Below are 144,179 nucleotides of genomic sequence, written 5' to 3' on the forward strand. Positions count from 1 at the left end.
CCTTTCCGTGGAAACTCAGAACTCTCTGGAAGCACTTGAGACACGACTCGAGGAGCATGAAGGTCATTCTGACCCAACGTGAAGTATGGAAGGCTTCCAGCTGTGTTCACAAACTAACCAAGAGTTAATAGAAGTGCTGATGTGGTACACAATGTCGTAATGTGGCCGGTAGTCGTGATACTCGTTACTCATAAATCTCCATCTGAGACCTAAATGAAGGATTAGTCGACTTTCAGAGGAGCGAACATTAATCAAGTTTAAAGCTTTGTTTGTACTCGCGTAGTGAAGCCACATATTCTACCTTTTATTTCTATAGAATGCTTTTAATACTTTACTTTGTTAATTACAGGGTTTGTAAAAAGGTAATAAAGTAGTTAGGTTGGTTTATGTCTTTAAATCTTTGCATCTCATTTTGGTTGTTTGCCCCCTGGTGGTTCCGAGAATAACGCAGCGCATAAAATTCTTTAAGCACATATTGTTCACCTTTTCTGTCTTCTGCTCACTTTTTAGTTTACCTCCCCCCTCCAAAAAAAATAATTAGATAACATTCATTCAAGGAGTGCAGTTTGTGACAGTGTGGGCTCCAGCTCTGACAGAAGGGGCGGGGCTTAGCCAGGGGGTCAGTTGCATGCCTCCCTGTGAGCGACTGTGCAGGCAGAGGCTTGTTCACAGCTTCGGTTTCTCCTCGTCTGGTTTTCACTACGTCGCCGTTGGCCATGACATTCTGTAGTTTTAGTGCTCTGGGTTGAGGATGTTTCTTAACCTGCGTGACCACGCCCCTCAGCACCGATTAGCCCATAATCTATATAATGATGTGGTTTTTACATGTTGCCCTGACAAAAGATCTGACTGCGTCCAAAATGGAAAGTAATCTGTATTTCATGGCTTCATGGGTTTAATTTAAATCCTCGCTATCCCACAATCCATTGCATGCTGCTCAGCTGTTTTGCGACTTAACGAGGGAAGCACTCAAAGTCATAAATGCCGTGTCGTATTTGTGTGGATTTGCCTTCAGGTGGCTGTCAATCTCGTGGGAAATCGTCCCACGTGAACAACACAACGTGCTCTGCTGAGCAGTCCGGACACGTCGTTGACCACGAGCCAGGAGTTCGGTTCACTTCCATTCGTGGCTATCGAGTTCAACCCGAGCACTTAGCGGGGTGGTTTCTTTATGTGGGGGGGGGGGGGGGCATGTGAGGGTGACTTTAAAAGGGGTCGTGGAGAGCGAGACAGAATGCATCACTATAGAGTAAGAACATTAAAAAGTGTAATATTGTTTTGTTCCGTCACCGTGGCGACATATCCCTCCTCCCTTTCTGTTGGACTGTCCGTCGTGAGAATGCAGGATAATTAACGCTCATTCTGTGAGTGACGTTATTAATTAATTAATTGTCTGCAATAACTCAGCCAACTTATTGTCTACGAGAGAAAAGAAGCTCCGCCAGTAACGGGGTCTCCGGCCGATCGATTCAATTTCAGGAGTGAACTTTCCTTCACAGCAGATCAATAATTTAATCGACTTGGATCAGGGCCAAAAACAACCCGGTTTCGACTCCCCTACTCGGGGTCTTTCAATGAAGCTCTGCATCTCGTCGGTTTAGACGTCAAACCGCTTGTTTTGGTTCTTGGACGTCTGTCTTTCCTCCGTCATGTTGCTGTTATGAATATTGTGTCTTCGGGTCTAGTTGTGTTCTCAGTTTGTGCTCCGACAGCGGGCCTGCAGAGTCTGGCAGCAACCCCCCCCAAACCCTCAAACCCCCCAAACCCTCAAACCCCCCCAAATCCTCAAACCCTCAAACCCTCCAAACAAACCACCAAACCCTCCAAACCCTCAAACCCTCAAAACAAACCCTCAAACCCTCAAAACAAACCCTCAAACCCTCCAAACCATCAAACCCTCCACTCCCCCAAAACCCCCAAACCCTCCAAACAAACCCCCAAACCCTCCAAACCCTCAAACCCTCAAAACAAACCCTCAAAACCCTCAAACCCTCAAACTCTCCTATCCCCCAAAACCCCCAAACCCTCAAACCCTCAAAACAAACCCTCAAACCCTCAAAACAAACCCTCCAAACCCTCAAACCCTCAAACCCTCTAAATAAACCCCCAAACCCTCCAAACCCTCAAACCCTCTAAATAAACCCTCAAACCCTTAAACCCTCAAAACAAACCCTCCAAACCCTCAAACCCTCAAACCCTCAAACCCTCCAAACAACCCCCCCCCCCCCCCTCGCCTTGTTCCTACAAGTCTTCTTTGTTTATTTTTTGCTTTATCACAGTTTGTTTCACAAACATTGACGCCTGCGAGACGGGAAAAAAATACGGCCACGGTTGACTTGTCTCTGTCTCAGAATGTGTGTGTGTGTGTGTGTGTGTGTGCGTGCGTGTGTGTGTGTGTGTGTGTGTGTGTGTGTGTGTGCGTGCGTGTGTGAGTGTGTGAGTGCGTGCGTGTGTGTGTGTGTGTGTGTGTGTGTGTGTGTGTGTGTGTCAGAGAGAAAGAGAAGAGCTGCTGGCATGGCTTTTCTTAAGTTAGATTAAGAGGCGTTTCATTAAAGGACGTCCATGGCTGCTCTCGTGTTCTTTCCCCTTCTGGCTCTTTATTTGTTTATAAAGCCCCCCCCCCCCCCCCCCCCCCCCCCCCACCACACTCTGGTTTTATTGGGCCACTGTGGACGTCGTTATAAATCAATAAGCCGGGCTACTTTACGGTGATATTGGACTTGTTTTGAATTCATCATATCACAATATACAGCTTTTCAATACAAAATGATATAGTGACATTAACAACTGCAGATTACTGAAAAACAACTATGGTTTTTTATTGAAGACAAAATGTCAAATTATTAGACAAATATTCTAATAATGTCTAATAAAGTTTAGTTTTTTTATTTAAAAAAGAGACAGAAAGACCTAAAATTCCACTAAAACGAATAAAAACCTCAAGTTTTTGTGTGATTCACCAAACGTGACCAATTTCTGGATGATGTGACGATGGATAAATTAGAAGAGAAGAAGAAGGAGAAGAAGAAGGAGGAAAAGAAGAAGCAGCTGCAGCAGTTATTTCATTTTGTTTATTCAGACCGAATTGTTAAAAAAAAAAAAAAGCATTTGAGAAATAAACAATGTGGAACAAACAGTCATGGTTTCAATGGATTACAGCAGCAAAGGGGTTAAAGTGCACAAAAATAAAATTATATGAATAAGAAACAGTAAAAAAGTAGAAGAATCTCCAGTAACTGAATATAATATATACACAGGCAGAATAAATATAGCTATAAGCTGTAGAATAGTGATATTTCTTAGATTCCATTGTTATAGAATAATAAAATAAAGTAGCAGTGAGGTAACGGACATGAAGGTATCTCCTCCTGTAATATTAATCCCTCTGAGTGGGACACGACACTCTAGAAGGTGTTCTCACTCCAGAGTTTCAAGTCTTTGCGTGTTGATTCGGACAGAAAAGTGCTCTGAAAACCGCTCGGTATGCTTTGATGTCCTGAAGCTCCTCACGGTGGAGCTCCTCTTTGTTACGGTGAAGCTCCTCTTTGTTACGGTGAAGCTCCTCTTTGTTACGGTGAAGCTCCTCTTTGTTACGGTGGAGCTCCTCTTTGTTACGGTGAAGCTCCTCATCGTTACAGTGAAGCTCCTCTTTGTTACGGTGAAGCTCCTCTTTGTTACGGTGGAGCTCCTCTTCGTTATGGTGAAGCTCCTCATCGTTACAGTGAAGCTCCTCTGTGTTACGGTGGAGCTCCTCTTTGTTACGGTGAAGCTCCTCATCGTTACAGTGAAGCTCCTCTTTGTTACGGTGGAGCTCCTCTTTGTTACGGTGGAGCTCCTCTTCGTTACGGTGGAGCTCCTCTTCGTTACGGTGAAGCTCCTCTTCGTTACGGTGAAGCTCCTCTTTGTTACGGTGGAGCTCCTCTTCGTTACGGTGGAGCTCCTCTTTGTTACGGTGAAGCTCCTCTTTGTTACGGTGAAGCTCCTCATCGTTACGGTGGAGCTCCTCTTTGTTACGGTGAAGCTCCTCTTCGTTACGGTGAAGCTCCTCTTCGTTACGGTGGAGCTCCTCTTTGTTACGGTGAAGCTCCTCTTTGTTACGGTGGAGCTCCTCTTTGTTACGGTGGAGCTCCTCTTTGTTACGGTGAAGCTCCTCTTTGTTACGGTGGAGCTCCTCTTTGTTACGGTGAAGCTCCTCTTTGTTACGGTGGAGCTCCTCTTTGTTACGGTGAAGCTCCTCATCGTTACGGTGGAGCTCCTCTTTGTTACGGTGAAGCTCCTCTTTGTTACGGTGAAGCTCCTCTTTGTTACGGTGGAGCTCCTCTTTGTTACGGTGGAGCTCCTCTTTGTTACGGTGGAGCTCCTCTTTGTTACGGTGGAGCTCCTCATCGTTACGGTGGAGCTCCTCTTCGTTACGGTGGAGCTCCTCTTTGTTACGGTGAAGCTCCTCATCATTACAGTGGAGCTCCTCTTTGTTACGGTGGAGCTCCTCTTTGTTACGGTGGAGCTCCTCATCGTTACGGTGAAGCTCCTCTTTGTTACGGTGGAGCTCCTCATCGTTACGGTGAAGCTCCTCTTCGTTACGGTGGAGCTCCTCATCGTTACGGTGGAGCTCCTCATCGTTACGGTGGAGCTCCTCTTTGTTACGGTGGAGCTCCTCTTCGTTACGGTGGAGCTCCTCATCGTTACGGTGAAGCTCCTCTTCGTTACGGTGGAGCTCCTCTTCGTTACGGTGAAGCTCCTCTTCGTTACGGTGGAGCTCCTTTTTGTTACGGTGGAGCTCCTCATCGTTACGGTGGAGCTCCTCTTTGTTACGGTGGAGCTCCTCTTTGTTACGGTGGAGCTCCTCATCGTTACGGTGAAGCTCCTCTTTGTTACGGTGGAGCTCCTCATCGTTACGGTGAAGCTCCTCATCGTTACGGTGAAGCTCCTCTTTGTTACGGTGGAGCTCCTTATCGTTACGGTGAAGCTCCTCTTCGTTACGGTGGAGCTCCTCATCGTTACGGTGGAGCTCCTCATCGTTACGGTGAAGCTCCTCTTCGTTACGGTGGAGCTCCTCATCATTACAGTGGAGCTCCTCTTTGTTATGGTGAAGCTCCTCATCATTACAGTGGAGCTCCTCATCGTTACGGTGAAGCTCCTCTTCGTTACGGTGGAGCTCCTCATCATTACAGTGGAGCTCCTCTTTGTTATGGTGAAGCTCCTCATCATTACAGTGGAGCTCCTCTTTGTTACGGTGGAGCTCCTCTTCGTTACGGTGGAGCTCCTCTTTGTTACGGTGGAGCTCCTCATCGTTACGGTGGAGCTCCTCTTTGTTACGGTGGAGCTCCTCATCGTTACGGTGGAGCTCCTCATCGTTACGGTGGAGCTCCTCTTTGTTACGGTGGAGCTCCTCTTTGTTACGGTGGAGCTCCTCTTTGTTACGGTGGAGCTCCTCATCGTTACGGTGGAGCTCCTCTTTGTTACGGTGGAGCTCCTCTTTGTTACGGTGGAGCTCCTCTTCGTTACGGTGGAGCTCCTCATCGTTACGGTGAAGCTCCTCATCGTTACGGTGAAGCTCCTCTTTGTTACGGTGGAGCTCCTCTTTGTTACGGTGAAGCTCCTCATCGTTACGGTGGAGCTCCTCATCGTTACGGTGGAGCTCCTCATCGTTACGGTAAAGCTCCTCTTCGTTACGGTGGAGCTCCTCATCGTTACGGTGGAGCTCCTCATCGTTACGGTGGAGCTCCTCTTTGTTTGGGAGTCCAACCTCAATATTTAGACGGGCGCTGCAGTGAATACTAAATCTGATGCGTCCGTCTTTCCCTGAACTTAATTAAGATGTTTTTAAAGGTTTAATTTAACAAGTGAACGTTGAACGAGAAATGAGAAGTAACTTTTAATAAGATGAACACACAAAGCTCATTAGTTTGAGTTGGTGGAGACCAAACTGGAGCTTTAAGGAGAGTTGATATTGGACGTCCAGCATGTGAGTGTGTGTGTGTGTGTGTGTGTGTGTGTGTGTGTGTGTGTGTGTGTGAACTCTGACATGGAGTGACTCGGAGGAATTTATGACACTATAAACACAAACATTTTAACATGTAAATTATCTCGCTGGCCGTAAATCCTCCGATCTGCTCCTCCCCTCACAAACTAAGAGGAAAACACTCCTAATCACTCCTTTTCCTTAAGTCCTTGTTCTTCACCTCCTTTTCTTCTCCATCCATCCTTCTCCTTTTCCTTAAGTCCTTGTTCTTCACCTCCTTTTCTTCTCCATCCATCCTTCTCCTTTTCCTTAAGTCCTTGTTCTTCACCTCCTTTTCTTCTCCATCCATCCTTCTCCTTTTCCTTAAGTCCTTGTTCTTCACCTCCTTTTCTTCTCCATCCATCCTTCTCCTTTTCCTTAAGTCCTTGTTCTTCACCTCCTTTTCTTCTCCATCCATCCTTCTCCTTTTCCTTAAATCCTTGTTCTTCACCTCCTGTCATTTATCTCTAACCTTCTCTTTGACCTACTAATTTTCTCTCCTCCCGCAGTCCCCACGTTATCCTCTTCTCTCTCCTCTCATCCTTCCTTCCTTCCTTCCTTCCTTCCTTCCTTCCACGCGAGTCAAGCGTGCGGTTGACAGACCAATCACAGGCGTGAACCTGATCTCCCTCCTCCTTTCTTCTCCTTCTCCATCTCTCTTTATATTTTATGTTTCACACCAGATTTCCCATAATCTTCCCTTGGACATTCATCCCTTTGTTTCTAACCAGTTAGATTTGATTACTGGTTTCCTTAAATCTCCTTTAGAATCACAGTGTTCACAGACTGTTGACTCACTGGCTGACTGGTTCTCCTGCCTTTATAATAGTGAGGTACACCGCGGAGCAGCACGGTACTGTTCCCAGGTCAGCAGGTTGTGTGACTGAAGCTTTGGACTCACGCCAGCTCCATATTTAATTGCACTAAAATGCAACAGTTAGGCTAATATAATACACACATCAATCCACATTCCTAATTCATGCCTTGTTCTATATTAACCGCGTTCACAGATTTCAAGTGTTGGAAAATCATTTAATAATTAAAGATTCTTGCTCGTTTTCAAGGTGCAATTGTTGTCATTCTTACAACGGCAAGGTTGCGCAACAAATTGCAAGTCGTTGGGCGGCATGTTGTCACCACAAGTGAGTCAAACTTTCTTTTTTTTTAAAAGAACGTGGAAACTTTTCTTTTCTATAACCACTAAATTATAATTAAATTGGATCGAAACCATTCATTTCTGCTCTGGACGGCGTCATAATAATACAAAATAGAAAATAATAAGAACTAGACACATGTAAACTGGGCAAGTGGAACCATTTTAAATGCACGTTATTTAAAAAAAATATATGAATTCAGGTGATCTGAGCTGATAGGTGTAACTCTTTGAGCACCGGCATCGGATTTCACCTTATTGAAGACACAAAGGCTTTGAAGCAGGGGAAGTGAGGGGCGTGGCCCTAAATGATTGGGTGTGAAAGTAATCCTCCAACTACTAAGAGAGAGTGTGTGTGTGTGTGTGTGTGTGTGTGTGTGTGTGTGTGTGTGTGTGTGTGTGTGCGTCTTCAAAGTAGGGGAAAATGTGAGTTCATGCAAGTAGAGTAGACAATGAAGGAACCAGATGAAGTGGGTGAATGAGTTAAAGACTGTACAGACAACAATACAACAATACAGCGCACAATGCCACACAACAGGACCCACTCGGGTCCATTCAACAGGACCTTCTGTCTGGGTCGGCTGTGGCTGCAGGGATCAGGTGTTTACCCAAAGCCGGGGGGGGGGGGGGCATCATCGTCGTCCTTGGCTGAAAGTCTACGGTTGACCTCTTTTCGGATGTCCTTGGCGCGCTAGTGGAGATTAACCTCGAGTGTCACCACGAGGTTTATTTTGATAGTGACAGGATGTTGACACGAGGAAACGGACCGACTGTGATTTCCTTTGTTTCGCTGGCGTGGAGGTGAAGATGGAGATCAAGTGTGCGGCCATGTTGTGAGAGTCCGGAGAAGAGGGGTCTCGTCAACGAGGAGCGCGACGGACCGGTGCCGCCGCACGGGGGTGAAGTGTGTCCAGGAATGGGCTCAACTGGTGTCACTGGTGAGGGCCGGTGATGGTGGGGTTGGATGTCAGGATGTTGTGCATGAGATGGATCGGATGGGGAGGCGTCCGGATCGCCTGGATGCCGTCGGGGGGTGTTAAAGGCGGAGCTTATTAAGATATTGTGGCTGTGTGAGTTGTAGAAAGCTCCAGGTCTTCCGGGTGTCTTCCGGGTGCCTGTAGCTCGTCTTACAGCCGCCGAGCTGCCACCAAACCTGCTCCTCCGTGAAGGAAAAGTAATTAAAAAGGTTCATGCTTGTGTGTGTTCCTCAGGCCTGTAGAGTAAAATGACATTCATTTGGTAAAACAAGCTTTTGAGACTTCATAGTTCCATCTGTGAGGGAAAAAACATGAACATTTGCAGATGTTCTCCTCTTCCTCTTCTGTTTGAAGATATAAAAAAAACACAGCTGAGACTTCGAAAGCTCGAGTCTGAAAGGAAAAACTCAAAATGAAGAGGCTCGTTTTTTTTCCACGTGGTCTTTGAAAAAGCACAACATGACAAAAGAGAGACACTTCCACCAAATAGAATTGGTTTTCTTTGGAGACTTTTATTTCTCTTTGTCCCAGACAGAGTTGGCGTCACGTGTTGGGGGAACGCGTGACGAGTTGCGCAACACCGCTCAAAACACCTGCACGCTGCTTTTGTCTGTTCTGACGTGACGAGAGACCGAAGTGTGAAGAAGTAATTCACTTTTTTCAATCCTGCAGTCTTCAGACGGGATGCAGCCAACGTGGGACCCTCTGTCTCGGACAAAGAGAAACAAAAGTCATCATGCATCATTGTGTGGTCATTATGCATCATTGTGTTCATTTTGCATCATAATGTGTTCATTTTGCATCATTGTGTGTTCATTTTGCATCATTGTGTGTTCATTTTGCATCATTATGTGTTCATTTTGCATCATTGTGTGTTCATTTTGCATCATTGTGTTCATTTTGCATCATAATGTGTTCATTTTGCATCATTGTGTGTTCATTTTGCATCATTGTGTGTTCATTTTGCATCATTATGTTCATTTTGCATCATAATGTGTTCATTTTGCATCATTGTGTGTTCACTTTGCATCATAATGTGTTCATTTTGCATCATTATTCGGTTATTTTGCATCATTGTGGTCATTATGTGTTCATTTTGCATGATTGTGTGTTCATTTTGCATCATTATGTTGTCATTTTGCATCATAGTGTGTTCATTTTGCATCATTATGTGTTCATTTTGCATCATTGTGTGTTCATTTTGCATCATTGTGTGTTCATTTTGCATCATAATGTGTTCATTTTGCATCATTGTGTTCATTTTGCATCATTGTGTGTTCATTTTGCATCATTATGTGCTGATTTTGCATCATTATGTTGTCATTTTGCATCATTATGTGTTCATTTTGCATCATTGTGTGTTCATTTTGCATCATTATGTTGTCATTTTGCATCATAATGTGTTCATTTTGCATCATTGTGTGTTCATTTTGCATCATAATGTGTTCATTTTGCATCATTATTCGGTTATTTTGCATCATTGTGGTCATTATGTGTTCATTTTGCATGATTGTGTGTTCATTTTGCATCATTATGTTGTCATTTTGCATCATAGTGTGTTCATTTTGCATCATTGTGTGTTCATTTTGCATCATTGTGTGTTCATTTTGCATCATTGTGTTCATTTTGCATCATTATGTGCTAATTTTGCATCATTATGTTGTCATTTTGCATCATTATGTGTTCATTTTGCATCATAATGTGTTCATTTTGCATCATTGTGTTCATTTTGCATCATTGTGTGTTCATTTTGCATCATAATGTGTTCATTTTGCATCATTGTGTTCATTTTGCATCATTATGTGCTCATTTTGCATCATTATGTTGTCATTTTGCATCATTTTGCATCATAATGTGTTCATTTTGCATCATTGTGTTCATTTTGCATCATTGTGTGTTCATTTTGCATCATTATGTGCTCATTTTGCATCATTGTGTGTTCATTTTGCATCATTATGTGTTCATTTTGCATCATTATGTGCTCATTTTGCCTACATTTGTGTCTGTTTTGTGTCTACTTGTCATGTTTAGGGATACACCGATACCGATATCGGGCCAGTACTAACTCAAAAAGCTCGGTCAAATATAAGGAGCCAAGTTTATATACTATGCACATTATATATACTGGTATTTTAATTCTGACCTGCATTAAAAAGGTTCACGCCTGAAGATTTAATATTCTTTGCCAAGTTGCTGGTGAACTTCAATGAAGTTGCACAATTGGTTCCGATCTAACATATGGAGAACCGAATATCCATTGATCGTCACTATGAAATGTAAAATAAGGCGTTAAGTAGAATACAGTTCTTTTAAAAAAAGGGATTTTCCACATTTCTTGCGGGACCACATAGGTCCAATAAAACCCGTAAAAGGTAGCAGGGAAACTGATGACTCAAAACTTGAACTAATAAAGATTTAAAAACACATATGCATATATAAATGCTACTGTACAGGTAGGTAGAGTATATATTTTTAATTGTACTTGAAATGACCTTCTAACGTAGGTGTGATGGGGATATGGGAGCAAACTAAAGAACAGAGAGATTCTAAATGGGCCATGCAAAGAAAATAGAAAAAGGAGAGGTTTGTTTGCATGCAGACAGATAAAAACAGAAGTAAATAAACTGAGAGAAGATTATGGAGACATGCACTGAACTGTTTTCTTTTATCGTGTCTAACAGACAGCTCCCATGACTTTACAGGTTCGAACAAACCCGTCACGCCTGGAAAGAAGCCGGGTTGCCAAACTACTCGATATTGTCTCAGAGTTGTGGGGATCAGAGTCAACTTGTCAACATCTAAAGCTTTTTTTTTTCTTTTTCTTTTTTTCACCACAGCATCAACAAGGAACAATGAGACTCACTCACAAAAGATGATTGTTCATCTTTGGGAAAAGGCTGCGTTTAGGGATCGCCAGTTGCAATCGAAAACTACAGCTCTCTAATGGGAGATTCCACCCTAAATTTAAAAAAAAAAAGGCAAATCATTAGTGTCCAATCTGTACAATCAGAATCACTGTGTATATTATACGCAGCAAAATCCGGTAGTGTTACTCGGTGTTAATTTTTCCAGTGAAAGATATTTTTTTGAGTTGATCAGTGTTGTTTTGGGGTGTAACTTACGTTGAGAGGCGAGTTAACGCAATTGCACTCCTGACTTCCGGTTTTGTTTTTGTTTTTTTCCTTCATCTGACGGTGACGTCAGAAGAATATTCTTTAATTTTAGGAGGTAAGAGCGAAATATATATTCACTTAACGTTACGCAGGCTGTTTATGTTGATATAAAATGACGTGTTGACGTCATGGGGTTTATTCGTCATTGAGGCTGGTGGCTAATAGCTAGCTAGCTAGCTAACGCAAATTTAGGCTAACTGTGCAAGCAAGAAGTCACCGTTATTTAATTAAGGGGCTTTTTCTCCGGTAGAATATTAAATATATTGCCTCGCTAAGTGTGTTTCAATGTTATTTAGGTGCCCAAAGTTAAATATTGCCAATTAATACATAAAGTATGTAGCTAATACACTTCTAATGTTAAATGTTAGCTAACTTTATCTCACACTGAAAAGTTCTTAACCGGTATTTATAGACTCAGCGTAGTTTAATTTATAATATGAGACCATATACACCTATAGCCTGTAACTTTTGACCACTTGTTTCACTTAAAATATGTTTAATAACTCGATTGCTTTTCGAGAAAGTTGGAACAGCTATTTAAAAAAAAACTATTTCTACAAGATGTCGCCACACCTGTTCAAGAAGAAGTACTTCAGGTCACAGGAAGATTCACACACCTGGAATTCATCAGGTGAGTAACATCTTGTTTGAGTGGCAGTTCTTCTGTCTTCTCTTTTTAGCTAAATGTGTTTACAAGTAAAATAAAATAAACAAATGAGACCCATACGTTCCTTTTTGTTGTTGTCTTCTTACAGTTATGATCCGGAATAAATAATCCACCATGAGGAGACATGGCCAACATCTTCTATCCAGATATACAGGTCGTTTCATATCTCAATACAAATATCACGATATCAGGGATGTCCGTTTTGGTTTATTTTTGCTTTAAATAACCCGACGCCCGTATACACGGTTCATATTTAATAATAATAAAAAGTGGCATGAGAGGTGTTTTTATATCCGTTTTCTATTTTTCCGTTGGCTTTGCTGACGTTTATTGACGCCTTATAATCAGGTCACTGATGCTCCTCCATGATCATCAGCTGATATTCATCATAGCTTTTGGTGGCCTTCGACAATCAATTTGAATTCAAACAATTAGAATAATAATTTGTCCGCTTTCTAGTCCGCTCTTTATTTTTTTGTTTGTTTGTTTACCAGACTTTGTCTTGGAACAATGTGATTTAAAATTAATATCTGTATTATTCTGGAACTAATCCTTTTGGGACCTATTTTGGAAAGTCCTGTTGTTGTTTTTTGGGATGTTGCAGCTGGCTGAACGGTCTGGTGTTGGGACACTTTGTTTTCTTTGGGTGGATGAAGCCGTTAGGATTTTAGTTTCAGACGCTTTAAAGAGAGACAGACCGAAGCCAACAAACATGACGCCGACTCTTTCACAACAGACTTGTCGAGTACTTTTGCATTTCACATTCTGCTCATCATCGGCAGTGACTTGTTGGGAGTGTGTGTGTGTGTGTGTGGGTGTGTGTGGGTGTGTGTGTGTGTGCTTTGGCTGACTAATGTTTTTCTCAATGATCAGACTTCACAGCACAAATAATTACAAGAAATCCAACTTATTATTTCGTGACTCACTTGGTTATTCATAAGTGGCTGTTCAATGTGAAATATATTTCTTCCAAGAAATATGAGTTTTGCCCTCTAATATTGGATCGTAATGGAGCAAAAAATAATCAGATAATCTTATTATTACATCTGCATTTTTTTTCTAATAATTGTAATTATGTTTTTTTTAATGTTTTCCCATGTTTCAAACGGGACTTTGGGTCTAAATCGTCAACATGCACGGTGCCATTGACTCCTCTGCATCCATTGAAAGCGTTGTCCTTTTTCTTTTAATAAAAGGATCTTTTTAAATGACTGCATTCATGTAAATTAACGACATGGGGAAGTACAGTTTAGATATATTCAGCTGCCGCTCGATAAACGGACGCATATCCCAGATTGAGCTGCATTGAAAAGGGAGATATTAAATAACGGACACAGTAAAAGAATAAATACATTAAAAAAACATGCCGCGATAACTTGAGATCCAGAGAACATAACCTAAACTAAATCTTCCCCCTCTGTTTCCTCTTCTGTAGGTTTTGTTTTTCTCTGTTTGCGTGAAATAAAAAGAGTAATTTGATCCGCAGTGTGTAGAAGAGGAGAGTTTATGAAAGAAAAGGACTCATTTGCATGTCGGGGAACGGCTTTCTGAGCTCCGATCGACGTAACGGGGGAGTTCAAAAGATACGAAACCAATATCCTGACCGGAATGACAGAGCACCCAATAAAACTGTCACAAACTATGTGCGAGTGTCTGCAGTGCAAGTGTGTGTGTGTGTGTGTGTACGTGTGTGTGTGGCAGAAAGGAATGGCTGTAACGTGATATGATAATGGTGAAGAGATTACGCGGGGTAAGTGATTTCCCAGTCGACTGTAAAACAAATCCGAAGCGAACATTTGAAGTGTTAACAAAAAAACTTCTGGGTTGGCTTAAAAAAAATGAAAAAACGTTAAAAAAATAAGACGGCGCTAAATGAGCCGTAGGAACAACAACAACGACAACAACAACGACAACAACAACAACGACAACAACGACAACGACAACAACGTACGAGCCGCGTTTAAGATTAACGTGTACAGTGTCCTCTTTGAATGGGGGATTAACATTAAGAGAGAAAGAGCAGGCAGATGGTGCAGAAGCAGGAGGTCGAAGACCGCCCAGACCTCCTGTACGTATATGAGAGAGTGTGTGTGTGTGTGTGTGTGTGTGTGCGTGTGCGTGTGCATGTGTGTGTGATACCAGCAGGTTTCAGGAAGCCGGAGCAAATTCCAGGCAGATCTGCTGGTTCAGACACAGCTATGTTCCACCAACACACCGTCTTCTCTGTCCACTCGTCCATCTGTCTCTCTCTCCTGTCTGTCTGCCTGCCTGCCTGCCTGCCTGCCTGCCTGCCTGTCTGTCTGTCTGTCGCTCTCTCCTGTCTTTCTGTCTGTCTGTCTCTCGTCTGCCAGCCTGCCTCTCTGTCTGTCTGTTTGTCTGTCGCTCTCTCCTGTCTTTCTGTCTGCCTGCCTGCCTGTCTGTCTGCCTGTCTGTCTGTCTGTCTGTCTGTCGCTCTCTCCTGTCTGTCTGTCTGTCTCTGTCTGCCTGCCTGCCTGTCTGTCTGTCGCTCTCTCCTGTCTGTCTGTCTGTCTCTGTCGTCTGTCTGTCTCTGTCTGTCTGCCTGCCTGTATGTCTGTCTGTCTCTCTCTCCTGGCTGCCTGCCTGCCTGCCTGTCTGTCTGTCTGTCGCTCTCTCCTGTCTTTCTGTCTGTCTCTCTCGTCTACCTGCCTGCCTGCCTGTCTGTCTGTCTGTCGCTCTCTCCTGTCTTTCTGTCTGTCTCTCTCGTCTACCTGCCTGTCTGTCTCTCTGTCTGTCTGTCGCTCTCTCCTGTCTTTCTGTCTGCCTGCCTGCCTGTCTGTCTGTCTGTCTGTCTGTCTGTCGCTCTCTCCTGTCTGTCTGTCTGTCTCTGTCTGCCTGCCTGCCTGTCTGTCTGTCGCTCTCTCCTGTCTGTCTGTCTGTCTCTGTCGTCTGTCTGTCTCTGTCTGTCTGCCTGCCTGTATGTCTGTCTGTCTCTCTCTCCTGGCTGCCTGCCTGCCTGCCTGTCTGTCTGTCTGTCTGTCGCTCTCTCCTGTCTTTCTGTCTGTCTCTCTCGTCTACCTGCCTGCCTGCCTGTCTGTCTGTCTGTCGCTCTCTCCTGTCTTTCTGTCTGTCTCTCTCGTCTACCTGCCTGTCTGTCTCTCTGTCTGTCTGTCGCTCTCTCCTGTCTTTCTGTCTGCCTGCCTGCCTGTCTGTCTGTCTGTCTGTCTGTCTGTCTGTCTGTCTGTCTGTCTCTCTCTGTCTGTCTGTCTGTCTCTCCTGTCTGTCTGTCTCTGTCGTCTGTCTGCCTGCCTGTCTTTCTGTCTGTCTGTCTCTCTCTCCTGTCTGTCTCTCTGTCTGCCTGCCTGCCTGCCTGTCTCTCCGTCTGTCTGTCTCTCCTGTCTGTTTGTCTGTCTGTCTGTCTGTCTGCCCGTCTATCTTCCTAATACTATCTGTCTGTCTTCTGTTCCCCTCACTGTTCTACTGGTCCTGCTGGTATTATTATTAAGTTCCCATTCATTCACTGGGATGTGTGTGTGTGTGTGTGTGTGTGTGTGTGTGTGTGTGTGTGTGTGTGTGTGTGCACAATATTTATGGAATGGGTAATTGAAAAACTGAATCATAAAAATTACAATTGTGATAAAACACGGGAATATATTAATAAGTAAAAATGCATCTTCACGGACTTCAAATCTACGAATGTTAACAATCAATAAGAAAAACAACTAATTTTCAGGATTTTTGGAACAAATGAAAACAAAGACTACGGGCTGAAAGCCTCATTAATATTAATATTTATATTAATGCCAAAAGTTCACCAGCACGACATCCGCCTGGAAACTTTTTTTTTTTAGCTGTACGATAACTTTGTTATATTCTAGAGATATTATTGTGGCTCGTTTCCTTTTTCTTTTTTTTTGGAAAGTGTAGCTGCAAAATATATCTTCAAAAAGGATTTTTTTTTTTTTTTTTTTTTAAACGTCGACCATAAATATTTTCCCTCTGACGTTTCTGTCCTCGAGGAGTCGAGGTGTTTCCTCGAGGAGTCGAGGTGTTTCCTCGAGGTGTTTCCTCGACTCCTCGAGGACGCGGTCGTATCTGAAGCGAGCAGATCGCTCGCCGTCCGCCGCCCCGAAACGAAGGAGAAGAATGTCCGTCGCCTGTCGCGCTCCAACCATTCAAACCGTTTGCTTTATCAGCGCCGACAATGAAGCAAAACGCGGGAGAGGGAGGAGACGATGAAAAGAACAACAAAAAAACATGCACTTTGTTTTTATTTCTCTTATCGCCGGGGGAGACGTGGACAGTCGCCTGCCACACTGGATGTGTTCATATCTCACACTGTCAGAGTTTTGGTCTTTTTAAGGCAGATTAGCCGCTCGCTGTCGACGCGGGAAGCTCCCAATCAGACGTTAACCCTGCGGGGGGGGGGGGGGCTGGCGTTAAATAAGTTATGATTTTAAGCTTTCTCCATTAGCCGCAATCAAAATGTCATGCGTTTAGCCTTTAGACGACGGCTGCCGAGTCCCGTTTCACTCTTAGAGTCTGACGTGAACCAAGAGGGTGTCAAGTTATTTTAACTCCCAGAACAATATCAGCCGGCAGAATTTATAGACTTGGCATGCAGATCGTTATCGACTAAAGACTCCCTTTTTCCGACTGGAATGTGACACGTTTCAGGACGCTGAAATATGAGTCGGTGATAAGTAATTTCTTGTCTTTTGTGTCGGAGCGCGAGGCCGCGGCGAAGGACACACGATAACACCTGAAAGAGAGTCTTTGTTTTAGGGAGAACAGGCGGCGAGGAGGAAAGTGATGAGGCCTGCAGAGACGTTCACACACACACACACACACACACACACACACACACACACACCTCTGCCAAGAAGGGTATTGCATTGTTTTCTTTGTCTGGTTTGCAGAATTTTTCTCAAATTCTGTCGGGCTTCATTAAAATTGACAGTCAGGATATTGATTTATGGAAGAAGGCCACGCTCTACTCCCGGAAGCCTCCACACACATTTTCCATTAAGTTGGAGGTTTTAGTAGATGCTTTACTTTCCATTTACTTTCGAATATGTTGTTACTCGTTGACTTACGTCCCTGTAAAATTGAATATTTCTCGCGCTGCGTTTGACGAACGCACATTCGAGGACTGAAGCGGGATTGATTGCTCTTGTTGCCTGTTGGAAACAATCATGCGCTGCTCCCCCGTGCATGTGTTTGTGCACTCGAGACGACGACGAAGACGACGAAGACGACGTCTTGATGATTTCTGTATCTGGCCGATGCCGTCGTTTTGTCACGACGGCATCCGTTCAGTATGCAGATCAATAAAGCTGCATAACAACGATGAATACATGCTGTGGGGCGCAATACAAGACACACAGAAACACATATAGATGCAAATATAAGCCGTGAGAAAAATATGTTTGTCTTGAGGTGTGTGTGTGTGTGTGTGTGTGTGGGGGGGGGGGGGGGGGGGGGGGGGGGTGGGGGGGGGGGGGGGGGGGGGGGGGGGGGGGGTTATTAACACGTTCTTGTTGTTCCCGTGTTCTCTCGGTCGGTAACCTTTGCCTTACTGCTGCCAGACCAGTCCCAGCATGCCTCAGTTTGTCTGTCTGTCACTAAATTCAATTCCCCCCCCCCCCCCCCCCCCCCCCTTTCTATTTCATCCTGACTCATGCCCTCAGGTTTCTCAACACACCGTGCTTTTTAAGTTTGAGAATAGGTGAGGTCCCTTTTTATCTGGGAAACACCCGCGCATTATTATTAATAAGTAGGTTTCGGTTCCTGCAGGCCTTGAATAGAAAGAAGGTCCGCTGAAGGTCCCCCGGTTTCATTCTGGTTGAACCTGGGTGTTAATCACTCCTCTTCCTTCCTCTGGTTCCTCCGCTCATGGATCTACTTTCTGTTTGGTTGTGTCCACGCACCAAATACTTAGAAGCTCCTTTACACAACGTGTGAGACAAAGGCAAATGGATGCCTTCCAGAGAGAACTTCCTCTTCGTGTTGGGAACAAGAACATGAGCGATCCTTATCAGCCAGCCATGGCAGGCGTTAAGTGAGGTGGGGGCAAACACTGTAAATCAAACCTACCCCCAATGGGGGTGGTCCCAACCTTCAGGGATTAGAGTGTGTGTGGGAGGGGGGGGGGTTATTACAGGAGAAACTGAGACACGGAGAATGTATTCACTGCTTTAAACTGTCTTTTTTTTTTTTTAAAGCTAATTTGACGTGCTTTTTGATTTATGTACAGGGGTGTGTTTTTAGAGGGTGTAGAGCAGTCGGTTGCACAACCCGTTTAAAAAAATTAAAATAAAAAAATGTTATCGTGGCTTTTCATCTTAGTTTATTCGCACATCTAGAAGCGGAATTTTTAAACACACTTGAGCTTTTGTTCGGAGGAATCCGAGTGAACGTCGCTCCGATCTGTTATCGCTCTGCGTCGTATCGAAATCAATAACGCCGTGCGCACACACACACACGCACACACACACACACACACACACACACACACGCATGCCTCCGACGGACAAACTATGCGTGTAATTTGACGATATTTCACCAATGTCCCAGTTTGAAGAGCTAAAAAAAAAAAAAAAACGCTATACTTTTGATGTATGCGCTGACACGTCAGTCAAAAAAAGTTCACGCCGTCTATTTGTCTTCCTCCGTGTTCCCCTTGTCCTTTCCACGGCCCCCCCCCCCCCCCCCCCCCCACCCCTAAAAAATTCCTGGTCCCTTCTGAGTGGAAGAGATGGAAGAAGTGGCCTCGCTGACGGACGCGTTGACAGGTCAGCGGAGGACTATTGAAGGGCCCTGCAGCCTCGGTCCATTACTGCACCTGCAAACTGGTCGTGTCGACATGTGGCGACGGTGTTGCTTTCACTATCCTGTCGATCTGAGTGTGAAGAGGGGGGGAAGAGAGGGGGGGGGGGGGGTACACAAACAGGATCCATCTGAACCAATCGGAGCATTTGCGCTCAGAGCAGCTCCAGATGATGGGTCGCTTTTTTTTTTATCGCATTCTTTTAAACAATCTGTCATCGCAGGCGACCTCGAGTTGAGTGTTTTACTGCAATTTAACAAATTGTCTGGTTACGAAAGACCAAAAAAAATTCAATAAAGATGATCGCAACCCGATCGCGCACGCTGGGTCAATCGTTCAAGTTGTCTTGATAAATGTGCGTGAACTTCGTCCGGCGTTGGGTTTGCATTCCTGTTCGTCACGTTCTGTTTGGGGGGGGGGGGGGGTTCTTTCATCTCGCCCCTCTGTCACGCCGGCGTCATCGGGCGTCGGGGCGCAACGGGAACCTTTTGAGCAAATTGTAGATGTTGGCGGTGGTTCAGAAGTTTGTGAACAATGATATAATCCTGAAATTAGCACGCAAGCATGTATGTATATGTATGTGTGTGTGTGTATGTGTGTGTGTGTGTGTGTGTGTGTGTGTGTGAGAAATGAGTCTGTCTGCTCTTGTTCGATTCGCACACAAAGAGAAATTACTGTAATTTCTGCATTAAAAACCACAGCTCTCCTTCCCACGCTTTTTTAAATTGTGTAATTTTGCAAAATAACAAAATAATGAAAGACGTTACGCGGGACCGTCGAGGATATTTAAAAAAAAATATATAACTGTAGCAAGAGCAGAAGAGGGAATAAGTTTGTCTGAAAATGTTCAATTCCAAAGCGTTCTGGGTGTAAACTGAAAAGAAAACTTTTGTTTTGTTTATATCAATTACAATTATTGCGCAATCCTTGACTTCTTGACGGAAACCTAGTTTTTCTTGACCCGCCTCCCTCGATGAAAAGGAGAGTGAAAAAAGTCACGTTTGATTGAAGTAAAAATGTTTTTTTAAAACAACACTTACACTTTAAAACAACATTGTGTTTACAACCAGAGAATCTCTCCTTGATTGTAGAAACACACACAAAACGCTGCTAACCGATTTAATTAATTGTGTAATAAGCGCACCTCTTTCCCTCAAGCGTGACCTTTTGTTTACATCTGTGGTTTCCGTCACTCAACAAGATTTTGTTTTCTGTGAGAGAATTCAGAAATCTGTGGTTCTTGCTCTTAAAAAATAAATAAATAAATAAAACGATTGATGCGACGAAAGTGAAACAAATCACGGTTCAATCGGTTAGACAAAGTAGTGATGGATCGCTTCCTTCTAAATAATCAGATAGCCGGGACCAGAAATGTGAATTCCCGGTCATTGTCTAGTGTGGAGGCCTGCTCCAACAGTGTGTGTGTGTGTGTGTGTGTGTGTGTGTGTAGGTGTGTAGGTGTGCAATGCACCATCCTGCAGGCTGCAGTTCGTTGCTGGTTGTCATAAAGATACAACAACAACAACAACAACAAAAGCCTTTTTTGGGGGTCAAATTCTCATCTGAGAAAGTTTGTTGTCAACTAGGAAGATGATCGATGGTTAGCAGCAACGAGATCTGCCGGTCGGTTCACTCTTAACTTAATATTTAATACATGATTGTGTTCATAGGATAGGGCGTACGCAGCGTTTTATGAAGTATTTACTATCATATTCTTATAGTTCTTATACGTGCTAATAGGAGGGTCAAAGAATGACAGATGTGTTGGGTTGAACCGCTGATGACATGGAAAAGAGATGTGAACATGTGGATGTAAACGCTGCGATTCTTTCATCGCTGCTGTAAACTTCAGGCATTTAGACTTCTCCTGGAGCTTCTCCTGGAGCTTCTCCAAAAGCTTCTCCTGAAGCTTCTCCTGAAGCTTCTCCTGGAGCTTCTCCAAAAGCTTCTCCTGAAGCTTCTCCAAAAGCTTCTCCTGAAGCTTCTCCAAAAGCTTCTCCTGAAGCTTCTCCAAAAGCTTCTCCTGAAGCTTCTCCTGAATCTTCTCCTGGAGCTTCTCCTGAAGCTTCTCCTGAAGCTTCTCCAAAAGCTTCTCCTGAAGCTTCTCCTGAAGCTTCTCCTGGAGCTTCTCCAAAAGCTTCTCCTGAAGCTTCTCCTGACGCTTCTCCTGAAGCTTCTCCTGAAGCCTCTCCTGAAGCCTCTCCTGAAGCCTCTCCTGAAGCTTCTCCTGAAGCCTCTCCTGAAGCTTCTCCTGAAGCTTCTCCTGAAGCCTCTCCTGAAGCCTCTCCTGAAGCCTCTCCTGAAGCTTCTCCTGAAGCCTCTCCTGAAGCTTCTCCTGAAGCCTCTCCTGAAGCTTCTCCTGAAGCTTCTCCTGAAGCCTCTCCTGAAGCCTCTCCTGAAGCTTCTCCTGAAGCCTCTCCTGATGCTTCTCCTGAAGCCTCTCCTGAAGCCTCTCCTGATGCTTCTCCTGAAGCTTCTCCTGACGCTTCTCCTGAAGCCTCTCCTGAAGCTTCTCTTGACGCTTCTTCTGACGCTTCTCCTGAAGCCTCTCCTGAAGCTTCTCCTGACGCTTCTCCTGAAGCCTCTCCTGAAGCCTCTCCTGAAGCTTCTCCTGACGCTTCTCCTGAAGCTTCTCTTGACGCTTCTTCTGACGCTTCTCCTGAAGCCTCTCCTGAAGCTTCTCCTGGAGCTTCTCCTGAAGCTTCTCCTGACGCTTCTCCTGAAGCCTCTCCTGAAGCTTCTCCTGACGCTTCTCCTGAAGCTTCTCCTGAAGCCTCTCCTGAAGCTTCTCCTGACGCTTCTCCTGACGCTTCTCCTGAAGCCTCTCCTGAAGCCTCTCCTGAAGCTTCTCCTGACGCTTCTCCTGACGCTTCTCCTGAAGCCTCTCCTGAAGCTTCTCCTGACGCTTCTCCTGAAGCCTCTCCTGAAGCCTCTCCTGAAGCTTCTCCTGACGCTTCTCCTGACGCTTCTCCTGAAGCCTCTCCTGAAGCCTCTCCTGAAGCTTCTCCTGACGCTTCTCCTGAAGCTTCTCCTGAAGCCTCTCCTGAAGCTTCTCCTGGAGCTTCTCCTGACGCTTCTCCTGAAGCCTCTCCTGAAGCTTCTCCTGACGCTTCTCCTGAAGCTTCTCCTGAAGCTTCTCCTGAAGCCTCTCCTGAAGCTTCTCCTGACGCTTCTCCTGAAGCTTCTCCTGAAGCCTCTCCTGAAGCTTCTCCTGGAGCTTCTCCTGACGCTTCTCCTGACGCCTCTCCTGACGCCTCTCCTGACGCCTCTCCTGGAGCTTCTCCTGATGCTTCTCCAGAAGCCTCTCCTGAAGCCTCTCCTGAAGCTTCTCCTGAAGCTTCTCCTGACGCTTCTCCTGAAGCCTCTCCTGAAGCTTCTCCTGACGCTTCTCCTGACGCTTCTCCTGAAGCCTCTCCTGAAGCTTCTCCTGACGCTTCTCCTGAAGCTTCTCCTGAAGCCTCTCCTGAAGCTTCTCCTGAAGCTTCTCCTGACGCTTCTCCTGAAGCCTCTCCTGAAGCTTCTCCTGACGCCTCTCCAGAAGCCTCTCCTGACGCCTCTCCAGAAGCCTCTCCTGACGCTTCTCCTGAAGCCTCTCCTGAAGCCTCTCCTGACGCTTCTCCTGAAGCTTCTCCTGATTCTTCTCCAGAAGCCTCTCCTGAAGCCTCTCCTGAAGCTTCTCCTGGAGCTTCTCCTGACGCTTCTCCTGACGCCTCTCCTGGAGCTTCTCCTGATGCTTCTCCAGAAGCCTCTCCTGAAGCCTCTCCTGAAGCTTCTCCTGGAGCTTCTCCAGAAGCTTCTCCTGAAGCCTCTCCTGACGCCTCTCCTGGAGCTTCTCCTGATGCTTCTCCAGAAGCCTCTCCTGAAGCCTCTCCTGAAGCTTCTCCTGGAGCTTCTCCAGAAGCTTCTCCTGAAGCCTCTCCTGACGCCTCTCCTGGAGCTTCTCCTGATGCTTCTCCAGAAGCCTCTCCTGAAGCCTCTCCTGAAGCCTCTCCTGAAGCTTCTCCTGAAGCTTCTCCTGACGCTTCTCCTGACCACCAGGGGGCGACTCCTCTGGTTGTATAGAAGTCTATGCTTCATGTGTTAAAGCTGCATTCTCTCTACTGACCACCAGGGGGCGACTCCTCTGGTTGTATAGAAGTCCATGCTTGATGTGTTAAAGCTGCATTCTCTCTCCTGACCACCAGGGGCGACTCCTCTGGTTGTATAGAAGTCTATGCTTCATGTGTTAAAGCTTCATTCTCTCTCCTGACCACCAGGGGCGACTCCTCTGGTTGTATAGAAGTCTATGCTTCATGTGTTAAAGCTGCATTCTCTCTCCTGACCACCAGGGGCGACTCCTCTGGTTGTATAGAAGTCTGTGTTTCATGTGTTAAAGCTGCATTCTCTCTCCTGACCACCAGGGGCGACTCCTCTGGTTGTATAGAAGTCTATGCTTCATGTGTTAAAGCTGCATTCTCTCTCCTGACCACCAGGGGGCGACTCCTCTGGTTGTATAGAAGTCTATGCTTCATGTGTTAAAGCTGCATTCTCTCTCCTGACCACCAGGGGGCGACTCCTCTGGTTGTATAGAAGTCTATGCTTCATGTGTTAAAGCTGCATTCTCTCTCCTGACCACCAGGGGGCGACTCCTCTGGTTGTATAGAAGTCACCCACCACCACCAGTATAAGTGTAAACGATGACCAGTATGGATCGAACAGCACGGCAGCAGCGGGTTACTTTTTTATTTCCTCCGGGCTCTCGTGCTCGTTGCTCAGGTTCACCTGCTGCCCGTGGCGTCGTGCCCACCTTCTGTTGGTGGTTATTTCTAGACCATCCCTCCTTCCTCCTCCTCCTCTCTCTCTCTCTCTCTCTCTCTCTCTGATCATCTGTCTCTACCTCTCTCTCCCCTTTGTCACCCCCTCCACTTTTATCCATCTCTTTTGCTTCTTTCAAAGCCATTTTCTTTGATTAATTCCACTGCTTCATGTCCCTCTTCCTCCTCCCCCTCTTCTTATTGTTTCTCTTCACCTCATCCTTCTTCGTGTTGTTTTCTTTTTCCTTTCTCTTCTCCATCCACCTCCTAACATTCCTCACAGTCTTTCTTCATCAGCATCGTTTCACCTCTTTTCTCTCGTCGCCCTCCAACAGCGTATTTATTCTTCTCTTTGCCCTCCGTTGCTCTACAGCTCCTCAACTTTCTCCCTTTTACTTTCCATTGATCTCCACCTCTTTCTTTGCTTTTCTGTCCATTTACCTCATCACCTCTTTTCCTCCTCCTCCTCCTCCTCCTCCTCCCCCTCCTCCTCTCTCCTTCTCTCTCTCCACAGGTCCATGTGTTCTCCCCCTCTCTTCTGTATCATCATGTCTCTACGTTGGCCTGGACTTACTGGACGTGGAGCCTCGGGGAAGCTTCTGCTTCACCTTCTGTTGCAGCTTTAAAGGAGAATGCAACATTCAATAAGGGCAATATTTTAAAGGACATTTGTGTGGCAGTGTAAACATGTCGCGGAGGTAAATGTTAACGTTTCTAAGGTCAAAACCCGAAAGCTTTTAAATATAATATAAAGGTCTTTTTTTTTTTTTTTTTTCTGCAAAAAAGGAAATTCAAAAGCATCAAAAGAGAAAGGACATTTAATTAAAAACAGTCATGTAAGACTGAGGAAGAGAATAGAAGAATTAAAAGAAGCTACAATACAATAAGATCATATAAAATACAATGATAAAATATGTAATGGAAGGCAGCGTCTTGATTTTAAAAGAAGTGAAAGTTGCAGATGAACTGCAGCTTTCTGATAATATGGAGCATAAAAAATTTAATCTTTTTAAAACAAATATTAAGCCAGTATTCAACTGAATAAACTGTTGAAAGTTTTGACTAAATGACAAATACTTATTTATTCATATTAAGCCAGTAATCATCACAAGGATTCAAGGATAATTTCAGCTGTTGAGACACAAAAAAACCCCACAAAAAACGTAGAAACGTTCCCGTCGTGCATTTTATTTTATTTTTGCATCACAAGGAATGTAAAAGGGTTCCCTTCACGTAAATAATTCACAACGATGAATTACTGTTTATATATCTGGTGTTATCGGCTGACTCTCGCTGGTGTGTCGGTGTTTGTTTTAAAATATATATATATATATATATATATACAAAGTTGCTTATTAAATCTTGATAAGACGTAAATTACCTCTTAAATCAGCTGCGATCGCTCCAGAGATTAGACGCATTGTGCTCGCCCTCTTGTTCCTCACCACGGCCCCCGGGGGGGTTAGGCTGCTGTTTATTTGTGGCGTTTACACAACATCAGCTCTGAGAAAGCCAAAGCAGCTAATTACCCCCCCCCCCACACACACACACACACACACACACTGTTATTACCACGACAACGTGCAGTAATTCACTCATCAAAAAGCTCAAATCTCTACGTATTGTACATGATGCTGGTTGATAATCAACAATGTTCTGGTTCCAGCTTGCAGCGTGTGGGAAAGATGCTTTTCTCTTTCGTCCACCACAAAGTAAATAAGTGGGTTTCTTTCTGTGTCTGTATGTTGTTGCTGCGGTTCTGTTGGTTCTGTTGGTTCTGCTGGTTCTGCTGGTTGCCCTCAGAGCTCCATGCAGGTCACAGTTGGGCCCCCTTTTTAAGGTTCAGTTTGTCCACGTGTGTTTATTGTGTTTTTTGTTTTTTTTTAGCCAGTGAATATGAAACGTGTGTTTTTTTTAATGAGTTTTTCCCCCCATTCAGAGATAATTCACCAGGTAATTATTCGCGTGGACGTTAAGCTTTAAGATTTAAAAACTGCTCATTTGAGACCTTTCCCTCCCAATTAGGAGATTTCTCCAACGGATAATAAAAAACATTTAATTTAACTCGCTGCTTTTAGACAAAGCCGTCGACTTCACATGTGGCTAATCAGCTGTGTGTGTGTGTGTGTGTGTGTGTGTGTGTGTGTGTGTGGTACATGTGGTTTGCTTTGTTCTTATACCAATAACTGAAGTAATTTGTTCTTGCATCTAGTTGCTGCATTTATTATTATATTATTATTATTATTATTATATAACAAATTGTCAGCAAAGTATTCGCTTCAATGAAAAGGTTCTGAATTAAATCTAATAACATTTTACTAACATATTGCAGAGATATGTGCATTATCAACACACACACACACACACACACACACACAAAGATAAACACACCCTAGAAGCACAGTGCTGGCTAAGGCCCAAAGGCCTGAGCCCACAGGCAAGAGGGGAGGGGGGGGGGGGAGCACAGCCCACAATCTGGGCAAATGGAAGAAGTTGTGTGTGTGTGTGTGTGTCACAGAGAGGAGGGACAGTGTGAGAAGTGGGTGGAGATGGGACTCCTGAGGGAGTGTTGAGGTGCCTCAGCAGCACTTTGACGGCGCTGAAGTTGAAGTTAGCAGCAGTTGAAGCGCACACGCTGACATCTGTCTGTGTGTGTGTGTGTGCGCGTGTTCTCTCCTTTCCTTTCTGTTCATCCTCTTTTCCACCAAAAGCACCATGGGACTACAGCGGTCGTTGCCGTCCCGTCGAAGGACTTTTAAAGTTCCCCAAGTGTGAGCCGGGGGGAGCAAAGAGAGGGATATTCCCGGAGGAGTCGCCTACCTGGACCTCGAGGTGAGTCCCTCCCGCTGCCGTTTACTGTGGGCGCCACTATTTAGTATTAATCATCACCAAACACGGCCCCGGAGTGTGTGTGTGTGTGTGTGTGTGTGTGTGTGTGTGTGTGTGTGTGTATAAACAGTGGAAGTGCCAAACTTTTTTTCTCAGGACGCACAAATCAAGAGAGATAATGAAGTTGTTTTTCTTGTTGCACATTATGCTCCCAACACTGTGCACATGTGTGTGTTTCTACGTTGCCTTTTGAGAATCAGTGGAGCAAAAGTCAGTAAAGGGAAAAAGAAAATGTGTGTGTGAGAGTGAGTGAGAGAGAATGTGTGCGTTGTTCCATGGAGGTTTCTGACAGTGGAGGTTGGAGGCGCATGTCAACGCACGCAGCGGAGCTCTTTTTGGTGGAGGCGTCCCTCCCTTTCTCCTAACCTTCCTACCGCAGCTGCCTTGTGTGTGTGTGTGTGTGTGTGTGTGTGGTGAAATTGCTCAATCGTAATCTTTTCAAAGCGACGCATGTGCCCAAATGTATCTTTTAACTGACTGTCGACCCCCCCCTCAGTATGAAATGGAGATGATGGCGTTTGTGTGATTGATGGGCAACACGATGACCCTTAAAGGAACTGACCCCATTCATTACTCAATTTAAAGGGTGACTTTCTATCACAGAAAGCGACACGCAGGTGGTTGTTTTCGTAAACAAGGTGAAAAGGAAAACCACCGCTTTGACCTGAGAGTTTGCCTGAGGACATACTGGGAGGGGGGTGTGGGAGGGGGGGGGTATATATATATTTTTAGGGCATATAATTGTTTCTTTTAGCACCATGGAGGAATGCCTTATGTGTGATCAGACGGCGTAGGTTGTTGACGTAGGATTAAGTTTGAGTTTCCCCCCCCGACGTGTGAAGTGTTTGGAAGGTTTATGATGAAATATAAAGAATTTTTTATTAAAAAAAACAGATCTGATGGTAAATTTGGCAAAAGCCGAGCCTCGTTTACGACATCGCTGCTTCCACGTCTGTTTCTGGAGGAGTTGGAGATGGATGGAACTGCCCCTCATAAAGGATGGATGGATATTACCCCTCGAGCAATTAAAAGACTCACCGAGTGTTTAATTGCCTGCACTGTTCCCCCCCCCCCCCCCCCCTAAAGGTCTACCCACTTCATCAACCGCCCGTCATGCGGCCGGGTCCAAACCAACCCTTCTATTAGAGTAAATAATGGCATTTCTGACCCTCCCTGTAATTATGGTATTTGCTCTGAGGCCTGAGTGACCCTTTGTGTGTGTGTGTGTGTGTGGAGGGGCAGTTTAACTGCCACCACTGCCCCCCCCCCCCCCCCCCCCCCCCCCCCCCCCCACACCCCACACACCCAAATCCCCTTCCATGACCCGCTGCAAAGGCCAAGAAAAATACATGGAAAAAAACCCAGTCTGTCGTATTGTAAGAACACACGATATGAATCATTTGATAAGCGGGTACTTCGCCCTTCGCTAAGCCCCGCCTCCTCCGACGCAGTGCGATCTGCAGCTTCTATCTTCATCTTTTCAGCCTGTTTTCACTCCTGAATCCATTTGATTTACTGGATTTGAAATGTGTAGACGATTCAGTCTGTTTCTCTCTGGAAATTAGATGGCATTTCCTTCATGGAGGTGTAGTTAGTGACAGTGTGGGCTCCCTGGTAACGTAGCCCTGACAGCTGGAGGGCGGGGCTTCCCGAAAGGGCCAGTCCAATGGTTTCATACAAATGCAGTTGTTCTATTTTTATTAAACAATCTTTAAAGGGTTAAACAAGTAAAGTCCAAATGCAAAGTTAGTTTTTTCAAGTCTCATCAAAGATTTTTAGATTTATTGTCCACAAACTGGCACGTTAGTTTAATACAGTTTATCTACAACGTGCCACTGTTCCATTATATCTTTAGAGCACAGTATTGATTTACTATATTGTTTTTTTTGGTAGGTGATATTCGCATGTACATTTTTCTCCTCTTGTGATTCCCTTTTGCACCGAGGCATCCTTCTCTTTAATATCATCGGTCGAATTATGTCCGTGGGACCGTTGAATGGTGCTGCGTTACGGCCATATTGTATTTTTGTTTTTTATATGACTTTTATACGATATGATGCCGCCTCACTTTGAGTTATTCAACTGGCTGGTTCAGCTCTTTGTAGGCAGGAAGAGAAATATCAAAGCTTGATGTCGAACCCCCAAACATTAGCCCCCCCCCCCCCCCGTAGACCTGCAGAGGGCTAAGTAGATCCGGACCAGAGCAGCTGAAGGCCTCCAAGTCCCGGTCGTCACGCTGTGGGGGGGTCGAGAGAGGTCGGGTTAGAGGCCGCGCCCCTTCCCCTAACACCCCTGAACCTCTCCGAGCCAGGGGGTGGGGGGGGGTGTTAGCATCGTAACCCCGCTCTTACGTAACCCAGGAGGTCTGATCTGAAAGGCGTGGGACGGTTTCTGCAGATGGTATTTTTAAAAAGTCCTCGAGTCCGTTTAACGGTTCCTTTTTTTTCCTCTTTTTAAATGCAGAATGAAGAAATTGAGAGCTTCAATGCCCAGATTTAAAGTAACGTGGATAAAGTTCGTCAAAGTCCGATTCTGATTCAAATAATGTGCCTGGATAATGAGTTCAGGCCCCCCCCCCCCGATGCGTTAATTCGGAAGAATGGGTAGAACGGAGGTCAAGGGTCAGAGTCGTTAAGCACAGACAACAGTCACGCAGGGAAAAAGAAAAGTAATAAAGTGAGAGGCGAGCAGAGCGCTGGGAGGCAGTTTCCATAAATGAGAGTGAGTCCTATCAGGGAGAGGGGGATGAAGGAGAGGGGGATGAAGGAGAGGGGGAGGAAGGAGAGGGGGAGGATGATGGAGGCCTCGTCCCGTCCAACCTCTGACCTGATGTTTCATAATCATCCGTGCCGAACGCCTAGATTATTATTATTTTTTTCTTTCTTCTCTTTTTCTAATTTGAATGTCAACGCCATCGTTCAAAACGCCGGCCTGAGACTTTCTTTTCCCTCACGGTGGTCTGGCAGGACTCAGGAGGAGTCGGCTGATTGGAGCAGGCATGCGTTAAAGATGATCCGGGGGGGGGGGGGGTCCTGCAGCGTTTTACAGTGGAGGCGCCCCCCCACCTCGACCTGGTTTAATAATATCATATTATTAGTGTTTAGCTTCAGCTAAAAATGCACTCCGCACCCCCATCAACCCCCCGTCCACACACACGCACACACAAACACGCACACACACACACACACACACACACACACACACAAACACGCACACACACACATACACCACACACACATACACACACACACATACACACATACACGTACACACATACACCACACACCCCATCTGATGAACACATTAGCTGCCTTTTATCTTTGCTTCTAGTCTGAAAACGATACGTCTCACAGACACGTGCACGTCTCACATAGACACACAGAGACACGTGCACGTCTCACATAGACACACAGAGACACGTGCACATCTCACATAGACACACAGACACGTGCACGTCTCACATAGACACACAGAGACACGTGCACGTCTCACATAGACACACAGAGACACATGCACGTCTCACATATACACACACAGACACGTGCACGTCTCACATAGACACATGCACGTCTCACATAGATACACACAGAGACACGTGCACGTCTCACATAGACACACAGAGACACGTGCACGTCTCACATAGACACATGCACGTCTCACATAGACACGTGCACGTCTCACATAGACACGTGCACATCTCACATAGACACACAGAGACACATGCACGTCTCACATAGACACATGCACGTCTCACATAGACACGTGCACGTCTCACATAGACACGTGCACGTCTCACATAGACACACAGAGACACGTGCACGTCTCACATAGACACGTGCACGTCTCACATAGACACACAGAGACACGTGCACGTCTCACATAGACACATGCACGTCTCACATAGACACATGCACGTCTCACATAGACACACAGAGACACATGCACGTCTCACATAGACACGTGCACGTCTCACATAGACACACACAGAGACACGTGCACATCTCACATAGACATGCACGTCTCACATAGACACGTGCACGTCTCACATAGACACACACAGAGACACGTGCACATCTCACATAGACATGCACGTCTCACATAGACACGTGCACGTCTCACATAGACACGTGCACGTCTCACATAGACACACACAGAGATACGTGCACATCTCACATAGACACGTGCACGTCTCACATAGACACGTGCACGTCTCACATAGACACGTGCACGTGTTTATGTGACCCACACAAATAGGTGAATTCTCAGTGGATGTTTTTCCAAGTATTTTCAAATGGACAATATGAAAACGTGGCCCCTCCCCCACCCCCCGAAAAAGAAATAAACAACACAAAAGTCACATGTAATCAGTTGCCGTGTGTTGTCGGGCACCTCACGCTGTTAATTGGACTTTAATGTGTGAAGATGTTTCACAGACAACTACTTCATGTTTCCTCTTTTTCCTGAACTTTCAGAAAACTTGAGCCTCATTTATTTGCCACTTGACCAGTTTTTCTAAAACACGGCGCGGCGCTCTGATTGTTGTCGCTCATCACTTCTCCGGAGCCCCAGAGGACTTTTAATGCTACACACACACACACACACACACACACACACACACACCGGGAGTCTTTGGAAATCGACCTTTCATCTGAATGGGGCTGCCTGCATTCACACCGTCGCCGTGGCAAAATGTGTCAAATGTGACATTTCGTGAGTTATTTAAACATCATTTGTGCTTCGTAGTCAACAAATTAAGGGGGGGTGGGGGGGGTGTTATTCCCCCCAGGTAAAGAGTGAGCGCTTAATAGAGTGACATGGAGTGAAGCCTCTCCATCCATCACGGCTTAACACCGCAGCACAGACTCATTACCGTGTTAGATTGCATCAAGGCACCGACGGTGGATGTTAATGGAGTTTTTTTATTTATTTTTTTTATGAATGGGGGGAGGAAATCGAACTCACTTATGCAAATGAGAAGTAGCCTGAGAGTAAGTTCGGTTGCACGTGGAGGAAAACGTGTCGTCGCGACGCTCCATATTTATAATGAAGTTCAGCTATCGGGACGTTTTTGTATGCATTTTTATTTATTAAAAATAGTTGAATGAATGACTTGTTACAACGGACCCATGGTGAAATATCTTTTATAATAATTAATGTGACGTCGTAATACATTTGTTAGCCTGCATAAATCCTTTTATAAATGAGTTTAAAACAAACTCGTGAAGGTTTTTTTTTTTCTTGGAACGAAAGGCCCTACTTACTATATTTATTCCTGAGCTTTCAGTTCCATTCGTCATTAAATTCCTCATTAATACTCATAGCCACGCCAGCGTTAGAAATATACTTTATACATTGCACACCACAGGACCGCAGTCTGTGCCGATCGATGGCGTTCGGCGTCGGAATGAAGACGAGTTTCCCCTTTTCGACGTCGCTCCATCTGCTCCCTTTTGGAAAACGCCTCGGATATTACATTTCAACTGAATCCCGGCGTTCTTTTCTTCTGGAGATCGAGGGTGTGATCACCGCACAGAAAGGACAGGAAACAGGTCGCTGGGATGAATGAACAGGAGGGGATATATAATAGTGTATAGTTTTCAGTGGAGGAAAAAAAAAAACCTGAAATCCTTTAATTCCCTTGTATAAGACCACTTTCTTCTGGTGAGGAGCCTTTGTGCAAACATTTGGAGATAATAATTACCGGGCCTGCTGTGTGCTGTAGGCTCTGTCAGATCAAACCCACACTCTCCTGCCCGCCCCCCTAATAATATTAATAATAATACTGTTTTTTTTTTTTTTTTAAACGTCCCGGGGTTTACAAAAGCCAGATTGGCAGCTATACGGATCCGTGATTCAACATGTCCCGTCTTGCAACAGTCGACGCGCAGGAAGTGGGTGACTAGCTTCACGCTACGTGCAGTTGAACAAAAGAGAAAAGTAATTGACATGCAGGACGGATGAGTAAGTAGACGGCGCCATTTCCTTCTTGATTTTAAACTTTTTTAGCGTGGAAATGAAAGAAGAAGAAGAAGAAGAAGAAAAAACGCGAGGTATGAGGCAATCGACCTTTTTTCTACTAAGTCCCGCCCCCTTGGACTCGGCGTCCGACATCCATCCGTCAGCGGCTCCAGATGTTCTTTAACTTCAAGGTTTAACACTCGTCAGAAGGATGTTTATGCGTCTCTAAGACGTTACGTTGGAGTGTTTTTCTGTTTGTTGTCACACTGATTTTGTCATTTGAGACATTAATATGTAATATGTTACATTTCGGTTGTCGGAGATGGTATTTCTGTGGCAGGATATGCTTTTTTATGGGGTTTTTTGCCACATGTTTTTCTGATGCTGGTAGATGATGATGAAGATGAGTCTCAGTGGTTTTCTCCTTTCACTCCAAAACCTTCTTTAGTGGTGACGCCGGACACTGAGCTATAAATCCAAAGGTACGCGGTGCTCTGGGTACCTATGAGAGGAGGGGGGGGGGGGGGGGCTTTAACCTCTCGAGTCAAGTATAAACCCACATAACAGTAAATCATCATAAATAATAGCTGCAAATATAAATGAACATAATTTGAGGCGCGAATAGGGTAACACATATTTAACTGATAGATGTCGTCATGACAGGTTTTCATTACTCACTTTGAGAAAAATCTTCTTTTTTTTTGTATTTGCACACTTTCTGAAAAATGTGTGCAAATACAGAAAAAGATGTTAAAATATTAAAATATGTGCCAGTTTGCCAGAAAAAATGAAATTTTTTAAAAATGAAATATTTAGAGTCAAAAGTTTTTCCAGAGGGAATTTTTAACATCTCTTCGTATTGCTCCATGAATCCAGAAAATACTTTCTACAGACGTGAAAAAAAATAATAATATAATAAAACATTGTAATATGCCGTGAATGTCATGTGAACAAACCCCTCTGTAGAAACTTTCAGAATATATTTAAAGTTTGGAAGTGGAGATTTCTGTCTGAGGAAAAGAGCTTTTTGTTAAATTAACAGACATTTAAAAAAAACACTGCAGGGGAACAGGGCGAAGAAATACAACTTGATTACTTACACTATTTAGATTTATCCATAAATCTACAAACCAACAAAGTAGTAAAATAAATAACTAAATGTGTATTTTTCAATCCACTCGTCTGAAAGGAGACATGTTATGGAAGCAAAATAGACTAAAATCTTTAAAATCGACGAGTGCACGGTGCTTTTCACCTCAACAAGTAAGTTCAAAGACCTACATGTGCTGATACAATGGACCTGATCTATATCATCCTACTGACATGTCGCTCCGCTCTGCTGGAAACTCTCCATGAAGACGTGATTCTGTGGCCTCAGCCTGCAGCACAGAAACGGGGGGCGAGAAAACCCACAGCTCCCCTGACTTGTGATAAAAAACTGTGAGAGACAATAACGAGGTCAGTCGGCTTCACACCGTCTGTGGGGGGGAGCCATGGGGTGGGGGGGGGAGGGGGCTCGACGTGTGGCTGCAGGTTTGCTACCTGGAACACACACACACACACACTGGGAGAAAGGTGTGTGTGTGTGTGTGTGTGTGTAACCTGCATGTGCGACCTGACCTCGGCGGCAGCAGCAGTGGCCGCAGGTCTCCGCCCTGCAGTGTTGGATGTGTGGACGGAATAAATACTTGTCAGCAGGAGTCGTGTCTGTGGTAGAAAGTCACGTTTTTCATTCAAAAAAAATAATATATATATATATATATATATATATATATATATATATACAGAAAGTCCAGCATGCAATACAAAGGTGAACTTTTACATTACATTTAATTTAGCTGACGCTTTTATCCAAAGAGACTTACAATAAGTGCATTTAACCACGAGTACAAACCCGGAACAACAAGAATAAAGAAAGTAGCAATTTCTTCAAGAAAGCCCAAACTACAACAATAGTAATGCCATATATGCAAGAGCCATTCAAGAGCCATTTAAGAGCCATTCAAGAGCCATTTAAGAGCCATTCAAGAGCCATTCAAGAGCCATTTAAGAGCCATTCAAGAGCCATTCAAGAGCCATTCAAGAGCCATTCAAGAGCCATTCAAGAGCCAATTAAGAGCCATTCAAGAGCCATTCAAGAGCCAATTAAGAGCCAATTAAGAGCCATTCAAGAGCCAATTAAGAGCCATTCAAGAGCCATTTAAGAGCTATTCAAGAGCCATTCAAGAGCCATTTAAGAGCCAATTAAGAGCCATTCAAGAGCCATTCAAGAGCCAATTAAGAGCCATTCAAGAGCCATTCAAGAGCCATTCAAGAGCCATTTAAGAGCCATTTAAGAGACATCCAAGAGCCATTCAAGAGCCACCGAAGCGCAAATCTGTTTTCATCCAATTCATAGTCAGGAACAGACGTAGAGACTTTCACTTCCACTGTAGCTCCCTGTGCATGCAGGCAGACGGTGAGGCGAGTAATGCTGATTTGTGGGACTCGTTACACGTCCGACGGCGTTCACCGGATACAAATGGAAGGAATCACATTTCCGTGTTTTCGCGTAATCCGTCCTCATCTCCCGTTTCCATCGCAGCTCCTCTGGTTCGTCAGCTGCTGATTTTGTCTTCTTTTTTTTAAATTTCAGCCTCTGTTTCCTCCTTTTTTGAGTTACGACGATGCCAAATGGTGTTTCGGTGCTCTGCGTCCTCACCTTAAGAGAACCGGGTCATCTAATGTCTTCCAATAAGACGAATGTTCTTTCACTCTTTAGTTTTTTTGTTTTTAGTGCATACTGTAATACTTCTTAAAGCACAAAACTACTACTCGTGCTACTTTAAAGGCCTTAATCTGTTCCTTGAACTGATGAGTACATTGGACAGGTGACGTACGGTGTCAGGAAATATGTGTTTGACTGTGTGCATAAAGAAAAAACCCAAAGTAAAAAAGTTAACTGTGATTTTCTGGGTGCATTTCACTAAGAAAACGGATGTTACATGCACCGCTTCCGACAAGCGTTGCATGATAAAACATTCAGCAATTTAAACCGCATCCCTTTCACACTCTCCGGGGGGTCAGGTGTAAATAAATTGGGTGAGTCCTCGGAAACAAAAGGATCCGATGGCCTTGATACAGACTCTTGTGTTTCTAACACTTATTTAGAATGTCTTTTTAAAAGAAAACGTTAAAAAAAAAAACGACACATACAGATTCTCTGTGCAGATTATTCTGTTTTATTTTTTTAACTATTATGTGATGTTTATTTAAAAAAAATCTTTTCTCAATTTGGTGTGAACTGACCTCGTCCACAGGGATAAGAAAATCTGTCTCAAGACTTTGAATTATTACTTGCCTCAAATCACTTGCGAAACCCAAATAGTGACCACGGGACTGTCGTAATCTGATTACCTGTCACCAAGTGGCCCTAACTGGAGATAACCCCCCCCCCCCCCCCCCCCCTGCATACCTGTCACCCTCCACTGAAGCCCCCAGCGCCAGTCTACCTGGAGACCCGGAGCGCTCAGGGCGTCGTTATAAAACCCGCATCAAGCCTGAGATATGATGTACGACACCGGCAGCCACTGCTCCACAACACGGAGGCACCTTTCCCTCCTATTGTGTGGTTCATTAGGACTCCTAATGCCCTCCACCATGGGGGGAGGTTTAGATTCTCTTTCATGATACTATCTAAACAAGCTTGATTTATTGCGTTGGAGTGAGAAAAAAAAAAGAAGAAGACAAAAAGCCCAGATTGTTCCCGATTGCTCCTTCAGCTCCGGGCAGAGTGGCGGTGAAGGTTCTGGCCTCCGGTCCTCTCTGCTGTCGGTCTCGAGGCGTCGTCGTGAAACCTGACCCAGCTCGGTCTGGTCCCCCCCCCCCCAGTCCGACCCGGCTCACCTTAGTTCGTGTAGTTCGACGTTTTCATGGAATCCACATGCAGGGGGGGGAACATGCACCCTCCAGCATGTGTCGACACAAGTCGCACGAATACAATAACAAATAAGTTGGCATTTGTGCGCTTTTCTGCAAAAACACAGAATCTCAACGTTCCCGAAGCAAAGATAATACGTTTCATATCCACGTTTCCACGTAATCTCATATCAACGTGTATCATTTTGTGGCTCTTTTGCCATTTTAATAAACTGCATTCCTAATTACGTATACGTTTCGGGGGAAAAACACTACTGCGTGTTTGGGGCTGAATAAGTTTACGTTACGTTTGGTTTCACGTGGGACACGAACACCGCTCTCCTTGGCGAAAAGTCCCGTCCACCCCGATCTGCTGTTTGTGTTTGTGAGAAACTATTTGCTGCCCCCTAAGTCCAGTTTCTTTCCCAAAGTGTTTCTCATTTAATGAGGTTAAGTTTTAAGACGTGTCCCTTGAAAACATAAACGGACGTCTTTGCACGATGCTTTCAACTCAATTCCCACGTTACTCAAATATCTCTCCGCTTTGTTCTTTTTCCGCTATCAGTCTGAGGGGCGATCGCCGTACCTGCACACAGGTAAACAGAGAATGCTAAATCCTGATGGCATCGGTTATGCCACCGTAGCGCTGAAGTATGAATAACACTGATTAATACATAGATATGATCAAAGGGAATATATGATGAGACCATTTCCTCATTATTCAATCTGCTGTGAGACTAAACCTTTAAAAGGACACTTTGTAGGCGCTTTTAATGAAAAGAAATGCAGTAAAACTCTAAATAAACTTGAGCGTACCCCCCTTTCAGAACTTATTTTATGCACGTTTGGAAAAACCCTTTAAAGAACTGCCTGTCTAATTAAATGGAGCATTCAGTAAATGTTTTTACAAGCAATGTTAATGTCTGAAACGGTCACGGTTGTGTGTGTTTTTCTTTTTTTCATTTGAGGCGCTTCGACTTAATTGCGGCTCGTGATCTAAATTCATCCTCGGTGTTCTGGTCGAGTCTCCCTCGTAAACGCAGATATTGAAATTGGGATCTTGATCCTTTTGTTGATTATGAAAGCAGCAGTTTGGTGGCGGATGCCTTCAGGGACGTCTAGTGCACACACACACAAACACACACACACACACACGGCAGTGGGCGGCGGCTCAGACACACATCCAGCCGTTTACACTGTCATCCGCACAATATTGAGTCATCAAACTACAAATCCCTTCTCGTCGCTCCGTGATGACAAAGGCTTAGAAGTAGTAATTTCGATGAGTACTTTTAGCTAATATTTGGCCACCAGAGGAATAATTATGGGGAAGGCTTTTTGAGCCGCCGCCTGTCTGCAAGAGCTCGGAGGCAACGCTGTGCTGCTGAAACAATGTGCCTCGGTGAAGGCAAGTTGGGGCAGGAGTTGGATACCTTCGCCACAGGCCTCCCCTCTGCTGTTGTGTCAATGTGTCCATTTTGTATTATTTTTGCAGCTTACGGGCTAATGATTGGTTTCTATTTAGAAAATGTGTAGTTACGAGGATTAGTTGTGTATTACATTTTTCTGCGTTGACAAGATAAGTGTTTTGGTCTTTTCCTGGTTTACCGTATATTCATCAGGTATTGAATCGTCTCTTTCTTTCCTCTTCTACAGGTTTGAGGATCTTCATGGACGTGCCGAAGATGGCAGCTTTAGGATCAGCTCTCCTCACTTTGGCGTCGGTCCTCCTGCAGGTGGCGAGGTGTCAGGGGAGCGTGGCAAAAGGAAAAGACGGCTCGCCGCTGAGGTTCACGCATCATCTCTACAACGCCACTATCAACGAGAACTCCGCCCCGCGGACGTTCGTCGAGACGCCGGTGAAGATGGGCATCGAGGTGACCGACCCGTTCTGGCAAATCGAATACGACGTCGTCTCGGGCGACGACGACGGCCTTTTCCAAGCGGTGGCGGTTCAGGTCGGAGATTTCTGCTTCCTCCGGATCAAAACGCGCAGCAGTAACTCGGCACAGCTCAACCGGGAGGTCAGGGACGCTTACACTCTCACGGTGGCGGCGACAGAAAACACTTTTGACTTCCAGGCGAAGACGAAGGTGTCGGTCAAAGTGCTTGACACCAACGACCTCAAGCCTCTTTTCTACCCCGCCTCGTACAACGAGGCCATCAGGGAGGACACTCCAGTTAAGTCAAGTGTGGTGAGGGTCAGCGCTACAGACGCCGACATCGGGAGCAACGCTCAGTTTTACTACCTGTTCACCAGCAGAGCTCATCCTTTTGCCGTCGACCCTTTCACGGGCACGGTCAGCCTCGTCAAGAAGCTCAATCGCACCCGAACGACGAGGTACGATCTCACGGTTTTAGCCGAGGACCGGACAAAGAAGATATCCGGCGTTCAAAAATTCGGTAACGTCGCCAGGGTTACGATAAACGTCCAAAAGACGTCCGCGGGGTCTCCGGTTATCAAACCCGCCCTCAGACCCGTGGTATCCACAGATGGCAAAATAACTATCGATGTCCACGTGGAGGCAGGAGTTAAGCCTGTGGAATCCCTAAATATTGTTGGAGGGGATCCACACAAGTGTTTTGAGATAATCCCTTTAGGCGTGCAGGGTAGTGACTTCCAAGTGATCTCTACAAAGAGGATTATCTGGTCTCCTTTTGGGTTGAATCTGTCCCTTCAAGCTAAAGACAGGAGCTTCCCGAGTTTACTCTCTCCAATTACGCTAATCCACGTTCCGGCCTATCATCACAGCTCTTTGGCATTTTTGGAGGACACCTACATCGTCACCCTGAGTGAGTTCTCACCCCCTAAAACTCACGTGGTTAAGGTTTCGGTCACCGCGGTACCTTACAACGTTACCTTCGGTATTAAAAACAACCCGGACAGCACTAAATTCAAAATAAATCCCCAAACCGGAATTATCATAACGACGGAGAGATTTTACTACGAGAGAAAGGAGCGATACGAGTTTGACGTCGTGGCTAACCACGGCGACGCCGAGACCCATGTGGTGATCGAGATAACCGACGAAAACGACAACGGCCCTCAGTTCAGCCGCACCTCCTACCAGGCCGCCCTGGATGAAAACGCCCCTGTGGGCAGCAGTGTTTTGAAAGTCGCCGCCACAGACCGAGATAAAGGAAAAAACGGCTTTGTGACCTTTGCCATCGCGAACGCGGGGCCCTTACCTTTCGTAATAGACCCATTCACGGGTGTCATCTCTACCTCCGAACACCTGGACTACGAGCTGATGAAACGGCGGTACCACCTGAGAGTCTGGGCCTCGGACAGCGGCAGCCCTTTCAGTCAGGTCAGCGAATGCCCCGTGACGATAACCCTGAACAACGTCAACGATAACCTCCCTCTGTTTGAGAGGGTGGGCTGCAACGCCACCATACCTCAAGATTTTCCCGCGGGACGCACCATCGCCAATCTGTCGGCCATCGACGTGGATGAGCTGCAGCAGCTGAGGTACGTCATCGAGTCGGGAAACGAGCTCCAAGTGTTCGCTATCGACTCGGTGTCGGGAGCCGTCGCCCTGAAGCAGCCGATTCCCCTGCGGGAGGGTGCGTTCAATTTGAGGGTCGTGGCCACCGACGGCAAGCATTTCTCCGAGGCGTCGCTCGTCAGGGTGACTGTCACCAACCGGGGCGACGACGTGACGCTCCGCTGCCAGGAAACGGGCATCTTCCAACAGCTGACGGACAAGCTGATCGAGTCCATCAAACCCATTTTTACCAATCAAGAGGAAGACCAGTTCTCCGATGTTCACATCACCAACCGTCATTCTCCCAAGTTTGACTCGAGCCTCCCGGTTTCGATCGACCTGATGGAGGACCACCCGCAGAACTCCACCATAATTCAGTTCAAGGCAACGGACACGGACACCGGCTTTAATAGTAAGCTGGTGTATGCCATATCGAGCGGGAACGAGGACGGCTGTTTCTTCATCGACGTGTTCTCCGGCGACCTTCGGTTAGTTTGCCCGTTGGACCGAGAGAGCAAAGGGTTCTACATCTTGAACATCACCGTCTACGATCTGGGAACGCCACGGAGATCCGCGTGGAAGTTCGTCGCGGTGAACGTCGTGGACGTCAACGACAATCCTCCCGCGTTCGATCAGCCCAGGTATCTGGTACGGGTGCCGGAAAACACGGAGGTGGACTCCGTCATCTTCACGGCTCGCGCCATAGATCCCGATGTCGAGTCCAGCGGGAGCGTCCTGTACTCCCTGCTGACGTCCACCGACGCGTTCAGAATCGACGAGGTGTCCGGCGAGGTGGCCGTGACGAGCGGTTTGGATCGAGAGACCTCGCCCAGGCACGACCTCCGGATCGCGGCCACAGACCAAGCCCAACTCGGCCCCCAGTTGTTCTCCACGGTTGACCTTGTGGTGGTTTTGCAAGACGTGAACGACAACCCGCCCAAGTTTGTACCCAAAGTTTACAAAATTAAGGTTCCCGAGGACGTTCCCGTGGGTGCCCTCCTGGTGTGGGTCGAGAGCGTCGACTTGGATCTGGGCGGCGGAGGCCTCGTCACCTACAACCTCAAGAATACAGAAGGCGGGATCTTTCACCTGGACTCCTCCACAGGCGCCTTGATCCTCGAACGCGAGCTGGACTTTGAGAGGCGGCCGGTTTACAACCTCACGGTCCGGGCCGTCGATCACGGCCTCCCTCGCTCCCTCTCCTCCTCCTGCTTTGTGGAGATCCAGGTCCTGGATGTCAACGAGAACCTCCACAGGCCCGTGTTCTCGGAGTTTGTGTATGAATCCGGAGTGATGGAGGACGCAGCGGTGGGGACCTCCGTGGTCACACTGACGGCTTCAGACAAGGACCTGGGCAGAGATGGAGTTGTCCGGTACCACATCAAAGAAGGCTCCGGTCTTGGAGTGTTCACCATTGACGAGGAAACAGGTAAAAACACTGGTTTTGGGCCTTTTTGCATCCTGTACATCCCGCAGCCGATCCTTATCTCTCTGCTGGTGCCTTGTTTGTGGTGCACTTGTTTGCTTATGGAGCTCGTAAACCAGACACAGATTGGTTTTATTCCTGTGTGTTGTTTTAAAAGTCTGCAAACAGCCTGAAAGTCATTCATAATTATGAATGAATGACGTTACCGATCTCATCCAAGAAATAACGCTGTATTTATACAGCTCATCATTACAGATACTTTCTCTAAATATATGATTTTTTAAAATCACGGATCATTACTTAACCTAGGAAACAGTCCTTAAAGTCCTTAAAATCAAATAGTCAACGCAAACTCTACATTTCCATGACAACTTGGACAAAGCTATGATTGAAAACACATGAAACTGCGCTTATTAATGGACCTTGCGGTGAGATTGTTTAGACAACTGTTGTTTCCAAGGTCAAGAATGACCTTTTCCACCAGATCTGTGTATGTCAGTACTATTCTAAGTAGCACTAAGCAGGTCAAAGGTCAGATTCAGACGGAGTCTGCATGAATACCATGATTTTAAATGAAACAGCACAATGAGATACTCACACCATGTTCACGCATCAACACCTTTACAGCAATGTAAACGGTAATTTCCTCTGCAACGTTTAAAGGTGGTTTCTCAATTTCCGCCTCTCAATAACAAGCTTCCTCAGGGTATCCACATTTAAAACTGCTTCTGAACGAAACTGTGTGCACACAAGTGGACCCCCCCCCCCCACACACACACACACACACACACACACAGTATTTACACAGCACACCAAAACTTCCCCTGTGGCATTTGACTTCTTGTAAACTAGAGGTATTCTCCTTAAGTTTTGGCAACAAAAATGTGTCATGCTGCCGAGCCTTTGGGCACCATTCCAGACAAATAATGCAAACAGGAACCTTCAGCTTGTGATTGATATTCCCTCTGGGGTGGTTACAGTTATTAAATATAAAGAATTATAAATAAACGATAAGTGATTTCTCCCGGAGGCGCGGCAGCAGCAGCAGTTTGAAACAAGTGAACACTGGTGTGCTGTTCACACGTGGAGACTGTCGTATCCAAGCAGGTAATCCTCGTTCCCCGCCCTCTCAGGTGTGATTCGTACAACGGAGGCGTTGGACCGCGAGGCGAAGCATCACTACTGGCTCTCCGTGCACGTCACCGATCTGGGTGCCGAGCCGCTGACCTCCTGGACTCACGTCTTCCTGGAGGTCCTGGACGTCAACGACAACGCTCCGGAGCCCTCTCAGCCGGTGTATTTCGCGTCCGTCCTGGAGAACCTGGACAGGGTCGAGTCCGTCGTCCAGGTGACGGCGGCGGACGCGGACACGTCCTCCGAGGGGAAGCTGTCCTACCTGATACCTGAGTCTCATCGGACGTTGTTCGCCGTGGATCCCCAAACGGGTAATTGAAGCAGAAATGTTGTCCACTGAAAACACAATATGTCTCCATCGAACATGCAGAACAATCACCTGTGGTAATATTACTGGTTTCCACTTGTATTGCACTTCATATTTTATTTTTATTTACATTTTTTTTTAGTATTTTACTGAAAGACATTCTGCTCGGAGCGAGGATTTCATTGTTCAGGGACTAACACGTGATATCTGCCTGCTGCCCTTGAGCTGCGTGACAGATATTGCAGATATTTGATGATTCAGCACCCCCGAAAAAACACGGGATTGAGGCTTTTTTTTTTTTTTACGGCCGGGGGCGGATATATATTGTTAATCTGGGATGGGGGACGTAATTGGATAAGCCGGCAAAGTGTCGTCCTCCACTTTCACGAGCAATTTGGACAGAGTTATAAGCAACTCGCTCCGTTTTGATTGATTTACACTTTTATTCAAACTCCCCTCGTGCACATAAGACATCTGGAGGACCTGCACATGTCGCCATGTGCCCCAGTTGTAGATTTAGATTCTGATTCAAGGGGTATTCCTGTAGCTGTAAAAACCTAACAGAGCTATTTCCCACCAGGGGGGGGGGGGGGGGGGGGTGTCGGGGGGTTTTAAAAAAAATGGTTGATATGTCTTAATGTACTGTTGCAAGTCTGAGCAGAGCCATGCAGGTCCTGGGTTGTGTCACGAAGGGGACACGGCTGAAATTGAAACTTCATAATGAGAAAAAACCCTTAAGAAGTCACTCACAAACTCACTCATCTGTGGTCTAAAAGGATTTCTGGAGCAAAAACTGAAATATCAGAAAGAAAAAAAAAGGCCTGTAAACCCCCCCACTCCCCCCCTCAGGTATCTGCGTGCTCCTCTTTGACAGTTGCAACTGAGTCATCTGCTCTGGACTTTGATGTTCAGGCAAATCGGCGCGGCGTTAGCTCCCGACGCTACAAGCGGCTACAAGCCCGGGTCCTCTTTCTGTAATCTCCAGGCAGCGCTGGTGTTTGTCCACACCCCGAGGGCCAGCGTATCAAAGGATTACTGGCGGGAGGAGGACGAGTTCTGCTTCACGGAGAGACGTCACACAAAGGCAGGAGGGAGCACGGGAGGTGTTGAAAAACACCATTAAAACTGCTTATTTTTTCTTGTAAAGGCAGGTGTATTTGATATTCATGTGGTCGAGCTTTACAAGCTGGGCAGGATGAAAAATGTGTTTTGGTTGAAAAAGGAGTTGTTTTTGTGTGTGTGTGTGTGTGTGTGTGTGTGTGTGTGTGTGTGTGTGTGTGTGTGTATATGTGTGTATGTGCACACTTTTTGCCTCGGCTGTAGAAGGAGGTATTTCGGATGTATGTGACCCGAAAAGGGAAAGCCAGTGAACTGTGTTCTTTATTCTGATTCCTCAAAAGTTAGGAATGAATAATTAAATTTTTATTTTTTAAATGACACGAACCAAAGGAAAAACTTGTGAGAAGAAACTTTAAAAAAAAAAATGTGAGAAGAAACTTTAAAACCACATTTATTATTATTTTTTTTTATATTGGACGATTGAAACACTCAAATTACATGAACTCTTGCTGTTAACATCAAAAGAAACTTTGGTCTGTTTCCCCAAAGGGAAATCTTAATGTTTCAGCAAGTGTTGTTAATTTTTGTCGCAGCTCCGGACACGGCGGGCTGGCTAGTTAGCTCGTTAGCTAGTTAGCTAGTTAGCTCGCGGGGAATCGACTTGGAGGCACCGTTAGATCCGACCTGCTGCTTGGTTCATTTAGTCTAACCAGTGTAGCATTGAAGACTGGTGGGATAGGCATGCTAGCTAAGTAGCCAAATAGTTAGCTAGTTAGCTAGCTTATTGCACCATGTTTTAATGCTACACTGGTAGTAGAAAGGAAAGGAACTGTCATCGGTTAGAGACTGTCCTTTCTACTCCTACTCTATTTCTTTGGTTTCAACCTGACAGTTCCTGCTCCATGAAGACATTGTTTTCCCAGTTTGGTGTGGTAGAACTCGCCTGGCCTGCTTTACTGGCCCCGACTTCAAACCAATCCAACGCCTTTTGGGATTGAACTGGAAGAAGCCAGACGCCGTTAAACGCCAGTGTTGGACCTCAACGCCACATATTGGTATTACGTTAGGCGTCCACATACTTTTTTAGGCCGTGCAGTTTAAATCAAAAGACAAAAGGGTACAAAAAAACCCACCTAGAGGATACTGTGATATTCTCACAGGTGATCTAACCTTTAATCTTAAAGAAGTTTAACTGTCTTTGACAAGTGAAGTTGGATATCGGTGCTCGTGGAATGGCGTAAACGAGGGAGATTGCCGTGTAGAAACCTCCTCTCCATAAACATGACCCACCTTGTCTTCTTTTCACAAATGAACCCACTATTACTAATACGCAGGTGACTGGTATTGTTGAAACCTCTCGTGCCTCGACAGGACGAACATGACTCACGGCTGTATGCAGGTTTTTAAAAAATAAAATATTTACTGACGAAGCTTTTGCCGTCCTGCAGCGTGCCTTTACTTGATTACACTTTAAATAAGTAGTTGATTAATGTTCAGCGGCGTGGGATCGTGTCCGGTCCAATCGGTTAATAAATCCAGTCCGATCTTTTTTTTTAAGTTTTAAAGTTTTTTACAAGTTGTTCAATGGCTTCGACGACAGGTCGGTGCACGGAGCAAAGGGTGCGCCAAATTATCAGGAAGATGCCCGAGAATTCGGCTTCTCTGGTTATGTAAGGAGTGTGTGTGGGGGGGTGGGGTGGGCGGGGGGGGGGGGGCGCATTATGTGCTGTTAGCGAGGCCAGTGGAGGCAGGAATGGGCCCAAATCGTTATTAGCGTTTTGCTTCTGCAAATTCCTCAAATTATTGCGTTTTTTTATCCTTGAATTCCTGCACAGTGTTGCTTTCTGCAGGATTTCCAGAGCATCTCCAGCCTCTTCGCTTCACACTTATTTTTACCTTTTTGTTTGTTTGTTGTACCACAGAGAGCAAAATCTTTGTGCTCAACTCTGTTTGCGTCACGGCCGTTCAACTCTACGTTTTTAAGTGAGTGAGCTCCCCGAGAGGAAGTTGATCCACTCAGACGTGGCAGCGATCAGATAAATATAAGCTTTTTGTTGTAAGTCGGGCAGACGATCTCAGATCGGATCAGATAGCGATGGCGAGGGGCACCTCAAGTCCTACGGGGGGGGGCTTCATGCAATTAGGGGTGCATTAGGCGGGGGTTCAAATCCCCCATCTAAACCCCCCCCCCCCCCCCGGTGAATCTGGACCGCTTCCTCGCAGTCTTGTCGTGTTTGCGCTTCATTGAAAAGCCCCATCGGGTTTTTTAAGACGTCTCTGAAGGACGTTGGTTTGGACCGGCTTCACTGAGCTGTAAAAGAAATACAAAGACGTGAAGTAGCAGCTGTAGGAGAACCAAGTGAGTGCAAAGCGGCATCGAGGGAGAGACTCGGCTTCTCCGCTGATTCCCACGTCCGCTAATGACAAAAACACGCTTTCTAATGCACCCCCCCCCCCACACACACACACACACACACACACACACACACACACACACACCTGTCCCAGGGACGTCGTAAAACGGGCCCGGATGACCCTCAGCGGGGTCTTTCAGGCCCTTAAACGAGAAGCTCCCACACCTCCTCCTGCAGGCCTCCTTCACCTCCTCCTAACCAATACAAACAAACAACAAAACACTGATAGAAATAGGAGGGTGCACATAAATATTGCACAAATCTCTATTTTTCTATACAAATAATTAATGAATAAATTAAATTTTTTTAAAAAGGACATTTTAAAGGTGATGCCTTCTTTTTTTAATATATCTTTAACTTATTCATTCTTTTTATTAATCAATATCATTCACATTGATCAGCCAGGTAAAATTAACGTTTTCTTTTATCTTATTATAACGTCTATTTCTTTTCACATCTAACAAACCAGAGTTGGTGAAAGACTGGATGATTTTAAGTAGTTATTATTTTTAGTTTCTGTTGAGTTATAAACGAAGCGTCTTCCCACGATCAGCGGGCTAAACATCTCTGTTGTCTGACTGCCATCCGGTGGCTTTGAAGGCAGCATATTAATTATAATAATTGTCCAAATTCTAATTGTTACATAGCGTCGCGCCCGGAAAAAGTGGTGAAAATTATAGCCGCACGTGCAAAATGACAATCGGAAGGGCTGAAGCTACAGGTGTCGTCGTCGTTGGGGGACGTCGCCGTCGCCGTCTTTCACCACTCAGACGTGATCCGTGTAATTAATCAGAGGGAAGAATGTGCACACAGTAGTAGTTACACAGTAGTGTTGTTTCAACTGTCTTGAGGAACCCGTCGGGCCGCCAGCGTTCACGCCTCGATTCCACGCCGGTGAGCGGTTTGCCGGGACGTTCCGCTCACCCACCGTCACCGTCATCCTGCGATACTATCTTTTATTATTTACATTTTATTTTGTAAATTTTATTTTTATTACTGTCGAAATCATATCTCATTCATTTATTGTCATTATTAATATATATTTGTTTGTTCAGCTCTTTTGTTGATGATGACATCCACACACACGCACACACACACACACCTTTACCAACAACAACAACAACAGCAGCAGCAGAAACAACATCCATAAACCACCATGTGTTTTGCTCGGCTCTGTTCCAGTGAGACGCACCTACAACAACAGACACGCCGACACTCCTCACCTCCTGTTTGTTTGTTTGTTTAGGTGTAATTAGATCACTTCCCACCACTGAGCCTCTCACTAACAATATTGTTTTTTTTCTCTTCCCGTGTGTGTGTGTGTGTGTGTGTGTGTGTGTGTGTGTGTGTGTGTGCAGGTGTAATCAGCACCCTCTCGCCGTTGGACCGGGAGGTTAAACCCGAACACAGCGTCGAGGTGAGTCTCTCGTAAACGTCTTTCGTGGTCGATGCGGAGACGACAAAACAAATCCTGGAGTTCTGCATCCGATTTAAAAAAAAAACAAAAAAAACGATGCAAGAACGATAAGTTCTGAAGGCTGTTTTTTTTTTTGTTTTTTTTTTTGGGTGTTTGTTCTCGTGCTGAAAAAAACGCAAAAAGTCCAGTCTGGATATTTGAGTCGGTCTCGGCGGGTTTAACAGATGACTGAAGATGTAGCCCTTTGAGGAACGGTGGACCAGAATGCATTGCAGCTACGAGAGAAGTTGGGCTGCACCGTTGCCCTTTTTTTTTTTTTTTTTCTTTCTTCGAGACCATAAAATAATTCCACCCACGCCAGATACTATAAAAAAAAAGTAATTTTACAGAATATTACCAGCACACGAATGTCTCACACGCCGACTTTCATTCTTGACCTTGTAATCAGTGGTTTGACCCCTAAAATCCCAAATCCTCTGTCTGAAGAAACTACAAAAGGTATGTGAAGTTTTCCTCTGTGGATTAAGTTTTCACAGCAATCAACGGAGCGAGATGAGAGTTTTTGATTAAGGAAAGGAAGCTCTGACAGTATGTGAGAGCACGACAGAAAGAAAAGAATATAGAGCTGAGAGGAAAGAATACTTTCATTATCGTGTATAAATATTTGAGGAAAGAATACTTTCATTATTCTGTATAAATATTTGAGGAAAGAATACTTTCATTATTGTGTATAAATAAATATTTGAGGAAAGAATACTTTCATTATTCTGTATAAATATTTGAGGAAAGAATATTTTCATTATTGTGTATAAATAAATATTTGAGGAAAGAATACTTTCATTATTGTGTATAAATATTTGAGAAAAGAATACTTTCATTATTCTGTATAAATATTTGAGAAAAGAATACTTTCATTATTCTGTATAAATATTTGAGAAAAGAATACTTTCATTATTCTGTATAAATATTTGAGAAAAGAATATTTTCATTATTGTGTATAAACAAATATTTGAGGAAAGAATACTTTCATTATTGTGTATAAATATTTGAGAAAAGAATACTTTCATTATTCTGTATAAATATTTGAGGAAAGAATATTTTCATTATTGTGTATAAACAAATATTTGAGGAAAGAATACTTTCATTATTGTGTATAAATATTTGAGAAAAGAATACTTTCATTATTCTGTATAAATATTTGAGAAAAGAATACTTTCATTATTCTGTATAAATATTTGAGGAAAGAATATTTTCATTATTGTGTATAAATATTTGAGAAAAGAATACTTTCATTATTCTGTATAAATATTTGAGAAAAGAATATTTTCATTATTGTGTATAAACAAATATTTGAGGAAAGAATACTTTCATTATTGTGTTTAAATATTTGAGGAAAGAATACTTTCATTATTCTGTATAAATATTTGAGAAAAGAATACTTTCATTATTCTGTATAAATATTTGAGGAAAGAATATTTTCATTATTGTGTATAAACAAATATTTGAGGAAAGAATACTTTCATTATTGTGTATAAATATTTGAGGAAAGAATACTTTCATTATTGTGTATAAATATTTGAGAAAAGAATACTTTCATTATTGTGTATAAATATTTGAGAAAAGAATACTTTCATTATTCTGTATAAATATTTGAGGAAAGAATACTTTCATTATTGTGTATAAATATTTGAGAAAAGAATACTTTCATTATTCTGTATAAATATTTGAGGAAAGAATACTTTCATTATTGTGTATAAATATTTGAGAAAAGAATACTTTCATTATTCTGTATAAATATTTGAGGAAAGAATACTTTCATTATTGTGTATAAATATTTGAGAAAAGAATACTTTCATTATTCTGTATAAATATTTGAGAAAAGAATACTTTCATTATTCTGTATAAATATTTGAGAAAAGAATACTTTCATTATTCTGTATAAATATTTGAGGAAAGAATATTTTCATTGTGTATAAACAAATATTTGAGGAAAGAATACTTTCATTATTGTGTATAAATATTTGAGGAAAGAATACTTTCATTATCGTGTATAAATAAATATTTGAGGAAAGAATACTTTCATTATTGTGTATAAATATTTGAGGAAAGAATACTTTCATTATTCTGTATAAATATTTGAGGAAAGAATACTTTCATTATTGTGTATAAATAAATATTTGAGGAAAGAATACTTTCATTATTCTGTATAAATATTTGAGGAAAGAATATTTTCATTATTGTGTATAAATAAATATTTGAGGAAAGAATACTTTCATTATTCTGTATAAATATTTGAGAAAAGAATACTTTCATTATTCTGTATAAATATTTGAGGAAAGAATACTTTCATTATCGTGTATAAATAGTGATATTTATACACACTACTTTATGTAATTTATACACGCTGTATAAAGTGACGCCATCGTGACGCTCCCTCTTCTGAACTCGTCAGGTGATCGTCTCCGACAACGGATCCCCGCCTCTCCGCTCCACCGCCACCGTGGTGATCCGGGTCCTGGACGCCAACGACAACCAGCCGAAGTTCACCGACAAGCTCTTCCACGTCCGGCTGCCCGAGCGGCGGCGGCGGGCGGGCCGGCGGGAGGTGTGCAGGATGGTTGCCCGGGACGACGACGAGGGCTCCAACGCCGCGGTGACCTACGGGATCCTGGACGACGACGACGACGAGGGGGACGACGGGGGTTTCCAGATCGACGCCGTGACGGGCGCCGTGACGTCGCACGGCGACTTCTGGCCGGGGAACTACAGCATTCTCACGGTCGGTGTCCGGAACTCTGATTTCAAGTTACCTTTGTACCTCGCGAGGTACAAGTTACCTTTTGTATCTCGCGAGGTACAAGTTACCTTTTGTATCTCGCGAGGTACAAGTTACCTTTTGTATCTCGCGAGGTACAAGTTACCTTTTGTATCTCGCGAGGTACAAGTTACCTTTTGTATCTCGCGAGGTACAAGTTACCTTTTGTATCTCGCGAGGTACAAGTTACCTTTTGTATCTCGCGAGGTACAAGTTACCTTTTGTATCTCGCGAGGTACAAGTTACCTTTGTATCTCGCGAGGTACAAGTTACCTTTTGTATCTCGCGAGGTACAAGTTACCTTTTGTATCTCGCGAGGTACAAGTTACCTTTTGTATCTCGCGAGGTACAAGTTACCTTTTGTATCTCGCGAGGTACAAGTTACCTTTTGTATCTCGCGAGGTACAAGTTACCTTTTTTATCTCGCGAGGTACAAGTTACCTTTGTATCTCGCGAGGTACAAGTTACCTTTTGTATCTCGCGAGGTACAAGTTACCTTTTGTATCTCGCGAGGTACAAGTTACCTTTGTATCTCGCGAGGTACAAGTTACCTTTTGTATCTCGCGAGGTACAAGTTACCTTTTGTATCTCGCGAGGTACAAGTTACCTTTTGTATCTCGCGAGGTACAAGTTACCTTTTGTATCTCGCGAGGTACAAGTTACCTTTGTATCTCGCGAGGTACAAGTTACCTTTTGTATCTCGCGAGGTACAAGTTACCTTTTGTATCTCGCGAGGTACAAGTTACCTTTTGTATCTCGCGAGGTACAAGTTACCTTTTGTATCTCGCGAGGTACAAGTTACCTTTTGTATCTCGCGAGGTACAAGTTCCCTTTTGTATCTCGCGAGGTACAAGTTACCTTTGTATCTCGCGAGGTACAAGTTACCTTTTGTATCTCGCGAGGTACAAGTTACCTTTTGTATCTCGCGAGGTACAAGTTACCTTTTGTATCTCGCGAGGTACAAGTTACCTTTTGTATCTCGTGAGGTACAAGTTACCTTTTGTATCTCGCGAGGTACAAGTTACCTTTTGTATCTCGCGAGGTACAAGTTACCTTTGTACCCCGTGAGGTACCGATCCTCCACTCTTTACCCACAAATCAATGACCCTGATTGAGGAATGAGAACCACGAACCGGAGGAAAACTCTACATAAATTGGACAGTTTCTCTATTTTTAGTAAAAGAAACGCCCGTCATTTAAACGATCGTCTCTTTTCCAGATCGAAGCCACAGACCGGGGCATCCCGCCGCGCTCGTCCACGGCGAGGCTCGACATCGAGTGGATCGCCCGCCCGCCGCCCTCCGCCGAGCCAATCGCGTTCGACGAACCCCCTTTCGCCTTCGCCGTCATGGAAACGGAGCCCGTCACTCACATGGTGGGCATCATCGTGACGGAGACGCATCGGCAGAGGTGGTTCGATATCACAGGTGAGGGGGAAGTGAACACACGCACACACACACACACACTCACACACACACACACACTCACACACACGCGCACACACACACTCAGGCGCTGGTATTGATCGGAAGATGTTTCGCTTCCAACGAGCTTCAAGCGCTGATGAAAAACAAGCATCATCCAAATGAGTAACGATTTCTCAAAGAAGACAACGACTTTCATTTCAACGAGTTTCTTCCTCCGTTTTTGGAAAAGAAACAAAACAACATGTTTATTAATTACATCTGACGTTCAGCGTATTGGGTCTCACAGACACACGTTCTCAACCTCCAGGGCTTCAGTGCTCTCTCACCACATTTTGAGCCCTTCGCCTGAGGTAAATACCCACAATTCACAGCGTTGTGACGCTTAAACCACAGACTGTATATAGGAAGTTTATATATCGCTGATTGGTTTGTGTGACGGATGTTTTGAAGCCTCGAGTTTCGTCGATTCTTGCCGTCGCCATCTTGGCTTTTTTTTTTTGTTCAACCTATAAACGTAAATTACCATATTTCGACTATTTGGAGTGACGTAGAGACGCCGCACAATCACTTTCTTATAGACTTCCACGCAAACTTGACTTCTTAGTGCAACTGGAGAAGTCTCCCCCTGCTGGTCAGTGGAGAGAATGCATGTTTTACGACGTTAAGTTGCCGCCTGGTTTAAACACGTTGGTTACCGGGGGAACGGGTTAATTCTGGCTTCTTAGATTGACACAGAAACATTAAGGATTGAAGATGGAACATAAAAACATGACACACCTTGTTTATTCATCTTTCTTTTTTTCATTTCGCTTATTCGGTGCAGATTTTGGCATAATTCCCATATATATATTTACAGGTTATAAATATACATATATAAAATACATAATAACCAATAATTCCCATAGACTGTATATAAGAAGTGGACATAGTCATCGTGACGTTACCCATTGATTTGTGGACGTGTTTATGGTCTGTTTGACTCTAAAGGACCATAATTTACTAAATGAACATCACGCTGTATTGAAGAAGACTTGAAACTAGAGATTGAGACCAAAAACTAATGTTTACAATGTTTACTGAGGGAATAAATCAAGAGAAGTAGAGTCATTTATATAGACTTCTATACAACCAGAGGAGTCGCCCCCTGGTGGTCAGGAGAGAGAATCCAGCTTTAACACATGAAGCATAGACTTCTATACAACCAGAGGAGTCGCCCCCTGGTGGTCAGGAGAGAGAATGCAGCTTTAACACATGAAGCATAGACTTCTATACAACCAGAAGAGTCGCCCCCTGGTGGTCAGGAGAGAGAATGCAGCTTCAACACATGAAGCATAGACTTCTATACAACCAGAGGAGTCGCCCCCTGGTGGTCAGGAGAGATAATGCAGCTTTAACACATGAAGCATAGACTTCTATACAACCAGAGGAGTCGCCCCCTGGTGGTCAGGAGAGAGAATGCAGCTTTAACACATGAAGCATAGACTTCTATACAACCAGAGGAGTCGCCCCCTGGTGGTCAGGAGAGAGAATGCAGCTTTAACACATGAAGCATAGACTTCTATACAACCAGAGGAGTCGCCCCCTGGTGGTCAGGAGAGAGAATGCAGCTTTACCACATGAAGCATAGACTTCTATACAACCAGAGGAGTCGCCCCCTGGTGGTCAGGAGAGAGAATGCAGCTTTAACACATGAAGCATAGACTTCTATACAACCAGAGGAGTCGCCCCCTGGTGGTCAGGAGAGAGAATGCAGCTTTAACACATGAAGCATAGACTTCTATACAACCAGAGGAGTCGCCCCCTGGTGGTCAGGAGAGAGAATGCAGCTTTAACACATGAAGCATAGACTTCTATACAACCAGAGGAGTCGCCCCCTGGTGGTCAGCAAAGATGGATTCGATGGATATAAGATGATTAAATGCTAAATGAAATGTGGATAAAATAATACAACATTGCCACCACAGTGATTTCCTGGATTGACGGCTGAATAGAGAAAGAGGAAAAAAAGGCCTCGGTGTCAGCCGGACGCGTTCCTCCTCTCATCACCTGCCAGATCACCACAGGAAGGACGAACTGGTCATTCCTCCTCCTCCTCCTCCTCCTCTCTGGCTTCTCTCAGGCCCTGAACACTACGAGAACGACCGTCACCGAGGCCGTCGTGAACATTTGAAAGCCGTGACCATATTCTCATATTTGGAATGGAGCTCATCCCCCTCCCTGTGACTCCGGACGTGCCGGTGCCTCGTTCCCTTTGAGCCTCCCACCGGGGTCTGCCAGGCCGCTTCCTGCCAGGTGTGGCGGGCTTGACGGAGCTTCCTCCTGTTCGGTTCGCCGTGCCAGAACCCCCGAAGCCCGACAGACGCTTTCAGTTGTCTCATAGTTTCTGACATTCAAGTCCCCCCCCCCGTCCCCCGTCCCCCGTCCCCCCCCCCCTGAAGGAGTCTGCTAACGATAGTTTAAAAATACAGTTTCCAAAATTATTAAAGCATGAAAAACATCTTTTATTTTTTTCGTCTTTCCACATCTTTTTGTTTAGATGGAAAAATGTCTCTTGCATTTACTCTTTATGTTCTTTTTTTAAAATATATGTATTTATATATAATTAACTGACCTGTCCAATATTTGAAAAATATAATAAGTATATCCCCCCCCCCCCCCCCTGGTGTTTGCTCCGGGGGGGGGGGGGGGGGGGGGGGGGGTTGTCCCGTCACAGGACTCCTCTCTCTCCCACGCAGATACCATCAGGGCTGCTTTCTCACCTTCCTCCTCTCTGGCAGCAGAACCCAGATGCCTATCGTGGCCTCTCTGCCGATAGCGAGACAAATGAAGAACCCCCCCCCCCCCCCCAGAGTGGAAACGCAGACTCGGGAGGGGGAGGGGGGTCTGCAGCAACTGGAGGACGCCGTCTCTGGGCCTGAATCAAGCAGGAGGTCCTGCTTGGTGACAATCTATCCCCTTCATTCAAGGAGTCGCTGCACTTTTGGTTGAAGTTTGTGTGTCACGGTTCTGCACGGCTGGAGTGAAGAGAGGGATGAAGAGAGAGAGAGAGAGAGAGAGAGAGAGAGAATCAATCGATCCCGACCCCTCACCTTTCCCCTCGCCCTCGTGAGCAGTGATCTGAAGAATGCAACTGCTGATCGAATCAGAGGAAGCGGCGTCCTCTCTGCAGGAGAGTTGACCTGAGTCTGTGCCTGCAACACGCCGCTGTGGGGGGGGGAGGGGGGGGGGGGGGGTCTGTCATGCCAACTGGCCCTGAAGGCCATGCTGGATGTCTGGACCACGTGAGGATGGAGACACTCAAAACTTCGGGGAGCTTGTTCATTCAATCATACGCCACGATATATCAAATGTCCCAGCCTGAGCTCTCAATGTACCTCTCAAAAGGCTGCATTGAGCCCCCTTTGATTTGAATGAGCGTCATGAGCAGTTCTCACTCTGATGCCTTCAGACGGGCCGAGCTGCACAGGCCACGACGTGAAAGACAAAAGAAAAACACCTTTTAGGTTCAGAGGACAACACTGCTTGACTTTTTTAGTTTCACGCGGGACACGAACGGATGTCTCCTTGGTGAAAGTCCCGTGTTTCTTCTTTTTTTTGTTTTTTTTTTCAGCCACTGCATCCACTAACTCCTCAGAAAAGAAAATCTGTCTCTTCAGCTGCCAGATGTTCCGCTTTCTTCGCTCGCTAACCGCGTGGCGGCACTCAGCGAGAAGCTTATCGCAGCTCGTTCGCTTGGATAGCCCCCCCCCCGCCCCCCCCAAAAAAAACATCCTCCTGTTTTTCGTCCGGAAAACGAGGAAATAAATGAGAAAAGAACGAAAACCATTTTAAAAAATCAAATCAGATAAGTTGAGAGGGAGGTCAGGGACGAGGAGCCAGAGGCCTCTCGGCATGCCTTGTGGTCCCAGATAAAGACCCAGAAGATTAATGGAAGAACGGATAGATTGATAAAAAATAAACGTCGGTGAAATCCCTCCATCGTTCTTTTCCTGTGGCACTTTGTTTATTTATTTTTATCTCCCCGTGCCACGAGTAAAATGCTTTTTTGTTTTTGTTTTGCCCGTTGGGAATGGAACCCCCGACCGCGGCGGTGGTACCGGTATCTTCCTTGAAATGATCGGTAACGTGAAACATCGTTTTCATCCGGCTTCCCTCTCGTTGTCCTGAGACGACAGCCGGCGACGAGCATCGCCGAGTCCCATCCGGTCTTCTTTTGTTTACTTAGTATTTGATCCGCGAAGCCTTCGGGTGTTTGGGTCTTTTCTAGGAAAGCGAATCCTGAATCGGTTAAACGGACCCCGTCGTTTTCAGCTCGCTGATTACGGCGTAACGGACCGATCGTTGGGTCGACTCCAGGTCCACAAACAGATTATACTGCATGGAGTGTTTTGTTGTTGTTGACGGGAGAGAAGTGCTTCATTCCTTCTTCACATACGTGATTTAGATATAAGTGAAAGGACGGCCTTAACCGTCGTGTGTGTGTGTGTGTGTGTGTGTGTGTGTGTGTGTGTGTGTGTGTGTGTGCGCGCGCGTGCGTGCTGAGCCCTCCGCAAGGTGTGTACATCTCAATAAACACCATCTGGTCGGAACAGGCGTACGAACACACAACCTGCTGAGAGAGAGAGAGAGAGAGAGAGAGAGAGAGAGAGAGGAATCAAGGGGGCGCAGGATAAAGAGAAGGAAGGAGGGAAGAGTGGAGAAAAAGAGAGAGAGAGAGAGAGAGAGGAGTTTTTTTGGTGAAAGAGAGAAGAAAAAAACTTATTCCACATTTTACCATTTTTTCCATTTTAATTGGCAGCAACAAGGAAAATAACAGCTTGTCTGGTGGTCTGGTGGGTCTGGGGGTCTGGTGGGTCTGGGGGTCTGGTGGGTCTGGTGGGTCTGGTGGCCTGGTGGCCTGGGGGTCTGGTGGGTCTGGTGGGTCTGGTGGGTCTGGGGGGTCTGGTGGGTCTGGTGGCCTGGGGGTCTGGTGGGTCTGGGGGTCTGGTGGGTCTCTCCGCATAAGACGCCGTCGATATGTCCCGCTGTGATGATGGATCCCATACGAAGGACAGAAAAATCTATCTCTCTCTTTTATATATTTTTTTTCTTTTGCTATTTTTTAATTCCAGTTTATTGGAAAACGTGTTTTACAAAAAGTTGACACGATCGACTCCCCCGATTTTGGGACCAGTGGGATCCGAGTTTTTGGCCTTCAAAGGTGTCAGAGAGCATATTATTAATTACAGACCCCCCCCCCCCCCCCCCCCCCCCTGCCCTTCACACGCTGCAGGACGATGCCAAGACGCATCTTTCCTTCCATCGGTCAAACTCCGACCTGCAGACTCTTGACACGCCGTCTGAGACATCGCATGTGACAGCTGGACGCCCTCGAGCCCACGGACTGAACCCCTCTCGCTCTCTCTCTCGCTCTCTCTCTCTCTCTCTCTCTCTCTCTCAGGTGGCGATGAAGAAAAGGACTTTGACATCCAGAGAAACACGGGAACCCTCTCCATCGCCCGGCGGCTCGACGCCTCCCGGCGCTCCAACTACAACGTGACGGTGCGGGTCACCGATGGCCACCACAGCGCCACCACACAGGTGAGGAAACGGGAGGGAGGGAGGGAGGGAGGGAGGGAGGGAGGAACCAAGGGAGGGAGGGAGGGAGGGAGGAACGAAGGAAGGGAGGGAGGGAGGGAGGAAGGAAGGAAGGAAGGAAGGAAGGAAGGAAGGAAGGAAGGGAGGAAGGGAGGGAGGAAGGAAGGGAGGGAGGGAGGGAGGGAGGGAGGGAGGGAGGGAGGGAGGGAGGAACGAAGGGAGGGAGGGAGGAAGGGAGGGAGGGAGGAAGGGTTGGAGGAAGGGTGGGAGGGAGGAAGGGACGGAGGGAGGGAGGGAGGGAGGAATGGAGGAACGGAGGAACGGAGGGAGGAAGGAAGGGAGGAATGGAGGAACGGAGGGAGGGAGGGAGGAATGGAGGAACGGAGGGAGGGAGGAAGGGAGGGAGGGAGGGAGGGAGGAACGAAGGAAGGGAGGGAGGGAGGGAGGAAGGGAGGGAGGGAGGAAGGGTTGGAGGAAGGGTGGGAGGGAGGAAGGGAGGGAGGGAGGAATGGAGGAACGGAGGAACGGAGGGAGGAAGGAAGGGAGGAATGGAGGAACGGAGGAACGGAGGGAGGGAGGGAGGAAGGGAGGGAGGGAGGGAGGAAGGGAGGAACGAAGGAAGGGAGGGAGGGAGGAAGGGAGGGAGGAAGGGTTGGAGGAAGGGTGGGAGGGAGGAAGGGACGGAGGGAGGGAGGAAGGAAGGGAGGAATGGAGGAACGGAGGAACGGAGGGAGGGAGGAAGGGAGGGAGGGAGGAACGAAGGAAGGGAGGAATGAAGGAAGGGAGGAACGAAGGGAGGGAGGAAGGAAGGAAGGAAGGGAGGGAGGGAGGGAGGGAGGGAGGAAGGAAGGAAGGGAGGGAGGAAGGGAGGAATGAAGAAAGGGAGGGAGGGAGGAAGGAAGGGAGGAACGAAGGGAGGGAGGAAGGGAGGAAGGAAGGAAGGAAGGAAGGGAGGGAGGGAGGGAGGGAGGGAGGGAGGAAGGAAGGAAGGAAGGAAGGGAGGGAGGAAGGGAGGAATGAAGAAAGGGAGGAAGGGAGGGATGGAGGGAGGGAGGAAGGAAGGAAGGAAGGGAGTTAATTTCCCTTTTTTATTTCAGGATCAAAACATGTAAGAATGGCAGAAAATTGAAGAATACTTCAGGGAAATCGTGTCTTTTTGTGATCACACCAAAATGACATTTAGAAAAGTAATTCCACAAATACGAGACGATGATCAGCTCGGCTCACTTTTTGCAGAACTTTTTTAAGTGAGAAAAACACAATGTTCTCAACAACAACAAAGGGCGGGGGGGGGGGGGGGGGGATGCTATCCCTTCATTCCTTCCTCCCTCCCTCCCTCCCTCCAGTCCTTGTTTTGAGCGTGAACGTCTCTCTCGGGTTTAGAACAGAATCTGAAATCGGGGTGTGAAGTTTCCTTCTGCTTGTCTTTTTAATGTCGTCTCCTGCTTCCAGGCCTACATCCGCGTGTTGGACATGAACGAGCATCGGCCCGTCTTCCTGACGCCGCTGTACGAGGTGAGGGTCCATCCAGCGGGGCTATTAAAGCTCACGGGGGGGGGGCTTATTACAGTAATAACACCCCGGAGGACATTCTTTACAGTTAATTCTGGGTGTGTCAGCGATTGCAACCAGGTGTGACGAGCACCTGTGTACTTAAAGGGATAGTCTGGATGATTGTATATTAGTGCAGTCGATGTCGTGCTTTGGATAAAAGCGTCAGCTAAATGACATGTAATGTAATAATGTAATGTAATGCATAGAGACCGACAGAAGCACTTAATGATATATTAAAAAAAATCTCAAAAGTTTTGGAAAAGTCAAAATGTGTATGAACCCTGTGAAGGAACTAACTAAACTTTTTTTTAAATATTCATATGTTTATATTTAACGCTGAGTTTTAAAATAATTACTATGCTTTTTAAAAGAAAGACGCTCTAAATATAAACAGGCGTACGCTCTCACACTTTTTCATGTATACACCCGAGATTTCACAAAATGTTTGGTCATGAAAATTTGGTTTAAAGTCATGGAAAAGTCATGGAAAAGTCATGGAAAAGTCATGAAAAAGTCAAAATGTGTATGAACCCTGTGAAGGAACTAACCGACGGAGGGATCAGCGTCTCCTGTGTGGTACTGTCCCTTTAAGGACTTTCATCCTCGTGTTCACGGAGGACAAACAGTACTTTATCTGAACAAATCCAAACCAGCTCTTTAAGGGTTTTTATACAACAAAATACATCTCGACTGACTAACTTTCCATCAAAAGAAAGCGCACCGATATTTCTCAGATTCTGAGAAGGAGTGTGTTTTGTTGTGTTTTATTATGTTTGATTATGTAAATTGCTGAGTGCCGCAGGCTGTGCTTTATGGATTTCAGCTCAGGTGGTTATTAGACGGAAGCTTTTCGAGAGTTAATATTTTTAAAGATTTAAATTCAAACGCACGTCGAGGATTATTATGAACAGGAATTGCGTCACGGTAATTATCAGGACAGTACAAGGCTTGCTGTAGTCTTCCTGTAATCACAGTAATCTCTGTTCCGTCTCTTTAAGTGTTGCTCCAACAGAAAATGTCTTCAAATTGAAAAGCGGAGACGCCCAGGGTTCTTTTTCCGTGACCTCGAACGAACCTTGAAACCTGCGCGCTTCCTTCCAGGTGAGCGTTCCCGAGGACACCTCCCCGTGGAAGGACGTCCTGCAGGTCGGCGCCGTGGACGCCGACGTCAACAGCAAGCTGGTGTTCTCCGTGCACGGCGGCCTCCATCCGGACAGCGCCAAGCTCTTCCACCTGGACCCAAAGAGCGGCGTCCTGGTGCTGACGCAGGAGCTCGACTACGAGGAGATCTCCGTTCACACGCTCATCGTCATGGTAACCACGCGGTAGAAATCAAACTAATGATGAAGGAATATGCGTTTAACAATTACGTGTTTATTTTTTATTTTGTCTCACCTTACATTTGACGTGTATACACTCATACAACATTATTAACTAACTTAACATATGAAGAATCCAAAGGATCAAAACGAGTCAAATAAAGAGCAGACAGTTAAAATTATGTTTCAATTTATTTCAAAATTATAATTTCCCAATTTATTGTAAACGGCTCAAATGCACCGGACATTTAAAGCTATTTAAAATGTGTTAATGTTTTAAATGGTGTGTTCGGCATAATAATTAGTTTATTTTATTTCATAGCCTATGAAGAAACAGTACATCCATTAGTTTATATTGTTTAGATATTCTGGTCATACTAAAATAATTCAGATTTTAAATGTGCATGGAAGATTAAAAACAATGCACACGTTGCATTAAAAGTGCCTTTTTTTTTTAAAAATAAGCACAACTGGTGCAGAACTCATTATTTAAATATAATTATTTAAAGATATTTCAGCTTCGGTCGTCTCCGTTGCTCCTCTTCAGGTGCGTGACCAGGAGATCCCGGTGAAGAGGAACTTCGCGAAGGTGGTGGTTCGCGTGGAGGACTGTAACGACCACTCGCCGGCGTTCCTCAGCCCCCGCTACGAGGCCAGCGTGTCCAGCGCGGACCCTCCGGGCACCGAGGTCGTCCGGGTCAAGGCCCTGGACAAGGACACGGGCAGCAATGCCGACGTCAGCTACTCTCTGAACTCCGGTGAGCCTTTTTGCTTCTTTTTTTTTTCCTCCAGCTTCGCGGTGCTTTTTGCACACACGTGGGGAGCCGCCGCCATTTTTATAATACGGGCCGCCGGGAGCTGCAGAGCCTTCAGATGTCGAGTGCTCAGCTTTGAGGGTTTTAAGGGCGGCGATTACGACGCCGCCTGAGGGAGAAAAAAAAAAAAAAAAAAAAAAGGTTTTCTCAGTAGATTTTCTGTTTGGGATTAGACGTTTAAAGCTCCTGGTCTCTCCAGTGTGTTGCCGGGCAACATGTGATCACAGCAGTCGGTAATGACCCCCAAATGCTACGTTATGCTGGCTCATTGCATTTCATACAGCCGACAACATCCATTCATGTAACTGACTTGGAGGAAAATGGCACTTTTTAACGCTAAAACTTATTTTTTTTAAAGCCAAGTTATGGAAAAACTATTTATTTTTAATTGTCGTGAGACTTGGATGAGATGATCGAAACAACATTGAAAAGCTCAATAAGTACAATTTTATTATGTAATGATTATGTATTCAATTTTCAAACCACGTCCCCCAAAATATTGAGTTTTTCCTCTTTAAAAAAAAATTACATTTCAGCACAGAATAATATATAAATGTACCTGTTAAATGTTTTTGTAATAACAACAAATGCATTGTTAATACAAGCCCGTGAGGCCGATACGTAGGAGATGAAGTCATTGTGTCAGGATAAAAAAAAGGATAGGATGGATTATAATAATTTGTTCTTTTCTCCCTGCAGGGAATATCGACAACGTCTTCTCCATCGACCCAGAGCTGGGCTCCATCCGCGTGGTAAAACCTCTGGACCTTCAGCCTCAGGACCGCTTCCACCTGACGGTGAAGGCCACCGATCAGGGCTTCCCTCAGCGCAGCGACCTCTGCTCCGTCCACGTCCACATCCGCACCTCCGACCAAACCCCGCCTGCCTTCTCCTCGGACGAATACCTGACGGAGATCGGCGAGTCGAGCGCCTTCGGAACCCCGGTGGTCGCCGTCTCGGCCTCCAGCCCCGCCGCCGTGCACTACGGGATAGAGAGCGGCGACGCCAACGGAACGTTTCGCATCAGCCCGTACACCGGGTCGATTTCGACGCAAAAGCCCCTCGACTTTGAGAACTGTGCCTCCTACAAGCTCACAGTCACAGCTTCCACCGCGGCCGGAGCCTCGTCCACGGCCGTCGTTCACGTCTACGTGATCGACGAGAACGACAACGCTCCCGTTTTTCATCGCCGGGCGTACCTGGGGCAAGTCAGCGAGTCGGCTCGCGTGACCAGCATGGTGATGGGAGAGCGGAACACCCCTCTGGTCATCCAGGCCTCCGACGCAGACAGAGATTCAAACTCTCTGCTGGTGTATCAGATCCTGGAACCGGAGGCCCGGAACGTCTTCAAGCTGGACCCGAGCACGGGCACCATCTCTTTAATCTCGCCCGTCGACTTTGAAGCCGAGGCCGAGTATCGCTTCACCGTGCAGGCGAGGGACTCCGGGGAGCCGCCGCTGTACGCGACGGAGCCCGCCAAGGTCACCATTCAAGTCCTGGGCGTGAACGACTGCCCGCCGCAGTTCAGCGCCCCTCTGTACGAGCCATCCGTCATCTCGCCGGCTGTCGCGGACGCGGAGGTGGTGCGCGTCGCGGCCCACGATGCCGACTCGCTGGTCACGTACACCATCACCGAGGGGAATCTTCACAACGCCTTTTCAATTCACCCCAATACCGGAGTCATCACCGTGAGCAACGTGTCAGAATTTGGGCCTTTTTACCGGCTGGTTGTCAAAGTCTCCGACGGGCTCTACAAGGACTCGGCTATCGTCAAAGTGAACGTAACAAACGTCACGGAGAGCGGTCTTGGCTTTCAGCAGAAAGTGTATTCGGCGAGCGTTGCAGAAAACGTAAAAACGGTCAAAGCTGTGGCGGCACTCCAAGCCACAGGTTGTTTTTTAAACGAGCCTCTTTTATATTCCATAGTCAACCCAGTGGGGATGTTTGTAATCTCCCAGACGTCCGGCGTCCTTGAAACAACTGGTTTCCCCTTCGACCGAGAGGCGCGGGACGTCTACGACGTGGTGGTGAAGGTAGAAGACGTGAGAACGCCGCCTCGGACAGCGACCGCCCGGGTCAAGGTCTTCATCGACGACGTGAACGACAACGCTCCGCAGTTTCTAAACTTGCCTTTTTCAATGGCGATTTCCGAAACCGCCGATCCGGGAGACGTCTTGTATCAAGCGACGGCCGTCGATGGCGATCTGGGAGAGAACGGGTCCATCGTGTACTCGCTGGAGGACGACTACGGCCTCTTCGGGATAGATCCCGACATCGGGGATGTGACCCTCCGAAGGCCTCTTGACTTTGAAGCTCTGAATAAGTATGTTTTGACCGTCTTGGCTACAGACGGCGGCGAGCCCGCACACGGCGCAATGGCACAGCTCAGCATTCAAGTCAGGAATCAAACCAACCCCGTTTTCCAGACCCTTTTGTATCCCCTGAAAGTCCCTGAAGACGTGCCCCCGCTCACCACCATCTTACACGTCCAGGCCAGGAATCCAGAGGGCTATCGGCTCATCTACAACCTGGAAGAGGAAAACGGCTCGCAGCACTTCCACATCGATTTCAAAACCGGCGTGCTGACCGTCGCCGACCCCCTGGACCACGAGAGCCAAACCACGCACGCGTTGACGGTTCGCGCCACCGACTCTGTCACCGGAGCTTTCTCGGAGGCCTCCGTTGACGTGGAAGTAGAAGACGTGAACGACAACGCGCCGGTTTTCTCAAAGCCAGCGTACGCTGTGACCTTAGAGGAGGGCCTCCCAATCCACACTGCTGTGGTGCAGCTTTCTGCCTCCGATAGGGACTCTGGCAGAAATAAAGATCTGACCTTCCAGCTGGTGAAGACGGAGAGTAACGAGACAGATTTCTTTGAGATAGACCCCCGTAGCGGATTGATCGTCACGAAACAGGTGCTGGACCATGAAAACACGAAACACTTCCATTTGAAAATCAAAGCCACCGACAACGGCAGCGTTCCTCTCAGCAGCGAAGCCCACGTCTTCATAAATGTCACCGACGTCAACGACAACCCGCCGGACTTTGCGAGCTCCCAATATGACGCCTCTCTGGATGAAATGGCAAAGTGCGGCCACATAGTCATCAAGATCCAAGCGTCGGATCCGGACTCCGGGGACCCGGACAACCTCAGGTACAAAATCCTCTCGGGGAACGAAGGCCGCTACTTCAACATCAACGAGTCTTCGGGAATCATCTCCTTTTCCAACGTCTGCAAGAGGAATCTGGATCCTTACTACAACCTGACGGTGGCGGTGTCGGACGGGGTGTTCCAGAAAACGGCGCCGGTGAACATCGACATGATAAACAGCAACAGGCACAGTCCGCATTTCAAGCAGAGCGTCTACGAAGCGGAGTTGGCCGAAAACGCCGAGGCGGGGACCCGGGTGATCCGGTTGGCGGCCGTCGACCCCGACGACGGGCCGTACGGCAGCGTTGACTACACCATCATAAACAAGCTCGCCGACGAGAAATTTGCCATCGACATCGACGGGCAGATCGTCACGACGCAACCGCTGGACAGAGAGAACCCGGCCCAGAGGGTCATCGCCATCAAAGTGATGGCGAAGGACGGCGGCGGAAAAGTGGCCTTCTGCACGGTCAAGATCATTCTCACGGACGAGAACGACAACGTCCCCCAGTTCAAGGCGTCGGAGTACCAGGTTTCAATTCAGTCGACCGTCAACAAAGGCTCCCCCGTGATCCAGATCGTGGCTTACGACGCGGACGACGGCAAAAACGCCGACGTCACCTACACGGTGGACGAAGCCGGAGGGGCGACCGAAGACGTCATCGAGATAAACCCTTTCACCGGAGTCGTGAGCGTCAAGGAGAGCCTCGTCGGCATGGAGAACAAAATCTTCAACTTCAAAGTGAAAGCTCGCGACGGCAGCGTTCCGTTCTATAACTCCACGGTGCCCGTTCAAGTCAAAGTGGTTCCTCCCGAGGTTCCCCTCCCGAAGTTCTCAGAGCCCCTCTACAGCTTCTCGGCCGCGGAGGACATCCCCATAGGGACGGAGGTCGGCTCGGTGAGGGCGGACTCCAAGATGCCCCTCATCTACAGCCTGGTGAACGGGAACACCGTGGAGAGCAACAAGGACAAAGTGTTCAGCATGGACAAAGAGAGCGGGACTCTGCTGCTGCAGAAGACCATCGATCACGAAAGGACCAAATGGTATCAGATAGACGTGATCGCTCGGGGGAGCCACAACGGGACCGACGTGGCGTCGCTGGTGTCCGTCAGCATCCAGGTCCAAGATGTGAACGATAACCAGCCGCTGTTTGAGGCGAACCCGTACAGGGCCTTCCTGGCTGAGAACATGCCCGCTGGAACCACCGTCATCCAGGTGAGAACGTTTAGAACTGGCTGCTACTCACTGTGGACGTGTGTTTTAGTTTTGTTTCAAATGAAATGCCCACACTGATATTAGCTAAATACGAGCCCTTAAAGCTGCATTCTCTCTCCTGACCACCAGGGGGCGACTCCTCTGGTTGTATAGAAGTCTATGCTTCATGTGTTAAAGCTGCATTCTCTCTACTGACCACCAGGGGGCGACTCCTCTGGTTGTATAGAAGTCTATGCTTCATGTGTTAAAGCTGCATTCTCTCTCCTGACCACCAGGGGGCGACTCCTCTGGTTGTATAGAAGTCTATGCTTCATGTGTTAAAGCTGCATTCTCTCTCCTGACCACCACGGGGCGACTCCTCTGGTTGTATAGAAGTCTATGCTTCATGTGTTAAAGCTGCATTCTCTCTACTGACCACCAGGGGGCGACTCCTCTGGTTGTATAGAAGTCTATATAAATGACTCTACTTCTCTTGATTTATTCCCTCAGTAAACATTGTAAACATGAGTTTATGGTCTCAATCTCTAGTTTCAAGTCTTCTTGAATACAGCGTGATGTTCATTTAGTAGTTTATGGTCATATAGAGTCAAACAGACCATAAATTATGGGATGCTTTAGGGGCGGGGCCACCTTGCCGTTTTCTGTGTTTTCATTTCTCACCTTTTAACCCTTTTTATTTCGACCCTCAGGTGACCGCCAACGACCCGGACACGGACACGAACGGCCGCGTGACCTACACCTTGGCGTCCCGACCCGAGGACGCCGCGGCGGACGCCACCGAGGTGTTCTCCATCGACGGCGACAGCGGCTGGATCACCACCGCGCGGCAGACGGACTGCGAGGCCGCCAGGTTCTACCGGTTCGACGTGGTCGCCACGGACCGCGGCGGCGACGTCAAGCTGTCGTCCAGCGTCCTGGTGGAGGTGACCGTCACGGACGAGAACGACAACCCGCCGCAGTTCTCCGCCAGCGCGTACCGCGGCTCCGTGGTGGAGAACAGCAGCCCCGGCGAGGTCATCGTCTCCATGACGACCGCGGACGCCGACGTCTCGCTGGAGAACCGCCTCGTGACGTGTTACATCACAGGTGAGTTTGCATGAACGGAAACGTAATTGCGTGTCACTCGTACGTCTTTTTCTGTGTGTGTGTGTGTGTGTGTGTGTGTGTGTGTGTGTTTATCAGTCAACTCGCTACAAGTTTCAATTAAATCTTTGTAAATCGCCCACAACTTGAGTCACGATGGTACTTCGTTCGGCCTCAGGTTGATCACAAAGAGGAGGAGGTTGAACACGACAGGACTACCAACCAGATGCCCCGCAGCCAACGACAAAAACAAAGCCGCCGAATAATGCAAATTTATTTAATTTTCCTCTCGCGGTTCTTAAGGAGCTCTTGCTGTCTTTTGGATTATTTATAAACGTTTTTTGACACAACTAATAAACATTAAAGTTACCCGCCGGTGTGATTTGATGTGGAGGGATTTTTACTTATTCAACAAAGATTTCCGGTAGTGGCTCAGAGACGGTAATATATTTGTATTTTTAAATAATCACCCGATCGCTGTCGAACGTTTTTAAAAAAAAATTTTATATACATATAAAAGAAAGATAAGAAAACAATAAAATGCAAAGTACCCAAGGTGAGTCAGCCTCATATTTAATATTCAAAACGCAGACGTTTTGTGAATTATTCATCGGGGAAAAAAACCCACATCTGAACTCGATATCAAAGCTTGTATTAAACAAAGAAAACCGAATAAAAAAAAAAAACGTTGACACTTGTCAGAGGGTAACGAGAGAGGCAAAAACAACCTCAACACAACCAATCAGAAACTCGGCAAAGAGCACAAGCCGATACTACGCGTATGTAAAACTATACAAATGTAGGATCCAGGATCACCGTAACTGTTTCTAGAAAGTTCTTCTCCCTCGCTGTCCTATACATAATCCCTCCAGCGGGTTCTGGGTCTAAACCGGGTCCTCGTAACATAAGTGTTTGAGTTGGTGATACCATCTGCACTCGGGGGGGGGGGGGGGGGGGGGGGGGACGTTTCCTTTCTTTCCTTTCTTTTTTCTTATTTATTCTATTTTCAGGAGCAACACCCGACATCCATCACATCCCATTACTGTCACGACGGCTTTCTCTTTCACTTTTTTTGTGGTTTTTTTTCCAAGATAACCAAACATTCTTCTATAAACACAATGTTAAAAAAAAAGCACTCTTAAGTAGTAATTCAATGAATGAATGCATAATAAAAAAAGTAATACATAAATAATGTTTAAAATGTTTTGTTTTTTTAAATTCAAATAATTAAACGATTATATTTATCTTTGCAACAATAATAATAATACATTTAATAATATTTGTAATTCAATAAATGAATACATAATAAAAAAAGTAATACATAAATAATATTTAAAATGTTTAAAAAAAATTCAAATAATTAAACCATTATATTTATCTTTGCAACAATAATAATAATACATTTAATAATATTTGTAATTCAATAAATAAATACATAATAAAAAAGTAATGCATAAATAATGTTTAAAAAAAATATTCAAATAATTAAACGATTATATTTATCTTTGCAATAATAAAATAATAAAAAAAGTAATACATAAATAATTTTTTTAATGTTTTACAAAAATATTCAAATAATTAAACGATTATATTTATCTTTGCAACAATAATAATAATACATTTAATTATATTTGTAATTCAATAAATAAATACATAATAAAAAAAGTAATACATAAATAATTTTTTTAATGTTTAAAAAAAAAATTCAAATAATTAAACGATTATATTTATCTTTGCAACAATAATAATAATACATTTAATAATATTTGTAATTCAATAAATGAATACATAATAAAAAAAGTAATACATAACTAATTTTTTTAATGTTTAAAAAAAATAATTCAAATAATTAAACGATTATATTTATCTTTGCAACAATAATAATAATACATTTAATAATATTTGTAATTCAATAAATGAATACATAATAAAAAAAGTAATACATAACTAATTTTTTTAATGTTTAAAAAAAATAATTCAAATAATTAAACAATTATATTTATCTTTGCAATAATAAAATAATAAAAAAAGTAATACATAAATAATGTTTAAAATGTTTTAAAAAAAAATTCAAATAATTAAACCATTATATTTATCTTTGCAACAATAATAATAATACATTTAATAATATTTGTAATTCAATAAATAAATACATAATAAAAAAGTAATACATAAATAATGTTTAAAATGTTTAAAAAAAATATTCAAATATTAAACGATTATATTTATCTTTGCAACAATAATAATAATACATGTAATAATATTTGTAATTCAATAAATAAATACATAATAAAAAAAGTAATACATAAATAATGTTTAAAATGTTAAAAAAAAAATTAAAATAATTAAACGATTATATTGCAACAACAATAATAATACAATTAAATACTATTACCACAACACATTTCTCTTGTTTTTTTAAATACCACCTGATCCTGGCGAGATACATAATCCCTCCAGCGGGTTCTGGGTCTAAACCGGGTCCTCATAACAGTCGGAGGAGCCCAGAAAACCTCCTAAACCTCCTAAAGGGGGACGTCCAGGAGGCACCCCGATGAGGTGTTGAACCACCACCATCACCTAGCGCTATATAAAATACTGTGATCGTCTTAATAACCCAAACGTTTAATCAATTCATCACGAACACAATCGAAAACAAACGATCGTTAGTTGTAGCGCTCGTTTTGCCAGACCGGCGTCCTCAGAGTAACTCTTTGTCCCGGCGCCGCAGACGGCGACCCGCTGGGCCAGTTCGCCATCATCCAGGAGGACGAGGGCGAGTGGGGCCTGATCGTGAAGGAGGCCCTGGACCGAGAGGCCAAGGACCGGTACACGCTCAGGGTCACGGCCACCGACGGGAAGTCCGAGGCGCCGGTCACCGTGGACGTCCACGTCCTGGACGTCAACGACAACAGTCCGCAGTGCGAACAGGTGAGGGGGGGCGACGGCGAGTTACCTTTCACCGTACGAACAAATGTTTGAGTCTTCACGTCTTCAAGTAGCGATGCGCCGATGGGGAATCGTATCAGTTTCATTGGAGGGTTTTTTTAGTGGAGAGACGTGGTTCAACCTCTCTTGTAAAAACCTTTTACTGTCTTGAAGCCGCGAACCATTCGTGTGTTCCACACATACAGTGAGCTGAATGCAGGACGTCAGACCCGCAAACCAAAAACAATCAATTCTGAGAGGATCACAAATGGAGCATTGTTGTGATTTCGTCAAGAGTATACAGTGTTTTTTTGATTTCCCTGAGCTATAAGCTGCTGTTGTTGTTGTTGAAGATTTATCAAAAAGCATCCTAATATTATGAAGGTATTGATTTCTGACGGGAAGCAAAGATGACTCTTACTGGTCTCGTACTTCACTTTATTTATTTATTTATTCATTTATCACTTTACACACAACGCGGAACCAAAGAGAGTAAAAAATAAATAAAGAGGACGCCTTCGGAGAGGCTTCAGGAGAAATAATAACACATTTTATATGTATAGCGCTTTTTAAAAAGGTGCTCGAGGCATGCAAAACACAAAACACAGACCATTTACTTTCCATTTGGAAAATCGGTGGTCTGTGTTTTTTCAGCCGTCTTCTTTTTATAAATCTAGTCTCCTCTCGCCGGTTCCTTCGAGGTCACCGACCCGTAGCTTCGCGTAAAGTGCCGCGCAAATGGAAAGGCCCTGATTATTGTCATTGTCCCCCAGCTGGCGTACGCCGAGGCGGTGATGGAAAACTCGCCCTCCAGCACGTTCGTGCTGAAGGTTTCGGCGTCGGACGCGGACGCCGGCGCCAACGGCCAGATCTCCTACAGCCTGCACGGCGCCAACGCGGACAAGTTCCACCTCGACCACCGGACAGGTACGGCGGCGCCGGTCGAGGGTCAAGGACGCCGAGCGCGCCGCGCCCTCTTTAAAGTGTTTGAGTTGGTGATTACCATCTCGGGGGGGGGACGTTTCCTTTCTTTCTTTTTTTCTTATTTATTCTATTTTCAGGAGCAACACCCGACATCCATCACATCCCATTACTGTCACAACGTCTTTTTTCACTCATTTTCCAAGATAACTAAACATTCTTCCGTAAACACAATGTAAAAAAAAAAAAAAACGCTCTTAAGTAGTAATTCAATAAATAAATACATAATAAAATATGTAATACAGAAATAATGTTTAAAATGTTTCTAAAAAAATTTAATAATAATTAAACGATTATATTAATCTTTGCAACAATAATAATACATTTAATAATATTAGTAATTCAATAATTAAATACATAATAAAAAAAGTAATACATAAATAATGTTTAAAAAATGTAAATAATTAAACGATTATATTTATCTTTGCAACAACAATAATAATACATTTAAATGCTATTACCACAACACATTTCTCTTGTTTTTTAAATACCACCTGATTGGCGATTATATTTATCTTTGCAACAACAATAATAATACATTTAATAATATTAGTAATTCAATAAATAAATACATAATAAAAAAAGTAATACATAAATAATGTTTTAAATGTTTCTAAAAAAATTCAAATAATTAAACTATTATATTAATCTTTGCAACAATAATAATACATTTAATAATATTAGTAATTCAATAAATAAAAAAAGTTATACATAAATAATGTTTTAAATGTTTCTAAAAAATGTAATTATCTTGCAACACATTTCTCTTGTTTTTTAAATACCACCTGATTGGCAATTATATTTATCTTTAATCGATTATATTTATCTTTGCAACAATAATAATAATACATTTAATAATATTAGTAATTCAATAAATAATAAATAAATATTAAAGTAAAATAAGAAATAAATAAATATTGTAATACATAAATAATGTTTAAAATGTTTCTAAAGAATTAAAATAATTAAACGATTATATTTATCTTTTGCAACAACAATAATAATACATTTAAATACTATTACCACAACACGACTGGGTCAGTGGTTAGCATGCCCGTCTTTCAATCAAGGGGTTGGCAGTTCAATCCCCGCCCTAGTCGATGTGTCCTTGAGCAAGACACTTAACCCTGCATTGCTCCCCGTAGCTGTGTCTACGGTGTATAATGTAAAGTGTCTTTGAGTATCTAGAAAAGCACTATATAAATTAAATGAATTATTATTATTATTAACACATTTCTCTTGTTTTTTAAATACCACCTGATTGGCTGTAAGATATCACACAGCTTTACTGCACATTCAATCTGTAAACTGCTAATGAAATGTGTGAAATTCAACATTAGAATTCATATTATGCATATAATACCGTGTTTATTATTATTATTCCAGGAAAAATGACAAAACCAGGTGACAGAGTTATGATGAATATGTATCCCTTCCCCCCTCCAGGTGAGCTGTTCACTCTGGCCGTGTTGGACCGGGAGAGGGAGGCGGAGTACAACGTGGCGGCGAAGGCGACGGACGGCGGCGGGCGCTCGTGCCAGGCCGACATCCGGCTGACGATCCAGGACGCCAACGACAACCCGCCCCGCTTCTCCTCCAGCCGCTACGAGGTCACCGTGTTCGACAACACCACCGTCGGGACTCCCGTCGCCGTCGTGTACGCCACGGACCCGGACGCCGGTGGGTTTTTATACTAAGTGAAGGAAGGAAGGAAAAAATAAATAACCCCACAACGGTTTTTCCCTCTCAGGTCAGAACACGCCGCTTCGAGCCTCTAGGCCGCGGTATCAGCGACTCTTTACTCAGCTGAAGCACACAAGGCGGCCTTTGTGCGCGGCGGTGGATTAATTAATTCCAAACGCAATAAAAGAACGAGCTCTTTTCCCTGCTGACTTTTTTTGCTTTTCCACCCCCGAAGCCTCTTCCACGTTGTGTCACCCAGCTGGGCGGCTAATCGTTCTCCACTCAGAGAGACGTTAACCCCCCCCCCCATTTCACCTTCTCAGAGTTCTCTGAGGTGTCTTTATGGTCTGTTTGACTCTAAATGACCATAATTTACTAAATGAACATCGTGCTGTATTGAAGAAGACTTGAAACTAGAGATTGAGACCAAAAACTAATGTTTACAATGTTTACTGAGGGAATAAATCAAGAGAAGTAGAGTCATTTATATAGACTTCTATACAACCAGAGGAGTCGCCCCCTGGTGGTCAGGAGAGAGAATGCAGCTTTAACACATGAAGCATAGACTTCTATACAACCAGAGGAGTCGCCCCCTGGTGGTCTGTAGAGAGAATGCAGCTTTAACACATGAAGCATAGACTTCTATACAACCAGAGGAGTCGCCCCCTGGTGGTCAGGAGAGAGAATGCAGCTTTAACACATGAAGCATAGACTTCTATACAACCAGAGGAGTCGCCCCCTGGTGGTCAGGAGAGAGAATGCAGCTTTAACACATGAAGCATAGACTTCTATACAACCAGAGGAGTCGCCCCCTGGTGGTCAGGAGAGAGAATGCAGCTTTATCACATGAAGCATAGACTTCTATACAACCAGAGGAGTCGCCCACTGGTGGTCAGGAGAGAGAATGCAGCTTTAACACGTGAAGCATAGACTTCTATACAACCAGAGGAGTTGCCCCTGGTGGTCAGGAGAGAGAATGCAGCTTCAACACATGAAGCATAGACTTCTATACAACCAGAGGAGTCGCCCCCTGGTGGTCAGGAGAGAGAATGCAGCTTTATCACATGAAGCATAGACTTCTATACAACCAGAGGAGTCGCCCACTGGTGGTCAGGAGAGAGAATGCAGCTTTAACACATGAAGCATAGACTTCTATACAACCAGAGGAGTCGCCCCCTGGTGGTCAGGAGAGAGAATGCAGCTTTAACACATGAAGCATAGACTTCTATACAACCAGAGGAGTCGCCCCCTGGTGGTCAGGAGAGAGAATGCAGCTTTACCACATGAAGCATAGACTTCTATACAACCAGAGGAGTCACCCCCTGGTCTGATAACTAGAGAACAGAAACAAACTCCTAGATTAGTCGAGTTTCTTTTCTCACCTTTTATTTGTATCTTCCTTGTTTCCTTCTTCTTCTTTTTCTTCACTCTTGTGTGTTTCATCACAGAGTTTGTACATTTGTATTTAATCTCTTCAGTGTGTTACCGCTAATCAAAACTGAGCGCGCCTGAAGTTTGCTGACGCAGTTTGGGGCCAATTTCGACTCCCGTGTTGGGATGTTTTATTCATGCGTTGGCTTTGATGGTTGGTCGGGTTTTTATTGGTGTAAACAGTAAAAGTAAAATAAAACAAGGCAGTTTTCCTCATCAGAAACCATCTGTGGTGCTCAGTCGGTGTAGGCCTGTGTGTGTGTGTGTCCCAGCACGCACACGCACACACAAACACACACACACACACTGGAATAGTCACAGTTCCCACAAGAGGATCAATATAAATGCACAAAGACAAACACACACACACACACATGCTTTTGTTTGCACAAAGATGGACAAATTCCAACAGGTAGACACACACACACACACACACACACACACACACACACACACAGAGACAAACAGAGCTGTTAGGGGAGCAGACAGAACAGGTCAGCCACTCCTTCAGATGTGCAGCAGCTTGTCCTCCTTCTCTACACAACTTTCTCACAGAAAACAATGACTAATGGACTTTTCTCTTTTTTATTTATTCTTTTAATATATTTATTAAAGAAATTAATCGTGGGGTGGGGGGGGGCATATTACATTTTCATTAACTGCAGGTTTTCCCAAACAGGTAGAGACAGAAATGCATGATGCTGCTCCGCCAGCGGATCTCTCTTTTAATTTAATACGGAAACATTTAAGAGAATAATGATGCATGTATATCAATATCATCCTCCCTAGATTCATCCGGAAGGAAACCGCTCTCATGAACCATTTCACTCTCAATCCAAACACGAGGAAAGAGACGACATCAACATTTATATCACCCGTCCTCCAGAAAGCAGGATTTTAATTCGCTGAACTCTTTCAACGCGGTGAAACGATGCATCTTTCCTCGAGAACGCGGAGGCCGAAGCTCCTCTTCAGTTTTAAAAAGGTTGACCTTTAATCCCCGTAAGTCGCTGTAATCATCCTCAAGCAGCAGTCGCTCGATGTCGCAGGATCTCTGAAAGGGGGGAAAGAAGCGTGACTGCTTGTCTTTGAGTTGCAGGGCGTGAGGACGTGTTGTTAGTGAGGAGCCTGTCAGCGCCACGGACTTCCCTTTTAAGATCCTTCAGCTCGATGATTGAGTTCACTGATATTCCCGTTTCGCACGCAGCAGCAGCGCACATGAACACGACGACGCTTCCCACACATCCCACCTCCCTCCTTCCGATCCATCAAACCAGCTTCTTTAAAAAGGTCGGCGTTAACTTATTTGCACTACCTCAAAAAAAAAAAAAAACCTCGTCCTTCATGATGTCCGAAGAATGCTCCTCCGACCTGAACCGACGGATCCCAAACGTCTTAATCGTAAAAGAAAAATAATCACCTTTTATATTTGCAGTGTTATTTGCTTGCTTATAATAAAACGAGGCCGGGAAAAAAAGGTCAAATCTAGTATTTCCCCACCCTGCGACCTCTCAGAAGTGTGTTGCTCCGCCCCTTCTTTGCAGGTTTCCGACCTCCGGATTTTAAAACCAGAGTCGAAAATGTAATAACTTGTTACCATTTTCGATGAAAACATTGATCGGAATGTGAAACAGTTACGAATGCAACACAAGACGTATCAAATATCGGCATCGAACACGCGGGCGCGCGTGGAGAAAAAAAAAAAAAAAAACACCAGCGGACACAGTTTCAGTGAAGTCTCAACGTGGGGTCAGATAGTACGACACATACAGTATATGCCAAAAATACCAGGATGTCCTCGTACATATGGTCGCTTTTTTTTTTTGCACAGCATGTAAGCCAACGTGCTCTTCTGGCTGTTTTTACCCACAATCCTTTGTGCAAAGAGGGTCAAAAGTTATGACGAAGGCGTACGACCCAATTGAGTAAAAAGGAAAAAAAAGTATGCGACTTTGAACGCGTCTCTAATGAGCTAATGAGCTAATGAGCTAATGAGCACATTCACGCTCCCGGAGGAAGAAAAAAACCTCTTTTTTTTTTTAAATTTGCGTTTGTGTCGTTTTTAAAGACTTTATCCTGATAAACTTGTGCAGCGCTCCACGTGCACTCGCTGCTCGTGGACGACTCGCTGCAGGAGCTTCTGACGGTTGTCATATCCGTGTATTTATATGTTTACTGTACAAAAGATTCTCCAACATCAACATCTCATCCCTTTGATCGCCGAGTGGAAAGTTATTACGATTTGGCTTTTGACATCGCGTCCTCACCGTTAATCATAAACACCGCTTACGGGGGATCCAGATGCGGGTTTTTACTTCTTTTTTTTTTATAACAATAGCACATTCCTGGGATTAATTTGTTATCCCGCTTTCAAAGAAAAAGAATCCGGGTGCGGTGCAGCAGCAAGTCTGAAGAGGGGCCGCTATGCAACACGTAGTCACATGACTGAAAAGCAAACTAAGGTTACTTATTAAAACCCTCTGAAACCCCCCCGAGCGGTTTCAGGGGGGGCGCTTCTTCCGCTCCTGTCACCTTTTTTTTTTTTTTTGTGGAAACAACACAATCGCAATCACACTTACACACACAGCCTGCAAGTTCACTCAAAAGTTTCTGACTGTTTAATCTCCGTTTCAGTGGCGAAAGCATTGATGTGTTCGAGGACCACGGGAAAGATGAAAATATGAAGATAATTACAGTTTTTAACAGCTTCTCGCTGTGATTAATGGTGTAGTTTTGCCGATTTTTTTCGAACCCCAATCTCCTGAAAAATGTCCCCACAGATTTAGACCAAAGCTCAAGAATTAGCTGGCTAGCACATTCCCCTAAAACCCTTCCCATCTTCTTCCTCCTGCAGGTATAAACTCTGAGGTGAAGTACTCCCTGCTGGCGGGCGACGGCGGCTACTTCTCTCTGGAAGAGTTCTCCGGGATCCTGCGGCTGGAGCGACCCCTGACCTCCGACGCGCCGCCCGCCTTCGAGCTGAAGGTGAAGGCCGCCGACCGCGGCCTGCCCCGCCACCTCTTCTCCGTCGCGGCCGTGACGGTGGACGTGGTCTCCCTGGACGACTACCAGCCCGTCTTCCTGAGCTCGGAGTACACCGCCCGGCTCCCAGAATCCCTGGCGGTCGGGTCGCAGGTGCTGAGCGTCTCCGCCCTGACGGAGGACGGCGACGGGCCGGATCCCGTCGTCTACCGGATCGCGTCCGGCAACGAGGAGGAGCGCTTCCACCTGGACGCACGGACAGGTGGGAACGCTTTTACACTCTTATATTCTATCTAACCCCACAATTACAAACAAATGAGGCATAGACGTCCATACAACCAGAGGAGTCGCCCCCCTGGTGGTCAGGAGAGAGAATGCAGCTTTAACACATGAAGCATAGACTTCTATACAACCAGAGGAGTCGCCCCCTGGTGGTCAGGAGAGAGAATGCAGCTTTAACACATGAAGCATAGACTTCTATACAACCAGAGGAGTCGCCCCCTGGTGGTCAGGAGAGAGAATGCAGCTTTAACACATGAAGCATAGACTTCTATACAACCAGAGGAGTCGCCCCCTGGTGGTCAGGAGAGAGAATGCAGCTTTAACACATGAAGCATAGACTTCTATACAACCAGAGGAGTCGCCCCCTGGTGGTCAGGAGAGAGAATGCAGCTTTAACACATGAAGCATAGACTTCTATACAACCAGAGGAGTCGCCCCCTGGTGGTCAGGAGAGAGAATGCAGCTTTAACACATGAAGCATAGACTTCTATACAACCAGAGGAGTCGCCCCCTGGTGGTCAGGAGAGAGAATGCAGCTTTAACACATGAAGCATAGACTTCTATACAACCAGAGGAGTCGCCCCCCAGTTTGCTTCACCGCCGGAGTGACACACTTCAGTGCAGCGTGTCTGTGTTCGGCGCCACGCACACCCACACACACACACACACACACACACACACACACTACTGCCTTAGAAACCGACCCCCAGCTTGGCGGATCAATTCTTTATCGATACGCCATCGATTTCTGTGGTGACTCTGGACAAAGTGACCGAAAAGGCAGCCGCTCCTTCTGTAAAGCCGCGACGCAGTTTTGCAGAATGCACTTTTAATTTTCGACCGATATTTATAAAAGAAAACTCGCGCTTTGAACAAATATATTGATATTCCAAACAAATGCTCCCTGAGTGTAAAGGCTCCCGACAACCTTCAAAGGTGATTAAAAAGTTAACTTTTGGGGTTTGAAGATACAGACGGTGGAGTTTGCGATTGGCGAGGTGAAAACGTGGAATCGTTTCGTTATTTATTTGCAGGGAATTTAATTTGACCGCGCCGACGAAAAAATCAATTAAATACCAGTGGGAACCCTTACTTTTAATTCTGCAGAAATGTTATTAATTTAAAGGAAGTTATTAACACGAGGAAGTGTGTCCATGATAAAACTCACTGAACAGAACAAACCGTGTTCTGTATCTACAAAGAGAGAGAATGACTCACCGGCTTGTCGAAAACCCTCAAATAATGATTATTAAATGCATTATGCATGTTCTGCGTCACCAGTGAGTCTCTCAAAAGGCCGCCGTTAAGGACGCATGTCTGAAGCAGTGAATCTCACGTAATGTGTGAAAGTTCTGCACGAAGAAGAAAGCAAATATAACTTTCAGAGAAGCGTGATCATGTTTTCTGGATGATCCAAAATAACTCAAACCTCCACTGAAGTCTGTAAACAATCAAAAGTTCTACTATGTTATACTTTTACTTTGGTTGTAGTCATCTGGAGTGTTTTTTATAGACTACCAATGGTAGTTTTATTGATCTGCTTAGAGCTTAGCGTCGTAATCCATCTCTAATATCTCTTCATGTTGTTGTGAAATCCTTTTTAAACAACTGGATTCATTCCCGTTTCTCCACCCGAATCGTAACCAAACATGTGATGAACCACAAGAGGCTCGTCAGCTCCGCCCCTCCCGACACGCCTTCAATGAGCCTTCACGAAAACCGAGATGGACTTCAATCGCGTTCAACACAAAAGAACAAGTTGCATCCATTTGTGCCTCCTTGTTCCTTTTCCTGAACGGACACACCCAGAGATAATAACTGGATTCAGTGTTTCCCATTAATTACCCTGGCGGCCCTCCCAGTCCTGCCTGGGGGCTTCAGCCTGGCAGGTGGGGGGGGGGGGGGGGTCGGATCCCTGTCCTGGACCCTCACCGGCCCCGTTTCCTTGGCGCTGCACCCCGACTGGCTTGAGGACGCTTTTGGAAAGGCCCCGGGGGGGGGGAATGGCTCTCGTGCATCTGGCCTTGAGCTTCAGAGCGTCCTGGTGCATGCTGGGGGGGGGGGGGGGGGGGGGGGGGGGGGGGGGGAGGTGTCCCACGCATGACTCGTCTACACTGATGTGCAGGACACATAAGCGAGATCTGAGCCGCGGACTCGAGGTGCAAATAATAACGTACCTGTTGAAACCCGGAGCTGGTTTAGTTTGGTGGGTGCCATGTTATAGAGTGTGGCCCGAAGGAGAGTGAGACATCCCAGTTGGAACGACCGTCGGAGGACACATTACATGCGTTACCGTCGGCAACCGAGCGACGCGCGAGTCAGACGAACGAGTGAAGAAAAATAAAGTATGAAAGGATGACGACTCTGCAGCGTTTTAGTCTTGACAGGTTAAAATCCGTTTATCCAACCAATACAAACGGAGCGTTGTCTTTCCTCCATCTCTCCTAAAGGAGAAAAAAGGCTATTTTATTTATTTACAGTACATATATATATATATATATATATATATATATATTTATTTATATTAATGAAAAAGAAAAGTAGGAGCAGTTTTTAATCAAACAAACAGCCGAAAATGCCGAAATGCGAGACCTTGCACATTCTTTAATATGTTGTAATGAGTCTTTGGCTCCTGAGGCGAATTCGTCCTCTAACTTCCTTCCTCTCGTGCGGAAGAGATCTAACTTTTTTCTCACGATTAAATAAAACAAAAAAAAAACATCTTCTCGCGTGCACAGGTGAGATTTTTAATAATCCGGTCTCCTCCTCCTCCTCCTCCTCCTCCTCCTCCTCCTCCTCCTCCTCCTCCCCCGGCAGGCCTGCTGACCCTCGTGGCCCCGCTGGACTACGAGGGCTCCCGGGAGTTCTACCTGGCCGTGGAGGGGAGCCGCGGCAAGTCGTCCCTCAGCGACCTCGCCACGGTCGTCGTGGAGGTGACGGACGTGAACGACAACGCGCCGGCGTTCGGGCGAGGCGACTACAGCGCGGAGGTATCGGAGGACCTGACGCCCGGCAGCCTCGTGATGAAGGTAACGGCTTCGGAAACCGGCTGGGTTCCAATTCTGTTTGGAGGAAATGTTCTTTTATTCTGAAAGAGAAAACGGAAACGGAAACGGATGCTTTTATTTATTTTCCCGCTGTACCAAACACACATTATATATATATATATATATATATATATATATATATATATATATATATATAATATTAATATATAATATATTTATAAATACATTTTTATGTACACACATATATTTATATATTTATAAATATATTTATATATAAATATATAATATATATATTTATATATAAATATATAATATATATATATATATATATATATATTTTAAAAAAAAATATATATATATATATATAAATATATTTATAAATATATATATATATATATACACACACACACATACACAGCCGAGAGCTATGTAATAAGCAGGGCTGAAAATAAATAGTGAAGTGAAGGTTACATTACTTGCATGACTTAATAACGGATTCTTCGACACACACACACAAATATACACACACACACACACACACACACACACGAGAGCCAGTGGAACAATTATAAGTCACACACACATTGACGTCAGTAATCTTTGATGGAATCCTTGAATTGAATTGGACTTTAAATTAAACACATTTTACAAGGTTCACTTTAACTTCCTCCCTCTGTCAGCACACACACACACACACACACACACACACACACCATGCATCAGCACACACATCACACAACTCAAACAGGTTTAGAACAAACGGAACTCGTGAAAAAGGAAAAAGTCGCATTATTCCATACGCACAATGACGACGGGGCAGTACGGGATGCTCTGGCAGCCTATCGGTGATAACCATGTGTACAACACACACACACGCACACACACACACACACACACACACACACGCGTGAACGCACACAGTTATCCGACAACATGTCGGCCGCGATAACGCAGCAATAACACAGCTCGCCGGCTCGCTGATGCTCTCTAATCACGTCGGTCCACGTTTTACATTTTTTCTTCTCGTCTCTCAGTCAGGGGAAACTATTATGGGATTCACCGGCCAACGCAATGCGGAGGGGAAACACAGAGGACAAGTTTTTTTCTTTTCTTTTTTTTTCTTTCCTAGAGGTCACTTTAATGTTTCCTAGAGGTCACTAACATGTTTCCTAGAGGTCACTAACATGTTTCCTAGAGGTCACTTTAATGTTTCCTAGAGGTCACTTTAATGTTTCCTAGAGGTCACTAACATGTTTCCTACAGGTCACTTTAACATGTTTCCTAGAGGTCACTTTAATGTTTCCTAGAGGGCACTTTAATGTTTCCTAGAGGGCACTTTAACATGTTTCCTAGAGGTCACTTTAACATGTTTCCTAGAGGTCACTTTAATGTTTCCTAGAGGGCACTTTAACATGTTTCCTAGAGGTCACTAACATGTTTCCTAGAGGTCACTTTAATGTTTCCTAGAGGGCACTTTAACATGTTTCCTAGAGGGCACTTTAATGTTTCCTAGAGGGCACTTTAACATGTTTCCTAGAGGTCACTAACATGTTTCCTAGAGGTCACTAACATGTTTCCTAGAGGGCACTTTAACATGTTTCCTAGAGGTCACTAACATGTTTCCTAGAGGGCACTTTAACATGTTTCCTAGAGGGCACTTTAACATGTTTCCTAGAGGTCACTAACATGTTTCCTAGAGGTGACTAACATGTTTCCTAGAGGTGACTAACATGTTTCCTAGAGGTCACTAACATGTTTCCTAGAGGTGACTAACATGTTTCCTAGAGGTCACTTTAATGTTTTCTAGAGGGCACTTTAATGTTTCCTAGAGGTCACTTTAATGTTTTCTAGAGGTCACTTTAACATGTTTCCTAGAGGTCACTTTAATGTTTCCTAGAGGTCACTTTAATGTTTCCTAGAGGGCACTTTAACATGTTTCCTAGAGGTCACGTTAATGTTTCCTAGAGGTCACTAACATGTTTCCTAGAGGTCACTAACATGTTTCCTAGAGGGCACTTTAACATGTTTCCTAGAGGTCACTAACATGTTTCCTAGAGGGCACTTTAACATGTTTCCTAGAGGTCACTAACATGTTTCCTAGAGGTCACTTTAATGTTTTCTAGAGGGCACTTTAACATGTTTCCTAGAGGTCACTTTAATGTTTCCTAGAGGTCACTAACATGTTTCCTAGAGGTCACTTTAATGTTTTCTAGAGGGCACTTTAACATGTTTCCTAGAGGTCACTTTAATGTTTCCTAGAGGGCACTTTAACATGTTTCCTAGAGGTCACTTTAACATGTTTCCTAGAGGTCACTAACATGTTTCCTAGAGGTCACTTTAATGTTTCCTAGAGGGCACTTTAACATGTTTCCTAGAGGTCACTAACATGTTTCCTAGAGGGCACTTTAACATGTTTCCTAGAGGTCACTAACATGTTTCCTAGAGGGCACTTTAACATGTTTCCTAGAGGGCACTTTAACATGTTTCCTAGAGGTCACTAACATGTTTCCTAGAGGTCACTTTAACATGTTTCCTAGAGGTCACTAACATGTTTCCTAGAGGTCACTTTAATGTTTCCTAGAGGTCACTTTAATGTTTCCTAGAGGTCACTAACATGTTTCCTAGAGGTCACTAACATGTTTTCTAGAGGGCACTTTAACATGTTTCCTAGAGGTCACTAACATGTTTCCTAGAGGTCACTAACATGTTTCCTAGAGGTCACTTTAACATGTTTCCTAGAGGGCACTTTAACATGTTTCCTAGAGGTCACTTTAATGTTTTCTAGAGGGCACTTTAACATGTTTCCTAGAGGTCACTAACATGTTTCCTAGAGGTCACTTTAATGTTTCCTAGAGGTCACTTTAATGTTTCCTAGAGGGCACTTTAACATGTTTCCTAGAGGTCACTAACATGTTTCCTAGAGGTCACTTTAATGTTTCCTAGAGGTCACTTTAATGTTTCCTAGAGGTCACGTTAATGTTTCCTAGAGGTCACTAACATGTTTCCTAGAGGTCACTAACATGTTTCCTAGAGGGCACTTTAACATGTTTCCTAGAGGTCACTAACATGTTTCCTAGAGGGCACTTTAACATGTTTCCTAGAGGTCACTAACATGTTTCCTAGAGGTCACTTTAACATGTTTCCTAGAGGTCACTAACATGTTTCCTAGAGGTCACTAACATGTTTCCTAGAGGTCACTTTAATGTTTCCTAGAGGTCACTTTAATGTTTCCTAGAGGTCACTAACATGTTTCCTAGAGGTCACTAACATGTTTTCTAGAGGGCACTTTAACATGTTTCCTAGAGGTCACTAACATGTTTCCTAGAGGTCACTAACATGTTTCCTAGAGGTCACTTTAACATGTTTCCTAGAGGGCACTTTAACATGTTTCCTAGAGGTCACTTTAATGTTTTCTAGAGGGCACTTTAACATGTTTCCTAGAGGTCACTAACATGTTTCCTAGAGGTCACTTTAATGTTTCCTAGAGGTCACTTTAATGTTTCCTAGAGGGCACTTTAACATGTTTCCTAGAGGTCACTAACATGTTTCCTAGAGGTCACTTTAATGTTTCCTAGAGGTCACTTTAATGTTTCCTAGAGGTCACTTTAATGTTTCCTAGAGGGCACTTTAACATGTTTCCTAGAGGTCACTAACATGTTTCCTAGAGGTCACGTTAATGTTTCCTAGAGGTCACGTTAATGTTTCCTAGAGGTCACTAACATGTTTCCTAGAGGTCACTAACATGTTTCCTAGAGGGCACTTTAACATGTTTCCTAGAGGTCACTAACATGTTTCCTAGAGGGCACTTTAACATGTTTCCTAGAGGTCACTAACATGTTTCCTAGAGGTCACTAACGTGTTTTCTAGAGGGCACTTTAACATGTTTCCTAGAGGTCACTTTAATGTTTCCTAGAGGGCACTTTAACATGTTTCCTAGAGGTCACTTTAACATGTTTCCTAGAGGTCACTAACATGTTTCCTAGAGGTCACTTTAATGTTTCCTAGAGGGCACTTTAACATGTTTCCTAGAGGTCACTAACATGTTTCCTAGAGGGCACTTTAACATGTTTCCTAGAGGTCACTAACATGTTTCCTAGAGGGCACTTTAACATGTTTCCTAGAGGGCACTTTAACATGTTTCCTAGAGGTCACTAACATGTTTCCTAGAGGTCACTTTAACATGTTTCCTAGAGGGCACTTTAACATGTTTCCTAGAGGTCACTAACATGTTTCCTAGAGGTCACTTTAATGTTTTCTAGAGGGCACTTTAACATGTTTCCTAGAGGTCACTAACATGTTTCCTAGAGGGCACTTTAACATGTTTCCTAGAGGTCACTAACATGTTTCCTAGAGGTCACTTTAATGTTTCCTAGAGGTCACTAACATGTTTCCTAGAGGTCACTAACATGTTTTCTAGAGGGCACTTTAACATGTTTCCTAGAGGTCACTAACATGTTTCCTAGAGGTCACTAACATGTTTCCTAGAGGTCACTTTAACATGTTTCCTAGAGGGCACTTTAACATGTTTCCTAGAGGGCACTTTAATGTTTTCTAGAGGGCACTTTAACATGTTTCCTAGAGGTCACTAACATGTTTCCTAGAGGTCACTTTAACATGTTTCCTAGAGGTCACTAACATGTTTCCTAGAGGTCACTAACATGTTTCCTAGAGGGCACTTTAACATGTTTCCTAGAGGTCACTAACATGTTTCCTAGAGGTCACTTTAATGTTTCCTAGAGGGCACTTTAATGTTTCCTAGAGGTCACTTTAATGTTTTCTAGAGGGCACTTTAACATGTTTCCTAGAGGTCACTAACATGTTTCCTAGAGGTCACTAACATGTTTTCTAGAGGTCACTAACATGTTTCCTAGAGGTCACTAACATGTTTCCTAGAGGTGACTAACATGTTTCCTAGAGGTCACTTTAATGTTTTCTAGAGGGCACTTTAACATGTTTCCTAGAGGTCACTAACATGTTTCCTAGAGGTCACTAACATGTTTCCTAGAGGTGACTAATATGTTTTCTAGAGGTCACTTTAATGTTTTCTAGAGGTCACTTTAATGTTTCCTAGAGGTCACTAACATGTTTCCTAGAGGTCACTAACATGTTTCCTAGAGGTGACTAACATGTTTCCTAGAGGTGACTAACATGTTTCCTAGAGGTCACTTTAATGTTTTCTAGAGGGCACTTTAACATGTTTCCTAGAGGTCACTAACATGTTTCCTAGAGGTCACTAACATGTTTCCTAGAGGTGACTAATATGTTTTCTAGAGGTCACTTTAATGTTTCCTAGAGGTCACTAACATGTTTCCTAGAGGTCACTAACATGTTTCCTAGAGGTGACTAACATGTTTCCTAGAGGTCACTTTAATGTTTTCTAGAGGTCACTTTGATGTTTTCTAGAGGTCACTTTAATGTTTCCTAGAGGTGACTAACATGTTTCCTAGAGGTCACTTTAATGTTTTCTAGAGGTCACTTTAATGTTTTCTAGAGGTCACTTTAATGTTTCCTAGAGGTCACTAACATGTTTCCTAGAGGTCACTAACATGTTTCCTAGAGGTGACTAACATGTTTCCTAGAGGTCACTAACATGTTTCCTAGAGGTGACTAACATGTTTCCTAGAGGTCACTTTAATGTTTCCTAGAGGGCACTTTAACATGTTTCCTAGAGGTCACTAACATGTTTCCTAGAGGTCACTAACATGTTTTCTAGAGGTCACTAACATGTTTCCTAGAGGTCACTAACATGTTTCCTAGAGGTGACTAACATGTTTCCTAGAGGTCACTTTAATGTTTTCTAGAGGGCACTTTAACATGTTTCCTAGAGGTCACTAACATGTTTCCTAGAGGTCACTAACATGTTTCCTAGAGGTGACTAATATGTTTTCTAGAGGTCACTTTAATGTTTTCTAGAGGTCACTTTAATGTTTCCTAGAGGTCACTAACATGTTTCCTAGAGGTCACTAACATGTTTCCTAGAGGTGACTAACATGTTTCCTAGAGGTGACTAACATGTTTCCTAGAGGTCACTTTAATGTTTTCTAGAGGGCACTTTAACATGTTTCCTAGAGGTCACTTTAACATGTTTCCTAGAGGTCACTAACATGTTTCCTAGAGGTCACTAACATGTTTCCTAGAGGTGACTAATATGTTTTCTAGAGGTCACTTTAATGTTTCCTAGAGGTCACTTTAATGTTTCCTAGAGGTCACTAACATGTTTCCTAGAGGTGACTAACATGTTTCCTAGAGGTCACTTTAATGTTTTCTAGAGGTCACTTTGATGTTTTCTAGAGGTCACTTTAATGTTTCCTAGAGGTCACTAACATGTTTCCTAGAGGTCACTTTGATGTTTTCTAGAGGTCACTTTAATGTTTCCTAGAGGTCACTAACATGTTTCCTAGAGGTCACTAACATGTTTCCTAGAGGTGACTAACATGTTTCCTAGAGGTGACTAACATGTTTCCTAGAGGTCACTTTAATGTTTTCTAGAGGTCACTTTAATGTTTCCTAGAGGTCACTAACATGTTTCCTAGAGGTCACTAACATGTTTCCTAGAGGTGACTAACATGTTTCCTAGAGGTCACTTTAATGTTTCCTAGAGGTCACTTTAATGTTTTCTAGAGGTCACTTTAATGTTTTCTAGAGGTCACTTTAATGTTTCCTAGAGGTCACTAACATGTTTCCTAGAGGGCACTTTAACATGTTTCCTAGAGGTCACTAACATGTTTCCTAGAGGTCACTAACATGTTTCCTAGAGGTCACTTTAATGTTTCCTAGAGGTCACAAACATGTTTCCTAGAGGTCACTAACATGTTTCCTAGAGGGCACTTTAACATGTTTCCTAGAGGTCACTAACATGTTTCCTAGAGGTCACTAACATGTTTCCTAGAGGTCACAAACATGTTTCCTAGAGGTCACTAACATGTTTCCTAGAGGTCACTAACATGTTTCCTAGAGGGCACTTTAACATGTTTCCTAGAGGTCACTAACATGTTTCCTAGAGGTCACTAACATGTTTCCTAGAGGTCACTTTTACATTGTTTTTGGCCCTTTTAACATCCAACAGGGTGTACAGTGTATTTTATACAACAGGAGCACCAGAGTGGGGAAGCAGACATCGATGCTGACTCTATTATCGTTCGGCATTGTATTCATCGGGTGCTGTCCTCCCCTCTACCTGCCCAGGTAACGGCCAGCGATCAGGACGGTCCCATCAACAATCTGCTGCGTTACTCCATCGTGAGCGGGGACGCTCTGCAGCAGTTCTCCATTCACCCTCGCAGCGGAGAAATCACTGTCCGCACGGCACTGGACAGGGAAGAGGTCAGTGTGTGTGTGTGTGTCAGATGAGTCAGAATGAACTCAAAAAGTCTAAGAAGAATTAAATAAACCGTCCTCCCCTCCGTCTTCAGGTCCCTCACTACTCTCTGACGGTGCAGGCAGCAGATGAAGGGGCTCCTCCTCTGTCCTCGGCCGTCCTCATCGCCATCACCGTCACCGACGTCAACGACCACGCGCCCGTCTTCTCCCAGGTCAACCACAACCTGCTGCTGCAGGTATGACAGCCAGATCCTCTCCTGAAGCATGTCTGCTTCAGGGTGCTATATATATATATATTTATATATAAATATATATATGTATTTATATATATATATATATATATATGTATTTATATATATATATATATATGTATTTATATATATATATATATGTATTTATATATAAATATATATGTATATATAAATATATATATATTTATATATAAATATATATATATATATATACTTATATATAAATATATATATATTTTTTATATATATTTTTATATATATATATATTTAGGTATGACAGCCAGATCCTCTGCAGCATGTCTGCTCATCAGGGTGCTACCCCCCCTCCCCCCCCCCCCCTCCCCAATACATGGGATTCATCTGCTAACTTATGTCCCTTGAGTTCCATGTTTTTAAAAGGTTTAAGGAACAAGACAACATGTTCTCAGCCTTAAAAAGAACCCCCCCCCCCCCCCCCCCCAGCTCTTACACAAACCAGTGCATCAACAAGCAATATGTTAAAAAAAAAGTAGAAAGATAATAAATTCACCCAAAAAAGCTCTCGACAACACAACGGAAGAAGAACAAACTCTCTTTTACACGAATGTGAGCAGCTGCTCACCAAAAAGCCAGTTCAGGTAATTTCTCTGCGTTGCGTCGGTGACCTCAAAAAGCTTCTCGAGGTCCACCTGAAGAAGACCGACGTTCTCACGGTTTGAAGGTAATTGAAGAGAATTCCCTCTCTCTCTGCGTCATTACGAGACTCCGTTCCTCCAGTGGAAAAACACACCGCGGAGCTCATTAAAAGTTGTGTGCCGAGAGTTCAAGACGGGGGGGGGGGAGGGGGGGGGGGAACAAAAAAGTGTCTTCAGAGAGCTTCTGAGCTCTGTGGGGATCAAAGAGGGAGCGGGTAGCTCAGATGTCACGATTGGTCGGCGTTGAAGTTGCCTGAAAACCTGCTAACTACCGGGCCGGAGGAAAACTTTTTAACAGTCAGTTTTTGGTGGTGAATCCAAAATGATTGACACCGTCTGCTCGTGCTCGGCCCGGTGGAGGACAGCTCTGATTGCACGCAGCAGATGGAGGTGTTTATTTATTTATTTATTCTTCTACCCAGGTGTTTAATACCTTTTAGAAATAAATATATATATATATATATATATTTATTTATATATATATATATTTTTATAAATATATTTATTTATAAATATATATATATATATATTTGTTTACACTATATATATATATATTTATTTATATTTATATATATTTTTATAAATATATTTATTTATAAATATATATATTTGTTTACACTATATATATATATATATATATATATATATATATTTATATTTATATATATTTTTATAAATATATTTATTTATAAATATATATATATTTGTTTACACTATATATATATATATATATATATATATATATTTATTTATTTATATTTATACTGCCTTCGTCTGGACCGCGTGAAACGGGACCACCACTAGCCGACCTCGGGGAACAATTATAACCAGACCAACGATTCCTGAAGACCTCTCTTTATTTTATTTCTGCCGGCTCACAGACGTCTGACCGAACCAGTCGATTGGAAAAATGAACCTACTTCTGCCTCGAATAGTTCAGACTGGTGCAAAGAGCTTTACCCTGTTTGCCATTTATTCATTTAAATAAAAGATGCATTTCTCACCGGGAGCTCTGGTATCACGGTGATGCCGCGGTGAAGGTGAGCGAAGAGCCGACGCACCTGGAATCAGACGCCTCACCCGGGATGACTCACGCGGGTTGAAATTTAAAAGGGCCGGCGTCGGCGATGTGTGTTTTTAGCCCATTAACTCTAAATTGCTGCCCACTCGCCGAAGCTCTAAGATTGATAACTTTATTTTTCCTCCTATTAATGTCAGCGAGCAACGAAAAATCATCAGACGGAACCTTTTTAGATGTTCTTTGCAACGGTAATCCATCACGGGGAACAATAAAATAACTATTTGTTTATGTAAAGTGGCTGTCGTAGGGGCACCGGGGGACCGTGTAAAGTATGCTATCGATGCGCTTGCGGAACCAAACGATTAGAGGAAGACTTGCTTGTTGGTCAACATTAAAAGGTACCCAGAAACCATTGCTTCAGAATTGAGACGTAGTCCACCCCTCACCCTCAATGTCCTCTAACAGTGTTCAGATTTCTATTAAAAGTGTCCGTCAATATATTAAGGAAACCACACATTTTGTATTTATTGATCCAGTCTGTTAAACTACATTTAAGAAGAAAGCTGTGGAAAGAGCCCGTCATGTGATTTACATTGCAGCTCATTTTTCGTGGCTGCAGCCTCTCCTCTCACTCGCGTTTCCAAGCATCCCATGAATGCACCGCAAGGCTTTGAAAACAGATAAAACAAAAACAATATTGATTTTAAAAAACGAGATGAGCCCAGAGCATCCTGATAGTCGATCTAGAAATAAGTAATAAGATGGAAAATGTCCAGCGGGGATATTTTATAATCAGGTGCTCTTCACTCAAACTGTCTCTAATTAACTATGAAATATTAAAACGAACCCGGGTTCTCCTGCAGGAGGGCGAGTCGGTGGGCAGCGGCGTCCTCCAGCTGGTGGTGACGGACGGGGACACGCCCAGGAACGGCCCGCCCTTCTCCATCCACATCGTCAGCGGCAACGAGGACCGCCGGTTCCACGTGGACCAGGGCGGCCTGCTGTCGCTCGCCGCGCCGCTCAGGAAGAAGGTCAAGCCGCGTCACCAGCTCAAGATACAGGTGAATACCGTCAACGTTCACCTGTTCACCTGTTCACCTGTTCACCTGTTCACCTGTTCACCTTGCTGTTTGCTCCTGACGGGTGAAGTGTGTTTTGTGAATGGAGTCGGGTGGTTTTGAGCACAGCGAAGAGGAGAAGATAGTCTAAAAATAGCATAAATACGTCCTCATGCTCTGTTTCTCTAAAAAAAAATCCACTTAAAAATCCAAACTCTTCTTTTAACCGCCGCTATTCTATTATTTATGTTTATTTTTTTACTTTTTCCTCTGCACGACTTTGTCATATCTGTCAAATCTCACATTCCCCCCCCCCCCTTGAGATTCACGTCTTCATCGTAGTTTTTTTTTACTGGAATCTCGTGAAAATAAAATAATAAAATAAAAATCTCACATATTGTCACACGCTGTGAAAGAAAACCTCAAAGTGCTTTATTGTCTTCCTGGTTCAGTGATAACAAATAATAATAAATAAATAAAAAAGCGCAACTCTTTTTGTTGCTGTGCTGCTGACCTCTGACCTCTGTGGGGCGTCGGGTTCACCGGCGGTGCAGATAATCACCTTTTCTTTAGCGTCGGTTGCATAGACGGGTAAAGTCGTATTTATAAAGAAAGTTGTTTTTTTTAAGGTTATTATGAGGTCACAGCTTTTTAAGGATAAGATAAATGAACTGAAAGTATTTTTATTTATTTTTTTAGTACAGCTGAATTGGCACATTAGTGGATTGCATCGCATGGATTTTTCTGTATGCCGGCTGAAATGTTTTGGGATTTAAAAACTGCTGAATTGTGATATTTTTCTTAAAATATCGGCTTTTTTCTTCCACATGCATCTCGTTTAGAGTAAACAAACGTAATCTTTTCTCTTTATTTCCTAAAATGATTATATGTTGTGCTCCTCGTCCACGCCGTCAGGTGACGGACAGCGGCCACCCCCCCCTCTCCTCCATCTGCGTGGTCAACGTCAACGTCACCGAGCAGAGCAAGTACCCTCCCTCCGTCGCGCCCCTGGAGGTCTTCATCACCACCTCCGGCGGGCTGTTTGCCAACCGGGTCATCGGCCGGGTCCACGCGTCGGACCAGGACCCGCAGGACGTCCTGGTCTACGGGCTGGTGTCCGAACACCCGGGCGGAGGGAGGTTCTCCGTCGACCTCGCCGACGGCAAAATCTGGGCGGACGAGAACCTGAAGGAGGGTTCCTACTCGCTCAACGTCAGCGTGACGGACGGGAAGTTCGCGGTGTGGACGGGGGTCCGGGTCCACGTGTGGGCGGCGGACCAGAGGGAGCTGGACTCCGGCCTGACGCTGCAGCTGGTGGGGCTGTCGCCGGAGGAGTTCCTGGGCGACCACTGGAGAGGCCTGCAGCGCGGCCTGGGACAGGCTCTGGGTCTACCCAGGCAGGAGCTTCACCTGGCCAGCCTGCAGCAGGTACCCGACACCCGGGGGGTCCTGGAGGCCCTGCTGGTCTGGAGGCCTCCGAGTGGACTCGTCCAGGCTCTGCCAACCAACCGGCTCGCAGGTGATCCATCAAGATGCGATGCATGTTTATCAAGGGCCCTGAAGTTCTAATCTAGAATCCAGATTCATATAAAAGTTCAAGGATTTGAGAGTTATAAAGTTTACGGGAAATGGGCTTCTGGAACCCTGACACCCTCTTTTGGACGTAGGTGTCATATCGGACGTGGAGGACTCTCTGGGCCTCAGCATCCTCCGGGTGAGCCACAACGGGTGTCTGGGCGCCGGCTGCCCGCCGCGAGGCTGCAGGAACGCCGTCCGGCTGACGGCGGAAGGACCGAGCCATTTCACCACCGCCAGAGCCGGTTACATCACGCCGCGCCACACCTGGGAGAGCGTGTGCCCGTGTAACGGTAACGTGGAGAGGTTCACTTACTGACGGAGAGGTTTTGTGGAGCGAGAACAACGTGGAATCGGCCTCCCACGTGGACGCGTCTCTAGTCTCCTTTAGCTGCGTCTCCGGTTTAGCCGTGCGTGAACACGCCCCCCTCGGTGAGCTCCTCTGTGGCGAGCGGCGCCGCTTCGGCGGACCCCGTCCTCGGTCACATTCCTGTGGGGATTAGTGTTGGAGGAGCTCGGGGCTCATTATCAATGAATCATCCGCCCCCTCGGTGCGTTATCGCCCGTGCGTATTTTGACTATCGGGCAGTTACCGCGGCGATAAGGAGACGATGTCGTGTGAACGATGATGTCGCGTGAGGACGGAGAGCGGGCGAGAAAAACACGTCTTAGAGGTTGAAGGTTCACTTTATTTATTTATTGTTTTATTTGCATCAACATCGCCTCCAAAAATGCTACATTTGAGTAAAGTATATTCATCATATATATATATATATATATATATATATATATATATATATATATATTCTTATTTTATCAAATCATTTTTCTCTCATCAATTTAACTCACCTCCTCCGTAGTGAAAATGTTTTTATTTTTTTTATTTAAAGGCCAACAAATATGGATTTATGTAGATTAATTCATTAGATTAAAAAAAAAATATGTTGGGAATTGTGGAAATTAATTACATCTATCAAAACATTTTGACTTTACTAAGTTATTGGAGGTGTTTGGAGTCTGAAACGAAAGTCAATGTTATGATTCGGCCCTAAAATAAGTCGTTTTAATTTGGGACATTTGAGCGTCACCAACAATCAATCGATCTAGATTTACACTCACGTGTCACTGAGTACGTTTAATATTGTTTTATCGGACAGAAGAAGATATTGAAATGTTTTATTTACAGCGTCGGAAGAATTTTTATGAACTAAACTCTCATTTGGTTAATAAAAATGATTATTAACACATTTTAACACATTTTTAACTAACTAATGCACGTTATGAAGAAACTTTAGTTTTTATTTGTTTCTAACTGGCGCTCACAAACAAACAAATGAAGAAACTTTAGTTGTATTTGTTTACTTCTAACTGGCGCTCACAAACAAACAAATTAAGAATCTTTAGTTGTATTTGTTTACTTCTAACTGGCGCTCACAAACAAACAAATGAAGAAACTTTAGTTGTATTTGTTTACTTCTAACTGGCGCTAACAAACAAACAAATGAAGAAACGTTGGTTGTATTTGTTTACTTCTAACTGGCGCTAACAAACAAACAAATGAAGAATCTTTAGTTGTATTTGTTTACTTCTAACTGGCGCTAACAAACAAACAAATGAAGAATCTTTAGTTGTATTTGTTTACTTCTAACTGGCGCTCACAAACAAACAAATGAAGAAACTTTAGTTGTATTTGTTTACTTCTAACTGGCGCTCACAAACAAACAAATGAAGAAACTTTAGTTGTATTTGTTTACTTCTAACTGGCGCTCACAAACAAACAAATGAAGAAACTTTAGTTGTATTTGTTTACTTCTAACTGGCGCTCACAAACAAACAAATGAAGAAACGTTTGTTTTATTTGTTTACTTCTAACTGGTGCTCACAAACAAACAAATGAAAAGTCTTTAGTTGTATTTGTTTACTTCTAACTGGCGCTCACAAACAAACAAATGAAGAAACTTTAGTTGTATTTGTTTACTTCTAACTGGCGCTCACAAACAAACAAATGAAGAAACTTTAGTTGTATTTGTTTACTTCTAACTGGCGCTCACAAACAAACAAATGAAGAGTCTTTAGTTGTATTTGTTTACTTCTAACTGGCGCTCACAAACAAACAAATGAAGAAACTTTAGTTGTATTTGTTTACTTCTAACTGGCGCTCACAAACAAACAAATGAAGAAACTTTAGTTGTATTTGTTTACTTCTAACTGGCGCTCACAAACAAACAAATGAAGAAACTTTAGTTGTATTTGTTTACTTCTAACTGGTGCTCACAAACAAACAAATGAAGAGTCTTTAGTTGTATTTGTTTACTTCTAACTGGCGCTCACAAACAAACAAATGAAGAAACTTTAGTTGTATTTGTTTACTTCTAACTGGCGCTCACAAACAAACAAATGAAGAAACTTTAGTTGTATTTGTTTACTTCTAACTGGCGCTAACAAACAAACAAATGAAGAAACTTTAGTTTTTATTTGTTTCTAACTGGTGCTCACAAACAAACAAATGAAGAGTCTTTAGTTGTATTTGTTTACTTCTAACTGGCGCTCACAAACAAACAAATGAAGAAACTTTAGTTGTATTTGTTTACTTCTAACTGGTGCTCACAAACAAACAAATGAAAAGTCTTTAGTTGTATTTGTTTACTTCTAACTGGCACTCACAAACAAACAAATGAAGAAACTTTAGTTGTATTTGTTTACTTCTAACTGGCGCTCACAAACAAACAAATGAAGAAACTTTAGTTGTATTTGTTTACTTCTAACTGGCGCTCACAAACAAACAAATGAAGAGTCTTTAGTTGTATTTGTTTACTTCTAACTGGCGCTCACAAACAAACAAATGAAGAGTCTTTAGTTGTATTTGTTTACTTCTAACTGGCGCTCACAAACAAACAAATGAAGAAACTTTAGTTGTATTTGTTTACTTCTAACTGGCGCTCACAAACAAACAAATGAAGAAACTTTAGTTGTATTTGTTTACTTCTAACTGGCGCTCACAAACAAACAAATGAAGAAACTTTAGTTGTATTTGTTTACTTCTAACTGGTGCTCACAAACAAACAAATGAAGAGTCTTTAGTTGTATTTGTTTACTTCTAACTGGCGCTCACAAACAAACAAATGAAGAAACTTTAGTTGTATTTGTTTACTTCTAACTGGCGCTCACAAACAAACAAATGAAGAAACTTTAGTTGTATTTGTTTACTTCTAACTGGCGCTCACAAACAAACAAATGAAGAATCTTTAGTTGTATTTGTTTACTTCTAACTGGCGCTAACAAACAAACAAATGAAGAAACTTTAGTTTTTATTTGTTTCTAACTGGTGCTCACAAACAAACAAATGAAGAGTCTTTAGTTGTATTTGTTTACTTCTAACTGGCGCTCACAAACAAACAAATGAAGAAACTTTAGTTGTATTTGTTTACTTCTAACTGGCGCTCACAAACAAACAAATGAAGAGTCTTTAGTTGTATTTGTTTACTTCTAACTGGCGCTCACAAACAAACAAATGAAGAAACTTTAGTTGTATTTGTTTACTTCTAACTGGCGCTCACAAACAAACAAATGAAGAAACTTTAGTTGTATTTGTTTACTTCTAACTGGCGCTAACAAATGAAGAAACTTTAGTTTTTATTTGTTTCTAACTGGTGCTCACAAACAAACAAATGAAGAGTCTTTAGTTGTATTTGTTTACTTCTAACTGGCGCTCACAAACAAACAAATGAAGAAACTTTAGTTGTATTTGTTTACTTCTAACTGGCGCTCACAAACAAACAAATGAAGAAACGTTTGTTATATTTGTTTACTTCTAACTGGCGCTCACAAACAAACAAATGGGTGATTTTTATTCCGAGCGCGATTTGGACCAGAAGGTTCAGAAATAATCACTTGATTCAAATCCCACGTCAGGAAAAGACTGAACGGTGCAAAGTTGTTGTTGTTGTTGTTGTTGTTTCCTGAACGTTCCCCACAGGCTTCGTTAAAGTTTCCTCTTAGAAACACTCAAATAATAAGTCTGTAAACTCAAGTTTTCCCTTTTGAATCCACCTCCATCTCAAAGCCTCTCGTTACTTTAAAATAATAACGTTGTTTCTCTCTTTCGTTGCCGTGTTGTCCGTCTGATCTGAGGTCAGACGTTACTCTGAGTTTACGACCTGAGGAGATAAATGAATATAAAGGATGTTTTTGTGGCCTTGAGTTTGAAATGTGAATTAAGAAAAAATTCCCCTTTTTAAAGGCTTCAAAAGCCTGATTTGTAAGATTCAACTTTAAAAAGAGTTGCAGAGAATTTGTATTAAACAAGTTGCTTTTCGAAGGACTTTCTTTAAAGCTGTTTTTAAGCTTCTTCAATTAATCATTTTATTCATACATTTTGTCAGAAATAAGAGTGAAAGGCATTCGCGACAAAAAGCCATTTAATTAACTGTCAAAACAACCCAAAAAACATTGACTCAGACGTAAGAAGCTTAAATTTAATTGATGCCAATTAAATAACACGTTGAGTGTGAGTCATCTGGTTAAAGTGTGTGTGTGTGCGTTTACCTAAAGGTGTGACACACACACACACACACACACACGTACACAATCACACACAATGTTCATGTCTCTGTTGTTTCTGAATCTTATTTAGCGTCTTCTGGATTGATTTAGATATAAAGATATATTATATATATATATATATTATATCATTCTCTCTCTCTGTTTCTCTGGCTCAGAGTCGGCGGTGAGCTTCGATGGTACGAAGTCCTACCTGAAGTACCTTCACCAGATGGACGAAGACCACCAGGACTTCCAGCTGTCGCTGCGGTTCAAGACCGTCCAGGACCGCGGCCTCATCGCGTCCACCAACAGCACCGACGGCTGGGGAGCGCTGCAGGTATCCACCTGGTCGTCTCCCTTTAAACATCTCGTGTTCTTTCTCTTACGAGATTCACCCCCAAAATGGCAAAATACACGCGAGTTAGCACGGTGGACTCTTAAGGAAGCGCATTCACTTTTACTTTAGTACTTTTGAGATCTTTCTACTTTATTTTTTGGAGCAGAACGACCTTTTGTGCCGTTTGCTGGTTGTTTATTTCCATGAGGATGTGTCGCTGTTTGCTCCGTGCACACGACAGCTCAGGTAGCAATTAAAACAACAACAACAACAACAACTAAAGGAACAAGAGCATTAACATTCTGTTAATTTATTTGAACGGGGTGAATTTATGGGTTTTCTCCTTCCCCCCCCGAGCAGGCAGGCATTTTTTAATTTGTTATTTTACTTGTGGAGTGTCGCTGCCGCGGAGAGTTTAAATCTCTTCCCAATTTTCAGAAGCTGTTGTTGTTGTTTGTTGTCGTTAGAAACTAATTTACTATCACGTTGATCACATCGGAGAGCTGCTGATTCCATCCACGGGAGCTCTTCTCTCTGGGGAACGCCGTCCACAAACAAAGCTTTAACATACAACGTCTTTGAGATATATATATATTTATATATATATATATATATATATATATATATATATATATATATATTCGTTTCATGTGAGCTAACCGCCTCATTGAGCATCTGAGGAGGCGGTGAACTCTCACAATGCAACACATTCGTCTGGTTTATTATTCCTGCTTCTCCAGCGCATCGATGCCCCTTTTTCCCTTAAAAATAATAATAAAATGAACCCTCGAGGGAACCAGCGAGACTTCATTGTGAGCCCGGAGCGTCTTCAAAGGGAATTCCTTAACGTGGTCCTCTTGTTGAGTCCGTCGCCCGGCTCTTTGTGCCCCTCCTCTCGGACCACATCTCATCGGCACGCTGGGCATTAAAGTTCAGATCTGTTCACTGACGCTAATTCTCTTCTGTGTCTGCGCATCTCACTTTTTAAGTCTTTTGAAATGGAAATTTGCAGCCGTTTGAAAGGATAAAGAGCCGCCGAGCCGCCGGCGGAGCGTCAGAAGTGAAGGTGACTTGATGAGTGACGGCTCAGGACTGACAGCGCAGCAGTTTGAGGACCTGATTCACACCGACGTGGAATCAGTGGACCAATAAATGTCCTCATTTGTCAAAATAAAGTTGAAATCTTTAGTGCGTTCTCCTTCCCCTCTACAAGTCGTTCCCACCGGTCACAGGCCCAGGGGCCCGAAGCGTAGAGATGCAAAAAGACCAAAAACCAACCACAAAGGTCCACGAAACTAACACAACGGGACACGAAACAACCACAAAGAGACAAGAAACAACCACAAAGAGACAAGAAACAACCACAAAGGGACACGAAACAACCACAAAGGGACCTGTAACAACCACAAAGAGACAAGAAACTAACACAAAGAGACACAGACACATACCAACCACAAAGACACAAGACCAAACCACAAAGAGACACAAAACGACCACAAAACGACCACAAAGAGACAAGAAACTAACACAAAGAGACACAAAACGACCACAAAGAGACAAGAAACAACCACAAAGGTCCACAAAACTAACATAAAGAAACACAAAACGACCACAAAACAACCACAAAGAGACAAGAAACTAACACAAAGAGACACAAATCGACCACAAAGGTCCACAAAACAACCACAAAGAGACACAAAATGACCACAAAGAGACAAGAAACAACCACAAAGGTCCACAAAACTAACAAAAAGAGACACAAAACAACCACAAAGAGACACAAAACGACCACAAAACAACCACAAAGAGACAAGAAACTAACACAAAGAGACACAGACACATACCAACCACAAAGACACAAGACCAAACCACAAAGAGACACAAAACGACCACAAAACGACCACAAAGAGACAAGAAACTAACACAAAGAGACACAAAACGACCACAAAGAGACAAGAAACAACCACAAAGGTCCACAAAACTAACATAAAGAAACACAAAACGACCACAAAACAACCACAAAGAGACAAGAAACTAACACAAAGAGACACAAATCGACCACAAAGGTCCACAAAACAACCACAAAGAGACACAAAATGACCACAAAGAGACAAGAAACAACCACAAAGGTCCACAAAACTAACAAAAAGAGACACAAAACAACCACAAAGAGACACAAAACGACCACAAAACAACCACAAAGAGACAAGAAACTAACACAAAGAGACACAAATCGACCACAAAGTTCCACAAAACTAACACAAAGAGACACAAAACGACCACAAAGAGACAAGAAACTAACACAAAGAGACACAAAACGACCACAAAGAGACAAGAAACTAACACAAAGAGACACAAAACGACCACAAAGAGACAAGAAACAACCACAAAGGTCCATAAAACTAACACAAAGAGACACAAAACGACCACAAAGAGACAAGAAACGACCACAAAGAGACAAGAAACTAACACAAAGAGACACAAAACGACCACAAAGAGACACAAAACGACCACAAAGAGACACAAAACGACCACAAAGAGACACAAAACGACCACAAAGAGACAAGACACAACCACAAAGGTCCACAAAACTAACAAAAAGAGACACAAAAAACCACAAAGACTAAAAACAACTACAAAAAGAGGCCGAACAGCTAAAAAGTCTCTCCGTCTCGCATCTCTGTCTCTTTAAATCCAACAGCGGCTGCAGATTTGAGGCCATCCTCCACTTCAGATTATTCATTTGCACGTAACCACAGAAGCTGTTTACATACAACACAATATTATTATGTACCACAACAAACAAGCTCTCAGCGCATCACTTCTCAGCGCTGCTGCTCGTGTGAAATAGTCGTGTGTGACCGGGGGGGGGATGGGGGGGGGGGGCCTCTCACCTGCCGTCATCAGAGATAAATCATTCCTTTTTTGGGGGGGTATTTTTCGGAGATCAAACCCCCGGAGACTGGAGTTGTTGTTTTTTTACAGTGGAAACGGAAACTTTTTGAAGAGGCTGAAGAGACGGAAGCTGGAACATCGGCGACGTGGCGAAAGCAGATATTAATTTGTAATTTTCTTCTTAACGAGCCACTTCGTTATTGATCGGGACTTGTTTCCGAACTTCGTTTTGAGCCTCTTGTTTGACGACTCGACGTTGGATCTATAACGGAGTTGTTGGGGTTTTCTGGAGGTTAAAAGGTCGTTTTCATTCCAGCGTCTCTATTCGAATCGATGCTTCGGGGAATAATCACCGCACATAATTGCTATAATTCAACGGCAGAGATCGATATATATTTAACAATCACCGCTCGGCGACGCACAGAATAACAAAGTCTGAGATGCTTCAAATGCCAACAGGATGCAATTAGACGAGTCAAGAGGACGTTTAATGCACATGTCGAGTTTCTGTGTGTGTTTTCAGTTTTAAACCGTTAAATTGAACCGCGTTACTCATATATATATATATATATATATATATATATATTATATAACAACATCAGTGGCTGGATAGTATGATTCAGTTTTTTCCTAAAAAACAAGAAAATAAATAAATAAACCTGAGAAGTTCTTTCTGATAAAACATTAACGGACGAGTTCAGATTAATCAGACGCCGTTAAGGCCGTGGCCTTAACGGCGTCTGATTAATATTAGTATTAGACTGACGTCTTCTAACGTCAGTCTAATACTGGTTAAATACATTTTAATAAACATTTAAGGCAGTCTAATGCTGGTTTAAGTCAGTCTAATACTGGTTTAAGACATTTTAATAAACATTTAAGTCAGTCTAATACTGGTTTAAGAAATTTTAATAAACATTTAATTCAGTCTAATACTGGTTAAAGACATTTTAATACTGGTTTAAGACATTTTAATAAACATTTAAGGTAGTCTAATACTGGTTTAAGGCAGTCTAATACTGGTTAAAGACATTTTAATACTGGTTTAAGACATTTTAATACTGGTTTAAGGCAGTCTAATACTGGTTTAAGACATTTTAATACTGGTTTAAGGCAGTCTAATACTGGTTTAAGACATTTTAATACTGGTTTAAGACATTTTAATACTGGTTTAAGGCAGTCTAATACTGGTTTAACTCCTGGCCCCTCGTCTCGCTAACCGACCCTCGTCTTCCCCCCTCAGCTGACCGATGGAGAGCTGCACTTTGGGTTCGGCTGCGGGAACGCGCCCCCCGGCTCGCTGCTCGCCGCGTCCGCCCCGGTGTCCGACGGCCGGTGGCACGCCGTCCTGCTGGAGGTCAACTCCAGCGCCCTGCGGCTGACCCTGGACCAGCACCGGCCGGCCTCCGTCCCGCTGGCGGCGCCGTGCCGGATGATGAGCTCCCACGGCGCGCTGCTCTTCGCCTCGCCGGCTGGGGAGCCGCGCGGCTTCGCCGGCTGCCTGGACGCCCTGGAGCTCAACGGGGAGCCCATCCGGGCGGGCGACGACGCGGCGGCGGAGTGGCCCGGGCCGGGCGGGGCCAGGCGGGTGTTCGGGGTGTACCAGTGCTGCGGCAGGGCGGCGGCGGCCTGCGACGGCCGGCCGTGTCACAACGGAGGCGTCTGTGAGGACGCCGGCAGCGGAGGTGAGTCTTCAAAAACTTTAAAGGGTTCACAAAAAGGGGTCCACGGTCGGGGAATACGTGCGTTCCCCCTTCTCGCCGATGGGGTCTGAAAGAAGAGACACACACACGTTCTCCCTTTTCTGAACATCAAAGACTCTCTCGTGTTCTTCCGAAACATTTAAGGCACTCTAATACTGGTTTAAGACATTTTAATACTGGTTTAAGGCAGTCTAATACTGGTTTAAGACATTTTAATACTGGTTTAAGTCAGTCTAATACTGGTTTAAGACATTTTAATACACATTTAAGGCAGTCTAATACTGGTTAAAGACATTCTAATACTGGTTAAAGACATTTTAATAAACATTTAATTCAGTCTAATACTGGTTAAATACATTTTAATAAACATTTAATTCAGTCTAATACTGGTTAAATACATTTTAATAAACATTTAAGGCAGTCTAATACTGGTTTAAGTCAGTCTAATACTGGTTAAAGACATTTTAATACTGGTTAAAGACATTCTAATACTGGTTAAAGACATTCTAATACTGGTTAAATACATTTTAATAAACATTTAAGGCAGTCTAATACTGGTTAAAGACATTTTAATACTGGTTAAAGACATTCTAATACTAGTTAAAGACATTCTAATACCGGTTTAATGCGTTCCAACACTAGTTAAATCTTCTGTACGTGTGATGTTTGAACTTCACATGCACTAAAACACAAAGTTGACATTTCCAATAAAAAAAAAAATGTTGTTGTTGCTGCTGGACTTTTTCATTCTCCCTTTTCTGAACATCAAAGACTCTCTCGTGTTCTTCCGAATGGTTCCGCGTGACCTTTTTTTTTGATTGTTCTCCGCCGATGATCGGTGTCTCTGGTCTCAGACGTCTGGCTGTGTTTGATTCACTCTGCAGAGCCGCGCTGCAGGTGTGCGGGACTCTTCCACGGCGCCCGCTGTGAGCTGCTCGACAACCCGTGCGCCTCCCGGCCGTGCGCCCAGGGCCGGGCGTGCGTGCCCAAACCTCAAGGTTACATGTGCAGCTGCTTGCCGGACAACACGGACACACGGTAAACACACACACACACACACACACACACACACACACACATCTATTGTCTGCTGTGTGATCCCTCCCTCGAGATGTGATGACGCTGAAGTTTTAGTTTTAGTCTATTCGTGAAAAACGCTGTTTACAGTCGATTTAAAGTCTTCTTTATAATGAAAAATGCTTTAATGATTAATACATATAGAAGATTTATTCCCTCAGTAAACATTGTAAACATTAGTTTTTGGTCTCAATCTCTAGTTTCAAGTCTTCTTCAATACAGCGTGATGTTCATTTAGTAAATTATGGTCATTTAGAGTCAAACAGACCATAAAGCAGGGGGATGCTTTAGGGGCGGGGCTACAAGGTGATTGACAGGTCTCTTTCCCGACGACGTCCGGTTTTCGTCTTACAACTTTAACCATTTCACGGTGTGCGTTTTTTAATTTCGCATGCACAGGTGATTGGGTGCATACTTTTAACTATAACACACACACACACACACACACACACACACACACCAGCTCGTCGTATTCCACTCACACCGCCCACGGCCGACAAAGAGATAAAGGGTCACGTTAAAAAAAGAGAGAAGTGACATCCTCATCTGCATGTCCCTCCCTTCGTTAAAGGGAGTCGCTCCTCGTGGGAATCGAGGGCGACGCGTGTTCCAGGCAGCGTTTCCGATTAACTCTGAACGAGCGGCGACCTCGTGTAAAAAAAACACACACACACACACACACACACACACACACACACACACACACACGCAGATCGACGTGTTGTCATGCCGATGCGCTCCCATAATTACCTCCGCGAGTGCGTCACATTGCACAAAGGAGGGAAAAAAATATATATATATATAATAATTTAATCGAATGCCATCCAAAAAGAAAGAAGAAAAAAAACACTCGACGACCGAGTTCATCGGAAAACTTTTATTTATTTTTATTTTTTATATATATTTGTCCGTGTTGTCTGCTGGATTATGCTTTTCAGAGCTTGGTGGTGAGTTGGGTGAAGCCTGAACAATAAATCAAGTAGTCATTTATATAGACTTCTATACAACCAGAGGAGTCGCCCCCTGGTGGTCAGGAGAGAGAATGCAGCTTTAACACATGAAGCATAGACTTCTATACAACCAGAGGAGTCGCCCCCTGGTGGTCAGGAGAGAGAATGCAGCTTTAACACATGAAGCATAGACTTCTATACAACCAGAGGAGTCCCCCCCTGGTGGTCAGGAGAGAGAATGCAGGTTTTAAGACATGAAGCATATACTTCTATACAACCAGAGGAGTCGCCCCGTGGTGGTCAGGAGAGAGAATGCAGCTTTAACACATGAAGCATAGACTTCTATACAACCAGAGGAGTCGCCCCCTGGTGGTCAGGAGAGAGAATGCAGGTTTTAAGACACTTCATTATTTGCTTCTCTCCTCCTGCAGGTGTCACAATAAAACCGAGTGTTGGCCCAATACGTGTGGCGGAGGCTTCGATTGTAAAGTCACCGACGGCTCCATCCACTGCGACCCGCTGCCTCTGGTCAGTCCCAACTAATGAGTTATTTACTGTGTGTGTGTGAGTGTGTGTGTGTGTGTGTGCGTGAGTGCGTTGTAGATAACTGTTGCAGGAAATGACATTGACAGTAACCTTAAAAACCGTGCCGTGTCTTGTCAGGTGTCTCCAATCATCGGCTACGTGGAAATCATGGAGATCAGCGCCAGCGTGCTCGGGTTACTCTTCTTGGTCGGCGCCTTCGTTTGCATCCGTAAACGTTACGTTCAGCAGAAGAAGAAGAAGCCCGTCTGCGTGCAGGACTCCAACGGGTAGGAGCGAGTGTTCTACGTGTAGTTTATATTCGGCTCTTTATACACTTTCTAATTATTATTCTAATGTTTATAAATATGTATCTTCTTACTTGTTTTTGTTCTGGCACAATAATGTACATTGGTATTAAAACAGTTATATATAATCTTATTTTAGTGCAGGTTCATGTTGTAAAAAGGACACTAGACTCTAGCCTCGGAGCGGCTGTGGCTCTTGGGTAAAGTGGTCGTCCTGCCAGGTTCGATCCCCGGTCTCCCCCACGTAGTCATAAAACACTCCCTCTTCACACCCTCAGCTACTCCCAGCCCGGTCTGACCAAGAGCCTCAAGTCCAGCCACCACGAAGCCACCACCCTGGAGATGAACTCGCTGGTCGACGCCATCAACGACCTCGACCACACGCCCTTCAGGTCGCTGCGCCCTCGCAGCCAGATCGTGTCGTCGGGGGGCGGGGCTTGCTCTCCGAAGACGCAGAGGCCGGTCGTGTGCAGCGTCGCCCCGAACCTCCCGGCCAGGCCGCCGTCCGGCTCCGACAACGACTCCATCAGGAAGAACCAGTGGGACCAGGGCTACGAAGGTATGTGGGTTTATCAGGAGGATCCTCACTCCCGGGAAATGAAACATCGGCCTCAAAACTCAGGTTATAGTTCATATGTTCACTGGAAATACTTCCGTCAATCAAAGTGCCGATCTAAAAACGTTAAAAAAAAGCCGTACGATATCTTCTTACGTTCAGTTTCCTGAGATTCTGGAACCGTCACACCGCCGTCCACCTTCATCCTTTCCCTTTGTCTCAGCTATTGCATCATCTTCATTTCCAGAGGACGCGTCACCTTGTAATGTTTTTGACCGTCTTCGCTTTCACCGAATGAAACAAAAAAAAAACTGAATCGCTGCGGCTTTTCTTTGCTTTCGTTGCTGCGACTCGGTCGTTCAAGGTCGTCGCACACGAGCGTCGAGTGGTCGGGCGGAGCGGTGCATCATGGGAGGAGAAGCAGCGGGCGGCCCGTAGAGTCGCTGATTAAACTCTGGGAGATGAAACGTTCTCTTGACGAGGCCGATGAGACCGACAGGACATAACAAAGTGGTTCCTCTGTTTCATATCGGCATGTTTTTATTCCTCCCTCTCCTTTTATTTATTTATTTATATATATATATATATATATATATATATATATATATATGTGTGTGTCCTTTTGTATTTCTTTGTCTACCTTTATCTTCATCCCTCTCAAGCGAGAACCCTTAAAAATGACTGAAATATAAATGGAATTTGATATAAATTGTTAAGAAGCAATTGGTCACAATTAAATTTATTGATGTGGCTTTTAATTGGCTTTTTTTTATTTTTTATACCTAATTCCCTGAAACAGCACGACGTTTAGGTTCAGACCTTCAGTTTTGTCTCTTTTTGGGGAAAAGGTTCGCTTCCCTTCAGCCGCTCTGTGGAAGGAACACCTGTGAACAGGTGGCGTTAATTAATTATGTTAATGAGGGAGAATCGAGAAAGGAAGACGTTCCTGCATGAGGCCCGATGTCCTGATTTAATGTCTCTCATCCTCTTCGTCTTCGTCACGTTCCTCCCAGTTCTCTCTTCATCTCCCTCTTGTCTCTCCGTCTCCTTCCCTCTATCACACTCACTCCGTGTCCTTCTCCTCCTTTGTTATTCTGTCATGCTCTCTCTCTCTCTTTTCCTTACCTCTCGCTCCGTCGTGCAGCATAAATATACACCTCTCTTTTTTTTTGTATGTAACAAATCAATACGCCGAGGAGACGGATGAAGGGAGGCGGCCCGGGCGCTCGTCATGCCATCGCTCCCCGAGGCAAAGCTCGGCTGGCAGGTCGTTCATCTGCTCGACCTTATCGTGGAGAATAAAGGACGCCTTCCTGTCGTTGTTATCCGTCTCGTGGTGAAAGGGGCGGGGTCTGAATCCTCCGCGTTCCTCTTTTACTAAATCAAAAAAGCCTTCGACCCCCCCCCCCCTCGACATGCCCTGTGCGTCGGCCATCGCTCAAAAACCGGTTCAAAGTTCTGGGGGGGGAAAAAAAAAGAAAGAAAAATAGGCTCAATGTATTCGATAACTATTATCTGGATTGGGGATGAATCATCCAATCACAGAGCTGCATCAAACTGCCAGCCGTCACGACGCGATGAAAAGAGAGCGCTTTGATTTTGGTTTCATATGTGACTTGTTTTTAAAATCATTTAACGCTCATTTGCAGGATTTAAATCTCACACTTTCAAGCTTTTTTTCCCCCTAGAGTTCTTGAATACTTATTTACTATATATTTTCAATAAAGCCTAAAAATAAAATGCGGCTGAATTTCAGCTCTAATAATCCGATTTGTGCGGACCGAGGTCAGCCGGCTGTGTGCGGCGGCATCGAGCCTTCGTGCTTCCAGAAGTGGACTTTTCTCTTTAAACCCCCCCCCCCCTCCTGTGACCCCCGTGACCCCGGCTCTCCTGAACGCCGACACTCGTTATGGTTTTAATTCCCCTCTTCCTCACTGATTAATTGTAAGCAGCCGCCGGGAGGCTGCAGACATTCATCACCGCGCAGGTAAATTGCAAAAGACCTTCACAAACACAGACGATACGTTTTGCACCGCAGACTATTTATCACGTTCCATTAGTAAAAATTAAAAAGGAGAGCTCGGTTTGTAAGAAGTCGTTAAGCGAACAAAGTAAGTCTGCCATTTAGCATCACTTTGTGTGTGTGTGTGTGTGTGTGTTGTGTGTCTTATCGCGATTAATGATCATATAAGACATTATTTTAAAAGCTCACAGCTGATGTTATTTTGAATTAAGTTGTTTATCTGTGGAGAATAATAATCTGTGTATAATCCTCTCTCACTTTGTCTTCCTCCTCTTCATCTCATCTATTCTATGAGCCTCTCTTACTTTGTCTTCCTCCTCTTCATCTCATCTATTCTATGAGCCTCTCTCACTTTGTCTCCCTCCTCTTCCTCTCATCTCTTCTATGATCCTCTCTCACTTTGTCTTCCTCCTCTTCATCTCATCTATTCTATGATCCTCTCTTACTTTGTCTTCCTCCTCTTCATCTCATCTATTCTATGAGCCTCTCTTACTTTGTCTTCCTCCTCTTCATCTCATCTATTCTATGAGCCTCTCTTACTTTGTCTTCCTCCTCTTCATCTCATCTATTCTATGAGCCTCTCTCACTTTGTCTTCCTCCTCTTCATCTCATCTATTCTATGATCCTCTCTTACTTTGTCTTCCTCCTCTTCATCTCATCTATTCTATGAGCCTCTCTCACTTTGTCTTCCTCCTCTTCATCTCATCTATTCTATGAGCCTCTCTCACTTTGTCTTCCTCCTCTTCATCTCATCTATTCTATGAGCCTCTCTTACTTTGTCTTCCTCCTCTTCATCTCATCTATTCTATGATCCTCTCTCACTTTGTCTTCCTCCTCTTCATCTCATCTATTCTATGAGCCTCTCTTACTTTGTCTTCCTCCTCTTCATCTCATCTATTCTATGAGCCTCTCTTACTTTGTCTTCCTCCTCTTCATCTCATCTATTCTATGAGCCTCTCTTACTTTGTCTTCCTCCTCTTCATCTCATCTATTCTATGAGCCTCTCTTACTTTGTCTTCCTCCTCTTCATCTCATCTATTCTATGAGCCTCTCTCACTTTGTCTTCCTCCTCTTCATCTCATCTATTCTATGAGCCTCTCTCACTTTGTCTTCCTCCTCTTCCTGTCATCTCTTCTATGAGCCTCTCTCACTTTGTCTTCCTCCTCTTCCTCATCTCTTCTATGAGCCTCTCTCACTTTGTCTTCCTCCTCTTCCTCATCTCTTCTATGAGCCTCTCTCACTTTGTCTTCCTCCTCTTCATCTCATCTATTCTATGATCCTCTCTTACTTTGTCTCCCTCCTCTTCCTCTCATCTCTTCTATGATCCTCTCTCACTTTGTCTTCCTCCTCTTCCTCATCTATTCTATGAGCCTCTCTCACTTTGTCTCCCTCCTCTTCCTCTCATCTCTTCTATGATCCTCTCTCACTTTGTCTTCCTCCTCTTCCTCTCATCTCTTCTATTTGTCTCTCTTTCCCTCAAATCCCCTGTTAGTCCTTCACTCTTTCTTTTGTCTCCCTCCATATTCTTTCTCTTTTCCTCCACCATCTGTCACTTTCTCAGTTTCTCTCCTTCCCTCAAAGTATCCCCCTCTCTGATGTAAAAGTCTTCTGGGTGTAACGTCATAACAAAAAGGACAAGATAAGTCTTTCAAGGTCGGGGACTTGTCTTGAGATTAGTTTCATTTAAAACGACTCTTCTTTTTGATCGGCGCCGCCCTTGAATTGTCTTATTGTTAATTCTGTTCGTCCGAGACGGAAAGGATTATTGGACTTGTGGATCCGTCGTTAGTCTGAAAATATATGAAAGTACACGCGGTGGCTTTAGGACACGCACCGGCCTCCCGTTCCCCTGATGGAACCCACTCCGCAGCCACAGCGCAGGTATTTAATATGCAAATGCTCAAAGCTTTTCCTAAAATCCCTCCTGCACAGCAGCAGCTGTCCGGTGACGATGCTGATTAGACTTGTTTGTTCAGTGGGAGAGCTGATCTCTCTCTCTCTCTCTCTCTCTCTCTCTCTATTCACTGGTGAACTCCTCACCCGGGCGGCTGTGGGCCTTTTTGCTTCTCAAAACGAGCACATTTACGGTCCGAAAATATATATATTTTATACCCTAAAGTGCATTTCGTTGCTTCACAAGTCGATCTGGAGGTTGTGCAAAGCGAGAGTGAGTTATGAATCGGGAGTTATAATCATTCTTATTGCACATATGTTGGCTGATGTGTCGGAAGTAAATGTATAAATTGGCCTCAATTATCCACGATTAAGTCGGGCCTGCAAGTACCGGATTTTTAAAAGAAAATGGTGAAAGCTTCCTGCCAGCTGACAATTATTTAAAATGTCTTAATTGTAAATCCCAATGCGATGTCCTCAGAGCGCTTGTTTTGTCAAGTTTTGACTTCACAGAGACGTAAACCAGAGAGAAGCCTCGAATTCTCACCTTTTGAGAAGCTGAAAACGGACAAATGTTTTTGACATGTTTGCTTAATGAATGCCCTTAAATCAAGTCTTCTCTAATTGGTTAATTGACTTGATTATAACCCCTCGGTTTTGACGAAGCTCTTGTCCGTCTGTCCTCAGTCTATCCGGCCGACCCGGACTACTACGGCCGCCCGGCGGTGCAGGAGTTCCCCCAGTTTGACATCGTGGAGGACTCCTCCGCCTCCTCCACCGTGGACTCGCGCAGGAACTCTCGATTCGGCGGCTTCCCGTTCCCGCTGGATCGCTGCGACCGCCGCGCCCCGCTGCCGCCCTGCTACAGCAACCAGAACCTGGACGACTTCCTGGGCCCCGACGGGCTCCCTCTGCCCACCGCCCAGTGCCCCAACGAGTACACCGCCATCAGCTACTACCCCACGCAGCACGCCCGCGGCGCGGACGACGTCTCGGGGGGCTACAAGAAGCTCAGCATGCGTCTGAGCGTGGCCATGCCGTCGTACGCGGAGCAGCCCGGCCCGCCGCCGCCGCCCCTGCAGGCGCCGAAGCCGAAGCCTCAAACGAGACGGGCGGGGCCGAACCCGAGCAGCTACGACGCCTCCAGCATGGTGGAGAGCGACTACGGCAGCTGTGAGGAGGTGATGTTTTAAGAGTCCAGAGCCGACGTCCTTTTTTTTAAACATTTTATTTCAGTGGCAATTTGCGTCCTTTTTGGGTGATTATTCACTTCCTTTAGGGGACCCGAGACAGTGCGAGTGCACGCCACTACGAAGGCAGCTTCGTGTGCGGGCGCACCTCTCGGACGGGGAGTCTTTTCCTCGGGTTCTTTCATTGGTCACGTTAGACGGGAGGTCACTCCTCGGAGAAGGTTGAGCAGAGAGACCATCGGACTCTCAGGAGGAGCCGGGGACGCCGCTTCATCGAGACGTGTGCAAAACAACCTGCGTAGCGAACCGGCCGGCGAGGCCGATAAACCGCTTTGACGAACATTGTTTATCGTTTATCTCGTTGGCGTTTCTGGCCGCGTGTGTTTGCGTTCGCCGGCCCACGATTTTCCCAATCTAAAAGGTATTAAGAGCACATTTCATGCAGGATGAACATTTCGTTGGACTCTATAATCTGCTCTTTGTTGTTGTTGTTGTTGTTGTCACAACGAGCGGGGGCCGGATCCTCGTCAACAGCTCAACGTCGGTCGTGTTTTTTTTTCACTTTTTGATTGTTTACGAGCTTCAACACTTTGTTTCCATCGCTGTTAACTCTCAGCTTCTCCCGCTGGTATTATATTTTGGAAGATGCTCTGCAGTGTCAATCACCCCCCCCCCCCCCCCCCCCCCCCACGATAAAGGGAACACTTAATGTGGGGCAATAAATAAAATGTCTATGCAGCCGTTTTAAATGGTGTAAATATGCAAAGCCTCAGATGAAAAGAAATGTTGTTTTGGTCAAGATGCTTGTTGTTGTGCATTATTCAACGTATTCAAAAGAGTCAACAACATCTCCTAAAACCAACTGTTTGACAGTTAAGAACCACAATTTATTATCATTTTATTTTATTATCGTCGACATTTCCTTCATAACGAATTTAGAGCAACAAATCATTCTGAGTGGGCTTTTTTTAATCGTAAAAAATGGCTTTTAAGCAAATAGAATTTTTCATTTCAGCTCTTAACTTCTTGTTTTTCTGTAATTAATTAATTGGTAAATAAATATTCAGTCTGTATTCATACGCGATGCTCAAATCCGATGTTTCTCATCACATATAAAGATATATAAACCTTAGATCCTTTTGAATTGAATATTATGGGTCCTTAATGTCAAACATCAAATCATAAATTCAATAGCGTCTCGTAATTTGCTTCGTAAATCAATTTTGTGAGCGAGAAATTGGATTATTCTTTGTTTGTATTTGTTAAATATCGGGGACATTGTTGTATTATAAACAAAAGGTTGTCTTAACCAGGCTGTTATCAAATATACTATATAACCAAGATCTTCGGCTCATTATCATCATCGTCGTCTCCACTTTATTCCGATTTTGGTAACTTATTAATTGTGAAATCTGACGACGGTAAATCCTCGGTTCAAAGCGTGATTGTTGGTGAGTGTTGTTGTTGTTGTTGTTGTTGATGTGTGTTACTGAACGACGTCTGTGGATCTCTGGCGGTTTAACTGACTAGAGAGAGTTCAGTAAAAAAAGACCTTAAATGTGTGCAGGTGTCGTGTTGTACATGCGATCTCTATCTGTTGTTGTTGTTTTTGTTGTTTGTGCACAACACAATTTAATTGTTTTCATTCATAAAGTTTATTTTTGTATCGATGTGGGCCTCCCTGCGTTCGGCCCCCTGTTGTTTCTCTGTGAGAGATTTTATTAAGATTACGTCTTTCTGTTGTTGTTGTTGTTTTTCTGTTGTTGTTTTTTTTCTTTTCAATATTGTAAAGAGAGTATGAATAAAGGTATTATCTTCTACGAACGGCTGACGGGAGATATTCTCGACTTCTTTCTTCGTCTTCTCGGCATCTGTCGAAACGGGTGAGATTTTTTTAAACAACAACAACAACACACACACACACACACACACCTATGGGATTCATCACCGTCTGGTAAAGAAATTAAAAAGCTCGTAATGGAGATCAAGACAGAAACTGGCGCATTTTGGCAAAAATGTTGTTCGTTATGTTTGAATACGTTAGATTAGGAGCTCGCTTTAACTCACAATTACAGGAGCTCACTTTAACTCACATTTACAGGAGCTCACTTTAACTTAAAATTACAGGAGCTCACTTTAACTTAAAATTACAGGAGCTCACTTTAACTTAAGATTACAGGAGCTCACTTTAACTCACAATTACAGGAGCTCACTTTAACTCACATTTACAGGAGCTCACTTTAACTTAAAATTACAGGAGCTCACTTTAACTCACATTTACAGGAGCTCACTTTAACTTAAAATTACAAGAGCTCACTTTAACTTAAGATTACAGGAGCTCACTTTAACTCACATTTACAGGAGCTCACTTTAACTTAAAATTACAGGAGCTCACTTTAACTTAAGATTACAGGAGCTCACTTTAACTCACAATTACAGGAGCTCACTTTAACTTAAAATTACAGGAGCTCACTTTAACTTAAAATTACAGGAGCTCACTTTAACTTAAGATTACAGGAGCTCACTTTAACTCACAATTACAGGAGCTCACTTTAACTCACATTTACAGGAGCTCACTTTAACTTAAAATTACAGGAGCTCACTTTAACTCACATTTACAGGAGCTCACTTTAACTTAAAATTACAGGAGCTCACTTTAACTCACATTTACAGGAGCTCACTTTAACTTAAAATTACAAGAGCTCACTTTAACTTAAGATTACAGGAGCTCACTTTAACTTAAAATTACAGGAGCTCACTTTAACTCACATTTACAGGAGCTCACTTTAACTTAAAATTACAAGAGCTCACTTTAACTTAAAATTACAGGAGCTCACTTTAACTTAAAATTACAGGAGCTCACTTTAACTTAAGATTACAGGAGCTCACTTTAACTCACAATTACAGGAGCTCACTTTAACTTAAAATTACAGGAGCTCACTTTAACTTAAAATTACAGGAGCTCACTTTAACTTAAGATTACAGGAGCTCACTTTAACTCACAATTACAGGAGCTCACTTTAACTCACATTTACAGGAGCTCACTTTAACTTAAAATTACAGGAGCTCACTTTAACTCACATTTACAGGAGCTCACTTTAACTTAAAATTACAAGAGCTCACTTTAACTTAAGATTACAGGAGCTCACTTTAACTCACATTTACAGGAGCTCACTTTAACTTAAAATTACAGGAGCTCACTTTAACTTAAGATTACAGGAGCTCACTTTAACTCACATTTACAGGAGCTCACTTTTACTTAAAATTACAGGAGCTCACTTTAACTTAAGATTACAGGAGCTCACTTTAACTCACATTTACAGGAGCTCACTTTAACTTAAAATTACAGGAGCTCACTTTAACTCACATTTACAGGAGCTCACTTTAACTTAAAATTACAGGAGCTCACTTTAACTTAAAATTACAGGAGCTCACTTTAACTTAAGATTACAGGAGCTCACTTTAACTCACATTTACAGGAGCTCACTTTAACTTAAAATTACAGGAGCTCACTTTAACTCACGTTTACATGAGCTCACTTTAACTCACATTTACAAGAGCTGACTTTAACTTAAAATTACAGGAGCTCACTTTAACTTAAGATTACAGGAGCTCACTTTAACTCACATTTACAGGAGCTCACTTTAACTTAAAATTACAGGAGCTCACTTTAACTCACATTTACAGGAGCTCACTTTAACTTAAAATTACAAGAGCTCACTTTAACTTAAGATTACAGGAGCTCACTTTAACTCACATTTACAGGAGCTCACTTTAACTTAATATTACAGGAGCTCACTTTAACTCACATTTACAGGAGCTCACTTTAACTTAAAATTACAGGAGCTCACTTTAACTTAAAATTACAGGAGCTCACTTTAACTCACATTTACAGGAGCTCACTTTAACTTAAAATTACAGGTGCTCACTTTAACTTAAAATTACAGGAGCTCACTTTAACTCACGTTTACATGAGCTCACTTTAACTCACATTTACAAGAGCTGACTTTAACTTAAAATTACAGGAGCTCACTTTAACTTAAAATTACAGGAGCTCACTTTAACTCACATTTACAGGAGCTCACTTTAACTTAAAATTACAGGAGCTCACTTTAATTTAAGATTACAGGAGCTCACTTTAACTTAAAATTACAGGAGCTCACTTTAACTCAAGTTTACAGGAGCTCACTTTAACTTAAAATTACAGGAGCTCACTTTAACTCACATTTACAGGAGCTCACTTTAACTTAAAATTACAGGAGCTCACTTTAACTTAAAATTACAGGAGCTCACTAACTTAAAATTACAGGAGCTCACTATAACTATATAGGAACTAACTAACTATATATATATATATATATATATATATATATATATATATATATATATATATATATATATATATATATATATATATATATATATATATATATATATATATATATATATATATATATATATATATATATATATATACAATCAGAAACGCTCCGTTGCCATGGAAACATCAGCACGTAAAGACAGAATTAAAGCCACGGGAGACAATGCAATTAACACTTGTTCCTGTAAAGTCACACATCCTGCTCCCACGTTTGCCTCAGCTTACACACACACACACACACACACACACAGACTCATAGTGTGTATTGCCAGTTCCTGTCTTAAAAACCACAGCTGTGGAGCCGCCTGACCTCTCCAAGTCAGCTGTCAATCACTCTTTTCCTCCCTGTCAGTCACACACTCACACACACAAACACACGACATTGCTGGTGTCAGACAACAAAGGTGTGAGCGTGTCAGGTGACACAATAAAAAGCAACATCCTCGATAGTGATGGTTATGACGGTGTTGACTGATAAACACTTCCTCATGTAATATGAGTGTTTATTAGTACACAAATGAGTCAACAGCTTTAAATGTTACCGAAACACACGGCAATAAAATCCGTGTTTCCCAAAAGTTTAAATGTTTTGACAGGTTGAGACGATGATTAGAAAAGAATACCGAGGTGCCTCCATCTCCCCCAATATTTCATATTTCAAGATGTAATATTTAAGTAACTGCTAGCGGGGGAACGGGGGGGTGGGGGGGGCACCAGTAGATCAGCTGGTCAAGTTGCTTAAATCCTCCCATTAGCTCCCAAAGTGACGATCAGGCACAACGTGGAGCTCATCAGTTTAATGAAATGTGCACATGAGGGAGCTGGGAATCGAACCGCCGGCCATCAGCGGGTGAGTCGTGCTCTCGTGTTTATGCTATTAAAACCTTCTTTTTATTTTATTATTAATTGCAAACGAAAATAGAGTTTGAAGTCTTGGAAAAAGCTCGATGTGCACAAAGTGGGTCTTATTTTATGAATGTTTTGTCACGATATTATTTCACAGAATGAACTTTCATAATTAATTTACAGGCAGAAACGTCCGAATGAGGTTCGCACGAGATACTTTATTATTATTTGTTTTGATATTTTTGTGATATTGTGTGTGTGTGTGTCTGTGTGTGTGTGTTTTGCGGGATTAACCAATTAGTTGAACAGCTTTAAAGCACATTTAAGACTTCAGGGACTTTATTACGTTCTTACACAGTAAAGAGGGAAGGAGGCCTGTGTCTCCTTGCAGCCTCAGCATGTTCACTAAACACTTAACACTTAACACTTAACACTCTCCTCCTGAGATGGAGAGGAAGTAATGTGTTGTACTTCTAAATCCTGCATGACATTCATTACTGCAAGCCAATTACACCCAAGAAAAGCCCCTCCCCCTCCCCCATGCTTTACTGCTTAGCGGTGATTATATTCCGTTTATTTAATAAAGATATTAGAGGCTGAGGATATCACTATGGAAACATATTGGGTGTTTTTGGAGAGGACTTGACTGTTGCTCACTGACCTTGTTGTGTAAGGAAGTGATAATAAAATGAAGCCCTGAAGAGAAACACCTGCGCATGAAACACTCGTGAAGGTTATTGTTATGCTTTCAGCAGCTTGAGGAAGAGGAGCACTGAGGAAGGTAGTGGGTATCAAAGATAAGAATTAAAATAAGTGCTATAAATATATATATATATATATATATATATCTATTTATAGATAGATATATATGTGTATACATATACATAAATATGTATTTATATATATTAAATAGATATTTAAATAGATATACGTATATGTATAAATATATGTGTGTGTATATATAAATACTATGAATATATATATATACATATATATTTATTTATATCGATAAAATATATATTTAAATATATATATATACGTATATATAAATTTATATATATACACATTTATATAAATATATATTATAAATCTGTGTATATATACAAATATAAAACATAAAGATAAGAAATAAAATATATATATATATTTATATATACATATTTATATTTTTTTTAGGGAGTAACGTATAATCCACAATAAAACTTTTTTTACAACCTGTTCTTGTCTTTCAAACCGCTTTTCTTTCTTTTTCTCGGAAGTGGCCACCAGAGGGCGCATGCGCAAACTAACGAAAGATACAATTTATAGGAAAATTATGGAACTTTTCAGGGAAGATCTTCTTTTTTTTTAAATTTTTTTATAGTTTCTTCATATTCTAATTTATGTAACGATGAAATAAAAACCTCAATCTAGAGTCCAGTCTGTGGAAATCATTCACTAATCGCTCATTAATTAGATATTTCGCAGCATTTTCTGAATGTAAGAATAATTTCACCTTTATTGTGTATTTAAGGCCTTTTTAAATGAGTGTGTGTGTGTGTGTGTGTGTGTGTAGTGTTTTTCTTAATCATCATCATGAAGAAAGGTTAAGGTGTGTGTGTGAATAATATTTCACGAGACATCAAACGGCTTCAATTATTTCAGCACCTCGGGTGTCGTCCTCATTATCCACTTAGTGTGTGTGTGTGTGTGTGTGTGTGTGTGTGTGTGATGAGTTAACTATCCTGATGAGTCAACCAGCCCCCCGAGAGTCCATCTTGATCTCAGTGATCAGGTTTCAGAGCCACAAACCAAGAGCAGTGATTTTTTTTTTTGTTATTAGCAACAAATCCCAATTTAAAAAGTTAAAATATTCTCAAAACTTTTCTGTGACACTTAATAATTCAGAGATTTATAGTTTTAAGGTTAAAGGACTCCCTCAAACTGCAGGTGTGATCGCATAACCAGGAGGATTTGTTTGGAGGGACTACTTTCAGCGGCGGATGAATCCACATGTGAGTGTTTGTGTGTTAATGGGGATGAACAGTGAGGCTCATTGATGTGTTTTAATGGAGCTCAGTGGCTCGGAGGAAGAAGAGACGTCACACACGCACACACACACACACACACACGCACGCACACACACACACACACAATATCTGTTGGTCGTTACTGTCGTTGCAGATTTTGGTCTTTTTATGGGATTATTTTTCTATAAAATGTTGACCTTTGACTTTTCCTCACAATTAATGAGGTGTTCAGATACAACACTCTCCACTCAACAGGAATGATGACTATGAAGGTATAATATATATAATGTGAGATAATGATGATAATCTTGTTTTTTACACGGTACGTGCAGTTGCAAAATAAGAAATAACGCAAAATAAATACAGTCAGACACTGAATTGCACATAAATTACTATTGAATAAAGAAAAAAAAAACTTCCATCCATTAAATCTTATTGACCTAGTTCCAGTTAAATGGAGTTACGTAAGAACATGAACCATCCAAGAAGAATACGTTATGTTGAGTGTCCACATACAAACGTGTATTTGGTGGAGAAACCCGACGAGCAACGTGACACGGGAGGTTTGATGGATTAAATAATCAGAAAAATTGAAATCTCTGTGAAATTCTTTTTAATGATTTAAAAATAAAAGGCGTGAAATGCACCGAGGAAAATCTATTTGAATAGAAGATTTAGTAAGTAATCCCTCTGAGGCAAATTTGCAAAATAAACTGAATTGAATTGAATTGGTAAAATTATTGAAGGCTTTTTAATGAAACTTATTGACCCCAAATAATTTTTGAGATGAGACATTTTAGACATCTGTAACTGGTGTATAACAGATAATACATGTTTGACAATATAATATACGACAGTAGGAAAAATATGAAAAGAGCCTTTATTTATATTTGGTAATAGCTTTTATTCATTCAGAAAAATATTTCATAGTTCTACTTTCCATAACTGATCAAATTCCAGCCACTGATGAAGGCCATGAGATACAGCTGAAAGGAGAGAAATCTGGTTAATAGAACCAGTTGCATTTAGGGAGAGGTTTTCCACCGCACAGTCCCAAATGAAACTACGATATGACAGGAAAACTCTCAATCTAAGTTTGGTTTGAGCCACGTTTCCTCAACACATATTATATCTGGTTTATATTCTAACCCGTTTAGAAAACCTTTACATTCTTGGCCATTTGCTGACAGACTCCTTCACTCTAAAAAGAGTATTTCAGTAGTAGTTGAAGTAACGTACATTTTTAAATGAGTCTCAATCAGATTTCTGCTTTAGTGAAGTCAATCTAATTTTGTGGATTATATCAATTTGAATGTACACGTTGTTCCCTTAACCTACTATTCTCATTGGAGTAAAAGCACATCAATTAGGTTTCTCTCCGCGTTGTGCGTCTGACGTCATGACGTCCACATCATTTCCAGATTTTTCCTCAGGAGTCGAGCCGCCATTTTTTTCGAGTGAAGGTGACTTGGATAAAAGGTAAGTCTAGTGCTAAATTTAGTTTTGTATGTACAAATAATGTAATATGTCATATATAAAATTGGTCCACCTGAATTAGTTACATTGTGCTAAGTATTAAGTTAATAAGTATTTAACGTTAACTAAGTTAGTTAGTAAACTGACAAACCAAACCAGCCTTGTCATGCTAATGTTAGCATGTTTTATATTAACATTTATAAAGCGTTTTACTCGTTTCGTGAAACATGTTTAACCTTCCGTAACATTAATAGCCTCGATATAATCACCAGCGCGTATATATTACAATTGCTATTATGTAATTAACTACCCTGCTGCAATGTCAGTTAGCTTATTGCTAGCGAGCCTGTAGCATGACCAAGCTAGCGGTTAGCTACATATCAAAGCAGGTGGTAGCTCGCTAGCAGAGGTAGGGTTAGGTTTATGTGGCCAGGACTCGCGTGGTTCAAGTTGCTTATTCGTGTTGTGCACTGGTGTAAGGTTAGCTGCTTATTGGCACATTAGCGCAGCAATAATGAGCTGGTTAGGCTTACATTAGCTTGCCGCCAAGCGATTTAAAGGGTCTGCGCCCGCGGTTCTGTTCAGACTACTTCGGCTCGTGGAGTTGACTCGTTGGTGCGCGCGCGGTCACACATTTTGGGCTACAACAGAACCTCACTTTGATGCGGAAGCTGGAATAGTGTCTTAACTTAGCTGCTTCACCTGTATTTACCGCCGCTACCTGCGTTGTTTCCTACGTTGTTAAGTAACGTGACTCTTTCGCGCACGCGTGGAGGAGTTTCTTGTTGCCGACCCCAAAAAAAACACCAAACTTGGCTGTGGGCGATGCAATGATAACAACGTGGTGTGCTGGCTGGCCTCGGTGACAGGGCTGCCTTCGGTTTAAGTTGGAAATGAGGTAGGCCGCGGTGACATGTTGCGGTGGTTAACGTTGGTTAACGTTAAGCGCCACCGTGACATGTTGCGGTGGTTTACGTTAAGCTACGCGATACCCAGCTCAGTATTGCTTTGCCAGTGTGCTAATACGCTGCTGTATTGTTTTTTAGCTGCTGTGAAGTCTTCTCACTTGGTCCTAACATAAACTAGTACCGGGGTGGGGTAATGAGTAACACTAAATATTGTTTTGAATTTTTCTTCCGATTTTTTTCCATGACTGGTGGGTGACTTCAGACTTGAACACTATCTAAGCTAAGGTAAAGTGCTATTGACAAGGCAGTAATGTGGCTTTATTTAATTTGAACGGTTACAGTAAATGATTGTTAGAGGGACTGTTTTTACCTCTGCTTCAACATTACTTTTGTATGAGTACTAATGTTTTTGGAAAAAATGTATCTTAAAACACACCGATTTGTAACCCACGCTCTCTTGAACTGCCTTTTAAGTCGGAACAAAATCATTGAACTTTGCTGAAGTCTTGTTTTAACATCATATATATATATATATATATATATATATATATATATAATACAATTAATACAATTAATATTTAAGTATTCAGAGAGGGCTTGCTACATGAGATGGACTTCTGTTTAAATGATTGTCTCCACATGCCCAGTAAAGGCCATCTCTGTTTTCCCCGGTGTTGCGCTTCATGTGGAGATACAAGGACTGTGGAAAGGCATTAACAAGAAGATCTGAACTGCTCAAGCACTACAAGCTTACTCATAGGCATTACGGACGGGGCCATTCATATCCATACACTTACTCAAATTGTCCTTGTAGATTCAAGACTTGGAATGCCCTACTGAGCCATTTATCACGAAATCATCCTGCCCAACAAGTAGTCAACAAAGCCATATCAACCTTCACCTGCCATATTTGTAGTCATACTCAACTCTCCACAGAAAGGGAATATTTCCAACACATTTTCCAGCATCTTAAAAACAAAGAGACTGTAACATGTGTCTTCCAAAACTGTGACTATAAGACAAACTATAATTAAAGTTTGCAGACTATAATGCAAACTTCAAAAGCCATAAATACAGAAAACACTCTGGTGCAGCTAATATCTTCAAACCTGCGATAAATTCTGTTGAATCCAATAATGCCAATAATATTACCAGTGATATTTCAGATGGGGAAAGCAATGCCATTTTAACAATACACAACATATTGGATCGAATTGATACACCTCTCTCTGCTGGTTGAGGTGTGGCGACACCCAGCCAAGAAATAGTCCAGCACATACCAGACATTGGCACATCAACCAAAAAGTTGCACATTGTCAAGTTTCAGGATGCATTTGTTTGTTGTTTTACAACACAGGGTTGTCTTAATACTAGACATGGCCTATCATGAGATGTGAGCCTGAACCTGTACCAAATCCATATAGTGTAATCCCTTTTGGCATTATTCAGCAAACGTCTTTCATTAACAGCAATGGTGAATATAAATGTTGTGTTCTTCTCCACCACCCAGTACCTTCTCCAGCACCTTCTCCATCACCCAGCACCTTCTCCAGCACCTTCTCCATCACCCAGCACCTTCTCCATCACCCAACACCTTCTCCAGCACCTTCTCCATCACCCAGTACCTTCTCCATCACCCAGCACCTTCTCCAGCACCTTCTCCATCACCCAGCACCTTCTCCAACACCTTCTCCATCACCCAGCACCTTCTCCAGCACCTTCTCCATCACCCAGTACCTTCTCCATCACCCAGCACCTTCTCCATCACCCAGTACCTTCTCCATCACCCAGCACCTTCTCCAGCACCTTCTCCATCACCCAGCACCTTCTCCATCACCCAGCACCTTCTTCAGCACCCAGCACCTACTCCATCACCCAGCACCTTCGCCATCGAAATTTCGCCATCTTTCTCCTTCAAACCGCGAGTCAGCGCCACCAGACTTACTTTCCGAATATCATTTCCTTCCTTGAATCTCAAAATGACTTTGCACCGCTCCTTCTCAACAATCTTCCAGAGCCGGTTTCTTCCGTTTTTCCTCGTGAAAGTTTTTTTTCTATTTTTCGGGGAGTTGTTCCTGATCCGATGTGCGGTCCTGGGACAGGGATGTCGTTTGTGTACAGATTGTAAAGCCCTCTGGGGCACATTTGTAGTTTGTGATTTTGGGCTATACAGAATTAACTGAATGGAATTGAACTACGGGAGCAATTTGGAGTCAAGTGTCTTGCCCAAGGACACATCGACATTGGCTACCTGAGCCGGGGAGTCGCCCTTGGGAGAAGGGGTGGGGAGGTGGAGGTGGAGGTTGAGGTGAGGGAGGAAGAGGCGCTACTGTCGTGCAACCTCAGCTGAAGAATCAGTGTCCTTCAACTTTATCTTGCCCTCTTTTTACTCTCCCCTCGCCTGCATCTTTTGTTTAATAATAATAATGCATTTAATTTATATAGCGCTTTTCGTGAGACTCAAAGACGCTTAACATAACATAATTATAACATCCTAAAAGCTAAAAAAAAAAAAAAAAGAATAACTAAAATGACAGGTAAAACAAATAGGGACTTTGTCAGTTGCTCGGACCCTAATGAATAAAAATAATAAGAACATAGAATAAACAGTCACACATTAAAAGCAGTTCTGAACAGCTGGGTTTTGATTTGCGATTTGAATATGGAAAGATCAGTGCAGTCTCGGATGAGTTTGAGAGTTCTGAGTTTCATTTTTTCCAACTCTGTTACTCTGTCCTGCATCCTTCTCCCAAAGATGCCGAGAGTCTTCTTCTTTAATCTGAGACAGATGTCCTCCAGGATCCTGCTTTCATCTTTGACCTGTTGGACTTCTGCCTCCTGGCTCTGTTGTGACTGAGCCAGGACCTGGTTCTCCAGGACCTGGTTCTCCAGCTCCAACTGCTCTGTCTTGGTAAGCTGCTCCTTCAACCTTTCCTCCACAGCCTTTATGCTGGACTCCCAGCTCTTTTCTTTCTGGACGCTCTTGTCTTCAAGAGCGTCCCACTTGCCCTGCCAGTCCTTGTTGCTCTGGCTGAGCACCTGGCTTTGGGAGTCCAGTTTCTTTCATTATTTGTTTTTGTTATGGGAAAATCCTGAGCACCAGGATAAAAAACCCAACATGGATGAATGGTAAATGAACAGCGCTTGTTTTTAAGCCGTCATAGATACCGTCACGGTAGAACATTCATCCACCGTAGGCACAACTACGGGAGCAATTTGGAGTCAAGTGTCTTGCCCAAGGACACATCGACATTGGCTACCTGAGCCGGGGAGTCTTGCCCAAGGACACATCAACATTGGCTACCTGAGCCGGGGAATCTTGCCCAAGGACACATCACCATTGGCTACCTGAGCCGGGGAGTCTTGCCCAAGGACACATCAACATTGGCTACCTGAGCCGGGGAGTCTTGCCCAAGGACACATCACCATTGGCTACCTGAGCCGGGGAGTCTTGCCCAAGGACACATCAAAATTGGCTACCTGAGCCGGGGAGTCGCCCTTGGGAGAAGGGGTGGGGAGGTGGAGGTTTTTACTCTCCCCTCGCCTGCATCTTTTGTTTCATTTTTTCCAACTCTGTTACTCTGTCCTGCATCCTTCTCCCAAAGATGCCGAGAGTCTTCTTCTTTAATCTAAGACAGATGTCCTCCAGGATCCTGCTTTCATCTTTGGCCTGTTGGACTTCTGCCTCCTGGCTCTGTTGTGACTGAGCCAGGACCTGGTTCTCCAGCTCCAACTGCTCTGTCTTGGTGAGCTGCTCATTCAACCTATCCTCCACAGCCTTTATGCTGGACTCCCAGCTCTTTTCTTTCTGGACGCTCTTCTGGTCAAGAGCATCATATTTGTCCTGCCAGTCCTTGTTGCGCTGGCTCTGCAGCTGGCTTTCGGAGTCCAGTTCCACAATGAGACAGTAGACATCTTCTTTCAGCTCTATGCGTTCTAAGAGCAAAGTATTTATCTTGCCTTCAAGAGCCTCATATTTGTCCTGCCAGTCCTTGTTGCTCTGGCTGTGCAGCTGGCTTTGGGAGTCCAGTTTGTCATTGAGACTGTGGATATCTTCTTTCAGCTCTATGCGTTCTAAGAGCAAAGTATTTGTATTGTCTTCAAGAGCCTCATATTTGTCCTGACAGTCCTTGTTGCTCTGGCTGTGCAGCTGGCTTTGGGAGTCCAGTTTGTCATTGAGACTGTGGATATCTTTCTCCAGAGCTGTTGTGCGTTCTAAGAGCAAAATATTTGTCTTGTCTTCAAGAGCCTCATATTTGTCCTGCCAGTCCTTGTTGCTCTGGCTGTGCAGCTGGCTTTGGGAGTCCAGTTTGTCATTTAGAATGTGGATATCTTCTTTCAGCTCTATGCGTTCTAAGAGCAAAGTATTTGTATTGTCTTCAAGAGCCTCATATTTGTCCTGCCAGTCCTTGTTGCTCTGGCTGTGCAGCTGGCTTTGGGAGTCCAATTTGTCATTGAGACTGTGGATATCTTCTTTCAGCTCTATGCGTTCTAAGAGCAAAGTATTTGTATTGTCTTCAAGAGCCTCATATTTGTCCTGACAGTCCTTGTTGCTCTGGCTGTGCAGCTGGCTTTGGGAGTCCAGTTTGTCATTGAGACTGTGGATATCTTTCTCCAGAGCTGTTGTGCGTTCTAAGAGCAAAGTATTTGTCTTGTCTTCAAGAGCCTCATATTTGTCCTGCCAGTCCTTGTTGCTCTGGCTCTGCACCTGGCTTTTGGAGTCCAGTTCCACAATGAGACAGTATACATCTTCTTTCAGCTCTATGCGTTCTAAGAGCAAAGTATTTGTATTGCCTTCAAGAGCCTCATATTTGTTCTGCCAGTCCTTGTTGCTCTGGCTGGGCAGCTGGCTTTGGGAGTCCAGTTTGTCATTGAGACTGTGGATATCTTCTTTCAGCTCTATGCGTTCTAAGAGCAAAGTATTTGTATTGTCTTCAAGAGCCTCATATTTGTCCTGCCAGTCCTTGTTGCTCTGAATGTGCAGCTGGCGTTCAGTGTCAAGTGTCTTATTGAGACTGTGGATCTTTTCCTCCAGATAGCTTAGGTTCCCCTGAGGATCAACCTCCAGTTCCTGTGAGCTCTTTTCTTCCAAGTTGGTCTTCTGTCCAAGCTGGCTTTGGGACTTAAGTTTCTCTTCGAGATGGTCCCTCTCTTCCTTGACACTAAGGATTGTGCTGTCCCTCTGCTGGAGCTTCTTTGTCAGAGTCTCGATTTTATCTTCAGCACAAAAAAGACTCCATTCTAGTTTCTTTACATCTGGGGAGCCTTGAGGTCGGTCCTGAGGTCGGTCCAGAGGTCGACCTTGAGTACGGTCCTGAGTTCGACCCTTAAGACGGTCCTGAGGTCTGCCCATAGGTCGGTCCATAGGTCTGTCCTGAGGTCGGTCCTGAGGTCGACCCTGAGAACGATCCTGAGGTCGACCCTGAGAACGATCCTGAGCACGGCCCTGAGGTCGGCCAGCCCCGTATCTCTGGCTATTATCTCTATCTGTATACATGGCCCTAGCAGATTGGAGAGTTGCGGCGAATACTTTGTGTGTGCGTCACTTGAAAAATATTCGCGGTCTATTAAAGACTCTGGCTTTCCTCTCTTGAAAATGTTAGTGGTCCAGTAAAATATGTGTTGGTCGCCGTAGAGGATAAAACACTGCAAAAAAAGTGTTGCTGAGAATGAAGAATTTTCTCTTGTTGTTGGAGAGCTCTATATATTACAGTAGGCTCTAAATGTGCACATCAAAGCCACTGATGATGTCACACACTCAAGTGGCTTTGATTGGAATGCCCCAGAATTCCATAACTGACATCACTTGAAGCCCAACCCTCAGGGGGGTTTCCCTAAGGGGGGGTTTCCCTAAGGGGGGTTTCCACCCCCACAGAACCAACAATAAAGCCCAACCCTAAGCCCCCGCCCCCCCCCCCCCCCCCCCCCCCCAAAAAAAAAAAAAAAAAAAATTTAAATATGATTACAAATACATTATTCGGTGTGGCTTTGCAGAGCAAAAGCCGCACCGAGCTACAGAGTGGAGCAGCACACAGACAGAGTGTAAGAGGAGCCACCCAAAGTCCTAAAAAATAAAACGTATTTTGCCACAAGTCTCACAGTCGGCACTCTATTTACACCATTTATGGATCAAAACGTAGGGAATATTGTGCCGGTGCTCACATGTGTCGATAGAATCCACAAAGTTTTCCACATTTGTCAGGAGAACCCTCAACGAGCGAGCAAGTCCACACATCTGCCCATCCGCCCCCATTATAAAACAGAGGCAGATTTTCTTTCTTTAGACAAGTGGGAGCACTTTGTAAACTGTGAGTAAGGCATCATATCTAAACCCAAAAAACACATTTAAGGACATGTACACGTTCGCAAAAGCCTTGAGCCGCTTAGAATGTCCACACTTTGGGCTCAGAGTTATGGTTTTCTGTTAAATTCCACATTTCGACAGGCTCTTTTTCATGAAATACCCAGCTTAGTCAGGGGGACACGAGGGAAAGAGCAATGTGCATTCACATGTACAAAAATCTGCGGACGTAAATGTTTAACAAAAAAAATATTTAAAAAAACATATTTATCAAATAGTTATAGTTTGTGGAATAATCATTTCAGATGTTCTAGAATTCAATTCAGTTTATTTTGTAAAGCCCAATATCACAAATTACAAACTCCCCTCAGAGGGCTTTACAATCTACACATACGACATCCCTGACCTTTGACCTCACATCAGATCAGGAAAAACTCCCCCAAAATAACCTTTCACAGGGGGAAAGGGACGGGAATAAACTCTTTGGTAGTTTAAATTTGAACAAAACATCACATTTGACTAAACTGTGTGTGTTTTCTGTTGAAGAACCTTAATTTGTATCATTAAATCTTACCTGAACAACTCCACCTGGAAACCGTTCTTTTGCTCCCATGTTCCTCTCCAACGGAACCAAAACCACCTGAGGGAACTTGTTTGGTGACGTTTACTCACTCCCAGTGTTCCCAGTGTTCCCAGCACCGGTGTGGAGGACCTTTCCTCTCTGTAACGGGATCATGGTTCCCTCATAGATGACCTAGCTAGCCAATTCTCTGATGTTTTTTCTTCTTCTTCTTCGTTGAGGTTTAATGGCGGTTGGTGCATTACCGCCACCAACTGGTATGGAGTGTGGATCAGGATGTCCAGTACTTGTATCATTCAAAAATAATAAAACAATAAAAATAATAATGAAATAATAAAACAATAAAATAAAAATAAAATAAACACAAAACCAACAAAAAATTTAAAAATAAAGAAGTCAGGGCTCATATTCTCTAAATGACGAGTCATTCTAAGATACTGAAATAGTACTTCACAGCACAGAATACTACCAGCTATTGTCTTTTCTATTATAGTTTGTTTTGAACTATCTACTGGCTCTGTAGCACTTTGAGATTCTTTTTTAATGAAAAGTGCTTTACAAATAAAATGCATTATTATTACATATTCTTATATTATTTCAGTGTAACACAACATGTTCCACTTTCCTCTTGCCCACAATAGTCACATTGGCCTGTATCGTGTTTTCCTTGTAGTGTTCTGTTAAGCCCAGTGTGTCCAAATCTAAGTCTTGATATGAATGTTCCTCTCTGGTTCCTCTCTGGTTCCTCTCTGGTTCCATCCTGCACGTCTCATGTCTCCCTCTTTCCTCTGAACTCTGAACCATCGTCCTTTTCCATCCTGCCCCATTGCGTCTTCTTAATAAATATGTTGGTTTCTGATAAACTAAAGTCACATTCTGTAACTACCTGGACTTAAAGGTACACCTGAATGTAAGCAGGTAACACTCGTTAACTACAGACAGACACATTCTGTAACTACCTGGACTTACAGGTACACCTGAATGTAAACAGGTAACACAAGTTAACAACTACAGACACATTCTGTAACTACCTGGACTTACAGGTAAACCTGAATGTAAACAGGTAACACAAGTTAACAACTACAGACACATTCTGTAACTACCTGGACTTACAGGTAAACCTGAATGTAAACAGGTAACACAAGTTAACAACTACAGACACATTCTGTAACTACCTGGACCTACAGGTAAACCTGAATGTAAACAGGTAACACAAGTTAACAACTACAGACACATTCTGTAACTACCTGGACTTACAGGTAAACCTGAATGTAAACAGGTAACAGTTAACATAATTAAAAAATTTAAGTTAACTTCACTCATATCTTTAAGTTGTCTGAATTTACATTTTATAGTTAACCTAATTAATAATTTTAAGTTAACTATACTAATGTTTACTGCAATTACATGAGTTGCCTAAACTCAGTTTTTTTTCAGTTTTAAGAACTTAAAATTATTGAGCTACTTTACTTAGAAATGTTGAGGCAATCGGTTTCCTGACTTTTTTCAAGTAAAGTCAACTTATTACATTTTACAGTGTGAGTATGACAATTACGTGAATCATATATATATATATATATATATATATATATATATATATATATATATATGTATATATATATATATATATATATATATATATATATATATATATATATATATATATATATATTGAGTCAAAAAACGGGGGTCAAAGTTCAGAGTAAACAACAACCCGAGCTCCCGGACTGCCGGCACAAAGCTGCCGGGGATTCTGGGAAACGCAGCCTAAAATTGCCCCTCGTTGCGCAACCATCAGATTTGTACACGTAAACAACCGGTGATTTTAGAGAGAGGTTGCTAAACGTGTCGCCTCACATATTCATTCATAAAAAGAACGTGTTCTACAGTTTTCACTGCGGCGCGTCAATGTTTCTACACGGCAAACACAACAGTGTTGTCATTATTTTGTGTGTAAATTGTGCAATATCTTCAGCATCATCACCCGTTTGCAGCTTTCCTTTCAAAATAAAGTTCCTTCTGCACACTTTTTGTTACACGCGCACACATGCAGGGCATCCTGTGCGCACGCACTCTGAACGGCGCACGTGACAACAAACAACCTGTTGATTTCCTGAAAGTCAACTTCATCTCAGGTAAGAATGGAAAACATTAAACTAAATAAAATATTTTTAAAAAAGGGGCAACTTTTTTCATTCTTTTTTTTTTCTTTACCTTTCATGCTTCTTCTTTTTTCCAGCGTGCTGATCAACAGACGTCCATTCATCCTTTTTCCAGGTGTGTGTGTGTGTGTGTGTGTGTGTGTGTGTGTGTGTGTGTGTGTGAATGAACCTCTCACAACATGCTGAGCGTGCCCCGAATCCGCTGATAAGAGTTATTTATGCATGAGGCAGCGGGAGATTGAATATGTTAAGGAGTGTGTATGTGTGTGTGCACGTTTCATCTTTAACGTTTTGTGTATTCACAACGATATCCTGCATAATTATATTCAATCTACAAACACATACGAAGCGCAGCGCCAAAATAACAAAAAAGTGTATTTGCATATACTCGTGTGTGTGTGTGTGTGCTCACGTGCCTCAAACACAGTCAATACGTTTCAAAGTGAATGTCGGAGGAGCGAGAAGAGTTTTTTTGCCTCGTTTTTGGATGAAAATCCCCCAAAAAACTTGGCAAACGTTGCGTTTGATGTGAAAATAAATGATTCAAATTCTCCAGGGACCGTCTTTGTACACACACACACTCACTCACACACACTCTCACACACACACACACACACGCTCTTCTCTTTATATGTGGGACCAGTGCCAACGGGTCCCCATCAATCACCTAGTTGACTCCTGCCAGGAGGTTATTTATACCTCTGCATATATAAATGTGCTATTTGTGGGTCAGTTTAGGGGGTGACAGGCAATGCATTGTGGGGCTTTTTTATGTAAAGCAAGAGGTCACAAGATCTCCCGGTTCCTTCGGGTCGTATCACGTTTTTTTTTGATGGATCGGCGACCCAAAATAATCCAATATTTGACTGAATATCAGCCGCTAACCGTCAGCAGGTTCACATCACAGGCCTTCAAAATAAAAGGTTGGAAACAGAGCCGCCTCCAGCGGCGCGTCCTCCCCCCGGGGGCCATTGGTCCTAAAGCAAATTCATAAAGGCAATAACCAGAAGGGTGTCATGCAACAGCCAAGTGCCATCTCTGGTATTAATACACGAGTTTACTGTGACCTTTTGGGTTATTGACCTTTTGACTCGAAATAACACACCCAAACTAAAAAGGGTGCATCTCCATACCACATATAATAATAATAATAATAACAGAATAATGTCGTTTTAATCAAAGTAAACACGTGTTAGAATACTCCAGATGTGTAAATATCAGCCTTTATGTTACTGGCTAAGATTAAATGAAGATGGCCCACAGCACACATTTAAAAAGTTACAGGTTCGCCTTGTAAAAAGCACTTATTATTATTATTATTATTATGGTTATTAAAGGTTTAAACTTCCTGCAGAAGCACAATATATGAACAGAATTAGAGCCTCGTTAGTAAAGACGGTTTAGGCGAGGTCTCCATTTGGGTTTTCTCATGTACCAGACTATATATATATATATATATATATATATATATATATATGTATATATATATATGTTATATTACTAATGGGGTTCAATACATGCAAATACAGCATAAAGACAATAAAGAAATAAGCTTTCTCTTTATCTAATCTTCAAAAGGTGAGCAGAATGTGATCTCGTGATGGTTTTGGTGGATTTTAATTTTAATATATAATAAATATGTTTGGTATCCGTGTTAAATCCTCTTGTTCTTTGGTGTCTGTTCTCCTGTTGGGGAGCTTCATGTCGCCAGTGAGCTGAAGGAGAATTATGAATATGCTACTTGAGTTCTTATTTCAGTTCTGTGTTCGGAGCATTTGAACGCGGCTCACTGATTATTATTGTAGCTCATGTTGTGTTTAATTTGATGTGAACATCAATATATATTATGTTATTAATTTCCCTGGTTTTACGTGAGGCGCGCACCCGAGGAGACGAGGCCACGCGCAGCATCATCTGGAAGAGGCGATAAGGAGAGAGAGGAAGAGGAGGAGGAGGAGGAGGGGATTCAGGGAGAGAGTGAGAGAGAAAGAGGAGGAGGGGATTCAGAGAGAGAGAAAGAGGAGGGGATTCAGAGAGAGAAAGAGGAGGGGATTCAGAGAGAAAGAGGAGGAGGGGATTCAGAGAGAGAGAGAGAGAGGAGGGGATTCAGAGAGAGAGAGAAAGAGGAGGAGGGGATTCAGAGAGAGAGAGAGAGGAGGGGATTCAGAGAGAGAGAGAGAAAGAGGAGGAGGGGATTCAGAGAGAGAGAGAGAGCATCATTTTTGGATGCTATAAATCGCGTAAACGTCCCCGACATGGACTCAGACGCGCTCAAGAGTTGAAGTTGCTTTCGGCCCGTGAGGGTCTGAGAGACAGACCGGCAGACAGACCCGCAGACCGGCAGACCGAGAGACAGACCCGCAGACCGACAGACAGACCGGCATCGAGTCCTGAAATAACGGAGCGGATTTGTGAATGAAACCTCAGGAACGAGGGACTCGAGTACTAAATGAAGCTTCCGGTCTTATTTCATCTTATTTTTACGGTTGAAGCCGAATGACGGACTGAAAGATTAGAAGATTTATTTTTTGTTTTAATTTGTTATTTTTTGTTCTATCATGTGTTCTGTCCCTCCATCTTCAGAGGACTCCGTGAGCCCGGCTGACTGCTCACCTGCCGGGTCCACAGTCTCGTGTCCACCGGGGACACGTGGACAACGCTCCGCTTCCCGTTTGGAGACTTAAAAGGAACCCATCGCGCCGGTGCCATTACGCGCAGCTCCCCCGGTGCTCCCGGACGCGTGGACGCGCACCCTGAAACCACGCACTATGAACAAAAACCATCAGTTCATGAAGAAGCGTACATGAATATCAATGTTGTCATTACTGGGACACGCACGCGCAGTACACGTGTGATCTAGTGGGGATGCTTTAGTCCGGAGTGTCCCACTTCATCCAAGTAACCAAAGACATCCGGACCCAGACCGTCCAGTCAGGCAGACCCGGTCCGCCCAGTCCGCCAGACCCAGACCGTCCAGTCCGCCAGACCCAGACCGTCCAGTCAGGCAGACCCGGTCGGTCCAGTCCGCCAGACCCAGACCGCTGGAGAGCCGACCCACTTAGACACAGTGGCACGTGGCTCTCCTCCTCCTCCTCTTCCTCCTCCTCCTCTTCCTCTCTCTTCTGCTTCGTTGTAGTTTAAAATCATATCTGATGAGTATTAAATATAACCCCCCCATTCAAAAGGCTCAGCGCGTGTCAGCATGACGCCATCCCACAGGCTGACCACTCCCCCCTGACTCCCCCCCGTGCGTAATGCTGACCGGCGGACCGACCCTCCGCCACCACGACCCGATGCGACTCGTCGGCGCGAGGCACCTTCCGCAACTGATGTCCCTGGAGGACCACGAGCCCACCCTGGTGGAAGGGACCCTGGGGCCGCGCAACTCCACGCCGCCCGGGGAGCAAGGGGCTCCGGGGGGTCCGCAGCAGCAGTCCTTCCCCTGGGTGGCGACCCTGCTGGCCGGCGTCCTGATCACGACCATCGTGGTGGATGTTATCGGGAACCTGCTGGTCATCGTGTCCGTGTTCCGGAACAAGAAACTCAGGAAAGCAGGTGAGCCCAATATATTTCACTTTTAATCTGAATGATTGTGATTATGAAGACAGGTTATTACCCCACTGCTTTATTCCCTTTTAAGGTGAGGAATGTATGCAATAGTACCTCTTATGATGTTCCTATAATAGTTTACTCTTAAAAAATATATTTATATCTATTAGCCATCACGTGAATACAATTTAAATTCGATAATACAATAAATGTGAGATATTTTTTCACAAATAAATATTAAATCGACACAATAAATAAGGAATTGTGAAACAGAAATAATGTTTATTATTATTGCACCAGAGGAGTCAATCACCACGTCCAGCAATCAAAGTGAGACTTATTGATTATAAGTGAACGGACCAATCAGGGGGCAGAAGCTGCAGAGAGCTCGGTTCTCTGCAACTTCTCCTCCATCCTGGAAGGTGTTTCTTCTTCTTCTTCTTCTTTCTGCTGTCGCTCCTTGAACTCATCGTCACCGCTTCGATGTGCTTCTCGAGGACTCGTTGACAGAACCAGGAGCTGCAGCGTTTTGGGGTTTTGGGTCAAGGACTTGGAAAAGTAGTGAAGCCATAGTGTACTCACTGGAATCGATGAGTAAATCCAATGAGAGCCTGAAGCGGACAACAAGCCTCCAAGAGCGTAAATAACCTGATTACTTAGGACCCCTCAAACATACAGACAGAGAAAAACAATCAATCCGGAGCTCCTAATTCTTATCTTTCGCTCCCGTGGAGCCATCTGGACTAGTAAAGATCACATTAAAGGCACTTAGTGAGGAAGGGCAACCTCCTTTGTTCTCGACGCAAACATCTATACATATTGATGAGGGTCTCTGCATCCCGCGGAGCTATTAATAATACCAGGCAGGAAGAATCAATTCACACCGGCGTCCAATGAGAAGAAGATAAATGACGGAGAGGCTTCGTGAAAAGGTTAGATAGAAGAAGTCGAGAAGATCCAGCTGGTAAATGTTGACGGACACCTTTTGTGGTTAAAAAAAAAAAAAGTCAGAACGTGCAGTGATAATGATCCTCGCGGCAGGTTTTATGACTTTTATGCAAACTTTGTGATGAAGAACAATGTTTCTACCGCCTGGTGGAGATGATTATCGATGTAGTCACATGTATTGAATCAGAGGGATCATTGTGACACACCTGATGATGGAAAGTGAGCTGGAGAGAGAAGTTCGCTTCTCAACTCCACCCAGCGTGAAGTGGATGTGAATGTCAGATCATGCGTGTAAGTCCATGCTGGACACGCGGTGCGACAGGAGGAGGTTTCTGAAGCACTTCTGATGCAACGCGGCGCCTTGAGAGGAGAAAGAGTGGTGAGAGACATCTGCTAAAGAACACAAAAGGTCAAGTGGTCTGGGTCTCTCTGGCGTTTTCATTCAGAAATGTTCAATACTTGAAAGGAATGCTCCTTTGACAGAAAGCTGAACGCCTAGTTGTGGGAATAAATGTAATATTTAATAATAAAAAGGAATATAATTAAAGAGGAACATCGCATGTTCATGTAGAATAAAAGAATAACGAGACAGCGGTGTGCGGTGATGTTTGATCCTTTTGTGCAGATAACTGTTTTCCTCCACCTGTCGGCCTCATCTCTAATGTTACACATTCACTGATTCTAACCGTTGCACATGTTAATCTAATCATTGCACATGTTATTTTAACCGTTGCACATGTTAATCTAACAGTTGCACATGTTAATCTAATCATTGCACATGTTATTTTAACCATTGCACATGTTAATCTAACCGTTGCACATGTTAATCTAATCATTGCACATGTTATTTTAACCGTTGCACATGTTATTCTAATAGTTGCACATGTTCTAACAGTTGCACATGTTATTCTAATAGTTGCACATGTTAATCTAATAGTTGCACATGTTCTAACAGTTGCACATGTTATTCTAATAGTTGCACATGTTGTTCTAACAGTTGCACATGTTGTTCTAATAGTTGCACATGTTAATCTAATAGTTGCACATGTTAATCGTAACAGTTGCACATGTTGTTCTAATAGTTGCACATGTTAATCTAACAGTTGCACATGTTAATCTAATAGTTGCACATGTTAATCTAATAGTTGCACATGTTAATCTAATCATTGCACATGTTATTTTAACCGTTGCACATGTTAATCTAACAGTTGCACATGTTAATCTAATCATTGCACATGTTATTTTAACCGTTGCACATGTTATTCTAATAGTTGCATATGTTAATCTAATAGTTGCACATGTTCTAACAGTTGCACATGTTATTCTAATAGTTGCACATGTTGTTCTAACAGTTGCACATGTTATTCTAATAGTTGCACATGTTAATCTAATAGTTGCACATGTTAATCTAATAGTTGCACATGTTCTAACAGTTGCACATGTTATTCTAATAGTTGCACATGTTGTTCTAACAGTTGCACATGTTATTCTAATAGTTGCACATGTTAATCTAATAGTTGCACATGTTAATCTAACCGTTGCACATGTTAATCTAACAGTTGCACATGTTATTTCTAACAGTTGCACATGTTGTAATCTAATAGTTGCACATGTTAATCTAACAGTTGCACATGTTATTCTAATAGTTGCACATGTTGTAATCTAATAGTTGCACATGTTAATCTAATAGTTGCACATGTTAATCTAACAGTTGCACATGTTAGTTCTAATAGGTTGCACATGTTAATTCTAATAGTTGCACAAGGTAATCTAATAGTTGGCACATGTTAATCTAACAGTTGCACATGTTAGTCTAATAGTTGCACATGTTATTCTAATAGGTTGCACATGTAATCTAACTAGTTGCACATGTTAATCTAACTAGTTGCACATGTTAATTCTAACTAGTTGCACATGTTATTCTAATAGTTGCACATGTTAATCTAACAGTTGCACATGTTAATCTAATAGTTGCACATGTTAATCTAATAGTTGCACATGTTATTCTAACAGTTGCACATGTTAATCTAACAGTTGCACATGTTAATCTAACAGTTGCACATGTTAATCTAATAGTTGCACATGTTATTCTAACAGTTGCACATGTTAATCTAATAGTTGCACATGTTAATCTAATAGTTGCACATGTTAATCTAACAGTTGCACATGTTATTCTAACAGTTGCACATGTTAATCTAATAGTTGCACATGTTAATCTAATAGTTGCACATGTTATTCTAACAGTTGCACATGTTAATCTAATAGTTGCACATGTTATTCTAATAGTTGCACATGTTAATCTAACAGTTGCACATGTTATTCTAACAGTTGCACATGTTAATCTAATAGTTGCACATGTTATTCTAATAGTTGCCCATGTTATTCTAACAGTTGCACATGTTATTCTAATAGTTGCACATGTTATTCTAATAGTTGCACATGTTAATCTAATAGTTGCACATGTTATTCTAATAGTTGCACATGTTATTCTAATAGTTGCCCATGTTATTCTAACAGTTGCACATGTTATTCTAATAGTTGCACATGTTATTCTAATAGTTGCACATGTTATTCTAACAGTTGCACATGTTATTCTAATAGTTGCACATGTTAATCTAATAGTTGCACATGTTAATCTAATAGTTGCACATGTTATTCTAATAGTTGCACATGTTATTCTAATAGTTGCACATGTTAATCTAATAGTTGCACATGTTATTCTAATAGTTGCACATGTTAATCTAATAGTTGCACATGTTATAGTTGCACATGTTAATCTAATAGTTGCACATGTTAGACAGCTACAATCGGGCTCAATGTGGCTGAAATTCTTTTTTAGTTTCAACAGCAAACAATGGCAGTACTTCAATGTGAAGCAAGTTTTATACAAGTTGAAACAATGGCTTAATGTCTTAAAGATGTCGCCTATTTATTTACTTGGACATCTTTAGAACTTTGTAAGCAACTTCAATCAAAGCCTTGATTTTCGAGTGATACGATCAAGGGAGATACAAATGAATTGATTTAAGATGTGTGTGTGTGTGTGGGGGTGGGGGTGGGGGGGGGGTGATTATTCTCTCACCGTCTTCGCTCCGGGTGCCCCGCGCTTGTCACCGTGACGAATTAGCATCGCCCCCGCGGATCGATACCAAGTCACCCCGTGGTGCGTCACTCCCGTTAGCTCGACAAAGCCGCCCTTACGCGCATCAGTCAAAAGTAATTTGTTTTTTACTCGCTTCTCCATCAATCCGGAGGCAGGTCCCCGGGGGTCCCTGAGAGAAAATGTAACGATTGGAGGAGGAAAAAAAAACTGGATGAAGCCTTCGCCTCTCTCGTTTGGTCTTCCCCCCGCCGCCTCCTCATTCATCTCATCTCGCTTCACGTCCTCCCTTTATTTTGTTTAATCCCTCATCTTCTCACCTCTCATCTCAATCCACCTCCCGCATCTCCGACTCTCCTCCTTCAACCAATCTCTCCTTCCTCGTCTTCTCCCTTTGACTCGTTCCTTGAGAACTCTCCTCTCTTTCCTCCCTCCTCTGTCTGATCTCCTCCTGGTGAACGAGTGTGTCCTCAACCTCTCCTCCGTGAACCTCAGGGAGACGCTACCTGATCGTCAGTGAAGTCCTGTCACAGTTGATTATGTCACCGCGTCTCCACGAATCACAACACCTAAAATAAAACCACGTTCTGGGAGAACAATTCTACAGAGATAATATTCATTTGTTTACATCTATAAAGGCGACTATGATGAGAGGGATGACGTGGGCGTGACGTCATTGTGTTTAGCGTCACCCGGCTCCCGGCTGCCCAAACTCACAGGATTCTACTGATTTTTGTTGAGAGAAAAAAAATGGACAGCTGCGTCGTGCTGGAAATCAATTTGCCAAAACATGAATGAGTCGGACAGTTTCCATTGATCTCGGGGCTGCGGGGGGGGGGAGAATCAGCTGTGCTCAACCTTTTTTTTTCCAGAGCCAGAGGACAGTCCCGCCTGGGCCGGGTAAGCCGCGGCGAGATGAACTCTAAATGTCAACCAGGTCCATTCATGGACACGCATTTTTATTCCGTCTTCATTTTCAAAGTTCAGGAGTGTCTAGCGACGACGATCCTGCAGCTGCAGCCCGACATGCTTTAATTGACTCTGTGCAGCATCGCTGAGAGTTCTCCAGAGCAACTCTTTGAAAACTAAGAGGTTACACTTTAAGTGTTGAAGCCTCAGAGCAAAAACCTCCTGAATCAAACCCATCTCTAATGTCTTCTTCTGATTCTTATGGAGAGTAACGTCATGGCAGCAAGGCCGTGGCATCAGCAGGGTCATGGCAGGAGGCAGGAGGCAGGGCCACAGAGGCAGGAGGCACAGAGAAGGAGGCAGGGCCATTGGGAAGGAGGCCAGGTCCAGGCCAGGGGCTGGATGCAGGAAGCAGGAGCAAGGAGCCAGAACCAGCTTCAGACACCGTCAGGTCCAATGGACCCTATGAGACGTGAAGTCACAAAGACTCCGGGGAGGAAGCAGAGTTAATAAGGTGCAATGGAGAGATGTAAATTCATCCATAAGGAGAGAGAGAAGAGGAGAGAGGTGCTCAGTGTATCCTAAAACATCCCCCAGCAGCCTATAAGCCTATAGCAGCATATCAAGGGGCTGGACCAGGGCAGACCTGCTTCAGCCCTAACTATAAGGGCTATTAAAGAGGAAAGTCTTAAGTCTATTCTTGAATGAGGTGACTGTGTCTGCCTCCCGGACTGAAAGCATTTGCCCCTAGTGGTCAAACTCTTTTATTCTAGCTTCCTGTGGAGACTTTGCATGAAAACATCAGCCCTCAGCCTTCAGTCTTGCACCAGTTAAGCTGCTCTTAAAGAACAGGAGAACACATCATCTTACAGTCCGAGACACTGCAACACGTTGCTTCAATGTGACGGATGCCAGCAGCTGCACACAGATGGAGCGTTGGGACGGTGGGTGGTGCTACTCTCTGCTTTACGAGGAGGAAAGCCGAGCAGGTGGCTCGTTCTCTGGGTGTTGAGACGAGCTCGTGAGTCCTTCTCCTTTCATCTCGACATCTCAAGACGTCCACTCTGAGGAGCTCTGACGGAGCTCAACAAGCCCCCGAAGCTCCCGACCAATCAAAGTTATTCACGGTCTGCGATGACCAGATTCTGAACACACACACGCAATCTTTTTTTAAATAAACGTCCATCTTCACATGGAAACTCAGTTGGCTTTAGGAGCAGGGGCGTGACTGAAGATACAGAACAAATACATCCGTGTTGAATCCAGGCAGTCTCTTGGAGGAAAAGCCCGTATAGCTCGTGAAATGTTTCTAATCTAATTGCCAGATGATGTCATACAATTGTTTCCATATTGGTGATGTCATCGCACATTAATATGCCCAAATGTGTAATATATTTGAATATATTTGAATATATTTCTTGCTTTGCGCTCTGAAAGATTAGCCGAATTATGCTGCTAATCGCATTTTTAGCAATAAAGTCCTTTAGAGGGTCTGAAAAGCTGCAAATGTAAGTGAGAAAGTGAGAAAAGTCGACGAGGGTCCGGTGGGAGTTCCTTGATTTTTACATTTTCCGTCATGTAAAAGCAAAATTGGAAGTCAGAGGGGCCAGAAAAACATTAAAGAATCCACTCCAACGGGCTTGAAAACTTCTTGAGGCAGACTAGTTCGCCGATTGAAAATCCACAAATTGTGGATTTTCAATCGGCGAACTAGTCTGAAGCGACGGAGGAAGAACGCACCAGATTTCGTGCTCGCATCACGATTCTTCTCAAATGTCATTCGCTCCACCAAAGACAACGATGACGTGAGACACGAACAGCTGTCTGCTGTGTGAAAGTCCTGAGGTTGAACCATCAAACCATCAAATCATCAAACCATCAAATCATCAAACCATCAAATCATTAAACCACCAAACCATTAAACCACCAAACCATTAAACCATCACACCATTAAACCACCAAACCATCAAACCACCAAACCATTAAACCATCAAACCATTAAACCACCAAAACATCAAACCATTAAACCACCAAACCATTAAACCACCAAACCATCAAACCATTAAACATCAAACCATTAAACCACCAAACCATCAAACCACCAAACCATTAAACCACCAAACCATTAAACATCAAACCATTAAACCATCAAACCATTAAACCACCAAACCATCAAACCACCAAACCATTAAACCACCAAACCATTAAACATCAAACCATTAAACCACCAAACCATTAAACCACCAAACCATTAAACCATCACACCATTAAACCACCAAACCATCAAACCACCAAACCATTAAACATCAAACCATTAAACCATCAAACCACCAAACCATTAAACCACCAAACCATCAAACCATTAAACATCAAACCATTAAACCACCAAACCATCAAACCACCAAACCACCAAACCATTAAACATCAAACCATTAAACCATCAAACCATTAAACCACCAAACCATCAAACCACCAAACCATTAAACCACCAAACCATTAAACATCAAACCATCAAACCACCAAACCATTAAACCACCAAACCATTAAACATCAAACCATTAAACCATCAAACCATTAAACCACCAAACCATTAAACCATCACACCATTAAACCACCAAAACCATCAAACCATTAAACCACCAAACCATCAAACCACCAAACCATTAAACCACCAAACCATTAAACATCAAACCATTAAACCATCAAACCATTAAACCACCAAACCATCAAACCATCAAACCATCAAACCATTAAACCATTAAACCATCCTCCCTCTGAGTGTCTTCTCACGACGTGGATTTCTGGTAAAGGACGCCCGTTATTTGGCGAGCTAAATATTGGACTGTTGAATTTGAATTGTGAAGTTGCTCTTTTTTGTCGTCTTGTTGTTGTTGTTGTTTTTTTTCCGCACGTCGAGACAAACCACAGCGAGTCGTTTGAACCGCTCGACAAGCCGAGAGACCGAGTCCTCTGACGCCCACCGGGTGTCATGTGACCCACGAGTCACTTCACACATTAACACATCGAGTGGATCCACAGACACGTTGAATGTATTTCATTCCCTTTGGAACGTATAGAGGACCAGGACTACACGGAGGTCTATAGAGGACCAGGACTACACAGAGGTCTATAGAGGACCAGGACTACACGGAGGTCTATAGAGGACCAGGACTACACAGAGGTCTATAGAGGACCAGGACTACACGGAGGTCTATAGAGGACCAGGACTACACGGAGGTCTATAGAGGACCAGGACTACACGGAGGTCTATAGAGGACCAGGACTACACAGAGGTCTATAGAGGACCAGGACTACACGGAGGTCTATAGAGGACCAGGACTACACGGAGGTCTATAGAGGACCAGGACTACACAGAGGTCTATAGAGGACCAGGACTACACGGAGGTCTATAGAGGACCAGGACTACACGGAGGTCTATAGAGGACCAGGACTACACGGAGGTCTATAGAGGACCAGGACTACACAGAGGTCTATAGAGGACCAGGACTACACAGAGGTCTATAGAGGACCAGGACTACACAGAGGTCTATAGAGGACCAGGACTACACAGAGGTCTATAGAGGACCAGGACTACACAGAGGTCTATAGAGGACCAGGACTACACAGAGGTCTATAGAGGACCAGGACTACACAGAGGTCTATAGAGGACCAGGACTACACAGAGGTCTATAGAGGACCAGGACTACACAGAGGTCTATAGAGGACCAGGACTAGATTGAGGTCTATAGAGGACCAGGACTACACAGAGGTTCACCTGCAGCCTCCTCATCATCATCCTCCTCCTCCTCATCTTCATCATCTTCATCAGCAGCCGCTGATCAAAGGCTGAGCAGCTTCTGTGGAGAGTCGCCGCCGGCTGCAGCTGCACAGATGTTCTGCTGATGCAAAGCATCTCGCTGGTTGACGACATCCTTACAATGACACATTTAGCGCACGCGCTTGGCTTAAGAATACAAATAGATATTAAAATGGCTTTAATTTACATTTTTATAATAACAATAGGAGAGTGTTTGCTTGTAGTGATGAACCTCCAGAAAATGAGAACCTGAATCTGTAGCTTTGTAGTGGGTTTCAGCTCTCAGGAGTTGTTTTGAGGAACAAGCTCGAATAATCCACCGTCCACCTGCACTCGAGGATACAATGATTATAATTAGAGTCACAGCACCGTTCTTGGCCCTAAGACTCAATAATTAATACGCTAATCACCAATCAGCCATCATCAACTCAACACGAATGTTGAACAAAATGAAATAATGACGTGACGACGTCACGGACGGACGTAAACTGCAACTTGATTAGTTATCGTTAAAGGGTTAAGTTTGGGGAGTTTTTTTCATTTTTGTAGGTCAATAAGGACTGACAACGTACGTAACGAGACAACGAGACAACAAAAACGTAACGAGACAACGAGACAACAAACGTAACGAGATAAAGAGACAAAGTAACGAGACAAAGAGACAATGTAACGAGACAATGTAACGAGACAACGTAACGAGACAACGTAACGAGACAACGTAACGAGACAACGTAACGAGACAACGTAACGAGACAACGTAACGCGACAACGTAACGAGACAACAAACGTAACGAGATAAAGAGACAAAGTAACGAGACAAAGAGACAATGTAACGAGACAATGTAACGAGACAACGTAACGAGACAACGTAACGAGACAACGTAACGAGACAACGTAACGAGACAACGTAACGAGACAACGTAACGAGACAACGTAACGCGACAACGTAACGAGACAAGACAAAGTAACGAGACAACGTAACAATGTAACAACGCAACGTGTCAACTCAGCCAAAATGTTACATGTTAAATGCTACACTGTTCTGGAAAATCTTTACAGTTTTAGTGCAGGAAAGAGTTTTTGGCTGTTAATTATATAAACTGTTATCAGCACCATGAAGACACTTCCATTCCCGTCATTGTATTGGGGTGGAAACATTTAAAACACATTGGCCTCCTTACGCTCCAATCAGATCTCATTACGTCGTTAACTCCGGCAGCGTTAACAACACCTTGTTCTGTACCCGCTCTGCTCCACCCTTCAGTATTTATCACCCTCCAGCTCCATCTTCACTATGAAGAAGCTTCATCTTTATTACTCTGGATGGCAACTCCACAGAGGGCTAGTTAGGGAGGAGATGGCAGCTCGGGGACTCGTCGTTACCCACAAGTCAATATGTGTTTTCTTTCTCTTTATTACTACGACTATTCCCAACTGCCTCTCGTGAGCTGGAGCTGGATGTTAATAAACGAGGTGGAGAACCGGTGGCAGCGGTTCAATTCCCCGTGTGGCTCACTAATCGAGGAAGACGTTATACTGACGGAGCCGTTCACGCTGTAGACGTATAGATTCATGGTACTTCCTGTCTGACCCTCAAAATACTCCCGACCTCAGTTTCATAACCTCCGACTTCTCTTCACGATACAGAAACGTCAGACGCAGGTTGACTTCAAGTGGGGATTTTATATTTTATGTCTTTCCTGTCTGTGGGTGACAGCAGTGTTTTGCTTTTGTACTCGAACAAAGAAGCAGCAGCAGCCGCAGTCGGGATGAGAGACACACACACACACACACACACACACACACACACACACACACACTCGGTGAATGAAAACACGAGAGTGAGGCTTCTCACTTCAGTGCAAAGTCTCTGTGGTTACGAGAAGCTCGGCCAGGCTGGCATCTGTGTGTGTGTGTGCGTGTGTCTGTGTGTGTGTCTGTGTGTGTCTGTGTGTGTGTGTGTGTGTGTGTGTGTGTCACCAACATAGTAACTCCAGAACAGCCGACTACAGGAGAGTTCACAGCGCTGATCTCTCCGCTGAACAGATGAGCCGATTAGATTTCTCAGCGACTCGCTGCATAAATTAGCATTTCAATGCGGAAAAAGAAAGAAAAACGATGTCTTTGAAACTCCTGAAACTTCTGAAACTTCTCGGTGCATTCAAGAGGCAAAAGATTGCACCCCGCTGATAGAGATCTGTGCTCATTAATTCCCCGTTCGTCTTGATGAACGGGCTGATTAGCATCAACCGGTTGTGTTTAACGGATCGTTAGGAGGCTGAGAACAGAAGTCGCGATTCACTCGTTTCTTGTTTTCATGTCAACAAACAACAGCTGAGCTTCACGCAGAAGTCTTCTTCTCCCACGGCTTTGTCGGTGGCTCGGTGTATTGCTGCAATCACCCAATTATTCTGGAGAAAGACAGTGTCATTATGCTATTAGAGGTATAATAAATACAATAAAAACCCCACAGGGAACCTTTACGTTGACTGTCACCATGGCAACAACACCATATTAGTCTCTGCCTGGCCGTTAGAAGTCAGTTAAAGGGAATACTTCACCACAAAATGATCATTCGTACATCAATTGACTTATTCCCTCGTGCCTCCGAAGAAGGATAAAATAAGTTTGTAAACGTTTACTTCAATGAATAGTTCAAACATTTTGTGAATAAATACGCTCATTTTTCAACTTTAAAAGAGCGAGATGAGAAGATTGCTCTCAATTTCATGTCTTTGTTAAGTATGAAGCGGAAGTCACGTTGTGGTTAGCCTAGCTTAGCATAAAGCAACTGAGACTAAAATCTGTCAATCACCATGCAGTCCCGCCCTAAAGCATTGCCTCCTTTATGGTCTGTTTGACTCATGCATCACGTTGTATTGAAGACTTGAAACTAGAGATTGAGACCATAAACTCATGTTTACAATGTTTACTGAGGGAATACATCAAGAGAAGTAGAGTCATTTATATAGACTTCTATACAACCAGAGGAGTCGCCCCCTGGTGGTCAGGAGAGAGAATGCAGCTTTAACACATGAAGCATAGACTTCTATACAACCAGAGGAGTCACCCCCTGGTGGTCAGGAGAGAGAATGCAGCTTTAACACATGAAGCATAGACTTCTATACAACCAGAGGAGTCGCCCCCTGGTGGTCAGGAGAGAGAATGCAGCTTTAACACATGAAGCATAGACTTCTATACAACCAGAGGAGTCGCCCCCTGGTGGTCAGGAGAGATAATGCAGCTTTAACACATGAAGCATAGACTTCTATACAACCAGAGGAGTCGCCCCCTGGTGGTCAGGAAAGAGAAGTAGAGTCATCTTCTCACAGACTTCGGGGATCCGAGGTGGCTCAGTAGAGCCGGGGGATGCAACAGGAAGTACCATGAATCTATACGTCTACAGCGTGAACGGCTCCGTCAGTATAACGTCTTCCTCGATTAGTGAGCCACACGGGGAATTGAACCGCTGCCACCGGTTCTCCACCTCGTTTATTAACATCCAG

General features: G+C 43.7%; 2 protein-coding genes across 2 annotated transcripts in view; both read left to right on the forward strand.

Annotated features, from left to right (window-relative positions):
- Nucleotides 1-26,135: 26,135 nt before the first annotated feature.
- On the forward strand, nt 26,136-111,261 carry fat2 (FAT atypical cadherin 2). Its single transcript, XM_034543573.1, has 29 exons — nt 26,136-26,383; nt 37,952-41,212; nt 42,343-42,654; nt 47,482-47,540; nt 49,993-50,319; nt 51,575-51,782; nt 57,223-57,362; nt 58,812-58,874; nt 60,015-60,227; nt 60,780-60,990; nt 61,747-65,414; nt 66,104-66,500; nt 69,229-69,428; nt 70,199-70,352; nt 71,853-72,086; nt 76,375-76,764; nt 79,602-79,813; nt 86,978-87,115; nt 87,205-87,348; nt 89,922-90,119; nt 91,032-91,635; nt 91,784-91,984; nt 96,410-96,570; nt 100,709-101,150; nt 102,053-102,206; nt 103,627-103,723; nt 103,859-104,007; nt 104,304-104,584; nt 109,185-111,261. Exons 2-29 carry the CDS (start codon nt 37,966-37,968, stop codon nt 109,688-109,690), a joined length of 13,110 nt encoding a protein of 4,369 aa, XP_034399464.1. The 5' UTR covers nt 26,136-26,383; nt 37,952-37,965; the 3' UTR covers nt 109,691-111,261.
- A 20,343-nt stretch (nt 111,262-131,604) lies between these two features.
- The window catches only part of mtnr1al (melatonin receptor type 1A like), a 14,466-nt gene continuing 1,891 nt past the window's right edge, over nt 131,605-144,179 (forward strand). The window contains 1 exon segment of the mRNA XM_034543015.1: nt 131,605-131,905. Coding sequence (XP_034398906.1) covers nt 131,605-131,905 — 301 coding nt within the window.

The sequence above is a fragment of the Cyclopterus lumpus genome, chromosome 10, assembly GCF_009769545.1.
Source record: "Cyclopterus lumpus isolate fCycLum1 chromosome 10, fCycLum1.pri, whole genome shotgun sequence".
NCBI lineage: Eukaryota > Metazoa > Chordata > Actinopteri > Perciformes > Cyclopteridae > Cyclopterus > Cyclopterus lumpus.

Bases quoted from the DNA above. Each gene is read 5' to 3' on its own strand.
- fat2 (XM_034543573.1), top strand. From the start codon at position 37,966: ATGGACGTGCCGAAGATGGCAGCTTTAGGATCAGCTCTCCTCACTTTG. The intron at 60,991-61,746 runs GTGAGCCTTTTT...TTCTCCCTGCAG, and splicing joins CAGCTACTCTCTGAACTCCG to GGAATATCGACAACGTCTTC. The intron at 76,765-79,601 runs GTGGGAACGCTT...CTCCCCCGGCAG, and splicing joins CCACCTGGACGCACGGACAG to GCCTGCTGACCCTCGTGGCC.